Genomic DNA, 121,896 nt, shown 5'->3' on the forward strand with positions numbered 1-121,896 from the left:
GGAATCACAGCTCAGGGGTGGAATCCGCTTCTGTCTGCAGCGCTGGGAAGCTGCTTTTCACCTTCCATCAGAAGAGGAAGCAGAGGGAGGAGGAAGTTGCCACTCAGCTTCCTTTCTCCTTTTTCTGTTTGTGTTTCTGTGGGATGGTGCTCACAACATTCATGGTATGTTGTCTTTCCTCTATCAGTCATCTCTGGAAACACCCCCTCATGCATACCCCATCAGGACAATGCCTTCTGTGCTTCTTAAGCTGACAATAAATATTAGCCATCACACCTAAAGCTATCACAGTGGTTACACCTTAACACAGCACAACACAGCCTCATCAGATTAGTGTTGGTGACGTGTAAACAAACCTAATGGGCTGACAGTCATCCTAGAGCACAGCAGTTCGAGGTATGCACAGCACATGATGAATGACGATAATAAATAACTAGGTTGCAGACACATATACTTACGATACCATGCCTTCATCATTATTTTAAAGAGTACTTACCAAAACAATAAGCCTACTGTGCTACAGAATGTTGTCACATCAGCTGCTGCTTTGTGTACTGCTGTAGAATAATCTGGTACACTGTGAAAATGTATTGTTTCTGTTGTTAATAAAAAGCCTTTGGATGGTAGTCAGTCAGGAAATCTAGGTGGGACAACCAAACTAAGGATGCTGGGGTGAAGAAGGATGGAGTCACAGGAGACACCAGCAGATACAGAGGAAGCAGGATATATAGAAAATGAGATAGCAAGCCAAGGAATGATGGTGGCATAGGCCTTTAATACTAGCACTCAGGGAGGCAGTGGCAGGCAGATCTCAGTGAGTTCAAGGCCAGCCTGGTCCACAGAGTAAGTTCCAGAACAGCCACAGATACACAAGGAAACCCTGTCTTGAAAGACCAAAAAAAAAAAAAAATAGGGAGGGGGGGGAGAAAGAGAGAAAATGAGGTAATAAACCATGGGACATTTGGCAGAGGGCAAGAAGGAGGAAGGTAGAAAGAAGGTCAGAGATTAAAGCAGCTAGGTGCTATCAGACTCCAATAAGCCAAATGTGGCAGTTTCTCACAGACTGTAGTAGACACTGAATTTTATCTAAAGTGTGGTGGGTAACCTTTAGAATCAGTTAAGGTAAGAGGTCACATGATATGAGAAGGGAGACTATTTATATGAGCAATAATGGTGGTTTGAATCTTGGTAATGGCGTAAAAATGAAGAGAATTGGGGAGAAGTTTTGGAAGCGCTGCAGACAGACCAGGAGATGAATTGGACATGGGGGATGAGAAAGAAAAGGGATGATCTTTTCTGTAACATGGTAACTGGTATTTTCTACCTAAAGCATTATCCCCGAAGTAAACAGCCTTTCCTCCGCATTAAAGCTTTCCCTCTGCAAAAACTGTGTTACGAGGACACAAAGACGAGGTAGGGAGAAAAGCGGAAGCCACACACCCACCCCGAGGGTGAGGGCGAGTACTGGAATCCACACAGAAACCTCAGAAATGGAAACGGAAGTGTGAGAAACCTAAATTATGGTGATGGCTGCACAAAAGAATATACTTACTAATTGCAGGCTTATGTATCCGAAAGGAGAAATATTTAAATTAAACTTTAGTGAATTTCTAAAATCATGGCAGAAAATATTCCAAGCTATTAACAATAATTACTTCCAAAAGATGTAATTATGGAGAATTTGAATTTCTCTATTTTACATCTTTCACTTCTTTAAACTCTTTTTATAATGAAAGTATAATAATTTCAGTGGCTATCATTTTCTATCACTTCTTTACCCTATGGAAATGTAAGACAAGCAACAGAAGATTTGAGAACGGGGCCTGTAATGGAGCAGCCTGTGCCCTCTTTCTACCCTCTGCATACTTCCTAGGAAACACATGGAATGACTAGAACTCTGGAAGCCACCTGGGGGCAAAAGACAATTCCAGTAACAGAAACAGCACACAGTAAAGGAGACAGCATCCTCTACACACGTGACCACGAGGTGCCTTTTCCTAGGTTTCTATTACAGGGGCGAATGAATTTTAAAGTATTTAAACCAAAGGAAATTGGGGCTCTTACTTGCAAATAAACCTAATCCTAATTTTTAAAAAAAAATCTTTAAAATCAGCAGTAAAAGTTTCTAAACAATTTATCTTAGAATACAGACAAGACATAAAAGAAGAAAAACCTTTAGGGAGGATGGGGGATGGCTGAGTGGTTAAGAGCGCTTGTTGCAGAAGACACAGGTTCAGTTTCCAGCACCCACATGAGTTACCATCTGTAACTCCAGGTCCCGGTTATCGGATCCTCTTCTTACCTCCGTGAATACCAGGTAAGCACATGATACATATGCATGCCATCAAAACATTCATACACTTAAAACAAGTAAATACACACTTTTAAAAAGACATTTAGCCAGAAAGAGATACACAGATGGTCAATCAACTTATACAATTATGTTCAACACCGCTGAGCATTAGGGAAATGCAAATTAGAACCAAATGAATTACCACTTTAAATATATCAAGAGGCATAGAATAAAAATAGAATACCAGATGCCAGCAAGGGCTGGGAGGAGTAGATTATGCATACACTGGTGGTGAGAATATAAAATGGTTTGGATGCTCTAGAAACATCATGTCCGTTTGTTTAGAGACCAGACACTCATCTACACAATTACACAGTACATGTTTAGTCTAAGGAAGTAAAGACCTAGTAGCTCACAAAAATTGTACATGGATATTTAGAGTAGGTTTGTTGTGAATATTAAAAACTGGAAGCAAACTATATTCTTCACTGCTTAAATTTTTAAGCAAACTATAGCCCGTCTTTGCTGGTTAGTGTTTGTCAACTCAACACAAGCTAGCATCATTTAGAAAGAAGGAACCACAACTGAGAAAATGCCCCCATCATTTTGGCCTGTGGCAAGCCTGTTGGACAATTTCTTGATTATTGGTTGATGTGGAAGAGCCTAGTCTACTGTAGTTGGTGCCATCCCTGGGAAGGTGGCCTTAGGATAAGCAATCAAACTGAACAAGTCAGGGATAGCAAGCTAGTAAGAAATGTCCCTCTATGGTCTCTGCTTCAGTTCCTGCCTTGATTTCCTGCCCTGACTTCTCTTGACGGTGGACTACCGAAACCTTGGAGGCAAAAAAACAAAAAACAAAAAACAAAACAAAAAAAAAACAAACCTTCCTCCCTTTTTGGTCATGATCTTTACCACAGTTTCTTTTGGTCATTAGCATTACCACAGCAAGAGAAAACCAACTAAGCTAGGAGTTGGTGCCATGATTATGTGGTATTATTGTGAAAGACATGAGCATGTTGTTCTGGGAGGATTATGAAAGGATTGGAATTCTGGGTTAGAAAAACTCTTGAGTTTCCAGAGTTTAATATACTACTGTGGGGCTTGAGAGATTATGCTGATAGAAGTACCAGCAAGGGTGGTCTGATGACTGAGAGGAAGCAGAGACGTAGCAAGGGTCCCGGGACAAGCTACACACTTCAAAGGCATGTCCACTGTGACCTAATTCCAGCTAGGTCACCTCAAAGTTTTCATCTTCCAAACTAACATCAAGAATTAGGGACCAAGCCTTCAACCCTTGAGAATGTGGAAGTGTTTTCTAATCAAACCAAAAGAAACTGCTTCTGTTAAATCCCCTCTGCACATGCTCCAGGCCTAATGACTAGACAGAACTGTGGCATGAGCACAGGGAAGGCTGCATCACACTGGGGACCTTCAGGATGGAGTCACTCTCTACACTTCTCACGTCACAGCCGTGACCGGTCTGGTGGAGACCGGGCTGGAAAAGAAGCCTGCACTGTGTAGCAGAAGCAGAGTGAAACCTCATGCTTGGATTCCTGAATAGAGGTTAAGGATTAAATAACCATGTAACTATTTCTCAGTTATATGAATAGCCCCAAAATGCAGATGGCTTAGATGGTTAGATATCTACCATGCAAAAATTAGGGATTCCCAGAACTAACGGGGGGAAAAAAAAACAAAAAACAAAAAAAGTAGGGTTTGGCAATATGTATCTATGACATCAGTGTTCACAGGAGTGGAAAGGGGACAGGCTGAGACAGGCTGAGACAGACTGAGACAGGTTAACACAGGCTGACACAGGCTGACACAGGCTGACACCGGCTGAGACAGGCTGAGACAGGTTAACACAGGCTGACACCGGCTGACACCAGCTGACACCAGCTGACACAGGCTGACACAGGCTCACACAGGCTCACACAGGCTGAGACAGGCTGACACAGGCTAACACACAGGCTGAGAGGCTGACACAGGCTAACACAGGCTGACACAGGCTGACACAGGCTGACACAGGCTGACACAGGCTGAGACAGGCTGACAAAGGCTGAGACAGGCTGAGACAGGCTGACAAAAGCTGAGACAGGCTAACACAGGCTGACACAGGCTGAGACAGGCTGACACAGGCTAACACAGGCTGACACAGGCTGACACAGGCTAACACAGGCTGACAAAGGCTGACACAGGCTAACACAGGCTGACAAAGGCTGACAAAGGCTGACACAGGCTAACACAGGCTGACAAAGGCTGACACAGGCTAACACAGGCTGACAAAGGCTGACACAGGCTGACAAAGGCTGAGACAGGCAGCTCCTCAGAGCTTGTTATCCAGTCAGACTAGCAAAATGTTAATCACTGGGTTCAGTGGCAGACACATCACAAAAGTTGAGGCAAAATTGATTGAGGAAGACACTCGGGGTCAATCTCTGGCTTCCACGCACAGACACACCCACAAAAGTACACACACACACACACACACACATACACACACACACTTAAAATATAACCAAAAATGCAAGACTGAAGGAAGGCCGCTTAAATTCCTGTCCAGGGACAGATCAGAAGAAGCTCCATACAAAGGGAAGCAGAAAAACACTGATTTGACTTAATAAGCAAAGAACACTCTAAGTCCTTTATGAGCAACATTCTCAGTGCAGAAGTATTTCCCATATGTTTAAACTCTTTCCTGATTTACACACCAGCAAAATATGTGGGCACATGCTCACATGTGTGACCTTTCCTCCTAGTGTGGCTCTATTAATTTCCAGCAACTTCCAGTCTAGACTGCAGAGGAGTGCAGTAGAATTCCTTCATCGTACACTTTCCAGTTCCCCGGATAAAGCACCACAGATATGAGCAGGGTTTTGCCGTGCTGTGTGACGGCTTCAATTGCAGAAGAACAGCAAAGCAATTACAGCTGGACGTTTGGGTTGGAAGCCAGTTCCTAGCAAGAACGAGAAAACGCGGCCTTTCTTTTCTTTCTTTCTTTCTTTCTGCAAGCTCCTGTGGCAAACAATCACATTTCTCTTTTCTTCTAATTCTCACCAGAATCAACATGCTTACTGATAGTGTGTTTTCCCTGTGACTGGACAAGGAAGACTCAAGTGAGGCTAACTCCAATGGGAAGGAACTCTGAGTAGTTGATGGCTGGCCAACAAGCAGGAACTCGGCATCGCTCGCAGCTCATCTGCCCTCAACGCCCAGCGAACAGCGGGAGCCTGCAATGCACGGCGGCCCATGATAGCTTTTAGATGCATTTTTCCATAATCAGAAACAGAGTTGGCATGTTAGCCAAAAGCTGACGTCACTGTCTTTCGAGACTGCCTTTCACATTCGTTTGAAACTAAACATTTTAGGGTAAACCAATGTTTGCGCTGGATGTAATAGTAAGGTGTGCACTGTTTAGAATTACACATTCTATCCACTTTATGGTGCTAGGTGCGTCACTTTTCCTATCCCTCTGTCCAAAATAGGACAAAAATTTCAGAGTTCATTTGAGTTCATGGTCCGAGGGGGAAGATGTGTCATGGTGAGGAAGACACAGAACCTGGCACAGCTTGGTTCATGATGGCAGAGATGTGTAGCTGCTGATTTTTTTTTCAACAAGGAAGCAGAGAGATTGGGCTGAAAGCAGTGCTGGGCTGTAATCCACGAACAACATCCCTTCCAGAAATCCACTTCTTTAGGCTAGGTTCAATCTTCTAAAGATTCAAGAATCTCCTCCAAAGGATACCATCACCTGGTGGTCAAGTTCAAACACATGAGCCATTATGGGTTATTTTACATTTGAACTGTGACAATTTACCCAAGACACCATGGGCTCATGGCTATCACAAATGCAAAATTCATGCAGTCCAACTTCAAAAGGCCCTATTGTGGGGAAACTCTATTCAAAAGTCCAGAGTCTTTTCTGAGAGTCAAGACAATCTCTTAACCGTGAACCTTCATTAAACAAAAAACGTGTGTGTGTGTGTGTGTGTATCCAACATGCAGTGACCTGGAGTAAATATTCCCATTCCGAAAGAAAATATGGAAAAATTAAAGATTGAGCTGAAGTATAACCTAAACCCCACAGGACAAACCCTGTGTCCACATCCATCACCTAAGACTCATGGCGGCACCATGTGGGCTCCAACAGTCTTGGGTAGTCCTGCCTATCTTAGTTTGGTTTCTATCCCTATGATAAAGACAACAACCAAAAGCAACTTGGATAGGAAAGGGTTTCCTTGGCTTACACAACCTAATAATCACAGTCCACCCTGAAGTCAGAGCAGGAACTCTAGGCAGGAATTAATCAGGGCCCATCACAAAGTGTGGCTGGGCTGCATCTCAAGCCAACAGCAGAGCTTGACATTGTTAGCCACACTGTGCTGGTTTTGTAGGCATGCAGAATACAGGAGTCCCACGGTCCTGAATGCTATTCACAAGTCCCACAGAGCCACACAGTTAGACAATGTGTGGCAGGGTCATACTTCCTGGAGGGAGGTTCTAAGAAAGACTGTGTAAATCTGTGACAATGAAGTTGAACTTACAATAGAGACCCCAAGAATACTGGCGATGCCAAGAACATTAGAGGGCCTTCTGCCAGGGCCTGAGTTGTTAGTGTTCCTGTGCTGTGGCAGAAAAGCTGAAGGGCTTGTCCTGCTTAGATTTTATTTTTTACCAGTTTGCTATGAGGCTGGGTCATCTGAGAAGGGAGAACTTCAATTGAGAAAAATCACTCCTCTAGATTGGCCAATAGGAAGTGTGCGGGGAATTTTCTTTATTAATGATTGCTGTGGGAGAATTGCCGCAATCCTCAAGAGTCTCCGTTCTTCCTTGAAACCTAATGGCTACGGCTTTGGTTTTTGGTTTTTTTGTTTTGCTTTGTTTTTGCTTTTTCTATCTGCCTTTGTATTGTCATTCTGCTCTTCCACAGTCACCATAGTTACGCACTAAGGTCATAGCAGGCTCTGGGCCTCACCTGTCTAAACTCTCCCACATTCCTCCCACAATGCAATTTGTTGCTTTTTTTTTTTTTCATGACAGGAACTCACTATATAGTTTTAGATGACCTGGAGCTCGCTACGTATTTCAGGCTTGCCTCAGCTCAAAGATCCACCTGCCTCTGCCTCCCAAGGGCTGGGATTAAAGGTGTGTCCTGATCCACAAAGAAGTTTCAAAGCCCTGTACTTTACAAGGTCAAGGTTACCACAGCAATTTCTCAGAAGGAATTTACTCTATTCAACACTTCTATCATTGTTGTAACCAAACACTTAACAAGGGAGATTCTATCATAGTGGGGACATGATAGAGGACTAGTTTACGTTTTGGGGGTGGCAGGGGAGCAGGAACATGGAATCAACATGTTACATGGTATCAACCAAGGAGCAGAGTGCTCAGGCTGGAAGTTAAGACTCCGCTATTATCTATCAGGCCCACTTCCCAGTACCACTTACTCCAGCTAACCCCAACCTCCCAAAGATTCCATTGCCTCCCAAAGAAATGCTATCTGCTAGGGACCAAGTGTTCAAAGTATTTTTCTTGCATACATATGTGCACCAAATCCATGCTTAGTGGCCATGGAGTTCAGAATAGGACATCGGATCCCCTGGAACTAGAGTACAGATGGTTGTGAGCTTCCATATGGAATCTGGGAATCAAACCCTAAGTCCTATGGAAGAGCTGCCAGTGTTCTCAACCACAACACCATCTCTCCAGGCCCAATACATATTGAAAACAAAGCAACATGGGGCTGGAGAGATTCAATTCCCAGCAATTACATGGTGGCTCACAACCATCTGTAATGAGATCTGGTGCCCTCTTCTGGGATGCAGGTATGCACACAGGCAGAACACTGTATACATAATTAATAAGTAAATCTTTTTTTTTTTTAAAAGAAAACAAAGCAACAAAGCAACATTAACAACAACAAGACCCACTATTCACCTGATGCAAATCTCTGGGCAGCTGTTTTATCTAGATCAAAGCCCAGAGGTCATTTGAAAATTAAACAACAAAACTTGAATTTCCTTCTTAGGCCCAGAATTTAAAATCCAAAACAGATCACTGAAAACAAGCAGGGCTTGGAATTGTGAAATCTCTTTAAATGCAGGTTTCATCATGGCTTCACCACAGACTTCACACTGCTTTCCAATTGCTTTTGCCTTTGCTAACCTAGGTTTGGATAGGAGACAATACTCAACTTTTAAGTAAGAACTGAGCTACAAAAGCAATAGACAGTATTAAATAGTCGGGCATTTAATTTGAATGTGCAATATCATAGAACCACATGTTCTTCAAACATCAGGATGAGCCTCAAGAAGCAGCTTCTTCACGTTATTTTATTTCTTACAGAATTTGAACAGGTTCTTGACTCCTTTGTGCAAGTTACATAGGCACCTCCAGGGATTGTACTCTGCTTGCTAAGTTTTTCACTGTAATGTTGTAATGCATACAGATACTGAGTCGTCCATTCAAGCAGCTTTAGGTTACTGCCACAGACTATGCCACTTATGATACATATGAACTTACTGGCTCCTGATCCTTGAAGCTGGGAAAGCCTAGACCAAAGGACGGGCCTCTGGGGAGGCCTTCTTACTGCATCATCCTCTGCAGAAAACAGGACAGAGGAAGGGAGAGAAGGAACAAAAGGGAGACAGAGGGAGAGGAGAGATTCCCCCAAACCACAGTTTTACGATGAGCCCACTTTCGCATGAGTCATGGATAAAGTGCAGTTCCTGTAGGCAGCCACCATTCCTCGTTCCCATGCCTCAATGCTGTCACACTGGATTATTTTCAATACCTGTTTGTTTTTTCAGAGAAACATTCAAGTGTAGCCCACAGTGACCTGTTTGAAAAGTACACTCCTTTCCCTTTAATGGAATGTTTAAGCTTACTAAATCTTCCACCCCAGTGACCTTTGCAGCTGCTGCAGTACTAGTACGCTGAGAACATTATTTTTTTCTCATTTCTTATTGATTCTTTGAGAATTTCCTACAAAGCATTTGGATCATATTCATCCTTTCCCCAGCTTCTCCAGATGCACCTCCCCTTCCACAGCTACCCAACTTTGTGCCCCTCCTCCTCTCTTTTTTTTTATTTAAAGAAACCCCATCAAGTACAGTTTGTGAGGCCCATGTACTCTTGGATGTGTGGCCTTCTCTGTATGGCAGTTCACACACTAGAAGCCACAATCTTAGAGGAAACTGCCCCCCTTCTTCCAGCAGTTATCAAATAATAATAACTTCTCAAAATGGGACTTTGTGCCCCTTTCGCTTCTCAACGCAACACTCTTGCCTGGCCTGAGCCTGCTAAGGTCTTGCATCATCCTTTGGTCTCTTCATGCATGTACAACCCCACACAGGCATTTTCACCACATGACAACATACACACAGAGAACATATTGTAAATATTTTCGTAAAACTATTGAAATGCCATACAAAATGAGTTACAAGGGACCAGGAATTAGCCCACGTGTTGGACTTTCCTCTGTTTCTTTCTGAAGTACTTTTCGTTTGTCTCAAGACAGGCTTTCTCTGTGTAATAGCCCTAGTTGTCCTGGAATTAGCTCTTGTAGACCAGGCTGGCCTCGAACTCACAGAGATCCACCTGCCTCTGCCTCCCAAGTGCTGGGATTAAGGGTGTGCGCCACCACCTGACCTGAAGTACTTATTTTGATCTCATATTATAATTTGCATCAAGGGAATTAATATAACACTGACAAAACCTAAACCTATCTTTCTTGCTTTTGTCCCTTTTAGTGAAGTCAATTTAGAAAACAATTCACAATTTCATGCTTTGTCCTTTAATTGCCCAGTATGGCCTTTCACTCTAAGGGGTAAACATTTTCAATCTTAACCCTCTTGAAATTATTTTAGCTTATGCTAGAGAACGCTGTACTTTGTTTTCACTAGTGTTCAAGAAAATTATCTCCAAATACAAACCAAATTACACTAAAAATCACAAAACAGGTATACAAACTTATCAACTGACCTAACGTGTGATGCTTAAGAAATAGGCGTTGGTGCTGGCAGGCCGGTAGACAAACGACAGCTGTGGTCAGGAGTCCTAGTGTCTGTTTAGTAGAGCAAGTGTGTATCGCTGACAGTAAGACATGCCCGTGAGCATCCCTGTCTAAACTTGCAGTTTGTAAATACCTGCCCATCAGTGCAGAGAAGTCTGGTGCTGCTCGTGGAGATAATGGAGATGTCCGCAGACATGTGGATATTATTTAATTCAGGATCTACCATTATGCAAGTAGTATTTAAGGGCTGTTCTCTTAAAACTGCTTAAGGTAGGCTTTTTTTTTTTTTAAAGTTTTTGTGCGCGTGCACACGCTCCAAGCTATCTGGCGGTCAGAGTCAATCCTTCACAAGCCGGTTAGTGTTGCAGTAAAAGAAGCCCACACGCATACCTCAAGTTTTAAAAACCCAGGGCTGACAGGTAGATAGTTGGTTAACGGGAACAGGGACGAAAACTTTCCTTACGGTCAGTAAAAACCTGATCTCCTAGGCAAGAGTCAAGACTTGAGAAGCCAGGCAGAAAACGGCGAACCGCCCCCGACCACCTCAGCATCCTCATTGGGCCTCGTCCTGTGACGTCATATCACCGGCGTCCTGGAGGCGGGACTTCCTCGCTGGGTCCAGCCAGTTTCGGACGCGCCGGAAGTCCCTGCTGAGGGACTTACGAATCTTCCCGTCGGAAGCTGTGCGAGACCCCGTGTTTCCTGATTCGGGAGGAGGGCTTGTGTTTCCGCGAGCGCCGGGGCGGTCGGGGCGGTGAGGAGCTGGAGCTGGGGCATGGACAGCCGCCTGCAGGAGATCCGGGAGCGGCAGAAGTTACGGAGGCAGCTCCTCGCTCAGCAGGTGTGCGGCCGGGTGGGAGGGCGGCTCAGTGCGCGTGCGCGGCCGCCTGTGTTTCCCGCCCTCCCTGGTCGGTGCACGGTCTTCTGACAGGGTCAAGGTCCTTTGCCCCGAGACTTTGATACCCTGGTCTCCCCACGTTCTTAGCTCCGGCAGGCGCAGTGCCCGTCGGAGTCATCATGGAGAAGACCAGCCAGTGCCCGTCGTGGGCTTCGCGGCCCCGTGGCTGTGGGCAGCCTCTTTGGTGGTGGGGATAGACGTGGTGATTGTTGACAAGGGCCGGTGGCTCGTTAGCCTCTGCGTTTCTCTCCACCACTTCCGCGGTGTTTCGTGTCTTGCCTTTCTTCCACTTCAGCCTCACTTTTTTTTTCTAAAGAGTTATTTTTATCTCAAAGTACGGGGCTTTGTCTGTGTGGGTATGTGCACGTGGGTACCAGCCTACCGAGGTGACAGAAGGTCGGATCTGCCTGGACCTGGAGTTATGGGTGGCTATGAGCCTCCTGGTGTAGGTGCTGGGACTTGAACTCAGGTCCTTTGGAAGAGCAGTGCACGCTCTTGGTCGCTGAGATATCTCCAGCCCAACTTCACATTCTTGAGATTTTTTTTTTGTTGTTGTTGTTGTTGTTTTTGGAGATGGCGTTTCTCTGTAGCTTTGGAGCCTGTCCTAGAACTAGCTCTTGTAGATCAGGCTGGCGTCGAACTCACAAAGATCTGCCTGCCTCTGCCTCCCTAGTGCTGGGATTAAAGGCGTGCGCCACCACCGCCCCGCTGAGATTGATTTTGAAGGAAGTTTTGTATTTTCATGAGCTCATGTCCAGAGACTCATTGGAAGCAAACAGAGAGTAAAATTTAGATTCCACCCTAAAACACAATCTCCCGGAGATTAGTGTTTGAATCCTTACTTTGTAGGTATTAGAAATAGGAGGGAAGTGTTATAGTTACTTAGCAAAACAAGGAATGGGTTTCCAAGATTCTTGCTTCCCCCGACCACTCCTCACTAGAGAATTAGCTGAGATTTGTCTCTCCAAATATTAACTTCCAAACTTTTCGCTTTCATTGGAGCTTGTGGATGAGTGTGTAAGCACTTGCCTATTAGTGGCAGACTACACGTCCAGAGGGTACACATTACACGTTGTTTTTCCTGCAATCTGAGGCCTTTTTCATTGCACCATACAGACCAATATAAGTGGAGGGAAATGTGCAACGCTTTAATGAGGCAGCTTGCTAAATCCACCGCTGTATTGGTTCCTCAGAGAACTCGCAGAAGAAAAGGCTTGTCTTGTGAGAAACACTCCAACTACCCTCGGACCAAAACGAATTAGAGATTTTATAAAGGTTTTGAAATTGATGAGCATTTCATATGGTGGAAGAGATATTTCATTGGAGAAATGAGGGCAGGCATATGAATTGGTAGATTAAGAGAATATTTTGTTGTTTAAAGTCAAAGATGCTAATTTGCAGCATTGATGTTTTTGTATGCCTTTTCTCTCTGGAGCTAAAGGGACCACTAAGTGCAGATTTTCTCATATGTTCTTATCCTTAATACCAAAGAGTTCCTCATGCTATTCTATGTCCTTGGTCTGACTTGGAAAGTTTTCCATGAATTGGTTCTGTTCAGCTTAGCCTTTGTTTACAGAATTTCCCCCGTGGCCACCCAAGTTGACATTACCATTATTAAGCTATTAGTTAATTTTGTTTAAAAGTTTGCCTTAATAAAATTGAATAAATTTTTGTGAAAGCATGGGATAGTTTATGAATCAGTCTTTATGAAGTGCTTTGCATTTTTTGGTTATTGCTACTACTGCTAAATTGTGTTTTATTCAAAATTGACTAATCTTAATTTCAAATATAGCCAAATACATAAAATATTTTCCATCTGACAAAGTCTTTCTTAGTTAAAATGATCTTCTAGTTCACTTACAGTTTATTTTGCAACCCTACTGATAGTGTTATGAGAGGTGCTGCTTTTATAGAATATTTGATATATTAAAGTTAGCAACACATTTTGCAGTATATGAATAGTGCATTGTGATCTAACTTTGGGTTTTTGCTTCCTAGTTGGGAGCTGAAAGTGCAGATAGCATTGGTGCTGTGTTAAATAGCAAAGATGAGCAGAGGGAAATTGCTGAAACAAGAGAAACTTGCAGGTATGTGGAGCAACTGCTTTTTTTAGTGACATGTTTATGGTGTGAAAGGATATTTTTTTTAAAATTGTGACTTATTCGTGGGGGTTATTTGGGGCAGGGAGAGTGAGACACCGTCATGCTGTGTACCACATCCTGGCCTTGCAGCACTTTTGCCTGAACCACATGAGAACTGAAATCACCTCTTGTGGGTTTTTTTTTTTTTTAATGAACAATTAATTGTAGATATGAATGTGTTGTTAGGAAAATTGTGAAAATGGAGATTTGGAAACAGTTTTTTGTTTTTTGAGACAGGGTTCCTCTATGTAGCTTTGGAGTCTGTCTTGGCAGTAGCTCTGTAGACCAGGTAGGCCTCAAACTCACAGAGATCCGCCTGTCTCTACCTCTCAAGTGCTGGGATTAAAGGCATGCACTGACACCGCCTGATGAAAACAGTTTGAAATATGAAATATTTACTTTCTAAAAACATTAAGTTCCCATTTATAAAGTAGGTTTAAGTGAAAGTCACACTAATAATTAGCTTATATACCATAAGTAATGTTAAATTATAAATCATAATTTTTATGAAATTATAAAAGAATATGATTTAAAAGTGGTATTTATTTAGTAATTCAGAAAACATTTTATAATTTTTAAAATTTTAGTTTATCATATTATCATTTTTGCTTACAGAAGATAGTATAAAATATATATAAGCTAGTATGAAGGATACATAATTTAAAAGTTTCTTTTCAGAATACAGTTTTTATAGTAGCTTATTTTTTTATTTGGCTGTCTTATAAAAGTCAACTACAAATTATTGCCCCTGACTTTTTAGCAATAGTTTATAAGCTGAATAAATGTTTATTTAACCAGGAAACGTTTGGTTTTGTTCCTCTAACTTGTTACTACTATAAGCAGATCTATATGCATCTTTTGTATTCTCTTGTGTGAAAGTTGCAGTTTACTTTTCAGGGCTTCCTATGATACAGCTGCTCCAAATTCAAAACGGAAGTGTCTGGATGAAGGAGACACAGATGAAGACAAAGTGGAAGAGTATAAGGCAAGTAGGAAATAAGATGGTTTTATGCGTAGTTGAGAATGAAACCCTTCTAATAGATTCATCTCATTTGGAAAGCTTAATTTTAAGATGTGCTAAAATTCTTATGAGTAACATTTATATTTTTAGTTAAATACTTGTATCAGTTTGCTCATTTTATGTACAAGTATGTGACTTACATATGATTATGATATAAAACACAATATAGTTATGGCAATAAAACTCTTTCAGAACAGCAAGAAGATAAATCTATCATAAACTTTAGATGACAGAAATGCAGCAGATTTTGAGGGGCTGCAGTAGTCACTTTTGAGTGACATTATTCCATATTAACAGCACAAGATAGTATAATTAAAGGATTTCCACAACTCATGGGCTCCAAAGCAGCCTTATGACCATTTCCAAAAGAACCCAAGCTAAACCTCACTTTTTTTGATTTAATATAATCCTTTATTAATATTTGAGAATTTCATGAAGGTGTACAGTGTATTTTGATCACATTAACCTTTAATTATTCTGCATCCATTGCACCTCCTACTTCTCCATCCCCCTCCCAACGATATAGTCACATTTAAAACCAAGAGACTAGTTTGTGCTGCCCATAGACAGATGGATGTGTAGCTATTCACTGGATCATGGTTAACCTACCAGGACCCACACCCCTAAAGAAAGGAGCCTTCCCCCCAAACAGCACTCAACTCATAATAGCTCCTTAGCTAGGGATGGGGACTCATGAGCCCCTTCTGAGATGGAATGTTGACTAACTTGACCTTTTGTAAGAGTCCGAGCTGCTGCAAGGTCATGAGTACAGCAGACACTGATTCATCTCGGTCCTCCACAGCCTCTGGCTCTTAGAATCTTTCTATTCCTTTTCTTTTTTCTACTCTGTTCCCTGAGCCTTGGGGGCAGGGTGTAATATAGATGTCCGTTTATGCTGAGTATCCCACAGACTTGACACGGTGACCAGTTGAGTCTGTATTAACCACTATCCACTTCATAAAGGAACCTCTCTAATGAATAGTGAGAGCTACATTAATCGGTAAGTGTAGAACTAACCTTAGAGGGCAGTTTGATCCTGTGTCCCCTTGGTTCATCCTGGGGCTCGTGTTAGGGTTAAGAGTTACAGTATCGGGTTTGCATTTCCTGTGGTGGAGTGGACCTTAATTTCCATCAGAAATTGGTTAGTTACGCTCATAACATTCATGCCATGATTGCACCATATACATACCTTGCCAGGCCAGTCGTTACTGTATCGTGAGGTTCACAGCCGGATAAAACTGAGTTTTCTTTCCCAGCAGTCTACACAGCACTTTCTAGCCTTATAAAACCTAGCAGCAGGGAGGAAGCCATGTGGTTAGTACTACTTGGTTTTTCCATGTCTTGTGACTTGAGTATGTGCACCCTTTGCGATGGCACCATCAGGTTCTGGTGGGTGACCAAGAACAATGGCAATCTATTTTGGGGGGGCCTTTTTGACACCTCTGTCTCAAGAGAAGGTATCCCACAATGGTACTGGGAATTTTATTTGGCAGCCCATAGCTTCTGGAAGGCACATTTTCTTCTGTGTAGGGTAACTTGAATTAGCTCCTTTTTCTATGTGTCAGTGTATTTATAGGTCTTATAAAATAGTAGATTTCTTTATGACTTTTTCAGACAACCTTAGTGCTAGCTAATTGGCCACACACACACACATACACACACGCTCACAGATATATACAGTCCCCTCTCAACCCCCTACACAGCAAAACCTGAGTTTGGTTACCAACATATATCCATAGGCACCTTCATTCATGTATACATTCCAACATACAGGCATGCATACTGACACATGATTAAAAATAATAAAAACAGGGCTAAAGAGATGGCTCAGTAGTTAAGAGCACTTGCTGCTCTTGCAGAGGACCTAGATTCAATTCCCAACACCAATGTGGTGGTCACAGCCCTCTTTAACTCCAGTTCCAAAGGGTATGAGGCCCCTTCTGACCTCCGAGGGCAAAACACTCATCCATAAAATAAATCCAGCAAAAATTTTTTTAAGAAAAGTAAATCTAAAGACTTTAATGCTATGCTAGGATAACTATATCTGAGGCAAATAAATCACACTGAGCCTTAAAATGCAATCATTAAATATAGAGCTGGAGAGATGGCTCAGCGGTTAAGAGCATTGCCTGTGTTCTTCCAACGGTCCTGATTTCAATTCCCAGCAACTACATGGTGGCTCATAACCATTTGTAATGAGGTCTGGTGCCCTCTTCTGGCCTGCAGGCATACACACAGACAGACTATTGTATATATAATTAATAAATAAATAAATAGAATTGCAGTTACAATATTTATCTCTACTTTATCTTTAAAAAAATAATTAAATATAGACCATATATAAGCATGTCTCTGCCTCCTAAGCGCTGGTATTAAAGGAGTATGCTACCACACCCAACTAAGTGTAAATGTTTTCTTAATTTTCCCTTTTCAAGGATGAACTAGAATTACAACAGGAGGAAGAAAATTTGCCATATGAAGAAGAGATTTACAAAGATTCCAGTACCTTTCTTAAGGTAAAATAAAGAATTTTTCAGTCTTAAAAGCCATTTACAGTTAAGATCTGTGCCTGAAAAGACCTAGCTTGCCTTGGGATGTTTTCAGTTTTTGAGATCTCAGTGTTAAAATAAAGATCTTAAATTATTCATGAAATATTCTTCTGATATATAGATGTTTAGTTGTGATAATGGTATATTCATACCAATAACTGTTGATAAATAATGTTGTTTTTAGTTGTGTTTTCAAATATTAGCGCTTTTTTCATTCTGACATAATTTGTACAGCTTCATAATAAAAACACAAAGTTAGTATATCTACCATTGGAGTGCATACTGTGTATTTAATTTTGACCATTTCTTTAGGGAACGCAGAGCTTAAATCCCCATAATGATTACTGCCAGCATTTTGTAGACACTGGACATAGACCTCAGAATTTCATCAGGGATGTAGGTATGTCAAATTTATTTGGACTGTTGTGCTGTAAAGTATTGCTGCATGCATGTGATTTATGCATTTTGTAGATTATTTCTAACAAAAGTTTTTTTTTTCAGACTTAACGTCCTACTTCGGGTCTCAGGGCTTCAATTCTACCTTCCTCTTCTTTAAGCAATGCTATGTCTCTAATTTTTTTATGTAGTTTGTATACCTTATAATTAATCCATTGAGATGATATAATTCAGTGTTCTTTTAGTGCATACAGAACCTTCTTGGCAACCTTCACAGCAATCTGTTATAAAACATTTGTTTCTCTAAGGAAGCTCTGTACCCATTAGCAGTGGGACCACATTCCTTCCTCTAACCTGCCCCTTGGGCTTAACCACTAATCTACTTTTTTCTTTAAGTTTGGCTAGTTATTCTCGGTATTTCATATAATTAAACTCATACAACATGGGGCCTTTTGTGATTGGCTTTTTTGACTTAGCATAGTGTTTTCGAAGGTTAGTAGTGCTGTAGCATATAGCACTACATCGCTTTATTCCCCAATAATAGTCCATGTGATGATCAGTAAATGTTACATATACATAGGCTTTATTTATTCACTTAGTTTGCAGTAGATTATAGTACTCGCGTAAAAAGTATTGTGCGGCATGCACTCATTTTTCTCTGACAAACACCTAGGAGTGAAATTGATGGGTCACATAATTCTTTTAATATTTTTTAAGTGTATTCTGTGTTTGACTTTTTGAGGTATTACTGCCAAAGTTTTTCAAACCTGCCATGCCCTTTCACATTCTTTACATTCTTCGTTACTGTCTGGGTTTTTATTACAGCCATTCTAGTGGATGTTGAGTATGCCATGGTGGGTTTCTGTTTTGTTTGCTGTTTTGTTTTTTGGTAAACTTTTTAAATTTTAATTTATTTTCTGTATATGAGTGTTTTGCCTGCATTTATGCCTCTCTTTCTCTTGCATGTCTGGTGCCTTTGGAGGCCAGAAGGAGGGCTTCAGGTCCCCTGAACTGGAGTTACATTTCATTGTAGTTTTGAGCCACTGTGTGGGTGCTAGCTCCTATAATCTTTCCACTCCCTCTTGCTTGATTTTCCCTGAGCCTCAGGTGTAAGATGATGCTGTAGATGTATCAGTTGGAGTTGGTCACCCATTGTTTCCTGTGCTCTGCCTTTTGGATCTAGTCTCCATTTGTTGCTTTAAAAAGTTTTTTTTAATGTGGGGGTAAGAGTCACTCTGACCTGTGGGCATCAAGATAAGTTTACAATACAGTCAGAAATTATACTGGTTTAGGAAATGACAGCAGTAGGTTCTCAGGCCTGTGACCTCCAGTCACAAGAGTTGACCAGGTTTACTGTACTAGGCTGTTGGTCACCCCATAATGAAAGTGCCACTGTGGTACCACTGGGGATATTTCACTAGGCCAGTCATTGTTGTGGTCATAGGCTTTAAAGCTAGGTAGGACTACCATTTGTCCTCTCACTCGGCAGCTTGAATAGCACCTTCCAATGCTACCAGAGCCATCCTCTGGGCGGAGGCTTCCAGGTCAGGCCCAGCTCTATTCCTCCAAGTCCTGTGTCCAGAGTATGTGTTGTCAATCGGGTCTTAACTTAAAGTGTAGAGTAGGGTGCTGCACGGGAGCTGTTTTGTGCATCTTTCTTTGTTTTAAGATGGTCTCAGTGTATAGCCTAAGACAACCTAAACATTCTGTTTCCCAAGTGAACATCCTTTTCCTTAGCCTCTGAGTAGCAGTGATCACAAGTTTCTGCCATCAGACCCTCATTCTGCTGTGATTTTATTTATAGTTTCTTGGAGACTAATGGTAACCTTAGCATTCCATAGGCATATTGACCCACTTAAATATCTTTTAAGGAATTGCCACATATTTTGCTTATAATATACATTTTTTTACCTTTGTCTTATTGAATTAATAATTCTTTGTATTTCTATATATGCACACATGATTTATAAGTATTTTCTCTCATTCTGCTAGTTGTCTTTTTAGTTTCTTGATAGTATCCTTGTAGCATAAAATTTTAATGTGATATAATTAAATTCTGTTAGCTGTCAGTTATGATTCGTCACTCCTGAAGAATTAATTTAGATGTGATTTTTATGTATTGTTTTTTTCTCAGTAGTAGGGCTTGAACTCAGGGCCTTATATATGGTAAGCAAGTTTTATTTTATCATTTTGAGACAGGGTCTGTGTAGGTTACTGGACTGACTGTGAACTTAATATGAGGCCCTGCCAAGCCTCCAATTTGTGGTGCTTTTGTTTCAGCCTGTTCAGTGGCTGAGATTACAGAACTATACCAACACTCCAGACTCTGATTTTAATGTTATTGTAAGTAGAATTTAGGGATAGCATTAAAAAGTTACAATCAATTGTATACTCATATTTGAATATAGACTCATCTCTTAAGATACTTGATTTGCCAAAATAAAGAAATATATGTATCACACTGTTATAAATTGAGAAGAGTTTATTGTGTTGATGTATTTTGAGTCAACTGGAGATTTGAATTAAAACTAAGAACTAAAATACCTTATGTTGAGGCAGCAAAACAAACAAACAAACCTAGTAGATATTTTTTATGATAGCATGATAGAAGATACCTAATTTTCCCAAGATCTTAATGCCAAGAAACAAGGAAGAAGGCTGATTGTAAATCTCCATACACCAAGCAGGACACCTTAACCTTAGATCTGTTCATCAAATCATCCAGAAAGACAGGTTTCAGATTGCTTCAGGTTCTACCTTCTGTTTTGTAGATAAGGGGATGATTTATTCAAACCTGATAGCAGAATAATTTTCAAACTTTTTTATTTGAAATGTAACCCAAATCACCAACTGATGGAGTTTACAAACATTTTCACTTTTATTCTTCATGTTAAAGACTGTTTTACTTAGGTGTATGTATTTGTGTGTGGGTATGTCCATGTGTCCCCAGAGGCTGGAAGAGGGTGTCTGGACTTACAGGCAGTTGTGAGCCATCTGATGTGGATGCTGAGAACCCAAATCGGGTCTTCTGGAAGAAGCGCCGGTGCTCTTACTGCTGATTCTTCTCTCCTGCCCCCAAACTTTTAGTTTTTAAGTTAAGATGTCTATGTAATTTATTTTTTTATCAGTGTTTCTTATGTATGGGAAACAAGAATAAAAATGAATTGCTAGTTTTAATTTAAAGTGATGGTCAAGGAAGACTCATGACTTTTGTATTCAACAGTGGTAATTTCAGCTGAATTGAAATTTAGATTTACTAATTTTTCCTCCTTAGGTCTAGCTGACAGATTTGAAGAATACCCTAAACTTAGGGAACTCATCAGACTAAAGGACGAGTTAATAGCTAAATCAAATACTCCTCCTATGTAAGTCATTTGTTGCTTTTTCTTTCTTACTCTGATTTACAGTATCAGTATGTTTATTCTGTAACCTAGTCTTTCTTATTTTAGTAAAATGTATTATTTTGAAACTCTGGTGCTTCTTGTTTAATTCTCTAGGTAATTTGGGAGACTTGTGATTTCTGCCTCAGAGTTTCCATCTGTAAGGTGGAAATGCCTTGCTAGGGCTGGTAACATTTGAAACTGCCTTAAAAAGCCTGACTCATGATGCTCTGCCGTACATTCTTGCTTATGAGTTGGGAATCACTGTATTACTCTCTACTCAGTAAAGCTTGTTGGGGGCAAGTTTGGTTCTCTACCTGTTGTCTCTTGAATGACAGGAAAGTGTTTGCCCTTCAGAGATGGCGATGGCTTCACTATAGCCTGTGATTTTTTTTTTCCAATCTAAGCATTAAAAGCCCAAGCCCTTAAAAATAAAAGAAAAAAATACTATATTTAAAGTATTTTGAATTGGGATGTGAGATGGCTCCATGAGTAAAGGTGCTTATTGTCTAGTGATGCATGCCTGATGACCTGAAGGAGAGAACCTATTGCATGAGGTTTCCCTCTGACCACTACATGAACACATGGCCTGCCCTTCCCCAGTAATAATATGTTATCTTCAAAATGTTATCTTCCAAAGTATATTGGACTTAAAATATTTATATACTGTGTAAAAATAACCTTATTAAAGGCTAATAGTAATTTTCATTAGTGTGACACCATTAGTATAAACATATTAATGAACAAGTTCATAAAAGGAAATCATATAATTATGTCCATATATAGACACTCCTAAAGGAGGACTTTGAAACTTAGATGTCAGTTTTCTAACCTAGTTAAATAATGATATGCGAGTGCAAATAATAATAATATATAAAAATCAAAATAGATTATAGATCACATGTGAGTGTAGATTTCAGTATAAAAATCAATGAAGACCATATTCTTTATACATGGAGAGTAATATGCTTTTTACTTTGTTGTAAATATGTCCATGTCCTAAGGAAGATGTTGATTGATGATATAAGGTCTGCAATAAAACAAAAGACCTGCTGAAGCTGTTTAGTCATTATCTCATGGTTATCTTGTAAATAATGTTTAGCAATAATTATCCAATAATATTGGGTAAGGAATTTCCTTCATTACCCCCGGAGATATTTCAAAAGCTTTTCCCCCTCTGTTAGGTACTTACAAGCAGACATAGAAGCCTTTGACATCAGAGAATTGACACCCAAATTTGATGTCATCCTTCTGGAGCCTCCTTTGGAAGAATACTATAGAGAGACCGGCATCACTGCAAATGAGAAGTGCTGGACGTGGGATGACGTACGATGAAACTTGATATGACGTACTTACCTTTCAGATGAATACCTGCTATTTGATCAGAAAGTGGAGTTACGAGTACAGTGCACTGTGGCTTCTTAGTCTTCTGTTTGACAGGCATTGAGGTTTTCAAGGTTTTAGTACGTTAGTGAGATTATCTGATTAACACGTGAGCTGGACTAGAGTGCAGTATGAAGACAGGGATGGCAAGAGACTTTCATTACTTACCTGTAAGAAAAGATTCCTGTAGATACCTGGGTACAAGGGGGCCTTGTACTTCAAACACCCAAGCTGTCTGCGGCTCAAGCATATGCCACCACACCCAACTTTGCATTCTTTTAACCTCTGACTGTTTCTTTTATAATCTCTGTAGTAAAATCCCATCATTCTATAATTGCATTTTTCTGTCAACTCTTTCTCTTGAACACATATGAAAATAAGTATATGTGTGTATGTTTTTGCACGTGTATGAGTGGTGCTTATATATGGAATAACAAAGCAGCAGCATATCTAAGTAACATCTGTAGAGATCCCAATAAGTCTCAATAGTTATTCTTTGGATTTATGATAAGTGGGAAACTTTGTGCTCTATTATTTTGGTTCCTTTTAGATTATGAAGTTAGAAATTGATGAGATTGCAGCCCCTCGGTCATTTATATTCCTCTGGTGCGGTTCTGGAGAAGGACTGGACCTTGGGAGAGTAGTAAGTTGGTGTTTGTTGTTTTGTCCTCAGTTCCGTTTCAGGTGGCCTCTTAATTTCATTAGGGGGAAGATAATATGTTTTCTAGGCTACAAGATTCATGTTCTTTGTCTTTGGTTTCTGAACTAGTTTAAAAATACTGAGAATTAAAAATGTAAGGGCCTTTATTTTGAGATATATCACGTTATATTTAGTCAGTGACAAGAAAAGTAACTAATTCAATGTTTGAAAGACATTAACATGTATTATGCCTTTGCTGCTTCTTCTGTCTGCACTAGCTCAGAATTGTGATGCTCTGAAATTTGACATCCCTCTAGAAAATTTTTAAAGATTTAATTTTGAAATTATTTCTAGTGTTTACGAAAGTGGGGTTACAGAAGATGTGAAGATATTTGTTGGATTAAAACCAATAAGAACAATCCTGGGAAGACAAAGACTCTAGATCCAAAGGCGGTTTTTCAGAGAACAAAGGTATTCCTTTTTTACTTTTTTTTTATTCTCATTCTCTCAGACTTTTCTAAATTACTATATATTATGAAACTAATTTCAGTGGTAAGGCTCTTCTTATGCTTGTAAAGTAGCATGAGCATTACAACATGAAGTGTCTCCTTCATGATCTTGGACCAGTGTGCTGGAAAGTGGGTTCCTGTATATTGTAAGCTGATATGATTCCAATTAAGGTTTTGCTCTGATAGAGAAGTAGTTCTTCTCTAAGCTCAGGAAGAAGAAATGACTGCAGTCTTCAGTAGGTAGCATCATGTTTGTCTAATCTTACCTTTTTCTATACAAGAACCCTGAGACTTCTGCTGCAGATGACTCTGTCTCGCTAGTGTAAGCTGTAAGCCTTTGCATGTTACACTTTGGAAGCCACTGGAAGGAGCACCTGTCTTACTAAGTCTTCCTTGAACTAGATCATGTACATGACAGGATTTAGAACATCTCCAGGTTGGTGAAGCTGTGGAATTGCTGAGAGGGAGGTGTGCCTGGAAGCAGCCTGGGATTCAGTTCTGTCCTCCTTGTGCTGCTTCTTTAATGCGCATGCTACTTTACAAGCACAAGAAGAGTCTTACACTGAAATTCGTTTCATTTGTGTCCTCCTATCTGGCTAGTTGAGCTGTGCATCCTTTTATAATAAACATGCTGTAGGAAGTGAAGCACTTTTCTTAATTCCATGAGCCACCCAGGCAAACATTTGAACCCAGGAGGATCATTGCAACCTCTAATTTGTATTTATATTCTTAATTCATATAATTGGTCAGAAGCATATGACTTTGGATTCATACCCAAAGTTGGAGTTCCATCTTTGGGTCATATGCCTTTAACCATTGGGGTCTGTACCACTGAGGTAGGTTGTGTCATAATTGAGTTGACGTGGAGCTAGAGTAGGGAAAGCGGAGAACTACGTGGTTTGGGAAACCGCAGCATACCTGTGTTGGAAGTGAAGTAGGACTTTGAAAGAATGTAGGAGTGGGGAGAAAGGTTTTTCCCATTTACTTGACAGTTGCCTGACGGCCAAGGACTAGGCTTTCCTGTCATGATTTTTATCATAAAACTATATTCAGAGATCCGTAGAAATGAAGTTTGTTTCAGAATTGTTTGGGGACATTGAAAACAATAAATGCCATGAAACATGATTGTTGGTAACGAGAGTTATTTTCACTGCTCTGTTATAGGAACATTGCCTCATGGGGATCAAAGGAACCGTGAAGCGAAGCACGGATGGGGACTTCATTCATGCTAATGTTGACATTGACTTAATTATCACAGAAGAACCTGAAATTGGCAATATAGAAAAACCTGTAGAGATTTTTCATATAATAGAGCATTTTTGTCTTGGAAGAAGACGTCTTCATCTATTTGGAAGAGATAGTACTATCAGGCCAGGTGAGACCTCAGTTTTGAAAAAGATAGTTTTATCATTCTTTGAGATGCAGTTTTAAAATAATAGGACATAGTGTTCTGTAAAATAAAAGTCTTACATGTTGATTCTTCTTCTCTATACATCACCTGTGAGCATCTTTATCTTAACAAAACTGAGAAGTCAGAGATTTCCCTTATACTCCCTGCCCCCTACACATGCATTGCCTCTCGCATTGTCAGTATTCCTTCCATAACTATACAAAGTCCGTAATTTATGGTAGGTTTGGTGGTGGTGGTGGTGGTAGTGTGTATTAACCACTGTAATGTTACACTGAGAACGTCTACTGCCTAAAAAAAGTCTTCGGTGTTCCACTTAGTTTTGGTTGACAGCATGTAATTATTCACATTTTTGGGTATGTTTATATACACATATTGGGACAGCAATGCTTCTGTCCATGTGTATATTAAGGTCAGGGTAATTGAAGTATATATCACCTCAGTTTTTTTTGGATTTTTTTGTATTGGGAACATTTGAAGTCGTCTATGCTCTTTTAGTTATCACTAATAGTTAAACTATGCATTACTATGCAATGGTCATGTACGCTTTACTGTCGGTTCTGTGTACTTTCCATCCCTCACTCTTACCTGGCCTTTTGTAACCACTGTTCTAGTCTCTGCATCTTTTAGATGCACGTTTTGTCTTTACGGATGAGTGAGAATATGTGGTATTTGTTCTTTGCCTGAATTATTCCAGTTAACATAATGCCCTCCTGTTCCATTACATTCAGTCATGGAGTTTGATTCTTTTTGTATATGTGGCAGTCACTTTATCCATTCATCCATCGCTTCTGTAGCCTGCTTGTGTGAACAGTGCTACAGTAAACAAAAAGACTTTCTGGTTTTATTTCCTTTAGATATGTACCCCAGGAGTGGGAGCTTTGGGTCATTCTAGTGTTCAGAGAAGCCTCCATACTGTGTTCCATAATAGCTGTTCTTTTGTACATTTCCATCAGTAGCATGTGAGAGTTCCCCTGTCTCTGCAGCCTCTCCAGCCATAGGAATTTCTGACTGGGGTGAAATGATACCTCATTGTGGTTTTGTTTTCTTGGTTATTAATGGTAGTGTGCATTTTTTCATATCCTTGGCTGTGTGTGTATCTTTTAAGAAAAGTCATTGCCCATGGAAAGATGGCGTGAGGAGCAGCATTGTTGTGCTTAAATTCCTAGGACCTAAGAACTAAGGATATTTTCTTTAAGAGAAAAGCAATTTTTTTTTTCAAGACTTAATGAGAAAGCAGGAGCCCTATTTTCAGATAAGTAGGAAAGATATATTTATATTCTTTATTAAATCTTAACCCAACCCAAACTTGTTATATCTTAAAATATTTCTCATTAGTGGTATTCTAACAATATACATGGATGGGAACAGTGAGGGTGATGCTTCACAAAAGCTGTACTCTAGAATATACTTATACTCTAGGATAAAAAGCAAGGATATGCACCTGACCCCTGCTACCTTGTGACCATGGCTGTTGTACATTCTGTTCGGGGGGGGGGGGGGCTGTGTGGGTACTTGAGCCATCTTTTAAGAAAGTGTTGACGATTTGGACTAGCCCCTACAGGGCCAATAAAAGAGAAAGGAGATGGAAAAGTCTCATCTGCCTTTCTCTTTTTTTTTCAGGCTGGCTCACAGTGGGACCGACGCTTACAAACAGTAACTACAATGCAGAAACATACGCATCCTATTTCAGTGCCCCTAATTCATACTTGACTGGATGTACAGAAGAGATTGAGAGGCTTAGACCCAAGTCGCCTCCTCCCAAATCCAAGTCTGACCGCGGTGGTGGAGCTCCCAGAGGTGGGGGAAGAGGAGGAACATCTGCTGGCCGTGGTCGAGAAAGAAATCGATCCAATTTCCGAGGAGAAAGAGGAGGCTTTAGGGGTGGCCGTGGAGGCACACACAGAGGTGGCTTTCCACCTCGGTAACTTAAGGACACTTAACAATATCCCCTGTGACTTTTGTTGTGGAGACTTCTTTAGAACGGACTCCCAGCTTGCACTTGGCTTTAGGTTCTCATGCTAACCCCACCCCACCCCACCCCCAGGTCCTTGCTGTGTCACAGAGACTGCAGTTGTGCTCAGGGTAGGTGAGTCACGTGCACGCACCAGGACAGAGTGGAACACTCAGATACTGACATGACTGATTCCACAATATTTTGGCTTCTTGGAAATAGGTAAGCAGGGGCTTCTGCATCTCAGGATCATGACAGGAGTCAGTGCCGTGTTTCCCTTGCCATGGCTTCCACAGCTATGGGAGACTGGGGACCTGGGTAGAACACACTGGGGGCAGGTGGTGAGCCTCTTTGGGGCCCTTAACAGTTAGTTTCTTGTTGAAACACTAAAAAGATGTAGAGCATTTCCCCTTTACTTTTAAACCCTAAAACAGACCTTTAAATACCATTTGAGTACTGAAGACTCAGAGAGATAAAACAAATCACTTTCTTCCAGATCAGGAACTGAGGGGTGCTGGAGCCCTCAGGATAGGTAAAGGAAGAGGTAGAACTTAGTAGATTTAAAAAACAAACCAAAAGCTTATCATAATGGAAATTGTGTAGCTGCAGGTGACCTATAATCATGCTTCTTAAGCAAAAGAAGGCACATACCCAGATTGGAGGGCTGAGGTGTAGACTTGATCTTGAGCAGACCTTCTGAGATGATTGATGTTTCTTAACAAAGGTGAAAACAGATTTTCTGGGGGGTTGATTTAAACATTTTACAGAATAAATGCTTGGTGATGAGGAAATGACATGTTTCTTAACAAAGGTGAAAACAGATTTTCTGGGGGGTTGATTTAAACATTTTACAGAATAAATGCTTGGTGATGAGGAAATGACATAAATCTTTAAAGTTGCTAACGAAAAAAAGTTATGTAAAAGCAATTACAAAATACCCTCAAGAATATACCTTGGGAAATGGAACTGCTGTTGCCTTTTATTAGAACAGTGGTGTGTTTGTCTCCATGGGGCTGGATGTCACTGGCTGTGGAAAGCTGCATGCTGTTGTCTTTCCACACCTTAACTCCTATGTGATGGATTTGGATATGCCAGATGAGATGATACATTATTGTTCTTGCTAACTCCTTTTTTTACTTTGCTATAACTTTTCTAATAAAACTTTAAAACTTTGAAATTTGAGTTTGTTTTCCTTAAATACAGTTACTGTTGTTACCTAATGGAAAGGGCCTGACCTAAAGTGAAACTCTTCTTTTGGATTGCATTTGAGTTCTATATGACAGCCCTATGGAACACAGTTTGAAGGACTTACACTTTAAATGCTTGATGAATTTGACTTTCTCAACCTGCTGCTTTCTAGTACAGACAACCTTTAGATATCACAGGTGGTTAGAATGTTTGCTGTGCTGTGATGGTGTTTTTAATTAAAGTAATTATAGATTACCCAAAAGCAAAACTGTATGCCTGATTTGATCTGTAAGGAGAAGGTAGGGTTTAACAGTGGGTTCCTAGGCGATCTGACCAAGGAATCCTTTCCTGCCATAGATGCTCCCTCAGAATCTCATGTTCTGTGTTCTGGGCATAAAAAACAGTGGCAATCTGGTGTTCACTTGGTCTAGGCTCCTGTCAGATGTTAATAGTTCATCTCACAAAGAGAGAGTAGTTTTTTGGTTTTGTTTTTGTAGTTTAGAACTTAGACCCACAGCTCATCTTATGTAGAAAAACTGTAAGAGTAGAGTTGGTTGAGGAAAGAAGGTAACAATTAGAATTCATCCATTTACAGCTGTGGTGGTGCACACCTTTAATCCTAGTACTTGAATGGCAGAGGCAGTGGATATTTGTGAGTTCATAGTGTCACAAAGTTCTCTGAGAACAGTTTTAGTTGCTTCAGTTGTTCGTCGACTGTAAAAGTTGTGACATATCTTTATGTTTTTCTATTTAAAGTTTCCAGAGCCACGTGCCTGGCTGACAGCACTCAGCTCCAGGTGGTGTGGCCAAGGTAGTGCTCCTTTACAGCAGGAACCGTTCTTCCCAGTCTTATTTCAAAGGATGAGGAGTAGGAGGCCCAAAGTGCTTAGGCTTTATGCTCCACAGTGAAGTAGTTGATAGTGGAGAGTACTGTACCCAAGCAAAGCTGCGTCCTCTTCTGTTAGGGCAGCTTATGGAGATGGTGGTCAGGAGTAAAACAGCTTGGTTGTGAAGGGTAAAGCTGACAGACTGGAAGTACGAGGGAGGCAGCTCACACATTCAGAGTTAGGCAAGGTCCCTATTGCAGTGACTGCATGGACCCTGTGGCTCTGGTGAACAGGGGAGCTACCTTTTGAGCCCTGTGTGGATGGAGAAACTTAAACCACATAGACCCATTCTGCTAAAGCTACATAAGGGCCACGAATTATTCTCACTTAAGGTCACCTGTGGACAGAGGTGAGATAGATTGTCAGAGCTGTCACTAGGAGCGAGTCTAGCCTATGTTTTTATACCATCTTAATTGTTGGTTTACACATCCTGATTAGTTATAGCAGCTTATTTTAAAGCATGCTGGAGGCCAAGAGTAGAGGAATGTTTAAGGCCCTGGGCTCAATCTTAATTATACCAAACACACCACCAACATAAAACGCTATAAGATCAGGGTTCATATAGACATTTATCACCTTCCTGTCCTTAACATTTATTGATTAGAGTCTGAAATCTAGCTTGAGTCTCAAGTCTACACAGTCAGTCTTGAAGCTCTAAGTCTAGGACTTCAATTAACATTTTTTTTTTTTTTTGGTTTTTCGAGACAGGGTTTCTCTGTAGCTTTGGTGCCTGTCCCGGAACTAGCTCTTGTAGACCAGGCTGGCCTCGAACTCACAGAGATCCGCCTGCCTCTGCCTCCCGATTAAAGGGGATTAAAGGCGTGCGCCACCACCGCCCGGCTCCCATAACATTTCTTCAGCAAACTCACTCTCTGAATGACCATGCTGCTGCTGCTGCTGCTGCTAAGCCCTCTGTGATTTACTCAGGTATGAACGTGGTTGGTGATATTGCACAGAGAAAAAAACTTTAGTCAAAATAATTTGGATAACTTTTCCAATAAACATTTTCTCTAGAGCTAAGCAGAATGTTCATAACCATATATATGTGTTACAGGTCTCCCTTCCAACTGAAGGTGCTTATCAACAGCTAAATAAGATGAGGGAGATTCTCTCCCAACTTCAGATGGGCTCCGAGTCCTCAAAGTTTAACAGTGTAGAATGCACACAGACCCAGTATACACCGCAGAACCGAAGCAGGCTAGGAGTTTGTTGCACGTTAGAATAATTGATCTTTTAGGCACATCTTATCTAAATTTTAAACACATAGAAGATTTGTTTTCCCCTTCATTGTTTTCTTCCACTCCTAAGAAATTGGAGCAGCACAGAGTCCCTAATAAATGCCGTGGCCTTGAGTCTATAAAAAGATGGACTTGTTGAGCATAATAACTGCTCAATAAGTAGTTCCTTATTCCCTTTTTAATAATTGGAGTACTTGGGATATCTTCATCTATTTAACTAGACACTTCTGTGCTAGTTTTAGATTTTTGTCTACATAAATATATGTGCACCACTCATGGTGCATGTGGAGGATCTGGAACTGGAGTTAGGGATGTCTGTAACCACCCTGGGGGTGCACGAGCAGCCAGAGCTCCTAACCCCTAATCCATCTCTCCAGTCCCCCAGGATATTTCTAGTAACCTCTTTTAAGATCTCTTCTGCCCCACCGATGCTTTTTTCTGTCGTGAGAGTATTATCTCTGAGGTCGAGGGATCGAGTAGTTTTCAATGAATTGCCATCTTTCAAAGGTCTTGGGCAGAGACAAATTTGCTCTTTATTTAAATTTATAAAGAATAGTGGTTTAATCAAATGTCTATTTAATGATGGCCTAAATAAAAAGGGTAGCCTGCATTGTGAATAAAGGGACAGTAGAATGCCTGAGAGGGAAAGGAGAGGATGACGGGCTAGCAAATGAATAAGGAACTGAGATACAGAAAGGTTTATTTACCCTGATGTCACAGCTATTGGTGGAAGCAGTAAGTCCTTATTGGCTCCAGGTCCTATGCTTAGTCACCCTGCTGGGCTACAGCACTGTCCCTCAGTCCCTCTGCTGCTTCTGCACAGAGTCCACATTTGCTTTCTTCATGACAAACTCTCTTTAAGTTTCTTAACCTGCTTTTCATAAACATTTCCATTATTATTTTAGTTTTGGATCTTCAGCTCTTGTTAACTCACCAAAGTCAATCTAAACATCCCACTCGTCGGTTAGCATAGGGGCATTTTACTAGGTCCGCGTATGTATCTGTTATTCTCAGTTCATGGCGTCCACCAACCTAGAAATGACCCTGCCTGGCCATGCGTTCACAGAGGAAGAATTGAGCTGCTGCAAAGCTGTCTTCATATGTAAAAGAAGCCATCGAGGTTCGCTGCAGGGAGCGAGCATGGAAATGGTGGGAAGACAGCGCAGATCTGGGGAGGAGTGGTGGGAAGACAGCGCAGATCTGGGGAGGTGTGTGTACCCCTCTGTGATGCAGCAATTATCACATATCCTGTCTTTGATGAAGCTGAGGAACGCACACATGGAACAGTGCCATTCAAAGCCATTCTCCTAGGTGTAAGAGAACTATTTGTTACTGTGTGCATTGAAGGAGACATAACACGTAACACGAGGAGTCAAGAGCAGAGGGCCCCAGGCACAAGCAGCTCTGCCAGATGCGTTGTAGTTAAGAACTTGTAAATGCCTTTCTCAAGGAGTGTTTCTGACAGCTGGATACAATCGAACCTTTACAAAGATAATTTGTCATCCAGACATTCTCAGTAAACCATCCAGTTTGCGAGTTTCTGCCATTTTAAAAAGTAAAAGATTTTTTTACTTTTAGTGATATCCGTATTTCTTTTAAATTTTCAAAAGACGTGAAAAACAGCCAGAGTACATGAAGTAATTTATTGATATTGGTTAAGATCCATTATATACAGGTAGAAACCATCAAAATTGTACAAAGAACCATTAAGAATATAGATACCGTTTATAGACAAAACAACTGGAAAATATTTTAAACAGACAATATATAATTATGAAAAAAGGAGAACACGAATTGTTCTACCAGACAGATTACATGTTTTTTTAAAGTCTGCTGTGCAGATCTTAAGTTGAAAAAAAAAAATCTGTTCAATGTAGTCATGGAGTTTTAAAAACATTAGGTATAAGGTAAAAATGAAGTCCTTTTCCTCTCATGGCAAAGGAGAGAGGAACCAAGACCATTTTTTTAAACCATGAATCTATACAGTTTGAAAAATAATTTATATATCTAGCACAAAGAAAGGAAATCGAGACAGTGAATGGGTCTGTAAACTATGTATTCATGAAATGCAGACTGTCAGCTTTAGAAATGAGAAGCTCGACAGCCGGAAATAGACTGTTCCCTTTATGGTACCACACTCCACGGGCTTACCACCCGAGCACCAAAGCTGAAGGTCTATGTGCTATCTTGGCAAGCTATCCTGAAAATGATCAAGAAATGAAAACTAGCCTACTATCATTGGGGAAATTAGGCACCAAGTCGGAGACCGTCTCCTCAGAAATGCAAGCTCGGTGGGAGAGGAGGGCACTCAGTTCAGCAGCTGACAGATCTCCTTGTGGACACAGCAGAGGAAATCCACGTACGATGACCCTCCATAGAGTCCTTTGTCTTCCACCAGGAACTGTCGGAAAACCATCTCCCGCTGCTCTCGCTGCTTCACGATGATGAGCTAGGAAAACCCAACAACAGCTGGTTAGATACACATTCTGCACATGGTCCAGCGATTGCCTTTGATTCAATCCTACCAAACATGGTAGGGGGATGAGGCCTGGATGATGATGTCAGCATGCCTGATTCTATAGGTTTTTGAAAGGGGAGTGTGTGTGTGTGTGTGTGTGTGTGTGTAAATGTACAGATCAGTGCAGGTTCCCAGAGAGTCCAGAAGAGAGGGTGTAGGGTAGGATCCCCCAGAGCCAAAGTTACAGGCGTCATTGAGTCACCCAGTATGGGTGCTGGGAATGAAATTTGGGTCTTCTAGACAAGCAGTATGTGCCCTCTCTCCAGCTCCAGTACCACACAGAGTTTCCCCATTTGACAGCTCCACATCCAGGAGACTCCAGCATGTAGCTTACAGAAGGAGATGGGTACAAGCAGCTTGGACTTGGCAAGAAAGTCCAACCTTCTTGGGTTGAAGACATGATTTTATTCCAAAGAGGAAATAATAAAATGGCTGAGAGTAACTATAATTACAATTTTTCAGATACAGGGAAATGCACTTTACAAATGTTCTGAATGGTGTTTCTATGAGTATATAACATTAGGCACCAAGGAAAGCGTCTTCAAAGGCTGTCAGTGACAGCAGTTGTTTGGACACCACAAGGAAGACCACCATGATCATTAAGTGGCTATCTAGTAAGATAACCCATGGTCAAAGCTGTCTATTTTTGGTCTTGTGCCTATTAAGTATATAGTCATATTCAGAGGTGGAAATTTCCTATCAAAGGTCATGAGATATAACTATAGAATATGCATTGAAAAGATTTTTGATGAAATAAACACTTAAAGGCAGAGATCTCCTTTTACCTTCATTGAGTATGGCTTCTTGTGCTGGATATTATTCATTATCATTCTGAGTTGTTGAGAGTGCGGACTTCCCACCTCAGGCAGCGATGTCTGCAGGTAAGAGCGCAATTTCAGTATGACTTGAGACAATTAGAATAGCAACAGCAATAGAGATCACTAGCCTGCTAAAGCCATCCCGCTAATGCTACAGAACCTACGAGATCACCAGCCTGCTAAAGCCATCCTGCTAATGCTACAGAGACCATTTAGTAGGCTCAGTTCGTTTACCTGAAAATGGGGGAAACTGAACTATAAACTACTCATTTTTATTAGCATACATTTCCACCAATGAACCAATTATCTCTTTTGGAAATACAGGTCTTCGCTGCAATGCAGTAACAGGAGTTTTTCATGCAGAGGGTAGTTTTGGACCATCTCTCAGAAAGGTGACTAAACCCTTTCAAGACTACAGTGAGAGAGAAGAGGATGCCCGTATCCCTTTACCTTTTGGGGGAAATACTGTCGCGCTCCAACATTAAAGTAACCAGCAAGTGCTGAATCCCCAAGGAAATGCTACCTCTTACACTTCCACGACTCTGTTTTGTAAGAACCTGCCCCTGGCTTCACTAGCTCATCAGGAGCATACTGCTGCAGCATCGACCTCACCCATGTGTCACAGAATGAAACAGAACAGTGGGATTAAAGTCCATATAGCAAACAGCCACTGGTAGACAGCAGAAGTCTGGAAGTTTTGTCAGTGGATGGTGTGTCTGTCTGTCTGTCTGCATATGCCACATTTTTGCAGGTGCCCATGGAGGCTAGAAGAGGATGTCAAATCCCCTAGAGCTGGAGTTGCAGGCAACTATAAGCTACCTGATGTGAGTGCTGGGAACTGAACCCGGGTCCTCTGCTAGGACAGCAAGCATCCTTAACCCCTGAGCCATCTCTTCTCTGTATTATCAGTTTCTCTTGAAACCATGTCTAGTTTAACAATTCAGTAAATTATTTTACAATTTCTAATTTTTATTCATCAGAATATGATTCATATATAGAACTGTATAAACACACGCTGGTTTTCTTCAATGTACCATAAAGTTGCACATAAATTTTAAGAATTTACATTTGTATTTTATCACCAAAACTGAAAAATACCTACCAAATCTGTGTTGATATGTGCAAGCGATGGCACATTAAATATTCCTTGAATGAGCTCTGGTGGGCTACTCACTCCGAGCCATAAGAACATGTTCAGACCATTAGCCAGCAGGAATACTCCGTCTTCGGAGAGTCGGGCCTCGGAGCAGCGGACAGCAGCAGGCAGCACCGTGCTCTTTAAGTCCGATGTGTGCTGTTGGGGCAAAGTCAGGAGACTTGGGAACTCGGCTCTCGCCCTCTCCTCATTTCCTTTCTCTTCCCCCATCACTCCCTTACAGTACACAGTTAATCGAAGCCTACTTGGTGGAGACAAGAACCTCTGCCTTGTGCAGCTAATGGCCTTTGGAGGAAGACAAATGACATAAAATAAATAAAAATATACATAATTGCAGATGGTGTTAAAAGCTATGTGAAAAGCAAACAGTCAGTAGCATAAGGGGTCGTTGGTGGGGGCAGGGTAGCTAGGAAGGCTTCTCTGGCAAAGGTAAATTTCGAGTAATGCTACCTGAGGAGGTGAGGAAGGGTGAGGAGCTGGGCCTGGGGACCTAAGGAAGAGCATTCCAGACACAGAGGAAAGCTTATGCAAAGGTCCTGAGACAGGAGCCTGGCTAGGGTGTTTGAGGATTGGCAAAGAGATGTGCGCAGCTGGCGTGAAATGAGAGTCTCCTATAGAAAGGGGCAGAGAAGGGCCATCACTGGGCCAGAGCTGTCCTGGACTGGCCCGACGAGAGGAGAGATGGGTGATCTCTCACTCTGCCCTGACCTCGGAGCTGCAAGCAGACTGAAGGAGAGAAAATGGTGGGAACAAGGAAGGACGGTGATGATTATGTTTGATAGCAGATAATGAACAAAAAGTGGTCACACTGTGGATACCCCGGGAGAGCTGGCCTGTTTGCTGATAGTAGGTACGGTAGAGAAAACAGGATGGCCAGGACAGCATGAAGGCAGGAGCGGGAAGGGCCGTGGGAGAAGCCTTCCAATGCCTGCTACATATCTGAAGACAGGGATGTGCGGCCATTAGAGAATAAATGACACCTACAGCCCAGACACACGGACCACTAAGGAAGGGAATGAAGGTAAGACAGAAGCTTCCCAGAGGCTCTAGCTTCTAGTCTCTTTGGCCCACTCATTGCTGACAATCCAAGTTTATGTGAGAATCAATCATTTGAAATGATTATTTCTTATTCTCGCATCTAACACAATTTGTCACTGAATGCACCATCGCTAAGCCCCTGCTGTCTGTCACCGCTAAGGCTAAGGAGGCGTGGCATACAACCTATCAGCCTTCTCCATGAGGGAAAGAGTCCAGGCAGAGTGCCGGGCATTCAAGATGTTACTAGCACCTCAATGAGGTAGAATGCATTGCCATGTGGACCCTCGAGGACAAGGGCAGCTGGGCTATTGCATGGCACAGGTGTCTTCAAGTGTGTGCCCATCTCAAGTCCCTGACTGCATTTGAGAAAAGCCAGTCTGGATAAGTGTGGGAATCTGAAACAGCCACACATTAGCTGAAAACAGATCATTCACGCCTGCACGAGACAGCCCCAGCACGTGTGTATGAGGTGCAGGCCAACTGAAGTTTCCTGTTTACAGACTCCTAAGAGTGCCTACGTAACTGATTATTACCAGTTTGAGACTGTCACAGACAGGAAAGCAATCTGAGCAATCGGGACTCCTCACATCCTTCCCCAAGCACACCAAGCCCATGCAACCTCCTCAAAGGGCTTCTGCTATGAGCCCAGACTGCACGTTTTGACTGAATTTCCCTCCCAAGCGGTTCTAGGGAACACACAGTCAGCTCACGCTTACTATTGGCAGGAGCTGTGGATAGAAGAAGAGCTGAGAGTCAGCCACGCCCATGGTCATGACCAGCTGCCGTTGGTATGCCCGTTCATCAGTGGAGAGCTCTGGTCTACTGAGCAGCACGCAGTTTTTTAACAAACAGTTCATGTACACAGGCAATACTTTCATGGAGTCCGGCAGTATAAGCTGAAAAAGAAAACATTTGCTTCATGAGCCTGTCCCAGTTTTAGCTTTCTCTTTTTATATGTGTGTGTGTGTGTGTGTGTGTGTGTGTGTGTGTGTGTGTGTGCGTTCAAGCCAGAAGACAACTCCAGGTATCATATCAGGAAGAAAGGCCCTCTTCCAAAGTCTCACCAGTTAGGCAGACTGGCTAACTGATGAGCCCTGGGGACCCTCCTGTCCTACATCTGCTTCCCCAGCACTGAGATCTGCCTCTCTACTGTGTCCAGGATTTTTATGTGGGCTCTGGAGACTAAAGGCAGGGTCTTACATACTCCTGAGGCAAGCACTTTACTGACAGGAATCTTCCCAGACCGTTAGCTAGCTATCTTTCTCACGAAAAAGAATATACATTATCAGAATCCACAATGACAAGAAAATTTCCCTCGGGACTCTGAGGGGATTTAGTCCTCATCTTCCACCTCATACCCCTACATATCAGAAGTGTCTTCACACGATCTTCTGGGTAAGGAGTACAAAGGACAAACTTGCTAACTGATTTAGGAAAGCGCATCCCAAAATGTTCTAGAATGCTCTACTTGACCATTTAATTCATCTCAACCTCTGATATCTCTCTCTCAATATCTCTCTCTCTCTCTCTCTCTCTCTCTCTCTCTGTGTGTGTGTGTGTGTGTGTGTGTGTGTGTGTGGTTTGGTTTGGTTTTTGAGACAGGGTTTCACTGTGTAGCCCTGGCTGTCCTGCAACTCTCTCTGTAGACCAGGCTGGCCTTGAACTCACAGAGATCCACTTGCCTCTGTCTCCTGATTACTGGGATTAAAGGTGTGCACCACCACCACCTGGCTCTCTGATCTCATTTCAAGGCACCAGAGTCAGGGAATGTATGCTTTCCTGCGAGGGACACTCTTCTCATTATAGTTTGTCCCTCTAGCGGGAAGCCCTTCCCAGTGTCAACTTCGGCTACTGGATTACTTTCTCAGCCAAGGAAAATGGGTGGAAGATGAAGGAACTGGAACATGGTCAAGTCACAGAGCCAGTAGCCCCAGCGCCGTTTCTACACAGTTCATAGCACAGTATGAGAAGATCCTCACAAACAGAAGTGGACATGTACCTTTGAGAGATCTTGAAATGTCGCTGGTCGCTTCAAGTTAACCAGGAATAGTAAGGTAGCCTTATATATCCATCATTTTAAGTGCCACAAAGGAGTAAGCTTGGCATTCATGACAGCTCTAAAGAGGCTGGGTTACGTGGGACCCAGGGAAGAAACCGGAAGGAGCAAGAATGAAAGCCGATGGGGAGTTGTTAGAATGAGGGAAAGCAGGAGGAAAGATTTACTCCATACGTTTGATGTCAAAAAGAAAATATATCCCAGGTCATTGCTGTAAAATCTCCCCTAAAGTTCCCTGGCTCCTCCATAATTAAATTACCTTGAAGAGAAAAGGTACTGGTTAGGGGTGAGCCAAAATTCATGAAGGTCTGGTTCAACCAAGTTTGGAAAATTCTTTGCACTTTCTAATGACAGAGCAGTCATAAACAAAAACACTGGAAATTTTGCAGTTAAAGTCTTTGCCTTGCCTTTTTTATTGTTTTAAAAAAGGACTTCAGCGGCATTTTAAGTAACAGATTTACTATTTTCTGTGAGTGAATGTTTTGCTCAAATGTATGTCTGTGCAGTACATGAATACTGAGTGCCCTCGGAGGTCAGAAGAGGGTGTAGGATCCCCTGGAACTGGAGTCACAGAGGTTGTGAGCCACCATGTGGGTGCTGGGGATCAAACTCAGTCCTCCACAAGAGTAACAAGCGTTCTTAACTGCTGAGTCATCTCTCCAGCCACGGCTCTGCCTTTGAGGAGCATTTTACTCCCGAACAATATAAGTGGCTGATTCGATTTCAGAAAGATAACTAGCCCTACTTATACAAACCTGCACATTTACTAGAACATTCCTCTGAGTACTCTCATGGCTGAGCAACTGAGTCAGAGTTAGGCATCTCCCTAAATTTTGTCCCCCTAAGTGGTCATTTTGGTCATTGAGCAAAAGTAGTCCACTCAGGTCTGTTATACAACCAAAGTACATCTCTCGATGGTCTAGCTTGGTGTTGGGCTCTGGATTTGGAAAGCGTCCGGAGGACTCAGTACTGAAGGCTTGGTCCTCCATGCACCCGTGCTCAGAGGTGGGGTGCTGGAGGTGATGGGAACATCAGGACCCTAGCATCCTGAGGACTCGGTACTGAAGGCTTGGTCCTCCATGCACCCGTGCTCAGAGGTGGATGTGGAAGGTGATGGGAGCATCGGGGCCCTACCTTCATTGGTGGTTGCAGGTGCAAATGAAAGTTCAAATGGAAAGAGAAAAATCTCATCTTAAAGAGCAGATATCGTCTCCATTATCACCCTGAGTAAAACAAGAATCACCACAGCTTGTCCTACAATGTTTACGCCATCAAAAGAGTTGCTCTAGTGCAGACACGATTCTCCTTTTGCACCAGAAGCCTTGCTTTTCCCCTTAAATAGGCAACAGATTGATTCTTCACTTAAGGTTGTTAAAGGCGATCATTTTAATATTAGCGAATAACCTTGAGGAGAAGACGCTGGCTGTGCCAGCTCCACAGCCACTGATCCTTCGAAAGCTGAGACACACCAGGGTGGAAGGAGAATCTTCCAGAAATCCCAGACAAGTAGAGAAGGTGGGTACAGAGTACTCATAATTGGCCTCCATTCAAGCTGGGGTCCACGTGCACAAGGTGGGCTCACGTGACTCAAACAAGCACACTTCCCAAATGTGCCTGCCTCTCTTCCCCAGACCACCCCCCCCCTCTCCCTCCCTTCTGGTTTTTTGTTTTGTTTTGTTTTCATTTTAGGAGACAGGGCCTCATAGAACTCACATGGGCTTCAACCTTCAACACCTGATCCTGTTTCCTCCCCCTCAGAGTGCAGGGATTACAGGCCTAGGCCACTACACCTGGCTTCTACAATAGTATGGAAACTTGAGTCTACTAAAGCAAACATATCCTGAATAACAAAGACAAATGAGCAGCCATACTGACTCAACAGTTCTTGGAACAACTACCAACACAGAAGGTAAAAGAATATTTGATTAATCACTTCAAGCAGCACAAAGGGGAACTTTCCTGAAAAGGGCGGTGTAACAAATGCTTGTCTTGTTTTCCTTCCTTACTCAGCTGTGAATCTAGATGCAGGATTTGTCAGTGATCTCTTCCTGCCTACAGCTTCCTCCAAGGTGAGTAGCCAGTTCAACAATGAATGGGTTAGAAAAATGCCCTACTAGTTGCTCACTGTGTTTTTTAAATCAGAACCCTATAGTTATATTCTATATAGCTATGAATATAGTATATTCAGTATAGAGCCATTAAAACTGCCATCTAACTTCATGGACACCGGGGAGAATGTGAACCAGAGGACACAGGCTAAACACATGGTTTAGCCTTTCTAAGTAAGGTTTACCTTAAATTTCAAATTACTTAGATGATGGCCAAAGACAATAGTTTTGAAGTGATTCTATTAATAATGTGTAAGCTGAGGCAGGAGGATTGCCACACATTCAAGGAGAGCCTTATCTACACAGAGAGTTGCAGGCCAGTCAGGTCTACATAGTGAGACCATGTCTCAATATGCAACTTTTAAATGAAAATAATTCCATCATTTATGTTATAAATTATATTTCTTTTTAAAGAGCCATTGTTACTACTGTAGTCAGTTCATGGCAACATTATTTATATGCCTAGTCTGTTTAAGCACGCACATTTCACAACATAACATCTAGGTCTATATACAAAAGAGAATACTGCAATATTATGACATTCCTCTGTTATAAACAATGTAGTCGTGACTGTCACATTTTTGGTTCAGACACTTTGTTAAGCCCAGGTTTCTCTTTTGATGTTGGCTACAAAGGCACATACTCCCATTGTCATGGTCCCCTCCCACCCCAGCTGCATCCTCAGTTTCCTTGCTTGTATGCCGTTTCAGAGTATCTGGCTACAGCATCTGCGCACACTCTCTCTGCACATGCTGGCTGCAGCGGCTGCACACACTCACTCTGCACATGCTGACTGCAGCAGCTGCACACTCTCTCTGCACATGCTGGCTACAGCGGCTGCACACACTCGCTCTGCACATGCTGGCTGTAGCAGCTGCACACACTTGCTCTGCACATGAGAGTTGCAGAAGCTGCACACACTTGCTCTGCACATGAGAGCTGCAGAAGCTGCACACACTTGCTCTGCACATGCTGACTACAGCAGCTGCACACACTTGCTCTGCACATGAGAGCTGCAGCAGCTGCACACACTTGCCCTGCACATGCTGGCTGCTCAGCCCAGCCGGGAACTCACCTGGCTTGCTGCAGACGGGCTGGCACAGTGCTTCCGGTAACACGCCAACATATGGGCAGTCTGATTAACTAAAATTTCCCGGATGACCTTCAGAGGCTGGTTCAAAACTGCTTTAAATGCTAGGAGCACAAAACCACAAATAGGAAGGATGTGAAAGCTTTAGAAACTGATCTCTTCATAATAACAAAGAACAAGTTGCTGTTTTCTTGAGACAACCAAACAAGGATGGTGTTCTTGCTAATTGCCCTCTTCTGAGTACATAGGATGCATGATCCAGGCAACGGAGGACAATGGTCTAATTACAGCGAAGGGTTACATCGACCCAGATTTATCCTGAGACTACTAGAAATAGCGTTCTATACACAGAAAAGACAGGCCATCCTGTTGTTTGTCTGCAGGCTGAAATGCTCTCCTCCATACCTAAAGTACAGACTTTCAGAAGGGAAGCCAGAGAAAGCATCCATCCTGCTTCTCTGTGATCAGGGCACAGATAACCAACATTGGTGCAAGTCACTGGTGCTAGAGGGCACACTCACACACTCCTAAATTTCACCTTCTACCCTTTACTAGCAAGGAAACTCAAGGCAGATCTGTGGCCCTGGAGAGTCTTGTCTCGCCCACTACAGCTGGTGGGTGCTGACCATTCTTCAACCCTTGACTTAACTGGTTCTTCTGGTTTGTTTTGTTTTTCGAGAAAGGGTTTCTCTGTAGCTTTGAGACCTGTCCTGGAACTAGCTCTGTAGACCAGGCTGGCCTCAAACTCATAGAGATCCGCCTGCCTCTCTGCCTCCTGAGTGCTGGGATTAAAGGTGCGTGCCACTCCCCCGCAGCTGACTTTACTGGTTCTTGTACCACCATGGTACAAGAAGTGTTTTCCAGCTTCTGCCTGGGCACCCAGTGAATCTCGACTGAATCACTGAGCTACGATGTTAGCAAGATGTTACTTACCTGACTTGGCAAAGAAGTTGATAAGGGCGTCTGTTTCACAGCTCTTGTAAAGGTCTGCCAGCTGGGTGCTGCAGTTTAAGGCGAGATTGTGAATCCGGAGTCTTCGCTGACCGCCAATGGTCGTGTAGAGCACAGCACACTGCAGAAGCAACATTGAGGCATGGGTATTACTGGGCCAGGTCCAGACAAGCTAACCTAATCCTATTTGCATGTGTAGGATAGAGGCTAAACTGCAGCCCCTGTATGCTGAAGTTCTAACCCCCAACACCATAGAAAATGACTTTATTTGGAGGTAGGACATATATATGTGTGTGTGTATATATATACATATACATATATATGTGTATATATATGTATATATATACATATATATGATATTTTTTATTTTTGAGATTAATAGAATTACAACATTTCTCCCTTCCCTTTTCTCTCTTCAAATCCTCCCATATACCCCTCCACACCTTCCTTCAAATTCATGGCCTCTTATCTCACTAATTGTTATTGCATGTATATGTTCTTTATCCCTAAATACAACCTGTTCAGTCCATATAATGTTACATATGTATGTTTTCAGGGCTGACCATCTGGTACCGGATGCCAACAGATACGCTCTTCCTTAGGGAAGGGCATGGAGGTAGCACCTGCAGAGGGTGAATTAACTAAAATGAACTCATTAGGGTGGGGTCATATGACTGCAAGAACCTTGGACACAGACACTTCACAGGGACCAGTCTGCTGATGTCCGACGCTTCACATCGGTTTGCTGGGCTAATCATTGCCATGTCGCGTGAAGCAGCATATATATATATATATATATATATATATATATATATATATATATCTCAATCTATGGGTGAGTCCCACAAGAGTGTGCTAAGGACTCCTGCGTCGAGAAGGAGAGTCCCGTTTCTCTATGACGAGAGTAGCACATTTGGCGGCACCTGGATCAAGGCTCCAGCGTCCTCACTGAGTTTGTCATCGTGCTTGAACTCTACAGTCACGGCCTTGTCACAGTCGATGGCTGCCATTTCTACATCCGTGGTGTTGTTCATAAATATGCCTCCAAAGAAATCGGTGGCTCTGAAACCTAAAGGACCAGAAGAAAGGAGCACTTGCTTAGCTGAACTTCCCCGTTCTTTGTTTTGCAGTTACTTAAAGAGAGAATAATTCTGCAGCAGGGACGTGAGATGATGTAAATGGTAGTTACCTGTGCTGGTACGAACCCTCATGATGGCATCGAAGCCTATTTTCTTTTCAATGTCATTTCGGAGGTCATTCAGAAACTGCTGGCTATCCAAATTTACCTACAAGACAAAATGTGATCAGTGGCCACCAGGTGGCACTAAAGGACTTCAAGTAACATTACTATTCCCTGACTTTTAAAATAATTTTTATATTTTGATTTAGCACACTTATATGTATGTCTTATATACATATATGAAATTGAAATTTGTGCCCTGGCAATGCTGAAGCATGCATGGGCAGCCCTATTTGGTGGTTCTCTGAACCTGTCCATATTGGGTTTCACGGTCTAAATTGATGAGGATGATGTACATATATAATCTTATAAAATACATAACCTTTGGGCAGTGACTCAAAGTTAAGTTCCTAAATAAACAGATAAGTTCCTTATCTATTTTTCATCTTCATAACATTTGGGTGGGAAGATCACTTATTAATTTTATTTTGAAAATGGAGAAATAGCATAAGTCATTCACTCAGGGGATTAGTGTTAGACATGGAAAGCGATTCAGTGTTTAACATATGAAGTCCCTTGGACTTCGTAGCTACTCTTTTAAACTGTATTTATGAAAGTTGTTGGCATCCCACACCTAAGCAGTATTAATGGGGTGCACAAGCATGCAGTACAGAGCTGAGGCTCACCTAGAACACCACCTAGCTGGGAGGCAGCAGCCAATGATGTGTCTGACCAGGTCAGAAAAGTCTTTATGAGATTCTCACCATTGCTGCTCGAGAGGCAGCGGAGAGGCACACACACACAGAGACATACACACACATGATTCCCACCCCCAATCCCCAGAACAAAGATAAGAGGAAAGGAAACAGGCACACCACAGACAGTCCTCATAAAAGACATCACACACACACACCAGGTGCCCGACTATGGACACCACACACAGACACCAGGTGCCCGACTATGGACACTGCACACACACACCAGGTGCCAGACTATGGACACTGCACACACACACCTGGTGCCCGACTCTATTCCTGACCATCATTTTCACCTGGCAATATTTTTTAATGGAAGACACTATTAAAATTTTTACTTTTAAAGCTGAGAAGGAGATGCTAATATGATTCTGTCTTCAACAATGCACACAAAAGCTGAAGCGAATTAACACTATCGCTGATTATAAAGCGTTCTACTTACTGACCGTGCAGACAGCTTTCTTCTATGGATCATGACACCACTTCTTTTTTAATAACATCGATGGAATCAATAATAAACTTTGGTGTAGTGACAAACAACCAAAGCACTTTTATCAAACACTACACAGAACCAGCGCACTACTAAGGGAATGGAATCAACAAGGTGAAGTCCGATGCCTCTTGCCAACACGACCCTTGGTCACAGTCCTCCTAAGTCACTCTCATGAAGACAGCCTCACCCATGTGGGACCCCAGCACTACCCCAGCCAGGACTTCGTTAGCAAGGAATGGAAGATGGAGGTTTCTGAGCAAATGTATTCCCTCACTAGAGAATGACCTGAAACAGTCGCAGCGGACCTCAAATACCTGCAATTGTGACCAGAGGAGTGTCTGGATTTTACCATTATTACCGGCTTATGTTCTAGGGTACCTGCAACGACATATGTTTATCCTGAAGTCTTCAAGGGGTCTTAAGCTTTTTTAAAAATGCATTTCATTTTCAGTCTTTGGCCTTCCTAAGTCTCTTACTTAACTTCCCATACAAATACATAACTGGGTGCTGTTTTCCACCCCTAAGCTAAGACAGCATGAGCATTTGTCTTAGGAGAACAGCCCTGTGTGACCAGTTGCCCTGTGGAGCATGAACATCAGTGGCCTGGCCCTGGGTCCTCCTGGGGCCACACCCATTCTCTGTGCCTAAATACAGTAAGACTTCGAGATACAACTGTCCCCAAGAAAAGCCTGTCCTAAACTGGGGCGTATACCTTTGCCTAATTCAGGGGAGGCACGTTAGTCCAATGTGTAAGAGAGGGGGTGATGAACTGAACCTGCCTCATAGTTCAACAAATTAAAACAAGCATGCAGTTACATTTTCAAACATTATCTTAGATGTCTCTTATATAAAGTATACTTTCCCCCATTGCAAAGTTCACATTAATATTCAACTCTGGGGCAGTATGAGCGCGAGGTGTGAGCTAAAATCAGTAGGAGGCCAATCAAACACACACAGTTTTATATCATTCGAATTTACGTTTGCTAGTTGTCCACAATGCAACTTTCTTAAACCATCAAACTGAAACTGGGCTGGGGAGATGGCTCAAGCCTTAAGAACACTTGAAGTGGCTGGGCAGTGGTAACATACACTTTTAATCCTAGCACTCCTGGGGCAGAGGCAGGCAGATCTCTGTGAGTTCAAGGTCAACCTGGTTTACAGAGCTAGTACCAAGACAGGCTCCAAAGCTACAGAGAAACCCTGTCTCAAAGGACCCAAAAAAGAAAACAAAACAACAACAACAAAACCACTTATTGTGTGAGTCTAATGACCTGAGTTTGGTCCTGACCCACATGCAAAAACACAAACAAACAATCAATAGTTATGGTAGCTCAAAGCTGTATCTCAGAACTCCTACGGCAATACAGGAGGCAGAGTAGAACTCCCAGAAAGCTTGCTGGGCAAACTAGCCTAGGGCAGTGCACAGTACACATGCAGAAACAAGGAAGACTCTACCCCAACTGGAAGGAGAACCAACTCCTCAAAGTCCTTCCTGACCACCAGAAGCTCTCAGTGACACACACATGCCCCGCCCCCCATGCACAACAGAGGGATGGGGGGAGAAAGACAGAGACAAAGTACATCTTAAGGGAATATTCAAAATTCAGCCAGGAGGAAACACGGACACACAGATGGCTCGCCACTTACCTGAAATCCATTGTACTTGTAAAGGGTTCCTCCCGTGAGCAGGGGGACCAGCCCCAAAGAAGCCACATCCGCATACTGACTGGGGAAGAGGAAGAGAGTCACCGAGCAGCTATTGGCCACACAGTCCTTGGCCAGAGATTCATAGACAGTTGATTGGGGCTGGAAAAGCATCTGAGGAAAAAGATGGAAGAAATGAAAAGCTATACAGTATTTTTTTTATTAAAATTTAAGTTTCTATTAATTTTTTTAATTGGACATTTTAAATGGGGGAAAATACGGAATTTCTACCTCCAGTTAAGTGGACTAGGCTAATGAAATAAAACAGTTGGTTTCTTCAGGTTATCTGTTGCTCTAACAGCCCAATGGGGCTGTCCCTGCTCCCATCCTCAGCCTGTAGGCCTGGATGCAGTTCTGTGGATTGGATGGTGCTGAGTGACTGAGGGGCGTGCACCTCAGCCACACCCATCGTCCATCACCAAAGACTGTTCCCGGCTGCCACACTGTCTTGGACTTGAGTGAAGGCTTCTTTTCAGCATCTGACCTTGGCTTCACGACTGGTGTCTCTTCCTTAGGAGAGTGAGGTCACAGAGCAACCGCCTTCCCTCTCTACTTTCTTCTTTGTGCAAGCCCTCCCTTCCATTTCTCTAACATTCTCATCTGACACAGGTTACACACGGAAGATGTTTCAGTGTAGACTGGTCAGCTAGCAGCCTCTCTGGCGATATGAAACCCCCTAGCAGTTTTCAGTTCCGAATACTCATGGAGGATGGGACCCCCCTTTAACAACGCTTCAACGGATGCTTCAAAGAGTAACCGCTCCCAGGTACCTTCTCTTTGTCTGTGTTAACCAGCTTTTTGTCGTCTCTGTTCTTGAGTTTTCCCGGTGCTTCTGCAGTAGGCAACGAGGAATGGAAGATGAAAAGCTTCCCAGGGCACTCTGCTGCCTAAAAGCAACACACAAAATGTCTGGTTGTTGTGGTTTTATTTTTAAGAGAATCAGAAATGTATGAAAATCCTACCTCACTGCAGTCAGGAAGGTAAAGATGAAAACGAAGAACAAACTACAGTTGAGGCGGGTCGGGGGGGGGGGGGGCGGGACAAAAGGGACTTCTTGCAAGTCTCTAGAAGGGAGTCCACCAGCTAATCAGAATGGAAAACAGTGTGGAGGGCCCTCCAGTAACTGCAGAACCACCAGACCGTGGGAAGGAGCTTTCCGAGCAATACTGTTAGTAGGTTGCTTCTGCAAACCAAACTTTCACCTGACCTGGAGCCAAGTTAATGATGCTCTTGTAGACTATTATCATGGGGCACTCGTTCTGCTTATATACTGTATACTCAGAATTAACTGACCTTTGGGAAAAAAACAATGTAACTGATTTTTCTACATTTTGAACTTCCTGATATAACATGTTTCTCCCTAGTGACCCATTCACGCCCTAACTTAGAACAGTGGGGGGCGGGCGGGTAAGATGTGGTGGCTACCTCTAAAATCATTCACTGGAGGCAGAGAGGCATTGAAATCAACCTAAAGGGGTTTAAAAAAAACAATACATGAGTATAGATCAGTAACATGTGGTTATGGTATTGTGTGCTGTTCAGGGTCTGTAGGGCCAAAAAGCAATATGCTCGCTTGTGAAATGTCTATAGAAGACTAAGACATAAGTTCCTATTTGCTGCGCTGTTCAATGCGTAAAGAGGATGGCCTTTGTTCAAGAGACCCCACCAGGTCAGAGCTCGTCTAATCCAACAGGCTCACTCTCAAGGAAACAATACTAAGGGTTAGTTTCTTTCTTTTTTTTATGTGACATTGTCTCGCCCAATGACAAAGATACAGTACTTCTAGATATATATACAAAATCCCCTGAGTCCACACAGCACAGTAAGACCTGCAAACCCATGTTTATGATAGCACTGTCCACAGCGGTCAAGTAATGGAATCCGTCTAGGTGTTCCTCAGTAGGCGACAAAAGGGCATGTAGCACCTAGACACATGGAATTTTAGTCAGTTTATTAAGTGGACTAAAATTATTTGCTGGGAAATAGATGCAAATGGAGATGATCATATTAAGTTAAATAAGCCAGACTTAAAAAAACCGTAAGTTTTCTCTCATTTTTGGCTCCTGTGTTTCATATATACACAGACAGCCATACATGTATATGACATGCTAGCAGAACAGATACCGGAGACAGGGAAGAAAGGAGGGGTGCATGCAGGAGAGACAGGATGCATTCAGCACTCTCCACAGTGTGTGTAAGCCAACAAAGCATTTGAAAACTGCCTACTTATTTCCAGAAGGCTTAATTTAAAATGTTCTTCAGCATTAAAACCGCCACAAAAAGCAACACCCTGCATTTGTGTCTGAATGGTCACCACCACCACATTTTCCCTCAAATTTAAATGACCCTCCCCTTCTGTTTCCTGCTTCCCAGACCACATCTTGTTTTTTACTGTATAAAGGAAAGTGAAAATCACATCATATGGAGACTTCCTGTGTTAATTGGAGCAAACTAAAAATATTTCTCAGTCACACATCAGCTCTCAGAAATATAAAGTAAAATGTTTCTCGTCTGAGCCACCCAGTTCCTAGAGAATTCACTATCAATGTTCTCCGCGCCCTTCTGGATGTTGTCTAGTCACAGAAGTGCTGAAACTTGTACTCCAAAGATCACAGGTCCTAGTTCCCACGGGGTTAGAGTCTTAGCCGTTGTGTTAGCTTTGTGACTTTAGGACAACCACTTAGCTCCTGTCAGCTTCATGCAAACCATACATGACAGAGTAAGCACAGAACGCAAGAGTTAGAAGACTTCAATGGTTCGGTTAGTCATAATAAACATACTTAACTGTCTGGTTAAAGGAATGACAAGGCCCTACTCAGGGCCCAATAAGAAACTCAGCATTGCAAAAACATGAAGCAGCTGGGGCTGGGCGGATGGCTCAGAGCACAAAGTGCTCGCCATTCAAGCGTGAGGACCTGAGTACACATCCCCAGCTTCCACATACAAAACTGGTGGGCATGTTGGGTGCCTGGAATCCCAGCACTCAACTGGGAGAAACAGAGAAGACTAGCCAGAATTGGCAAGCTTCAGGTTCAGGAGAAACCTTGCTCCAAGGAATAACCATCGACACCCATGCAAGTCCAACTTTTTGCCCAACTCTTTTCTTATGATTTACTTATTTTTATCTTCTGTGTTTGAGGGTTTTGCCTGCATGTATTTCAGCACATGGTGTGTATACAGTATCCATAGAGGCCAGGAGAGGGCATACAATCCACTGGAGTTACAGGCAATTGTGAGCCACCATAAGGGTGCAGGGAACTGAACCTGGGTCCTCTGCAAGAGCAGCAAGTATTCTTAAGCACAGGACCATCGCTCTAGCACCCTTTTAGTCCAGTTCTTACACAGAAGTTTATGTATCAAGTTACTTGACTTAGATAAATGTGTTTGTCAGCTATCGGCATGTAATTGGTTCGTGCGTGTGTAAGTCTGAAGGAAACACAGCTGTTACTACATAGGAGGAAACAAGAGGCTGAGATTGGGAAACGCTGTGGACATAGCACAATGGGAAAGCATAAAGTCCTTAGTCGAGTATTTCCAGGGCCTTTAGGAACATGTGCAGGACTGCCACCAACTGCCACCGTTTGCCTCTGGGACAAATTTACATGGCTTTTTTTCTAATTTTGATCTGTTCTGTTTGCTTTAACAAGTTTTGTAATAATAATTCTATACATATATGAATTACATATATACATATACATACAATTGGCATATATTAATGATATATAATAATTATATAATTAGTAGTATTTATAATTTTATATATATATATATATATATATATATATATATATAAAGCTTTTATTTGGTATCTGTCTGGTAGAAAGAAAAGTTCTGAAAGGCCTTCACAGTAAAACATGTCCCCCTTTTCTTCCTTTTTAAATAACTTATTTATTTAAATTAACATTTTTCGTTATTTTACAAACCACGGTTTCCCTCCCTCCTCTCCCCCTATTCCCTCCCCCACACCCTACCCTAACCACTTCTCATCTACCCCCCTTCCCATTCACTCCTCCTCCATCTCCATCAGAAAGGGGCAGGCCTCCCATGGGCATGAACAAAGCATGGCACATCAAGCTGAAGGAGGACTGAGCTCCTTCCCCTGCATCAAGGCTGGGCAAGGTAATTCAGCTCCCCCCCCTACACACACCCCAAAAGCCAGCTGAGTGCCAGGGCCAGGTCCTGATCTCAATGTTAGGAGCCTGTTTCTGCTCCCTGCCCATAGTGCTGGGATTGCAGCTCTGCCCTCTGTACACAACATCCTGAGCTACTGACCAAACCACAGTCCTGAACTTTCCCAAGTTACCTCTGGCCTCCCTACTCCCTCTTTTACTACCAGAAGAATTGTTTCTCATGATGGAGAATTAAATCTTCCCTGCAACGCTTAAGAAAACTTAGGCACAGGACAGTTTAGATTGCTTGAAAAACACAAACACTGAATGATTTTTCTTATTGGTTAAAAAGAATAAATGAATGAATGAATGAATGAACGAACGAAGAGCCAAGAGGCCTCCTCAACACTGTTTCTCCATTGCACATTCTTGAACATGTCAGCTTTTGGCACAGTAGGGAAGGCTACAGGTGAGAATTCTAGAGGCTTTTTGTGCAAACTATACACATTTAAGTCTGGTTTTCAGCTACCCAGGACCTGACTCTGTATTCATGAAGTTCTTCTGAACTGCAATGCTTAGATAGTGGGGTTTTTTCTTTTTTTATCATTTTAAAACATCAACACTTTTGTGCTGGCTAGTTTACATCAACTTGATACAACCTAGAGTTATCTGAAAAGAGGGAACCTCAATTGAGAGGATGCCTCCATGAGATCAGGCTACACACATTTTCTTAATTAGTGACTGATGGGGGAGAGCCCAGCTCATTGTGGGTGGTGCCATCCCTGGGCAGGTGGTCCTGGGTTCTATAAGGAAGCAGGCTGAGCAAGCAATGAAGGGCAAGCCAATAAGTCGTGCCTCTCCATGGCTTCTGCTCCGGCTCCTGCCTCCAGGTTCCTGCCCTGTTGGAGTCCTTGCCCTGACTTCCTTTGAGGATAGACAGTGATACAGACATGTAACCCAAATAAATCCTTTCTTTGCTAAGTTGCTTTGGTCATCTGTTGCCTCACAGCAAAGATAAGCAACACTAAGACGGTTTTTGTAAACTTCAAGGATTAATATATTAATAGAAAATATTTAAAACATCACTTCCAGCCTTGGTTTAAAGCAGAGCGATGCTTAGAGTCCTTTACAACTTATGATGTGCAGAGAGATTTACTAACGGACTTCCCACTGGAGGACATCACTGACAACACAGCAAACCTTCTCCAAATGAAAAGGAACAGTCAGGATTTTAGTTATTTTGCGATATGGAATATCATAATTCCCAAGGCTTTCTGTTGATCAATGAGGGCTTTCAGTGGGGGCGACTCTAATCATTTGGGATATGAAATCTACTGCTATCTTTTTATTAAATGGTCCATGATTCTGACAGCTGAAGACATCGACCACACCATGAGCAAATGCTCCTACACCACACCTGAACACTCAGACATCAGAAAACCTAGACCAGAATCAGGTACTAGGTCAGGCTACAGAAAGAGATGCACCATTCATGTGGGATCAGTTCCTAAGCTCAGCCTTATACCACCACTAACTCTGTTCACTTGGATCGCTCTTGTTGTAATTATTAGTCATTCTATTTGAGAAGTTGGTGTGGAGTTAATTTTAATAACACAGTTTTAAAACTAGCTTCAGGAATGAGCTGTCAAAATCAACAGGTTCAGCTCTTGTGCTAGAGAAATAGCAACTGGGGACAGGGTCTTCTAGATCACATTGCCTTCTTCAGTCCTAGCAAGATGAAATGTCATTTGAGCTCAGGCTTCCCAATAGACACAAGGACAACATCATTCCACTTAGGCAGTGAGTAAGCCATGAGCATCAGCCACTTCCCTGACACCAACTATCCCCAGGCCTCACCTTTGCGTGTTTGAGCCCCAAGGAAGGAAACAACAGGATGGGAATTTTACTCATCATATCCGATAGCTCTGATTTGCCTGAACTAAGTCTGAAAATAGATCACAAAAAGTTCACCTAAAAGCCAAAGAGAGGGGCTAAGTTGAAATCCTAACCAGACAGCTGTTGTGATGCTCACGGCACTGGGGTGTAAACACAGGAAGTGCTTGTGGCTTGGACCATTTCCTCCTGAAAACGGGGCACGTTTAGAAACCCTAAGAACCTAGGGATTTAACGAAGACTGTATTTCTTTTCGCACACAAGGTCTTCCTTGCTAATTACTCTGCGACAAACTTCATCTACGATCAAGTAGAGGTGGCCACTGTTCACCTTGAGTGCTTCCATGCCAGCCTGGATGACAGGAACAAAGACTGTCTCGTTTTCATTAGAGTCAGCAAACATCTCCGGAATCTGGTCCAATAAACTGAGGGAAACAAACGGGGAAAGGGTTTTAGGCACTCAGCAAATCTGTCGTAAACTTCAGAAGATAAATCACCGATATCTCAAGCCCGAACAAATATGACATTTATTTGAAGGACAGCATGTGAGGGTAATTGTTGCCCACAGGGAACAGGCGACCTGACGCAGACACTCCTTAAGGGAGGCTGTTTTAGCACAGTCTGGCACCAAAACCTATTCTTTGGATGGAACATTTACTAAATTACATTCTTTGTAGATGCTTTTGATTCAATATATACTTATTTATAATACCCAGGACTCTTTAAATAACACTCTATCTTAATATGTACAGTACACGAAAGAAATGCATTTCTTTTTTTTTTTTTTTTTTTTTTTTTTTTTTGGTTTTTCGAGACAGGGTTTCTCTGTGGCTTTGGAGCCTGTCCTGGAACTAGCTCTGTAGACCAGGCTGGTCTCGAACTCACAGAGATCCGCCTACCTCTGCCTCCCGAGTGCTGGGATTAAAGGCGTGCGCCACCATCGCCCGGCCAGAAATGCATTTCTTTCATCCCCTTTCCATTAAGGAGAAAGAATTTAAAGGCTGAGACTGAATTTTTTTTTTTATTGATTTTTATTGAGCTCTAAATTTTTCTCTGTTCCCCTCCCCTTCAACCCTTTCCCATGGTCCCCATGCTCCCAATTTACTCAGGAGATCTTGTCTTTTTTTTACTTCCCATGTAGATTAGATCTATGTATGTCTCTCTTAGGGTCTTCATTGTTGTCTAGGTTCTCTGGGATTGTGATTTGTGGGCTAGTTTTCTTTGCTTTATGTTTAAAACCCACTTATGAGCGAGTACAGGTGATAATTGTCTTTCTGGGTCTGGGTCACCTCACTCAAGAGACTGAATATTTTTTAACTGGTCTACACCAGAAAGGGGTAAATCTAACATAAATCATAAGAGTTGTATACCCTATGCCTTAAGCCTCCTGCTATTGACAACGCCGAACAACATTTGTAGTTGGCTGGAAACACAACATGACTTAAACCATGTGCCTGATTTGCATTTAATTAGAAGACACCTGATATTTACTTGTGAATCACAGATTGAGATTCTTGATAGTTGACAAGGAACCCATCCAACAAAGGAACAAAGACCTCTGCAACATCGGTCACCACCATCATCTGAGGTTGAGCCAAATTACTCTTGACGTTAAAGAAGTGCAGAACTTTGTTGTAGGTGATGAACCCAACCCGAATGGCAGATGTCTCTTCATGTTCCTCCCTAGGAGAAAAAAAACAGAGCCAAACTTCAGGCACAAGCTCTCATGAACACAGTCTGACTCTTTCTCAGAGGTGATGAAGATGCCATAGACTTGGGATTTTGTCTTCTTCAGTCTTTTGCCTGTGAGATGAGGCTTCTACCTAAGTTCAACAACTGTGTCCCCTATAGAACACAAGGAAGGCATAAAGTTCTGGTTTTAATTTCTAGTGCCCTTAGAAAGCAATAGTGAATCATGGCAGGAAGGGATAGGGATTACTTCAAAAATAAGCAGGTCAACTTGGGAAAGCATTCTCCAAATTCTAGGTCAAGGGTTAGATATTGTGAAAACACTTCATACATATTTGCTCATGGGTTTCTTTTTCTTTCTTTTTAATTGTTTTTTTTTGGGGGGGGGGCGTCTTTTCAAGATGTAGTTTCTCTGTGTAGTCCTGGCTGTCCTGGAACTCACTCTGTAGATCAGGCTGGCCTTACACTCAGAGATCTGCCTGCTCTACCTTCCCAATGCTGAGATTAAAGGCAGTCTCCACTATGCCTAGCTTAAATACAATTCATAGAAGTTAGAAATTTTAGAATTCCCATGAACAATCTGGGCTTATTACATTCATATAAATAAAATGTTCTTAGAAGTAACTAAAAGACAGAAGCAACAAGACACCTGAAGCGCGAGAGGGAGGGAACGCTTGACTTACTGATAGGAAAGGACTTTCGGCTCCTGCGGGATATTTTTGCTACACATCCTACATCTCAATGTAGCAATCGCTAGATTTTAACAACATGCCACAGGAACATATAATAGCAAGTAAATTACACTCATAAATAAGATTTCTTGTGATGGTCGTAACAGGAAATGAAACCTATGAAACTATACTAAGCAGCATCTTTTCTTTCAGGAATTGCAAGCAGTTTGTTAGTGTTCCAGAAAGTATAAGATGAACTCATTCACCTCAGTCCACAGCAAAGATATTAGAATTTTGCGGCACAGGCTCCTGTTGCCTGCTTGATGACTGCATTTCTGCCCGCTCACAATGGCCTTAAAATACCCACACCACAAGGTACTCTAAGTTCCACCGACAAATTCTACACAGTGCTCAGAGTCTCGATGACAATCACGATAGAAAGGTATATGATGTTTTCCTTGACTCTTCCATTTCAGTGACATCTCCTCTGCTTAAGATACTGTTTTTCTGAAGAAGGGTGTACTTTTCTCATTCCTGAATTTTCTCCATAATATAAATGATATTGAGGCTGTTTTGGTGTTGTCTGTAACCCAAGCACTGAAGAGGATAGAGACAGGAATATCAGGAGTTTAGGGCCAGCCTCAGCTACATCAGAGTGTCTCAAAAAACTCAAATAATCAATGAATGAGGTGTGTGTGTGTGTGTGTATGTGTGTGTTTATATATGAACAACTTGAACATGATGGGATAAAAAGGAAATGAAAGTGCCCACAAGAGATATCTCAAGTTGAAATGTCAGCTTTCACTGCAGACTGCTGAGTGCAGGCTGACATGAACTGGTTTTTTACCTGTTTTGCTTTTTTCCTCAATATGGTTTTATAAATTGGTAACGTTTCAAAGGTTCTCATAACCTATTGCAAGAGCAGTGGGTAAATGCTTACATTTTTGGGCATTTGCAATGATTTCAGAAGTGGGAGTCCCCATCTACAGGTTAAAACACACACAGGTGTCTCCTGCGCTGTCTGAGGTCACATGAGCAGCTTCCGTGCTTCTATGCTGTGCCGCCCCAGGTGACCCCACAAACACGGCGCTGCTTCTGCGCTTTCTCCGCTTCCCTGTTATTAAAAATCTGTTCATCGAGACCAAGCATAAATCCTTCCTCCTATGAAATCTCCTGAGGGGACCAGCTAGAAGTCACTTCCTCTTCTGAATTCCTGTAACGCGTTTCTCTCAGTGTCCAGTACAAATGGAAGCTGACAGAAGGAAATGCCCAAGACTCATCTACCACCCCTCCTCGCCCCGTGCCATTCCACAAAGTCTACTGCGGTGGAGAATTCGGGTTTTACTGAACTTATCTGCTGGTGAGACACTGGACTGTGGGTGGCAAATTAGAGCTTGTAATGGTTAATCCCGGTTTTTAACTTGACTGGATTACGAATCAACTGAGAGAGATTTCTCGGCAGATTATCTAGATTAGGTCAAAGACTCATCCTGAAGGTGGGCAGTAACATTGCTTGGGGGAGGGGCCCTAAACTGGATAAAAAAGAAGTTGGCTGGAGAGAGGGCTCCGTGGTTAAGAGCATTTAGGGATCTTGCAGAGGACCTGAGTTCAGTTCTCGACACCATCTCTAGTGGCTCACAACTTCCTGTATCTCCAGCACCAGGGGAATGTGAAGTCATCCACAGACGCCTCTGTGGGCACCGGCACTCACTCATGTGTGCACCCCCATAGCTGAGTCAAATAACTAGGGAGGGGGGTGCACTGTGGAGTGGCCGTCATCAGTCATCTCCTCTGCTTTCTGACTGCAGGTGCGATGTAACCAACCCGCTATGATGCCGTGTGCCTTTAAACTGCGGGTCAATGAACCCCTTCCTGCAATCTGGCTTAAAATCCGTCTGGCTAGAAATATTGGCATATGCAATAAGAATATGCTACAAATTAGGTTTTTTATTTGACAAAAAGTTTACTAGCAAGTCATTCATTCACCTTTGTTTCCCAGTAACCATTCATTGCATAAATAAGTATGTCTGATAAATCATGAGTGACTGATTCTTTTCATAGTTAGATTGGAGTCAAAGAAAGCAACACACAGACACACACACACACACAGAGACACACAGACAAACACACAGACACACACACACACAGAGACACACAGACACACACACAGAGAAAGAGAGCAATACTCCAGACTGATACCTCTTACTGGATTTGGGCATATGCTATCTAGGTGGGAAAGAGCATCTTGGGATCCACAGGGATAGCTGATAATCTAAACTGACATTTTTAAAGAGCATCTAATCAGAACATCTCACATCATTGTAAGACCGTATCACTCATCTTCATAGAAACATGCTTTTTAATTTGAGAAACAATATGAAAACTTTTCAAAAATTTGTTCAAAGATGGAATTGTCCTAAAATTTCCTCAACACTATAATGTATCACATGAAGAAAACTCTGGCTTTCCCCATTAGTTCTGCGTAACTCTGTGAGGTACATGCAGGGCTGTATCCTAACTCTGCAGGACACATGAAGGACTCTGCACAGTTCTGTAGAGCCCATGAATGGCTGTATGACTCTGTAGGGTACACGAAGGGCTGCGTAGAACCATGTGAGGTACATGAAGATGACAGTGGTTAACGGGCCTTCCTCTTCTGCGTTTCAGCTACGCTCTTTCCAACAGCAGCCAGATTGCTTAATATATGAATCCGGCAGAGCAATACCACAGACATTAGTAAGCAGATAAACCACAAAATTCCTAACTCATGAATTTCCATTATTTTTAGACATTTGTCCTCTTTTGTACTCTTTGTGTATATGTATGTGGATATAGGTGCATGTGGAGTCCAGCAGAGGGTACTGGATGGCACCCTCGGGACACCAGACAAAGTTGCTCATTGGCCAGGAGCTCGCCAATTATGCCAGAGTCGCTGCCAGCCACCGGCCCTTATCTGTGTTCTCAAAATTGAACTCAGGCCCTTGCACTTGAAATAAAATAAAACAAAGGCAAGCGCTTATTAACTCGGCCATCCTGCCAGCCCCATGTCCAATATTTAATTCATCAACGTTGGAAAGAAGCAAAAGTCAAATTAACCCAATGATTTACGATGAATAACAGATGAAGGATTGAAAAGTTTTTCCTCCTTGTTCCAAAGAAGTCAGAAAATCTAGAAACTTTTCAAAGCCAGTTCAGAGTCAAACAGAAAAGAAGGGGTTTCCCTTTTCAGAAAATTCAGAACATTCTAGAACAGCAAGCACATGCAGACTGTTTTACAGAGATCATGTAAAACATGCCACCTGCTTTAGTACAAGAAGAGCAATCAAACTGATGGGGCAGTCTTACCATAAAAAAGAAAAAAAGAAAGCTGCATATACGCAGAGACCAAAACAAATTTCAGACAGAAAGCAACCAGGTGTTTTTTGTTTTTTCAAACGAAGACAGTTGGCTTGACAACACAGAGTTTAGAGAGATTTGATAGCGTCAGAGAGTAACCAGCTGTAACCTTCGACTTTTCTCTCTTGTCTTCTGCCAGAGTCAGACATCTGCTTCAGGGGTGCGGGTACAGTGAGAACAACAGAGTGTGTGATTTCAGATCTGAGAGCAAGCGCCGCTGCTCCCGGTAAGGAACACGGGGTTTGTGGGGTGACTTGGTGAAGACAGTTTAGCCTGACTCAGCGGGAGACAAGGAGAAGAGAACCTGTTTACAGAAACCGGAGTGGTTTCTTATAAACTAACCCTTTCCTATAGACCAACCACCGTCAAATCCAGATTTGAACTTCAGAAGGCCCAAGGGCGAGTTCTGTGTGAAGCGCATGGCGTCTAGCAGAAAACCAATCCTTCTCGAGGCTCTCTGACACGAGACAAAGCAATCTCAGGGCATCTGGGCCTTAGCTTGCCACCTGCAGCTCGCTTCATCTCGCTTTTCACCTCGGGCCAGTCTGAAGTCACCTCAGTGTTTGTTTTCCAAACCATCTCCACAATATTATGAGTGCCGCTTAACAGATACAAACAGAACTGCTCGTGGGAGGTCCAGAGCCTACTCATCTCAGTTTCTCATACACAAAGCATCAGTTGGCGGGGGAGGGGGGGCGGGGGGAGGTTACAGAGGAGTGGGCGTTCAAAGGCCACAAAGCACCATGGCTGAGGAATCCCTCCTCACCCAAATGCCCCCATCCAGAACAGATGTTGCCCTGTGTGCTCAGCAAGGAGGTGAAAGGTATGGGGTGCACAGCACGTCCTGGCCTGGCAGCACGCCAGGGCCTCTCTATCCTCTATGCATGGCCTCTTGGCAGATGACAACACCCCCCTATGCCAGTCTCCAGGCTTGGCACCAGCTCCAGTTCCAAACAGCTAGCTTGTGCACAGAGACAACTGGAACTCACCATGATTTTAAATAAAAGGACACTACCAACTACTTACTGCCATTTCTTTTCAATCTCTAAGGGTTTCATTTACATAAAAATGTTTTTTGAGCACCCCTCTCTGACCCCTTAAAGCAAACCTGTTTTTAATTCTTCCAAATGTGATGTAAGGTATGCGTGTACACAACTATATTTCATGGGTAAAACTGCCGTCAATCTTATTTCCTTTTCTCGTCTACAGCAGGTAGCGTGCCCGCTAGCCTTTTAAAGCAGTCTGCAGCAGCGAGGTCATCAGGACAGGGTCTAGTCACCTGCTGGTCAATGAAGAGCTGCCTCCTTTCCTTCCAAGTGCTGCTTGCTGGAATGGCAGAGAGAGGCTCGCCTCATGCTGCTAAGCCAGGGCACACAGGAGGCGGGAAGGAGTTTGCTGGCATCACACAAGGGCAGAAGGGACTTTGGCTAAAAAGATTCCGTCCCTTCCCACAACTGCTCCGTTTTCTGGGACCCTTTGGGCTCTGCCACTCTCAGCAACCACCAGCTTTTATGAAATAGTCTTGCAAAATTTCCCCCATATACTTATTACTGGGATTCTCCTTGCAGTGTGTCAAGTATTTTGAGACATTTCATTTATCTATCATTGTTTTTCTTTATACAAATATCCACTCTGACATTCTGGATATTCAGAAGAACGGTGACTAGCTACAATGTTCCCATTAGCAAACGATATTAACCGGCCAGTCTGCACCAGCTCAGCCACACAGCATCTCACAGAAGAAGAGCGGTTCTCTTACTTGGGCAGTCTCTGCAGCACCGTCTTCAGTTCCTCACATATGAGCTTGACCAGTCCATTCTTTATGTTACTGTACGAGACATCGATCATGAAGATAAAGGCTGGTGGGTTGGGAGGCTTATTCTTCTGCAGGAAGGCAAAACGGCATACAAATAGATACAAACTAAATGTATTTCACAATCAAACACAAACAAACCCTAAGGCCCATCAGATGCTTCAGTCAATACTTAGGATACAACCTCTGTGGATCAATAACTTTCTAGGAAACTCAGTCCCCACTATAAAAATAAATAAAAGAAGCCGCTTATTCTCCAGGTTATGACAGGAACTCTCCGCTATATTCACAGAGAAAGTATTGGGCCAGCCCTTTAAGCAGCAATCTCTCTTATAGGAGGAAATGCGCTTGGGGCCCTGAAAAGGAATGTTCAAAAGGAGTACAATCGAAAATTAACATTTTTGGAAACTGTAACCAAGCTTCATTAACTGGGATATCATGATTCAGGTCTCTCACCACTTCCTGTGGTTTTTTTGTTTTGTTTTTGGAAGCAAGGCCCTGCTGTGTAGCTCAGGCTGGCCTCAAGCACGGTTCATTCTCTTGCCTAAGCCTCTCCGCTGCTGGGATTACAGGAATATCCACACCACCACACTCAGCTACAGATATGAAAGTGTCTATTAAGATTAACTGCATACCTTAAAATATACATTATAAAATACTTTCCAAACTTACTTCATGTTTGTGGTAAAGAAAAATGGCCCCTTTCCTATGACTTTGCAACAGTTACTGTAACATAAAGCAGCTGTTATGAAAACGGGCTCTCGCTGTTTCTCAGTCTGGCTGGTGTCCAAATAGCTCATAAGGAAGTGATCCTTCAGCTGGGATTTATAAAATGTTTAGAAAAGAAAGCCACAGGCAAATATCATCAGTGACCTCCACTAGAGAATAAAGACCCAAGACCAACATTTTTTCAGCTTATGGTAAAGTGTAAAAATGTTCTAAAATTAAAATATATTTCAATTATTAGATGACAAGAGTTATAAATGATCTCATCAATCGGGTCTGTATCTACTGTAATAGATATATATAATACTGTTCTAATAAATACCCCCATTTCAAATACATATAATAACTCAGTCTGAAAAGTCGCTTTTCCATATCCAAAATCAGAACAGCCAAGGAATGAGGAAATTCTGCTGGTGTCTATGTGAGGATTTCTTCTCAATTCCCAAGTCCCATCTCCTCTATTCCACCATACAGATGAGACCAGATAAAAATAACAGCCATTCTCATTAATAAAGCAACACCTCTCAGGGACAATCCCAATTGTATCTTATTTTTTATCCTTACGCTCCCTCATAGACTCCCCACAAGTCATTCCTCGCTGACCTGCTTGTCTCTCTAGGAACCCTTCACTCAGTCAGACTTGTTCTCACCGTGTGTGTGGTTAATCTGCCGTTCCTCTACACCACACTGTCAGTGACAGCAGCACATGACAACTCGAGGCTGGAGCTGTACTTGACCTGTTTCCCTCAGACATTAAAAAAAAAAAAACAAAAAACGCTTCTCTGGCCACTTGGTGTGGACCCAGGGCCCCTAGCTCTTTTGCACAGACCCTCTCAGTCATTCATTCAGTGTGCGCATGTGTGCATGCGTGTGTGCATGCGTGTGTGAATGTGTGTGTGTGTGTGTGTGTGTGCGCAAAGCAGCAGACATCAGTGGAAACCACTGCCTCCCCACTTTTCATTATCCCTAGTCCTATTAAAGTAACATAAGCTCTCAACAGCTTGTCAGCCCACACTTCCTATAAAACTTCCTTTACAATGTGTACAAAAATCTAAAACCCCAAAGACACGATGCTAACCCAGTAGGAAAAGGACAGATTTGTCTCAAAATACTTCTTCAGTTTACTCCTCATTCCCAATATGCATTCTCTCAGTTAAAGTGGCTGCAGTTTCCAATATGCTTCCTACACAGAACCATACCCCCACCCCCAGAACCTGAGCCAGGACAGTAGTAAATATGTTTTATTTGACATAGCATTTTAAAAATACTTGAATTCTTATAAGGTTTTGAAGAAAATGGAGTACATTCTCCAGCAGTCTTGGTGCTTACAATGGGTCCACATCAGTCACCAGCAGTGTCTTCAGACACCCCGAGCAGAAGTGACTGAGCCGTCCCTGTGACCCACTTCTGGTCACCCTGCAGTTCGGTTCTCTGCTCATGCTGTATCCTTTCATTATTACTGCTATTTACTTTTGTTTGTTTTCTGGGTTTTGTTTTGTTTTCGTTTTGTTTTTACAGGGTCCCACTAGCTCTGGCTGTCCTGGAACTCACTCTGTAGACCAGGATGGCTGTGAACTCACAGAGCTCCATCTGCTTCTGCCTCCCAGGTGCTGGGATTCAAGGTGAGTGTGAGCCCGGCTATCTGCTCCTGGCTGAACTCACTTATGCTATTTCCCAATACACACCTTTCTGACTGCGCTCCCCTCCAGCTTTGACCATTCACAGTGTAGCATACTGTGATCATACTGTGATCAGACATGCTTCTTAGGCAAAGTCTTTGAACTTGTTTATCATATTGCTGGTTTGGGGGCAGTTATTACAGTACAAAGATGAATTGTTTGGACATCCAAGGTATCTAAGACATGTCAAAATGAATTAAAATTAACTTTAAAAAGCCCTACATTCTTATTCAGGAAGAAAAGCTGATGGTAGATTTGCTTTTCCTCAGGGAAACTCCATACTGATCTTGTAAAACACTTGGCTACACAATTCATGGTACGCTGACAGGGGAGGTTCCATTACCTTCTATACATTTGATCTGCAACTGAAGCACTCTCACCTGTCCCTATACAACGTGGCACACAACACGACACTGTAGAAATGTCACAAATCAAACTGAGACCCCAACGTGCCAGAATCTAGGAGGAGGACACACATGCAAAAACACAGATATCACAGGGAGAACAGATAAAACAAAGATGTCCCCTAAGTCTGATGAAGAAAAAGAAGCCCCCATGGGAACGAATAAACGAGGACATGTGCTCATAATGAACTTCCATCTAGTCAGTAAGCAGAGAATAAGTAGTCATTTTCCAGATAGGAGTCATACACACATGATGGGCCCGGAGAAAGACACCCCCTTATCTTTACTCTATAAAGGCAGAGCCGATAAAGTCAGTCTCTGTGTTGAGGATTTCATACAGTTGTAGACAGCTCCGTGGTGGCAGCATAGTGTCTCACAGCCAGTGACTTGATAAGGAAAGTTAATTTGGTTATCTTTTTTTCTTTTAAGAAAAAAACCCATTTATTAACTGTTGCTCTCAGTGTCTGTGCTACGGGGTCATATTTAGGAAGTGGTCTCCTGTGCCAATGTGTTCAAGTGTGCTTGCAACTTTCTCTTCTGTGAGGTTCAGTGTGGTTGGTCTTATGTTGAGGCCTTTGATCCATTTGTACTTGAGTTTTATGCATGGGTACAGACCTGAACAGAGAACTCTCAACAGACGAATCTAAAATGGCTAAAAGACACTTAAAATTGCTCAACATCCTTAGTCATCAGAGAATTGCAAATCAAAACAACTCTGAGATTCCATCTTAAACCTGTCAGAATGGCCAAAACCAAAAACACTGATGACAGCTTCTACTGGAGAGAATGTGGGGTAAGGGGAATACTCCTACATTGCTGGTAGGAGTGCAAACTTGTACAGCCACTTTAGATTTCAGTATGGTGACTCTCAGAAAATTAGGAAACAGCCTACTTCAAGAACCAGCAACACCGCTATTGGGTATATAACAATAGGATGCTCAATCATACTACAAGGACATGTGCTCAACTATGTCCACAGCAGGGTTGTTTGTCAAAGCCAGAACCTGGAAACAACCTAAATGTCCCTCGACTGAAGAATGGATAAATAAAAAAAAAAATATGTGGTACACAATGGAGTACTACACAGTAGAAAAAATAATGATATCTTGAAATTTGGCGGTGAATGGATGGAGCTAGAAAACACCATATTGAGTGAGGTAACCCAGACCCAGAAAGACAATTATCACATGTACTCACTCATAAGTGGCTTTTAGACGCAAAGCAAGAAAAACCAGCCTACAATTCACAACCCCAAGAGAATCTAGACAACAAAGAGAACCCTAACAGAGATAAACATGGATCTATGCTACATGGGAAGTAGAAAAAGACAAGATCTGAGTAAATCGGGAGCATGGGGATCATGGAAGAGAGGAGAGGTGAGAGGAAGGAAGAAGGGAAGAAAGCAGAGAAAAACATACAGCTCAATAAAAACAATAAAAAGAAAAAGAAAGAACCCAAAGAAGTTTATGGGAGGTAGTCAAATGAGTCTCAGAGTTACATATTAAAGTAAGGAAGCCTGCAGTCCTCTAAGCATACTGGTTAAGTTACTGGCTTGGTAGAGAAGTCACTAAAAAACCAAAAGAGCCAGAGACCTATGTGGAATTAGATTACTGCATTTAAGAAGCCGAACAACATCCGGGAGAGGCGCCACAGGCCATTCACCCTAGCATTCAGGAGTTCAAGGTCATCTTCAGCCACACAGCAGGGTCAAGGACCAAACTAAGGGAGACCCTGTCTCAGAAACCAAATCAAAACAAACAAAAGACAGGATCCTCTCTCTCAAACACACAAAAAGGAATTGTTTCCTATTTCTATACCACACTTCTAAGCTTGGTTACCCCCAGGAGACAGCTCAGCAACTGAATGATGCTAACGAGTTAGTTCGGATCTGTGTCTGAGGCATTTCTACATGCCCCAGAGATGCTCTGTCTGTGAACCGTGTCATGTCTTTACATATGGAAGTTGTTCAGTGAAACTCAGAATAGACATAGAAATGCTTACATCCTGGCAACACTCACCCTGCAGTAATCCAACGTAGCCACATATTCATAGGATCCCAGCGACAGCTCCGGCTTCTCATAGTGGTCTACTCGCCTTCCAATGTGGTCCAGATGTTGGAAATAGAATGGAGGGACTAAGGAAAGCAAACCAGGGGCAGAAAATCCTTTGTTTTCACAAGCAGACAACCCAAGAAATTCTCACATTTTATTATAGCAGAAAGGAGTTAGGATCAGGAACACAAGTTGTTCTCAGTGTCATTGTGAGAACATGTCTTAGCGACATGTAAAAAATGAGTTTTCTCTTTTAAAGTTACTGACTTTTTGACTCTTGTATATGTTGTAAGTCATTATGATTTTGCTTTTAATTATGTTTATAACAGTTTTGCCATATATAAGCTTTGATTTTTTATAGTCAAGTCAATCTGCCTGCAATGCTATCTATAGAACTACATAATTTTATACATACTTTTCATCAGTGTTGATTGCTTCATTACTATTTCTCAGCATAATGTATTACTACATTGTAATCAGGAAATATTTTATCTATATAGAAAGCCACAGACCACAATATTTGCATTCATGTAACTGGAATGAGAGCTTTGTTAAAAACCTCTCGATCATAGACAAGTTATTGATAGCAAAGGACATTTATAATTTTGGGACTTCCAGAGAAGAGTGCCGTTGTTTCCAAACTAACACACCCAAGTATCTGCCTCCACTAAGTCACCTCTCCTCTATAAATTTAGTTTTCTATTTGGATTTTTAACATAGCTGACGATCTGGATTAGCCTATCCACTACGATCTTCATTACACCTTAATTAAGACATGTCCTCAGCCCTGGGCTTTCACACGCTGATCTGCTAGCAGCCGGCCCTCCTCATGTAGAAGATTACTGTATTAGGGAAAGACTGCACCCGAAAGATCTCAGTGGAAGTCTAATTTGATTCCAATGTCTCGGGAGGTTACTTCTAGCGAAGTTCTGGAAGTCTCCCAAAGGCAGAGCAAGAGTCATGACTCACGCGCTCCACACTTGGACAAATAAGGCTCGGAGTCTCTGCTCCAAAGAGCTCCTGTTGCCTGGTGATGGCCAGAGACGGCTGCGAAACTTCTGTTAGGAGTATGTGGGAAAGCTACCAATGCTTTTAAGTATTTTGCTAAGAACAGCATCCCCCTTCTGTAAAAACCACAAAAGCAGTACCTTCTGGTTTGAAACCAACACTTAGGAGTCTTTATGTTCAGCTGTGAACATGCAAACTATAACAGGATTAATTTTCTAAAGTCAGATTTTCAAAAACCCAGAAGTTTCAGAGTCTATGTTCTTATCATCTCATGACTACTTAAGAGTGAACTCTATAAAGTTTATATTTACATATTTGACCCTGAACTTGGCAAATTCAACATCTTGAAAAGATTACAGAAGGCGAAGATGACAGTCTCTGTCAGTAAAGTCAAATAAACCAGGGGCCATGATAGTGACTGGTTATGCGTAGGTGTCGTGCAGATTTCTGGGCTGTCTGGCTACAGTATGTGGAATGGTCATTTCTATACAGCATAATGTAAAATTCATTTACACATCTACATATAACGGGATGTTTAAAATTAATTTTACATGCTCATTAACATTTAATATTATCCTGTCACCTATTCTCAATCAAACTTGAGTCACATGATAAATTATGCTCTGCCACAGAATCTGTTTCTCTCCTGGTTTCTGTGTGTGCGTGAGTGCGTGTGTGTGTGTGCATATGTGTGCATGTGCGCATGTATCTGTGTGTAGCTACACGTGTGGGGGGGGTCCGCTGTGCATATGTGTGCATATGTGTGCATGCATGCATGTATCTGTGTGTAGCTACACGTGTGTGTGGGGGGTCCACCTCAGGTGGTATTCCTCGGGAGCCATCCACCTTGTTACTTGAGACAGGGTCTCTCACTGGGACTTGGAGCTTGACCATTTGGCTAGTCTGGCCAGCCAGAGAGCCATAGGGAGTCTCCCTTTCCAACCCCACAGCACCAGGCTGTGATTGTTTTTCATGTGGGTGCAGAGGACCAAACTCAGGCCCTTGTGATTGTGGACAAGTGCTTTATCCATGGGCTCTCTCTGTAGTGGCCTCCCTCACAGGCTAACATCAACATTAGCGGATTGACAAGAGGATGAAACGAAAAACACACCCAAAAAGGCATCATCACAGACCCCTTCCTCCTGAAAATCCAACATTTATATCAGAAGGGGAAAGCCCTTGGTTATATGAGCTTTTCCGAAATACCACGAATTCAAGAACAACCTCAGGCGATGGGGCACTGTGGAAGAGACGCAGCTCCGCCGTTACATGCTCCGGTTTCACGCAAAGCGATAGCACCGTTTCCATGTGGGGCTCCTGCATCTACGTATGGATAACAGGGACCTAGCTCTATTAGTAATGGCTTCTGTTTAGGGACGCTACAAGTAGTGCCACCCAGGGGGGGAAAAAAGCTGTCTTCCTTAAGCTAAGGTGTCAAATATTTCTGGTTTTTAAGGAAAAAGCATCTAAAAAGTCCTCTTAAGGGCACCATTTACCGTCATTCACACAGCTGCAAAATCCACACTGATAGCGCCTGCCGCCCTCAATGAACTGCATGAACGGGCACATGTAGGCTTTGCACCGATTGCACCGCACTGGTCCGCTCTCGCCGTGGTTTACCAAGTACAAGGGGGTCTAGAAGAAGGGAGAAAACGAAATGAATTGGGAGTACAGAGATTCTGGGTGCTATCAAGACCCTCCACTAGGGCTCACTGAGAAACCCTGAGCATTTGCCAGGACCGTGAAGATTCCTCCCAGACCATCGCTGAATTCAAGGACTATGACACAGCCCACCACACCCAGACAAAGATTATCACTTACAAACATATCTCATGTGTAAGCGCATATTAACACAGACATATCGATGTCAATATGTGTATGCAGCATTACCTGTCTGTGTGTGTGTGTGTGTGTGTGTGTGTGTGAAAAGAGAATAAATAAAATAGAATAATGTAAATAGTTCATTGAGCTTCTGTGAAAATGCTCCCGATGCCTACAGCATGCATCCTGCTAATCTGTGCACACTCCAAGGAGTCTAGTGTGTATGGCAGCATGTTGTTCATGGACTACAAATGACTTCTTCTAACATGAAACTATCTGAACTGGAGAGACGACTCAGGGGTTAAGAGCACTTTGCTCTAGAGGACCCAGGTTCAGTTCCTAGTGCCACCAAGGTTGTTCACCACCATCCATAACTCCAGTTCCAGGAGATCTGATGCCCTCTTTTGACCTCCATGGGCACCAAGCACAGTTGTGATACACATACATACATGTAGACAAAGCACTCACACATAAAATAAAGTGAATCCGTTTAACAAAGCATTTGTAAAAATGAAACTATTTGAAAAATATGCAAGAATGGCCACTTATTAAGGCTGGAGGCTGATTATACTTTTTGTTACTTCGTTAAATGACAAAACTTCATAGTAGTACCCTTAGTGTGACTGGCCATGTTTGACAGACTGGAAAAAAAATACTTGATTCAGATGCATCTTTCTCATCAACACAACGTAGAAAGCCAGACTAGATTGAAAGCAAAGAGGCCCAGCATCAGGACTCTGCTTGTCTCTTAATGTCCCAGCTTTTGTAATAAAACCACAAAGACCCTTCTTGCTTTTATAAACTTGGTTAAAAGAAAACACCTTCAGAAATCCCTGAGAACCGATGAGTTGTTCATGACAATTAAAAATTTTAAAGATAAAGTTATAAGTAAAGAAGATACTTTTTATGGAGGCCTGAAGAGCAGGGGACCATCAGGTGGGGTGAGAGATTATCAGGTGGGGTGAGGGATCATCAAGGTGGGGTGGAGGACCATCAGATGGAATGGGGGAGCATCAGATGGGGTAAGGGACCATCAGCTGGGATAGGGAGCATCAGGTGGGGTGAGGGATCATCAGGCCAGTTTCTCCCAGAGGTTTAGCAAACCCAGTCCAGATGTTTGCCTTTGTCAGATGTTCAGAGTGAAAGCTGACCCACTGCTGGGGTTTCAGAACTGGGCTGTGAGGTCTCGGAACAGTGGAAGAGGAGGAAAGGTGGGAGGGGAGGAGGAGTTGTTGAGACAAGGATTAATGTGAGCATGCGGAGACATGTTCTTGGCACAGACGGCTGGGGAAATGGAGCTGCCATTGTTTCTATCCAGAACAACTTTATCTCTCTAAAAAGCACTTAGCACATGAAAAACTGTCTTTAATGGGAGGGTTAGAGCTGCGTAGTATGAAATGTACTTGGGTTTCTGAAGGCCAGCTTCTTAGTTACCGCAAACTGTTCTCATAAAAATGACCTAGAGGACAGAAAATCTACCTTCTGGGGGACTTTAATATGGCTATGAACTAGTGGTTAAAAGCTGAAAGGCATTTTTAAGCATCTAGGGATTTGCTTCAAACCTGCACATGGATGTACACAGTAGTGTTTTTATACATACGTCTGAAAGACATAAACTGGCCCGAGTTTGCTTTTTTTTTTTTAGCTAGTAGCAATAAAACATGATCTAGGGGCCCGCGTGAGCGGGAAGATACAGTCACCAAACAAAAGGCCCAGGACAAGTCAGGAGAGCAAGAACTGAAGGCAGAGCTAATGGCATTGGCCAGGCCACTGCTTCTGGGTCCTGTGTCCCTGTGTTTACTCTCTGAAACCAGACGACACTTTCTGAAGCTAAACAAGGAAGGATTCTGTAATTTGCCTTGACCATGGCCAAATTCTACTTTTTTTCAGCCTTTTGTTTCCAAAGACTTCAAAGACTACAATCAGTTCCTTGAAGTGCTTTAGAAACAAATACGATACAATTATTTGCCAGACAAATCAGTGGGAATGGAAGGTAATTTGCCTTTATTTTCAGGATTATAATTTGCCCAAAGGCATACCAGGCCTAAAACGTCTGGGAACTATCACCAACCACCACGTAAGCATTCCAGTCCTGGGAGACGCTACCTCCCAGAATCAGCATGGATGTCTAGCAATGAATGGCAGTCCAGTCAGGACTCTCTCTTGGCTATTACAAACACTTACGTTTTCCTGTGTTCGCTCCTTGGGATGATAAGAAAGGTTTTCAGGCAACCAGGGTGGTAGCAGCAAAGAATCTTAAAAGCTTTTTTAACTGTTTATGTTTCGTTCACGGGTGATGGGGAAAGGTTTGAAAGTGACACTATCTTAAAAGCTTTTTTAACTGTTTATGTTTCGTTCACGGGTGATGGGGAAAGGTTTGAAAGTGACACTATCTTGTTTAATCTCTCAGGCTGTGTTGAAAACCGCCAGGGATCACTCTCTTCCCATGCCACCTATTGGCTCCACAGTCAGGTGCATAAGCTCAGAAAGACCGAAGCTGCCTTTTCTTCTATGCTTAACTGTAGTGAATACGCATTTGTAAGTGAAACTCCTTCTTCTCCAAGACTGGCTAAAGCTGCTCACTTTCCTTACCAAGGGCGCTCACCGTGTCTCATCTGCCCCAGCTTCTAAGCGTGCTTTCATCTTTGACCTCTGTACACTCCTGTTCATGCTATATTTTTCTATTGTTAGTTCTGCTACCATGGTGCGTGAGTTTATCAATATGTAAGCAGGTGACAGGGACGCTGAAGATGGAAAAGGACAAAGATGATTTTGGAATCTCCTATTTTGGGATTATCAGGGGTGTGGCAAATAGCATACTGATACTATTTGTCATTTAAATGTTTTAATTGGAAAAAAGTAGATAATTTTACTTACTCAAAATTATCATTCAGAGTTGGCCAAAGGGGTCCTATAGACCACGCAAACATCACAGGCTACTGTCAAGTCTATTGGTTCCTCTCCACAGTCTAATGGGTGGGCCCTATATCAAATATGTCGAGATCAAACTGGTGCCTAACTACACATTCCATAGACTGGAGTTCATAAGACCAGAGTTCAAAAAGGAGATTTGAGACCAATCACAGACTATATCTTCAAAACAAAATCAGATATTCAAGAGGATGAATCCCATCCACACCTTCTAAGATCTTTAGGCTGTGGTTTTTTGTTTGCTTGTATGTTGTTACGAACACTGTACGTACAAAGCACAGAACAAGGGTATGAGCTTGTGATCCGGCAGGAGGAAGGCCATGGGAAAAGGAGCCTACATACAAGGCAAACCTTGCTTACACAGGTCATGTCTCAAAATAAAACTCCAGACACTTGAGTTTTGCTGTAGATTTTCTGTCCTAGGACAGCAAGAAGTAACCTACTACGCCAAAACTGTAAAGTTGTTCTTACAGACTATATCCAGTAGGTGGCACTGTGAGACTACACTTGAAAACAACGTTCTCTGGGTCATGCCCAAGATAACAATTGCAACCACTTGGGTAATTTTAGAAACAGCCAAACTTAGAGCAGCTAGTACCTCATAAAATTAATAAATATAAAGTTTACTAAAATTTACCAACTATTCTAAAACAAATTCATAAAAGACAGGCATATATCTATACACACATATACATAAACACATTTTGTAGATATTAAAGCAATTACCAAATTTACTGAGGTAGTAGGAAAAGCTGTATTTTAAATGTTGTTAATATTCTGCCAACTTCTCCTTGACTCTACATGGGAAAGCAGAAATATTGCTGGGTCTGAAAAGCAGCCACCAGCACAGCGGGCCACATCAAAGTGGCCTAAAAGCAAAAGGACTCAGGAAGCCAGCGCCCACTCCCACAGCGGCTCCCACCTCCTGTTCTGTACCCTGGCAATCAAGAGACAGAGCAGGCAGAGTCCAGTGCTGAGTCATGGCCCCGAGCAGCACTGTGATGGAGAGAAGATGCAGCCACGGCCAAGAGGGAAGTGCAGCAGGGATGCTGATGCTGGTCGGAGGCCCAGCAGCCACGCCTAGGATTAGCTGCCTAATGGCGTCCAGGACACCGCGGGTGAGTGCCCGCCTGTCTCATTTTTTGCATTTGCCTCACTTAGACAGTTCTTTACTTTATATTTTTAATGAAAACATACTACATCATATCTCCCCGTCTCTTTTCCTCCCACCAATCCCTCCTGTGTCTCCTACCTCCAATCTTCCCAAATCCCCCTTCATTCCATCTCAAGTTCATGGCCTCTTTCTCTTTACTATCATTTGTATATGTGTGTGTTGTGTATACGCATATATTATATGTATACATACACAATACATATATATTTGCACTCATATAACTATAAACTACTGAGATCATTTAGGTTTGTTTGTATGTATATAAAAAAAAATATGACCCCTTGGTATTGAATAACCAAGTAGGAGGGAGGCTTAACTCCGGGAAAAAATAATTCTCTCTCAAAAGTAAAACTGAAATAACATCACAATACTGTTGGAACAATATGGCTGCCTAAACAAGACCTGAACGATGACAACATCAATAAATAAGCTAACATGGAAGGGGGAAAACTGCACAAGGCCCAACCCCAGGGACCTGCCTTCCTTTACAGCACAGAGTTCATGTGGATGAGCATGTGTGCGCGCGTGCACACACACACACACACACACACACACACACGTTCTCTCACTTCCTCCCCACCTCCAGCCATTAGTCCCTCTTTTTCAGTATTTATTTCTCTGTACAAAATTGGCACAATCGTGCTTGGGAAGAGTGTGTAAGCAGGAGACCAAATGTTGTTAGTCTCCATCCCAGAGAACGGGTGGCACACTCCCTGGCTCCTCCAGTTCCTGAGCAGTTCAGTGAATGACTTCGCTGCATCTCTGCATCCACGTAGCCTGGCAACCTGGATGTCAGGTATTTCATCTTCCCACTGAACTACTGGCCCGCCAGTGACATCATGAATCCCTGCCACTAGGAGGGTGAATTCAGTACTGGCTGGCATAATCGCTCAATTTTTCCAACAGAGCTTTCTGACTGGTCACTGAATCCTGATCACAGGCTTGTTCGGGGTGTTGGCCTGTGCCAGTATCTCTGGAAACATCACAGAGCACATGGTCACATGATCTGAAGCCAATAGACCTTTCTCTGGATGCTGCTTTGTAACAACTTCCACTTTGGCCTTGAGGTTCTTCCATAAGAAGCCACTGGAGAGCATCTGTCACATGGTGCCCTTGCCACAGTTGAGTCTGAGGATGACAGTGTGTTGTAGTTTGGATTCTAGCCTTCATAAACAAGGGGCAGCCGACCAACAAGCTAGCCTGAAGTCCCAGAGGCAGTCCCAAACTTTGGCTCTCAGTCCCTGCCCCTTGCAGTCTCTAAACACATCGTGACTTGCCTGCCTGAAGAACATATTTCCTGAGTGATTTTAAAGATCACACCATATACCACCTATGTACAATTCAAAGATAACATTTATATTTTTAAGAGTTTTTTTTAGTTGGCTCAACCTCATTTTGTATTTCCAATAAATTATCTCTTTGCAAGTTTGGATGATTTTACAGCGTTTCCTTCTATGGCGCTGCTGGAGAAAAGCTGTCTTCCACACTGAGCGAAAAGAAGAAACAAAGGCAAGGACATGACAGCTCTAAGGTATGGTGGAGGAGAGAGTTTATCATAAATAAAAGGGAGGGCACAGCCAGAGGCAGGGACATCTGGGGGAGTCCAGAGTGGACATGACCCTGAGCCATGAGAGGGGAGGGGAAGAAGGAGGAAACAGGAAAAGCAGGAGCCCACCAAAAGGGACAGCCTGGGCCAAGAGAGTAGATGGAAAGGTCAGGGAACAAAAAAAGGTTGGGTTGTATAGGGAAGGCAGCTGGGGGAAGGGTACCCCAGGCCCAGAGATGAAGAAGTTTAGGGTAGGGAGTGGGGTGTGCCAGTCAGGAGGGCTCTGTAACAGGAAGAGACTGAAGGATGCAGGGAGAATCTGGCAGCTGGTGTCCACTTTGATAAGTTAAAGGCATCTCATTTAGCCCTTGGTCCTAGCACAGGTGACCCAGGGAAAAAGAAGAAAGAAAACGAAGAAACACAGATGTTTTCAAAGAGATGGAGAGGTAGCACTTACACACACACACACACACACTCACACACACACACACACACACACACATGCACAATGCGTGTGAGCACACAAACACACACACACAGTGACAGACAGTCCAACAGTGTAGAGAGACAAAGATGGCAAACTGCCACAAAGCAAACAGTCACGCCAAGCCCAGTTCCAGTCAGTTGGATCTCTGGCAGTGAGGGAAGCAGCTATCTTATCCAAAAGGTCAGGGGCCTGGGGATAAGAGGCAGTCCTACCCATGGGATAATCCCACAGCTCGCATGGCCTCAACTCCAGTTGTGGTCTTGCTCGGACAACAAACTCTATAATGAGACAGGTCAGTTGTGAAGAGGAGTTCTCCAGCTCCAAGGGCCGTGCCCAGCTGCCATTTTGAAAGACAAGCCCTTGTTTAAAACTGAGCTATCCTGAGGCCCTAGGAACAGAGAAACATCACAAGTGCCAGAATTCGACAGCCACAGACAGGATACAATCCCGGTGGGATGTGGTAGAAAGCAGAGGGCCTGTGCTGACAAGCCAAACAGCACGGGTATCAGGAGGCTTGTCCCCGGCTGTGAAGCTTCTGAGGCCTGGCAGCAGACCCCACCAAGCAGGAAAAACCCTGAGCCTCAGATCTGTAGGAAGAGCCTGTTACATGGAGTGGGGCTCTCTGCCACAGAACAAGAACTTGGAAGCTCCAGCAGATCCTTTCATGCCCAGAGAGAGCCTCCCTCCAGCGGGGTGGTAGTGGTGGGCTTTCACAGCATGGAAACAGGTTAGCCTACACACCTCAGGGCTCTATAAGCCTGAACGTGCTGAGTTGATCCTCAGACAGGCATCAATAACCAAGCCATGTGACTCCGCTCCAGAATGGCCACATCTGCTTTAAAGTAAACAAGGACGACACAATTGTATCGAGCCCTCAAATGTCAGGTGGGCCTTTCGGTAGGAAGGTCACATCCAATTAAGTCTAGGAAAGTAGCTGCCTCTGGTAAGTCAGCCACTATACCTTCAAAAGGGAAAGTAATTATCAGCACACAGCTAGAGATGGCTCGGTGGCTAAGAAGCTGCAACGCAGCTCTACAGAGGAGCCGAGTTCGGTTCCCAGCACCCACATCAGGCAGCTTACACACCATCACCTGTAACTTCAGCTCCAGGGATCCAGTCTTCTGGATTCTGCATTCACATGTGCAAATCCATACACAGACACACCCGTATGCACATAACTAAAATCAACAGTTTTAGAAATGACTCTCAGCACAATTGAGGCAGTACCAAGTTCCCTGAATGACAGCCCTGGTATGGGGCTGCACCATGTAAGATAAGATTCCTGATTTCAAAGGTCCCCATCGTTCTTCTTCCTGGTATAGATGTTAGAACTTTGGAGTAAGCGCTGCACGATGAATTCGCTGGGCAAGGATTGTGCAGCTCCATTCCCTTCCGCTTCTCATAAGCCTTGGCCCACTGTAGCTGCAGGTTTTATCTCTACAGGAGAACTGTATCTTAGAGTTCAAATGCAGGCCACTTGCAGAAGACATGCTTAATTGCTACAACACACAGTGCTCCAGGGACACCGGGAGCTGATCTTAGACTTAAGTCCCTTTGAATCCAATCTGTTTCCTTCCTAATAGGACACATGGTAGCCTCCTCTTCCTCAAACACAAGTGGGAAGGACTGAAATAATCCGCTCGAAACTAAACTGCAAATAATCTGTCCAAAACTGAACTGCCTTTGCGTCTGTCAGAATTAAAAGTTGGAGAGTTCCCTTCATTCGTCTCATTTCTGCTCCGGTCATGAAAACCTCTCCAAACAGCTTCCATCTGGAAAGACTTGATGGCATGGTGTCAGTCCAACGGATCCATGCCTCTCCCCTGCTCTGATTTCTCTTCCTCCGCGGTGCTGTATAATCTGAGCCTGATCTTACTATTGTACATTAGAACAGAATCTCCTCCTTGTCTGCTCCTCACTAGCGGGCCCCAAGTGCCCAGAACCCCATCCAGCCCGCACGGCACGAGCAGCAGCTTCTTACGGAATCAAAGCAATGGCTGGTCTGAAATCCCGTTTTGAAACAAGACGATAAGCAATCAATTATCCTTCAGGAAACTGGGTGCTGCTTAGAAAACTACCAGTCACGTGACAGTGTTTCCTGTGTGGGTCACGGTATTTATGATCATCAAAATATTGTTATAATTGAAGATGTAACTATGAAACTTAGTCTGTAAAGGGGCATAGCAAATCACCATCTTTTTCACAATTACATCTACGGAAAATAATACATGTATTGGAAACTTTCTCAAACTTTTTGAAACTGTGACGGGAGGTGTAGAAGAGAATGAAGAAGGGCGTGGGGCGGGGGGATAGGGTGGGGGTAGGAAGTTCTACTGAGGAGGAAATTAAACTAAAGGATGAATAGGGCTGCAGGCAAGATGGCTCAGCAGGTAAGGGTACTTAGCATCAAGCCTGAAGCCCTCTGTCAATCACTGTAACACACATAAACAGGAGAACAACTTTCAGTTCCCAAGTTGACGTCTGACCAACACACCCCTCTACACCCTGCCTAAGTAAGTGGGTTTTGTGGTTGTTGCCTGCCTTCCTTCCTTCCTTCCTTCCTTCCTTCCTTCCTTCCTCCTCCTCCTCCTCCTCCTCTTCCTCCTCCTCCTCCACCTCCTCTTTTTGTTTTCTCTCCAGCACTAACTTGAATAGCAACCAGCAGGTGTTAGGGAGCTTGCTTTAAAGTGGCTTGTCTTAGAACCCCAGTTCCCATCAGAGAAGCTGGCCTCTAGTCTAGCCTCAGGCTGTAGACACAGCAGCCCGAGCCCCCAGACTGTAAACTACAAATTTACTTCCCCTGTACATTAAAGTATAGCAAGATGTTTTCCTTAATTCTTATTTCCCTTGAGGTCATTCTTCATCTAAGAAAAGAGAACGACTAGCTTTGCAATAGAGAAAATTAGCTTGGCGCGCGTTGCTTCTAAACTATAACAGAATTGCAACACACTTTGCTCTGACAAATGTGAACTCAGCACGCTAGCACAGCTCTCGAAAGGGTACGGCCGCATTCTTCAGCTGCCAGACCCATTCACAGCATCACAAGAGTGACCCAAACCACCCAGGGATTAAGATTTAGTTTCAAAGTAACTTTAGACAATAAAGGAACCCTAATGTTTTAGCCATGGCTCTTATTTCTATTTTAGTATGTGCACTTTACTCTCCAAGTTTTCCCTTTGGTTAATATATTCAAGATATTATAGTCAAGCTTTGGACCATAGCATAGTACACATCTTAACAGTTAATTTGGGATTTTGAAACATCTGCTTGAAGATAATTTTAGTTGTAAGTCTCCTTTTAAATTATGCAAGGAGCTAGAGAGGCCACGGTATTTTGTAGTAGTTTAATTATAGAGCACAGATACATGTAAAAGTAGCTCCGTATTTGCTCACGTGAACATCTAATAATACACGAAGTACATAAACACGGCCGTGCACAGCGGATGCTGCTCAACAGAGACTGGAAAAGTGACAGTGGCACCTGCCTTCTGGTTCTGTCATCTGTAAGGGACAGGCTGCTTCTGCCCAGGAAGGGAGGCCATGATCTTTTTTTTTTTTTAAGGTTTATTTATTTATTATGTATACTGTGTTCCTCCTGCATGTATGCCTGTAGGTCAGAAGAGGGCACCAGATCTCACTACAGATGGTTGTGAGTCACCATGTGGTTGCTGGGAATTGAAGTCAGGACCTCTGGAAGAGCAGCTATTGCTCTTAACCACTGAGCCATCTCTCCAGCCCAGACCAAGGTCTTAACAGTAAGGCCCAGAGAGATCACCTCCTGGTTCCTTGCCTGGTTTTCTGTTACTTGGTTGCCATACACTACAATTTGAGGAATGGAGTCGATTTTCACTGGTTCCCTAAATATCTTAAGACTCTTCATAACTATCTTAATGGCTGTCCTTTCTGGGTAGTCTGTCTTGTTAATAAAAGAGAACGAGCTAAGTTAGTGCTCACGAATGTGGATGAGCTTATTCAAACTACATCAGTGGACTCCAAAATGATTTTTTATTAACCACAGAGTTTATGGAAAGATAAATAAAGCTATAAATGACATCTATAGTCATTCACAAGTACAAACCAAAATGGTCAATATATGATTCAAACTTATACTTCATTAGCAATATTTATCAACAGACCCGATTATGAGTGGCATGCTGAAAACACTAATTTAGAACCCTAAAGAACCATAAACTAACCACATCTCTGTGACTTAGCTGATCTGTGTCTATACAAGCCCAAGGAGATCCTACTTATTCAAAAAGACTCTATGTATGCCATCTACTAATGACTCTGGGTGATCTTGGCCTTCCAGGAGTATGAAGGGCTGGCTTCACGTTGTAAGTTCAGTTCATTCATAAACTCAGAGGGAACAAAGAGCCCATTGTTACTGGTAAGAAAAAGGAATGCCCTTCTATGTACTTAACTAAATAAAATCCTGGCCAGCTCCTCCGAGCCCAGTGGAGCTTGAAGAACTCCCGTTTCCAACCAGAGTTCCAGCAGGATCAGCTCCTAGCCCTGCGACCTTAAACAGCCCGGACCTGCAGAGCTTCATCATAAAAGAAAAAGGAGACAAGAAAGGGGAGGAGGGGGACGAGGGTGACATGGACCTTACCAGCTGTAATTCTCCTGAAAGGAGGATGGATGCGCACGGTCATCTTGACATAAACTAGGCTCTAGGGAGACAGAGTGTTTTTCCTTTGGTATGTTAAACAGAGTAACTGCTCTGCCAAAATATGTCACCTCACGCAGGAGCGAGTGGCTGAGAAGTCAAAGTCATGATGGTCAGTTCCCTTCATACGGCTGTGAACCCTTCCCTGGCAGGATTCACTGGTCCTACACTCATTTTGGGTTTTTGTTAACATTATTTGCCAACTCTTGAGCATCCATTCTTCCTTTTCCTTGCCAATGGCGTCTTCTTCATAAATACTGAGCTAAAAGAATATGAAGTCATAGCTGGGTAGTGGTGGTACACGCCTTTAATCCCAGAATTTGGGAGGCAGAGGCAGGCGGATCTCTGTGAGTTTGAGGCCAGCCTGGTCTACAGAGCGAGTGCCAAGACAGGCTCCAAAACTACACAAAAACCCTGTCTTGAAAAAGAAGGAGGAGGAGGAGGTGAAGGAGGAGGAGGAGGAGGAGGGAGGAGAAGGAGGAGAAGGAGTCATTCAAAGAAAGGATTAAAGGAATAACAAACAGTAGGACAACCTTCTTTATTAAATCACATCACATCTCACTCGGGGCTGAAGAGATGGCTTATTGGTAAAGAAAACTGGCTGATCTTCCAGAGGTCCTGAGCTCAGTCCTCAGCAACTACATGGTGGCTCACAACTATCTATAATGGGATCCTTAACCCTCTCTGGTATGCATGCAGATATAACACTCAGACCTTAAAAAAAATCTGTAAGTTAAATCACATCTCAGGTAAAATGCTCCGTAAATATGAACTCCACAGACAAGGTTAGATTTATAGACCCCTTTTCACACTGGAAAAAAAAATCTGTATGTTTGCAAATTCTCCTTAAGTCCTGGCCAAGAGTAGCTGGTGTTGTCTCCATAACTCACATAAAGTAAGAAAGCTAACTTCAGCAGAGTGTAGAGCTATGGCCAAAGCTCAAGGCTGCTAACGCAGCGAGGAAGCAAGGGACATGATTATGTTCACTTGTGACAGAAGAGTATATACAAACAGCCACAGATGGAATCAAAGCTTCTGCCACCTGGTTTATAAGGGATATCACTCATTGTATGTCTACAAATGCACAGAATGTAAAGATCTCATATTTCATAGAAAAGAAGCCAAATGAAATGATTTACAATCTTGAGTCTGTCGGTACTTGAAATCAAGAGGATTTCTACCTCAGTTTTTAAAATCCTGCACAAAAAGTAAAGGACTTAACAAAATTTTTAACATGAATAGTAATTTGATGAAAAAAAATCCATAGAAATGGGTCTGTCCCACTTAGAGCCTAGTTTAAAAGCACTATGATTTGTTCGACCATGGGGACACAGCCCTGCCCTTGGAAGCAGCAGGTATCTCCAAAGCAAAGGCTGGTAGGAACAGATCCTGATAATAACTTCCTGGCAACGTTTGATTTTGCAGGCCGTTGCTACCACAACAGATACTTTTGAAGGTTTTGTCAAACAACAGAGCCAACTCTTAAAAACCTGTACTATGTAAATTGTTTTGAGAGATGCCAAACCAAGACGTTACTCTGAAAGCCTTCATAGTGTGGTAGTGATGGTCATGTTGGCCCACTACAAACAAAATCCTAAGATGTAGGTAATCTGCAAATAAACACAAGTCATCCGTAACAAAGGGCAATGATTTAAAATGCTGTTCATATGGAAAACGGTACTTGTAAACCAACCTACTTGCTCGGGGATGGTATTTTATTTGAATTTATTTATTTTTATTTTATGAGTCTGAATGTTTTTGCTTGCATCTATTCCTGTGAACGAAGTACATATCCTTGCCCACAGATGCCAGAAGAGGGTGCTGGATCCCCTGGAGCTAGAGTTATAGATGCTTGTGAGTCGCCATGTGGGTGCTGGGAACCAAACTCGGCCCCTCTGGAAGAGCAGCCAGTGCTCTTATCCACTGAGCCATCTTTCTATCCTTGAGGGTTGGGTATAGTGGCACACATTTTTTTTTTCCTCTGTAGCTTTGGTGCCTGTCCTGGAACTAGCTCTTGTAGACCAGGCTGGCCTCGAACTCACAGAGATCCACCTGCCTCTGCCTCCCAAGTGCTGGGATTAAAGGCGTGCGCCACCACCGCAGGGCAGTGGTGCACATTTTTAATCCCAGCACTCAGGAGGCAGGCTGATCTTTGTATGGCCAACCTGGCATACACAGTGAGACCCTATCACAAAAAAACAAATAATAAAACACAAAAACCTAAAACAGCCTTTTCCTTCACATTCATTTACCTAACTGAGTTTTGATTTCGAACATGAGCCATTAGGTAAACGGTGGTAACAATTATTCGTATTTAGAAGAATGAACAGGCACAGAGATGAGAAGTAAACTGTTGAATATGCTGAATCTGGGGTTTCTGCGAGAAGCATCTGAGTATGTGGATATGGGTTGAGGGAGGGAGAGAGGGAGGGAGAGAGGGAGGGAGGGAGGGAGGGAGGGAGGGAGGGAGGGAGGGAGGACATGACTTTAAAGAACTCTGGTGCCAGACATTGGACCCACTTAATAGTTGCTGACCTTTTCAACACACCTAACTCTGCCTTAGTTTCCTCATCCCTAAAATGGGGACAATTCCCCAGGTTGCCTGGCACAGTTTTTCAACAGCGTTTCTCCACTGTCAGTGACTCTCCCCATTTAGGTCCAGCTAAATGCCCACGGAGTAGACTTTCTCTAAGGATGCCCTCAAGAGCTACTCCCTGGAGCTTTAGCATCTTCTCCACACCCCTTTTTCTGTTCCTTCTATTTCAATAAGATAAAAATCAGGAATATCAAACCAGGAGATGGTGCCGCGCCTTTAATTCCACCAGTCAAAAGGTAGAGGCAGGTAGATTTCTGCGAGTTCAAGGCCAGCCTGGCCTACAGAATGAGTTACAGAACAGCCAAAGCTACACAGAGAGACATTGTCTCAGAAAAAAAATAAAATCAGACAAATTCATCACAATAAGCCCGGTATACCCAAATATGACAGTCAGGGGCCTAAATCCCACATCCATGATTTTGATCTTCAACAGCACTTCTGCCTAGAATGTTTTCTTATTTTACGTGTTCTGGGGGGGGGGGGTAGCTTTTAAGATATAAACTCATTTTCCCCTGATTATGAAAGTTATGTCTCAGAGGCAAGACAGAGAAAGTACACCTGCAACAACCCCACCCTGGGGAGGAGCGAATCCACGGTTGTTCCGGGCACATTTGCGGGAACACAGCTTTGGGACTCATGCTACGGAAGCTCTGTGCTTCCAATATCTCACACCGACACACGACACACACGGTGGTAAGGATGCTTCTCTTACTGCACGCACGCCTCCCCACCGCCTCCCCACACCTCCCCCCCGTTAAGGATGATGGGACGAGTGCATGACACATTCACAGACAACAGAAAAAAGGAGGTCAGTGCACAGCTGGGCCAGCATTAGTATAGTAATTTACATGTTGATTTTTTTTTTACAGGATGAATACATGTCGGCTGGTATATGCGTATTTTAATTGTAAAAGGAATCTCAAAGAATGGGTAAGGATGTTTGACAAAAGGTGGTGAGCGAGAAGCATGGGAAGGGACCGATTATCTACTGTGAATGTTCACATTTATTATTCAAATGTCATCAGCTCAGCCAAGTGAAGAATAGTACTACCTATTGTCATAAGGTGAGAATAAACAGTAAGTGAAGAAGCGGGGAAAGAGGAGTGGGTCTCAGTAAAGGAGAAATTACATATACCTAGGATGTGTTAATTCTCTAAAAAAAAACTCATGAGATCACAAATATTGACATTTATTCACGTGAATCATTTGTATATGAATGGCATTCTAGTCAGTGTGCCATTTTGAAATCAAATTTTGTTTAAATCACCAAACTGGAAATAAAAAAAAATGTCATAGATTCTACCACATACCCATCGTGGTTTCTAAGATTAAAGTGAGGACATCACGGGATCCTGGGGACGATGTGAAGGAGCTGGCATGCTAGTGCAAAGTGAGCAAAATGAGGCAACCACTCCAGAAAACCGTCTGTGAGTTTCTTATAAAACCACTTAACATCCTTAAGAGGATTCAAAGTATTTGTGGATATTAGCTTAAGAAAATGAGCATGTGCCCATGGGAAACTTGTACAGCATGTTCATAGCCGTTATACTAATGAGTTAGGAAAAGTCTGTGCATCTATGAAACACTGTGTAAGCAAACTGGCATGCCTGTGCAATGAACTACCACTCATACGTGCAAAGAAAAGCCATTGATCCACGAACGTCTGTGGGAAGAGAGAGAGGGAGAGGGAGAGAGAGAGAGAGAGAGAGAGAGAGAGAGAGAGAGAGACTGACTTTCATGGGAGATTTTTCTATCCTCTGTAATTTTAGCCATATAAGGCACTAGAAAAGTAACACAAATCTGCCATAGAAACAAATCAGAACAGTGGGCACCAAAGAAAAGGAGGCTGTGTGAAGGGTGGGAACGGCTCAGGAGCATGGGCTACTTCTCCAGAGTCACTGTGATAGTTTAGACTTTGATAGGCATCAAAGTTACACAGGTATATAGATTAGTTCAAATGTAATCAATCAAAGTTACACAGGTATATAGATTAGTTCAAATGTAATCAATCAAAGTTACACAGGTATATAGATTAGTTCAAATGTAATCAGTAGCAACTTTAAGGCATGCATTTCTTGAACATGAGACCTTGGGTTTGACTGCCAGACCACAAAAGGATGTACATACTTATCACAAATGAATTCTGTAAGTAATTCTCAGTAAGCAAATATTGGGCAATAGTTACTAATGTGTGCACGAGTGAAGTATATTGACATTCACAAATAACCTTAAGATGCTTCCAAAAAAAAAACAAAAGAAAAATGTAGCTAGGTGACAAAATAACAAACACTGATAGTATTTAGATGATGACATAAAATTACTTTAAATTTTCTGTACATTCAGCATTTAAAATTTTTGACATTATAATACAAACATTCCTCCTTTCCCTTTTCTCTCTTCAATAAAACATTGGCAATAGTTACAGCGCATATTATTTAAGCTACATATGTTATACACCACAGGATCTCTTTATCAATACATGTTGGCCTATCTTATCCTTCTTAAGTAGTTTAATTTTTTAAAACAGAGTCTTGATGGGGCTGGGGAGAGGACTCAATGGTTAAGAGCACTGACTGCTCTTGCAGAAACAGGGTTCCATTCCCAGCACTGAGAGCGGCACACAACCATCTATAACTTTTATCGTGGGGAATCCAATACCCTCTTGTGACCTCCATGAGTACTTACACCCAGGTCAAACACTCATAAACATAAAAGAATTTTTTTAAGTTTTAAAGCCTTGTATAACATCTTTGAACCTGAGCTAAAAGGGACTGCAATTGCCGAAGGGGCTTCCTGAGCTGACATTGAACGTGGATGTGTGTTTTCCAGGGTGCGAAGACCAGTTCCAGGCCTCCCCTGAGCCACTCCACCCAGTTCGGGTCTTTCTCAAGAGAAGAGACCCTGCAGCATATGAAGACCACCGTATGCATGGGTGCTGTCTTTCTTCTTTCCCTCCCATCCTCCACATCCTTAGAAAGGCAACAAATCTGTTCTCTTCAACAAAGTACCGTCCCCTTTTCCTTAGATGCTGCTACTTAGAGTAGATCAGCCTCCTCTAAGGATCCCTAGACCTAAGACTGAGGGTCCTTGGAGAGGGGAGTGGGGACTCAGCACACGGGCTGCACACCTGTGACTGTTCATGACAGAGACTCACTGAGGACTTTCTCTGCCGTATACCAGCTCTCCCTGTACATTTGAGGAGCCGTCCCTAAGGACCACTCTAAAAAGAATGGCTGCAGTGAGGGATAGAATTACGTCAGTCTGGATATCTTGTTCAAATACTTCAGCAACAGAATTCTTGATCAATACTAACAGCAACCTATAATCACAGATCTTAAATATGAATCTAATTGTTTTTACGACATAACTATATCTTGGGTATTTCCCTACAAGAAAATACACATAGATTGATCTACCTTGTGTTTCTAATATTTAGTTTATGAACATTTTGGCACAATAATTATTAAAGCAGATGTACTAAGGTCAAGGACTTCTCCTCCCAACAAAACACCTCAATGACTGGACCCCGAAATAAACATAAGGTCTCTCCGCTAATCACATGGTTTGTCACTACACAACATTATCCTAGACAGCACTCTTGTGTGCCCTACTACAGTGGGTCAAAACATTACTCAGACCATTGGGATTAGTACCCAGGGCACTAACTAATGAGGCTTATGAGATTCTGGTTTACCAACGAATTGAATGACTAGTTGTTTCTGAATTGTATATGTACAGCGAGAAGCTGATGAGACAAACCTGGAGTAGGTGAACTACCGAATCACTTTACGAAGTCCTTCTTACCTCATTTGCTGGAATGTCAGCGAAGGGCTTGATGACAGCAGCTAGTGGGATCTGAGCTTGCTTAGCCATGTCTGCTGTGCATGGGAAGCAGTACGTGGTGCAGCGAATGTACCGGGGGCTTGAGTGGCCTGAATCATCCAAAGTCACACACAGACAAAACTCGGTTAGAGTAAAGAGCTGGTCCAAGACACCCAAACAAGAGTACATCCAAACAATTCATTCTTATCTATAAATTCTCCGTTTCTAAAAATGTGGAGTATTGCAGAATTCTGCCGTCTACATTCCGAGGACATAATGAGACATGCTGAATTTTACTAGGGAGATATGAAAGAAGTGTTTTATTACTATTACTATTTTCAATAAGCTGGGCTTTAATGCAACCCAAATATAGACTGGAGAGGGTTTAGAGTTAACGGAAGATATGAAACAAGGAGACATAAGGCGTGAGAGAATGAAGCGTTAGGCCCACAGCCGTTCTTTTTACTCAGATTTATTTTCAGTTGATTTATGGTAGTGTCTGTCTGATGGGGAAGCCTTAGGAGCTTGGGTGAGCACTTGTGCAGGTGCCCATGGAGGCCAGAAGAGGGCACTAGATATCCAGGAGCGTGAGTTACAGGCTGCTGTGAGCAGCCTAACATAGGTGCTAGGGACTGAACTTTGGTCCTTTGGAAGAACAAAACTGCTCTTAACTGCTGAGTCACATCTCCAGCCAAACAATCACTTTTTTGTTCCCATGTCTACCAACACATCTGCCATGGGCACATGCATATCTGGACAATCTTTTATACTACCAAAGGAGACTTTGTCAAATATAGCTGCAACTATCTACATTTTTTCCTAAGTTTGTAAATGGAATTCGAATAAAAATTCTACTTGTAATAGAAATGCTACCTTTAAAGTCATCCTAATCACTTTTTAATATACATTAGACTTCTTGGCCACGTACTTTTATTGTACGGCACAGAGAAGAACTAAAATAACGCCCATGGCATGAGGAACAGTTTAATCATTAGAACAATTTAAGCTTTTTTCAAAAGCATATCATTGACAAATTGTGTCAAGCAAACTGAATATCTACATGTAGGATCTTGCTTTTTCACCTAAATTCAAATCAATTTTCAATGGATCAAAGGTCTCAACATTAGACCCAAAACTCTGGAACTCCAGAACAAAGAATGAATGCACTTTAGGATTTAGGCTCAGGTGAGGAAGAGCAGGGAGTGCACTTTAGGATTTAGGCTCAGATGAGGAAGAGTAAGGAGTGCACTTCAGGATTTAGGCTCAGATAAGGACTTTCTGAACAGAATGCCAGTCACCTAGGAAACAGGACCGTGATCAACAAGTGTGTCGTTATGGAATTAAAAAGTTCTGTAGAGTGAAGGAAGCTGCTGGTCAACTGAAGAGGAAGCAGCCTACAGAATGGGAGAGCTTGGCCGGCTACACATCTGACGGAGGATTAGTGTCTATAATATACAAGAACTTCAAAAACTACACCAAGAAAACAAACCACTGAATTTAAAAGTGAGCTAAGGAACGGAATAGAGATTTCTCACAAGAAGAAATACAAATGTCTGAGAAATATTTTGACAAGTATTCACCAACTTTAGCCAACAGGAAAAATGCAAATTAAAACTAATTTGAGGCCTCATCTTAATTCGGTCAGATTGGCTAAGATCGAGAAAACATGCAACCACCAATTCCGCTGAGGATGTGGGGAGCCCTTGGGCACTGTTGGTGGGAGTTCAAGTCGGCACGGCTGCTCTGGATATCAGTGTGACTGTTCCTTGACCCGGCTATCCCACTCCCGGGTGGATACCCAAAGACTATATTCTCCTGCAAAGATGCAAGATCCATGTTCATATCTGCTCTCTTCACAAGAGCTAGACAAAGACACAGCTTAAAGGGCCAGCAACAGATGAATGGATAATGAAAATGTGATCCCTAGACAACGCAATTTCATTCAGCCATAAAAAAATTAAATTATGAAATTTGCAGACAAATGGATATAACACTACTGGAAAACATACTGAGTGAGGTAACCCAGATCCATGGAAACAAACGACACATGTTCTCACTCATATATGAATCCTAGTGTTGAATCTTTAGGTTATTTGCTTAACTCCGGGGTACCTGTTAGAATCCAGGGAACGAGAAAGTTACCCCTGGTGGGGAGTGAGTGCCCTTGGTCATTTCTGTTGTTGTTCAGTTTGACTTAAATTAGAGTTTCCTGGGAAGAAGAACCTCAATTGAGAAATGCTTCCATCAGACTGCCTATAGGCCAGGTGATAGGGCATTTTCTTGACTGTCAATTAATGTGGGCAGGTCGTCCTGAGTGGTGGTAACACAGCAAACTGAGCAAGCATAAGGAGAAAGCCAGCTCCCCACAGTCTCCACTTCAGTTCCTGCCTCTAGGTGCCAACTCTGCTTTGGATTCCCTCAATGATGGACTGCATGGAAGTGTTAGCCAAACAAACCCTAAATCCCAGCGGCTTGTGGGGAAGGGAGAGTCAGTTTTCTTTAAGGGTGTAGCCCTTGGTAGGCCTAGGTCTATCACACTCCAGGGGGTGGCCCTATACCCATGACGGCAGCACAAATTGGACTACGTTGTTTACTTTTTTTTTTAAGGGCAGGAATATGGGAGGGGTTGCAGAGGTGGGGATGGATCTAAGGAGAGAAAGGGACAAACATGATCAAAATACATTGTATGCATGTATGAAGTTTTCAAAGAATTAATAGAAATAAAAGATTTATTGACTGTCACTACATTTTGGGCACTATTCTAGGTTTTAATTTCCTTTCACTGGCACTAGAGATAGAACGTAGGGCCTCACATGCTAGGCAAGCATTCGATTGATGAGTTATATACACCCCAATTTTTTTTAGTTTTATTTTTGACACAGTATTATGAAATTTCCCAAGCTGGCCTTGAATTTACTGTAGGCGAGACGAGTCTTGAACTTGAAATCCTCTTGTCCCATCCTCCTGGGGAACTAGTATTACAGACCCAAGCTAATGATCTAAAATATTTAGAAGTATAATCTATTAGGACCAGAGAAGATAATCAAATATGATGTTTATTGACTGTCCACTTCATTTTAGGCATTGTCCTAAGCCTTCCTGTGTACTACAGAGCTATTTTCTTAACAGATCATAAATAATAGAAACACAAAGAAATAGTCTACTATCTAGGACATTAGAATGTGATTAGCAGCTATAAAAAAATGAAGCCTCTTTGGTTAAGGAGTATCAGAGAGTAAGAGGCTGATTGAAATTTTAAATACTTGCAGGATCAGCCTCAATAAAAAGATAACATTTGAGTAAAGATTCGATGGAGACAAGGAATTCACAGATAGACTTACACAGGAAGCCTACCAGAGAACAGGAGCTGTTTAGATTGGATCTTCTTGGGGCCTAGCAACTGAGGCTGAGCTCAGAGGAAGAACAGAGTCGGATCCTGTACACTCAAAGCTCAGAAGCCCTCAAGGTTGTACAAATGAAATGGAGCATCACTGCCGGGGCTGGGTAGAGGGGTGTCGTGACCTGACTTAGTCTCCTGGCTGTGAGGTGGAGAAGGGCTGCAACAGGAGGAGCAAAGCCAGGAAAGCTCAGGAGGAGGCTGCTTCCAGGGCCGTGTGAGAAAAAGTAGTGGCTCAGACCAGCCCCCTAGCAACAGAGCAAGGGGTGACAGAAAGATTTTGGGCATGTGTCAATCTAATGGCATGAACGTTTGCAGGAATAATGTATGCGGTATACAGAGTCTGAGGATCAACAAGAAGTTGAAATTGCCATCACTGAAAACTGAGAGGCTGCAAGGAATAAGGAAGGAACCAGTTTTTAAGGGATGAGTGGACAGATACCAGAATTGGGTTAGAACATGTCCAGTTTGGAAAATGGATTAAGCAGTCAGTCACAGAGCAAGTCTGAGAACGTGGTTAGATGGGAGTTGGAGTCCAGACTGTGTCCCTTTAGGAGCTCTGAACAGAGACAGGACATAAAAGTAGGCTAAACCACTACAGCAACAACCATGGCCAAAGAGAAGATGATCAAGGACTAAGTCCAGGGTCCTGCAACATAAATACATGTATGTATAAACAATGCACATGTATATACACATACATGAGTATATATACATACACATGCATATATACAATATACATGCACACACATATATGCACATGCAAAAACACATGCGAATACACAAAATATGCATGTACACATGCACATGCATGCATATACATACACATGCATATGCACACATATGCATATCCATGCATGATCATGTACAGAAAAGAGAAAGAGAGAGAGCAAAAACCATTTTTTAAAAGACTGAGGAAGGATTAAAAAGAAGAACGCAGGGCCCTAGCTCTGAAATGAGGAAAGTCCATCAAGGAAAGGGCATATGGCCACCTCTACCTGGTGGTGCTGCTACACCAATGTGACTACTCGGTTCAGTAATTCAGACAGAGACCCCAAAGAGGTCTCAAAGGGGTTCCGACACCTCAATACTTACGCTATTAAATGAAACTAAAGAATATACAAAAAAGTTCATGCAGAATTAAGGGTCTGGATTGAAATGGCCACACCTGTCTATCCACGAGAGTAGAAAAAACTATCACACAATACATCCTAACACTTTACAAACGTGAACTCACTGTGTACATCTGATGATTATGTAAATAATTAGAACAAAGCAAATCATTCAAAACTGATCATGACTCAGTTTAATATCAACGTCTAACGAGAATATGAGAAGGTGACTGGGTTACAGATGACTCCACAACTTTGAGCTAAGGGGTGACGTCATACGTCCAGGCAAGAGTACACAGAGCACACAGCCATTAAAGCGCGGTATTCTGACTTCACCGAGCCACTCTTGCTTTGAGGTTGGTGCTGAGGATCAAAGCCGGGCACAGCTCTACCACTGAACTGCAGCTCTAAGCCCATCCATCACATTTTGACTTGCCAGGAACAACAGGAAAAGAATTGCATGGGGCTTGCCAGGCAGATTAAAATGAGAGCAGGCATGGGCTGCACCGGGAGGGGCGGAGCTCACAGTCCCCTTATTCTGGTGTAGAGGCAGGGAACCGAGAACCAGACTGTTAAGAGACCAACTGAAAACAGTATCCCCAGGCTACAGCAGGTGAGCTGACTCACAGAGCTTAGCCTCTCTGTTCTCCTCACAATGCCCAGCAGGGTGCGCATATCCAACCCAAGTAGGGGATGGAGTACCTTAAACCATAAGCCAAAATTTAAAATTTTCTTATACATCACTCAAAGTTCTGCAGACTGCTACATCAGAGAATATAACTGCTGGCAGTACCTTTGGGGTTCTTGAGCAACTAATAGAAAATTGGTCTATTCTCAGCTATAAGGGGGGTTATGCCCCCAATAATAGTATTGATGAGTGGAGTCAGGGTATCTGTTTTGAAACCAGTGAGAAAATTTAAAACCATAGTAATAATAATAATAATAATAATAAAGTCACTGAAAAGAAATACCTTGGTCTTGAATCACACAGTCCGTGGTGACCAGCGGAGGCACCTGGCCTCTGGTGTTGGTAGTGTAGACCTGTCCGCCTCTGGTGGCCCTGTCACTCTCGATCACTTGAATCTGACAAACAAGATGTGAAGAGTGAATTACACTAAGTTACAAGTCTTCCTGACACTCATTTAAGGGGGACGGTGGTGGTTCCTGCTCCCTCTTCTCTTCCTCTCCTCTACCTTTCCAGAGAAAGAGGAAAAAGAGAGCGAAAAAGAGGGTTGGAGACAGAGAGAGAAGGGGAAAGGGAAACAGGAAAAAGAGAGGGGTATCTTTTAAAAATCCTTTCATTTCTTTGCAGACAAATCAATCCACCATACCTTCATTTCATCTTCATTTACTTTCACAATTTTATACCGTTATCAAATTTCCAAATCCTATTCTGTAATACTCTTGGCTCAGACCCTGACCTTTCAGAGACCCTTATTTTTATTTACTATACTTTATCTTATTTATTATAACCATAGATGAGCATTTGAAAAATTCTTTAGAAGGAAAAAAAGAATCTTGAAACCTTGTTTAACAAAAATATTTTTGTATCAAAAGAAAACTCTAAAAATCATTAAATACAGCCAGGTGGTGGTGGCGCACACCTTTAATCCCAGCACTCAGGAGGAAGAGACAGTCAGATCTCTGTGAGTTCAAGGCCAGCCTTATCTACAGAGCTAGTTCTAGGACAGGCTCTAAAGCTACTTGGATAGCTGTCTCAAATATGAGCAAAGAAGTCAGGACCATCATGGGGACACCCACTGAAACAGTTTACCTGAGCTAATGGAAGCTCATCAACTCCAGCTAGACTGGGAAGGAACCAAACTAGTCCCTTATAGGACCAAACTAGTCCCTCTGAATGTGGCTGACAGTTGTATGGCTGGGGCAGATTGAGGGGCCACTGGCAGCGGCACTGGGATTTGTCTCTACTGCATGTACTGGCTCTTTGGGGAATCCTATTCTCTTTGTATGTATACGTTGCTCAGCCTAGATGTAGTAGAGAAGGCCTTGGACTTTCCACAAAACAAAGTGCCTTACCCTGTCTTAGGATTAGAGGGAGGTGGAGTGGAAGGGTGTGTGGAGGAAATGGGAGGAGGGGAGGGAGTGGGAATTTGGATTGATTTAAAAAAAAGAAAGAAAGAAAGAAAGAAAAAAAAACCCTGTCTCAAAAAAAAAATCCTTGAATACAGAAGAAATGGTGTACACTATCGGAGCTAAAGCCACCTATGTTCTACTCAGAATCCGTCTTCTTCCTCAGTTTCCCTACAGAAAATATTTTGGGGTGGGAGTATCTTTTATTTAGAAACCATAAGGTGTGAAGGTGCCCAAATGCTGCCATCTAACATAGAAACATATTTTTCTACTAATAATATTTGTTGTTGAAGACTACAGAGCTTTAGTTTTTTTTTTTTTCTTTTCATTCTAACTGTCTCGGGTTAAATTGTAAGCAAAACTGAGTGGAATGAAGTTAGGGAAATAGGAAGAAAGTCTAGGGACTATCTTCCTCTGTGTCCTCCTTTTCCACTCCGGTCCCTCATGTTCTAGGAGGGGGAGTGGCTAAAGAAAGCAACAAACAGAGGCTAAAACCAAAGACAAGCACAAGAAGACAGCAACAGGAAGTGTCTAGGCTGGAAAAAATGATACAGTTTCCCGCTGTTAGTGATAATGCTGACTGTGAACCAACTCTGAAGTGTTCTCTGGGGCTCCAGTCTCACCAGTGCAGATGGTGCTGGCATCACAGGCTCCAAGAATATTGGCAACGAACCTAGCCTGAATTTAAACCTGCTTCTGTCTGCCTTCTGGCTCCCTCGGAGACTGAGTACTTATAAAGATGTAGGATGTGTTCCCAACACCACTACCACAGCAAGACACAGACAAGATGCTACGCTGGGAAAGGAGGGCACGGAAGCATCGGAGCACTGTGATCGGGTTACTCTAAAGGGAAGTCGCTCTCCACTATTAAATGCTAACATTTAGCACAATCATTCCAACCAACACAGTCTAAGGTGAACACTGTCACGATGAAGCCATGTGCCGAGTACGCTGAACTTACACAGTCACCGATCAGGAGACCATATTTCCAGAAAAATCTCATTTAAATTATCCATTTACAACTCTCAAAGCCCAATCCCCAAAGAAACAATGTTATAATTAGTCATTATTAATTAAAAATCCACATCTTGTCAGAACAAGACACAGAAAAGAGGAAGACGACATCAAGCAGTTCTAGCCATTGCTAAAAATAGCTTTTGATTTACCCAGACACAGACTCTTAAGAAACAGCATCAGAAATGAAACAATAAGCAAAACCACCAACAGTGACAGGCAGCAACCGGCACCCATGCGCCGAGACCTAGCACAGTGGCGTGTGACCATGTCAGCGCTCTCCCAGAAAACACGGATCTCCTTCCCTTCAGAAGTGTCACTGGGATCATCGCCATGAATGTTGTGAAATCATAAAACATCCCCAGGAAAAGAATCAAAGGAGGCCCTGCTCTAGGGAGGAATGCCCAGGAGGAGACGTGAGTGAAGGTGTGTGGCCTCATTAGCAGAGATGCTCGAGGCAGCGATGTCTGACTTGTGGGCAGTGGAAGGAGAAGAGGAAGGACACGCCTCTGAACAATCCTCCCCTGGATGCAGGAGAGGGCGAGGAAGAGCTTTGGTAAAGCTGCTTCCATCCCTTCACCATGTGGCTAAGACCACCAGTCACAGGGTTGTATTAAGTACCTCACTCGGGACTGGAGGACGGACTCTTTCCTTCAGAAAGAAAGAGTTTATTTCATTAGGACAATATGTCGTTTTGGTCAGAGGAAAACAAACAGACTCCAGCTTCGTCACTATGTCAATTACCTCAAGATAAACAACATGGGGCTGACTTGCACATAGGACACTTTCAAGATTCACAACGAGCCGTGGCATCTGCTGCTTCTTCTCATTAATGCTCATCCACCCCTTCACTCAGCACACTGAGCAGCAGGCTCTGTGTTGGTGCTAGAGACAGCAGCGAACACACTAGATCCTTGCCCCATGGAGCAGACGTTCGAGTCTGGAGAATGGTGGTAAATAAATCACTACACCAACAGTGTGCTCTCTGCTGGGCAGCTGGATGCTGTGGATGTGTAGAGACACGGACGGACGGCGAAGGCATGACAAAAAAGAACATACGAGTTGGGCTGGCACATGCCTAGGAAAGGAGCCTAAATATGGGCAGTGGAAATGTCACAGTCAAGTTGAGGCACACAAGGCATGTTTGAAGAGCTGGAATAACTAACGCGAAGGTGCAGGACAAGAAGAGATCGGGTAAGAGTCATCTAGGAACATGTATAGAGGGCATCTGGAGTCAGGAGTAACCAACAGAGTGAATGGAGAAGGCCCTAGGACAAGAATTCCTAAGATGCTCTTGGCTACTATCAGTCGCACGTGCTTGAGGGTGTACTTTGAATAATGCTGACCTAGAGACCATGAAGGAAAGGTCATTCCAAAGAGTAAGCCTTGAGGAACTCTAACACTGGGGCAATAACAAAAACCCACACCTACAAACACACACACACACACAAACCTACAAACATACCACACATACATATATGCACGTACCACACACATAAATGCAGACTCATACACATATATACAAACACACACAAACATATACACACCCACACCATACATACATACACATATACATACAACGCCCCATACACACAAACCCACAGACACAAGCACACAGTATATACAAACACACAATTGACACCTTCATGGAAAAAACAAATACATTTATATAGACACAAACATTTATTAACACACACATACATACACATAGGCCTGCAAAACCACTAACTCACATACATATTCAGCATGAACACACACATGTACAAACATAAACACATGCACACATGAAGATATACATATATACATAAACACCTGCATACAACACATATAAACATATGCACACAGAGACATGCACATCCACAAACACACACAGGCATACAACACCCCAATACAAAGGCCCAAACACAAGGGTGCGTACCCATTCCCATGCAAATGGAAACACAGGGTTAAGAGATGAAGGTGTAAGTCCAGGGGCACGGCCAGGTGTGAAAGTGCTGGTGGGGAGAGCAGGCCCTGCAGCTTTCCAGGAAACAAGCTACAAAGGCAGGAAGCACTGGGTGGAAAGAAGGCTTTCACCCTTCCAAAAGTCGGCAGTGTTTGCTGATGACAGGGTCAGCAGTGAGACCCAGACAATTAAGGGAAGGTAGGAAACAGGGAGGCTCATCCCCAAGGATACTAAAGGCACCTGTGATTCTAACAGGAAGAGACCTGGTCAGAAGGAAAGTTGGGGGTCGGGTATCTGAAATCACATACAGAGTCAGAATAAGCTCACTATAAACACATTTTTTAACCCAAATGACCAAATAATTTTGTTTTCGTTAAAGACATTTTGTCACTGGCATAAACAACGTAAAGGAGGAAAGATTTATTCGGCCGATGGCTGCTGGGCCCCACGGATTTGCGCAGAACCTCATGGTGGAGGAACACACAGCACGTATGTGCTGTTCATGTGTCTGTGTTTGCACACCTCACAGCAGACAGCGAGCAGAGAGCATGGCAGAGAGGCACCACATACTAATTCCTTTTCTGTGCTGTAATAAAACATCACGGCCAAGGCAACTGATAGAACTATGCGTTTATTTTGGCTTACGATTCCAGAGGGTTAGATTTCCAAACAGCAGGAAAATTGGGGCAGACTGCGGCCAGCACAGGGGTAGGAACAGGAGGCTGAGCGCTCGCTCACACCCTGAACCACAAGCGTGAAGCAGAGAGAGCAAACAGGCAGTGGGAAAGGACTCAAGCTCACAGAGCCCACCCCCTGTGACACACTTCCCCCAGTAAGGCCATACCTTCTCACCTCCCCAAACAGTGCCAGCAGCAATGACTAAGCAGTCAAACACAAAATCATATAGGAGACATTTCCCTTCAAACTGCCACAGGCCAAGAACAAACTGCCCCCAAAGACTGAATTCCTCTAGTCTGGTCCCATCACCTAAAGTTTCGGAACCTTCCAAAACCGCACCTAACTAGGAGCAAAGCCTCTGTGCAGATCTTTCCTATTCAAACCATAAGAAAAGTTATGTCATAAACGTAATAACAAAGGCACTGAGAGCAGCTGAAATTAGACTCTGTGCATTTGGAGGTTTGTTATAGACCTGGACACTTTATCACCAATCTTCAAGTTTATAGAATTACAAAAATAGCCAAAGTCTTCACACCTCGCTGTATCTGTCCCCTTTTCAATGTGACTTACATTGCCCCTGATCCAGAAGGCAGAGTCCTCCCTCTGAGCCTTCAACATGCTCCGAACCTGAGCACGCCTCCTCGGGTGGCCAGTGTCCCAGACCTCTACAGGTCCTGGAGGACCCAGTGCTAATAAAGCTTCTGTTTGGGAAGGACATGTGCTCAACTATGCTCAAAGAAGCTTTGTTTGTCATAGCCAGAACCTGGAAACAACCTAAATGCCCCTCGATAGAAGAATGGATAAGGAAAATATGGTACATTTACACAATGGAGTACTACACAGCAGAAAAAAATAATGACAGCTTGAATTTTGTAGGAAAATGGATGGAGCTAGAAAACATTATTTTGAGTGAGGTAACACAGACACAGAAAGAAAATTATCACATGTACTCACTCATAGGTGGTTTTTAAACGTAAAGCAAAGAAAGCCAGCCCACAAACCACAATCCCAGAGAACTTAGACAACAATGAGGACACTAAGAGAGACTTACATAGATCTAATCTACATGGGAAGTAGAAAGTAGAAAAAGACAAGATCTGAGAAATTGGGAGCATGGGGACCTTGGGAAAGGGTTGAGGGGGGCAGAGGAGAGGCAGGGTGGGGAGCAGAAAAAAAAATGTAGAGCTCAATAAATATCAATAAAATATATATATAAGCTTCTGTGTGGGAGAGGAAGGATCACTTACAGGACTGGGGATGGAGTCAGGATCCAGCTTCCTCTGGAGCTGTGGTGGTGGTCCTACCATCTGTGCAGGACCTGCAGGGAAGGCCCCTGGGTAAGGCATCTGTGCACCTCCCATCTGTGGTCCATAGTTGGTTGCTTAAAAAAAAAAAAGAAAGAAAGAAAAGAAAAGAAGAAGTGACAATCTCCAAGCCCAGGTGTAAGACTCACTGACGATATTATACTGTTGAATCAAGCATGCCACCAAGTTCATCTTGCTGGATGCAGCAGGAAATTAAAAGTGAGTTCCTAACTCTCTCTTTAACTTTCTCTTCTGTCACTATCCAGAGGCTACTGTCCCTTCACAGTTGACACAGAAACAAACCTGATCTCCAGCTCAGGACACCCCCAGGTAACCCACACCTTGGCCTCCCCCTGGCCACCTTACCTTGCTGTGGAGGGTAGCCAGCACCACCCAGGGTCTGGCCTGCTGGAGGTGGCGGCTGGTACTGGGCATTCAGAGGAGTAGACCCAGGAAGTCCATCCTGCCTGTGAGTTGGTGGAGGCATAGGAGAGGCCCCAGGGCCATTCAGAGCGGTGGGGGGCGGTGGTGGAACCTGAGGTCCTGGCTGCAAAATTGATGGCTGTGGGGGTTGTGGAGGCCCCTGGAAGGAGGCTGCTGGCTGAGGGCCAGGGGGACCCTGGCTCTGGGAAGTCATGCCCACACCTGTGGAAGAGAGAAGACCATGCCTCAGTGCCACGTTCCACAGCTCTCATGCCCACAAAGCACATGGCAGACATTTGCTTTCCATACACTTATGCATTATATATTTAGGTATATATCATGGCCACGAATTAAAATCTTCCTTCAGAAAGTAATAAAAATATTACTTGGGGGCATTTTTTAAGAAATAAAAAAAATTTATAAGAGTATAAAAGCAACATCTCTAGTTTGGGTAAGAAATTTCTTTTTAAAAAAATTAGCATTTGTGTGTGTGTTCGCGCGCACAAATGCGCATGCACACATGTGGAAGCTAGAAGGAGCTGGAATAATAGGCAGTTATGAGCAGTCATGTGGGTGCTGGTATCTGAACTTGGGTTCTCTGTAAGAGCAGCAAGTGCTTTTAACCCCTGAGCCATTTCTCCAGCCCCAGCGAGAGGCTTCTTGACAGCACAAATTTTAACTCCAGTTCATTAACACCACATGATCCATGAACTACTTTAAAACATCGGTATCTCCTATAAAGCCTTGAGAATAATATGAAAGAAAAAATTGTCTAGAGCAAGCACCACTCAGATAACTTACGCCTTCGATACATTATGTGAATTCTGAGTTTGACTCTTGAGCATATGAGTTCAGAGACAGGTAGAAATAACCTGGAGGAGGTCTGGGACCCTGGAAACCCAAGCTGTCTCCTGGTCGAGGCTTATGTGAAGCTAAGCTGCTCCCTAAGCCATCCGTTTGGAAACTAGTAAAAAGGTCAGAAGGATTCCGGGAGACTATTATCAATACTAACAACTAACTAGCAGTAAGGGAGAATACTGGCTATTTAACGTCAACTTGACACAGCTAGAGTCCCCTGAAAACAGGGACCCTCAATAGAGAAAACTGCCCCTCCAGACTGGCCTGTGGTGCATTTTCTTGACTGACGATTGATACGAAAGAGGCCAGCTCACTGTGGATGGTGCCACGCCTAGGATTCTGTAAGAAAGTAGACTGAGCAAACCATGAGGAGCCAGCCAGTAAACAGCACTCCTCCATGGCCTCTGCCCTAGGCCCCTGTCCAGGTTCTGCCTCAGGTTCCTGCTCTGACTTCTCTGGATGATTGACTACAAGCTGTAAGGGGGAAAAAAAAACCCTAAAATCTCTTTCCTCCCCAAGTTGCTTTTGGCCATGGTGTTTTATCACAGCAACAGAAACCCTGAGGCATAAGCTGTTAGCAGGTTGTAGGGCATGGCTGTGACAGACCTGACCACGTGTTTTTTAGAGGATTGTCATAGCATTTGAACTCTGAGTTGAGAAAGCCTTTGAGTGCTCAGAGATCAGTGGATTGTTCTGTTGGGACTTAGAAGGCAAGGACATGAACAGAGCAGATGATGGAGCCCTGACTTGTGACATTTCTGAGGAAAAAAAAAGACTCGACCGGGGGTATGTGTGTGATATTTTCAAGTAAAGAATCTGGGGTGTCAATCAGGCAGTGGTGGAGCACGTCTTTACAAAAAGAATCTGGGGTGTCAGTTGGGCAGTGGTGGCATATGTCTTTAATCCCAGCACTCAGGAGGCAGAGGCAGGCGGATCTCTGTGGTTTATACAAAAATGCACCAGCCAGCATTTTAATGTCAAGCCAGAGTTAGGTCTATCTTCAAGAAGAAGAACTAACAAAGATGGGAGCATAGCTCAGTGGTAGTCTAGCACGTTTGGTCTCTGGGGTCATCTTCCACACCACAAAGAGCACCGGATGGGCCCTGAAGGAACAGTGACAGTGTACATTTACCATAGCTGTTGATCTGCATGGAGTTGAACTGACTGCCCAGCTGGGTGACAGAGGAAGTGGACCCAGGACCTGGGTAAGACGACGGTGGCGGGGGCTGGCCTGATGCGTAAGAGGGTGCTGCATTATTGACAGGTGGGAGTCCTGGAAACCTAAGAGATAAAAAGGATTGTTAGTGTGCAGGGTTTCGGAAGCAAATGACAAGCAAAATAGTTAATATATTCTACAACAACAACAACAAAAGTACCTTCTCTATGGGGTAGGAAAAATGACTGATATTGTGGATTAAATATTTACTCTTGATCCGAGCTCTTAGCAACCCACAGCACAGCCCCACGGCTCCACTCACGGTTTCTATGTCGAGGGAGAGAAAAGTCTAACACGAACACAAGGCCAGCTTTGGAAGCCAGTGAAAGGATGAGCCCAACACAGCCACTTCACACTCACAAAACTTGACCAATGCAACAAAACAAAATGAAAACAAGACTGCGTGCTTTGTGGTTGTGTGTTGGTGATCATCCTGCTTGTCATTCTGACCCAATTTCTAAACAGAATCCGGCCTGTCTTCCATTCTGAAGTCGGCAAGGCACACCCTACAAAATGGTGTTTGGCAGTCAACGTTGCAGTAAGTTTGGAGTAGGTGTTTTTCTCCGTTTTTCTCATTGAAAAATCCCATCATACTTTACCCATGACGTAGTTTGAAACTGTGTTTGTCTGTTGTGTGTTATGATTAATGTTTTGGTCTAAGCAATGGTTATCGCCCGAGTAGTGGCCCCACCCGAGCAGTGATACAACACAGAAAGCTAATAAGTACCAGGGGTTATGAATCTTTTCCTACTTAACTTTCGGTTGTGACTAAAAATTAAGGCTCCCTAGATTACATGGCCTGAGGGGCTGGAGAGATGGCTCAGTGGCTAAACATATCGGTTGTTCTTGCAGAGGACCCAAGTTTTAGTCTCGGCACCCACATGGCTAAAACAGCCACCCATACTCATAAAAGAAAGAAAAAAGAACACTAGAGAAAGGATGGGGATATAGCTTGGTGGAAGGACACTTTCCTAGCGTGTTCAAGGCCAGGGATTTAGGCCTCAGCACTACAAACAAGCAAACAAAGCCTACGGCTTATTTTCACAGGGACCTCTGTTTACACTGCAACATTTCTTAGTAGATTCTCGTAAATTCAGTTGGAAAGCTGGGTCTTTTCATTCTCTAACTCACTATTTCTTGGCCAAAACAGATGAATTACAATGAATTGACTAGCTGTCATTTTCCCTTTTGATGGAAACACTGGCATCTTAGAGTATAAATTTTAACAGATTAATCCTATCTTATGCAGAAAACTTTAGAAGTGCTTGTAAGTATAAGACAATTGTCCTGGGGCTGGAGAAATGGTTCAGAGGTTAAGAGCACTGGCTGTTCTTCCAGAGGTCCTGAGTTCAATTCCCAGCAACCAAATGATGGCTCACAACCTTCTATAATGAGATGCCCTCTTATGGTATGCAGGCATACAGACAGAACACTGTATACATAATAAAAAAAAATAAATCTTTCAAAAAGAAAAAAAATACAGTCATCCTACTTCAGCCATGATCAAAAGAACAAACAACTAGGTATGGGTAGTTTGAATATAATTGGTCTTAAAAGCTTGTAGAGAGTGGCACTATTATTGAAGTAAGTGTGGCCTTGTTGGAGGAAGTATGACATTGGGGGTAGGCTTTGAGGTTGCAAAAGCCCATGCCAGGCCAAGTCTCTCTCGCTCCCTCTCTCCTCTCTCTCCCTGTAGATGTAGCACTCTCAGGTACGATTCCAATGGTTGCCCACGTGCCACCATGCTCCTGGCCATGATGAAAATGAACTAAACTGTAAGCAAACCCCCAAGTAAATCCCTTTGTATGAGTTGGCTTGGTCATGGTGTCTTTTACAATAGAACAGCGATTATGACAGTAGGTTTCTATACAGCTTCTTCAAAGATCACTGGTATTGTCCATCTCTCCTTAAACCCTTTCTTCTGCCTGGCCTCCCATCCACTTCCCCACTTAAGTCTTCCCCTTCCCATTATTCTCCTATCCACCCCATACTGTCTGTGTTTGACCATATCTCCTCCATTATTCTCCCCTCAACACAAACACGATGACCCTTTCCAATTTCCTGGCTTCTACAAGTGCTCCGATTTAAACACACATATCTACAGACCCAAAGCTGGCCTCCAAATATGAGAGAGACATGCAGCATTTGTCTCTCTAGATCTGGGTGAACAGAATCGGAAGAACTATATCCGGTTCCATCCACTGGCCTGAAAATTTCACTTTTTCTTCACAGCTAAATAAATTCCACCCTGTATCTGTTCTGTGTTTCCATTACTCATTCATCAATTTGTACAGATCGGGGTTATTTCCATTTCCTGACTATTAGGACTAGAGCATCAACGCACATGGATCAGCAAATATCTCTGGAGTAGATGCAGAGCCCTTTGCATATACACCCGAGAGTGGTATAGCTGGATCATGTGGTAGAGCTATTTATTTCTAGCCTTTTGAAGAACCTTTACACTGCTTTCCACAGTGGCTATACCTGTTTTCACTCCCACCAACACTGAATAATGTTCTCCTTTCGCCACAGCCCTCCAGGATTTGCTGTAATTTGTTTTCTTAACAGTCTAGCTGGGGTAAAATGAGGTCTCAAGGTAGTTAAATTTGCATTTACCTGATGGCTAGTTTTAGGTATGAGTTCCTGGTCAGTGTGGTCTCATAACCCCTCCAAAACAATACAGGCTATTGCTATAGTTGGCAGTGCTATTACTCCAGAACTTCACAGTAAGATCCTTTTGCTGAAGATACAACATACTTGAGACACGGGACATGGCAAGATCCAGTTGCTACTGAACTGGAAGTTTCCCCTCTTCAGGCTAGTTTTCATGGTGCTAGAAGCTGCTATGCAGACTGCTAGGAAGAGGGGAGTCATCAACAGTCTTATTCAGCGGTCAATTCAGTGAACTATAGTAATGGCCAGCATGGCAAGATATATATGCATGGATGCACCAGTGGCATGAATGTTATGGGGGAAACCAAGCACTATTGGATTTAAGACTCACTCTACAGGAGGACATGCATGCCCAGTATTGTAAATATGACCAAGAAACCATGATCAGGGAACTCACATGCCTTAGGACGGAGCCTACAATTACTGTGTTGCTAAATGGAGATAGTATCAAAATGCCCTCTAAATACTCATCATTATGTCCACAGGCCAGTACAGCTCTGAGACCTCATCAGAGAGGCTTCCTTTCACAATGGATAGAGATTAAGTACAACTACTCACAATAGGTCAAAGTGAGGAAATAAATGACGATGGTGTACTCAGCCCGCAAAAGAACATTTATCTCCCACCCACTCGCTCAGAGACCACTGTGAGAGAGGAGGTCAGGAGCCTGTCAGAGCCTAACATTGTGGAGAACGGCCGGGAAACAGTGTTTTCTAGACATGACTGTTGCAAGCACACACTCACAATAGCTGCAAATACCTGTACAAGATCAAGTCAGTAGTGATTCCATCACCAAAAAGGGATGGAAATCGGAATCACAAGGTCCTGTCCCTAGCTGAGGAGCTGTTTTCCTCAGGGAAGTAGGCCCCGAGGAGCTGCCCATACTCCAGCAGATGGCCCTACACACATTTACGTGGTGACAGCACTCACTGGACTCAATGAGTTAAACAACAAAAGAGCAAATGAAGTAGGGAGGGTCTGTGGGGTTCTGGGAGGAGTCCGGGAGGAAGATGGGGTGAGTATGATCAAAACACAGTGAACACATGCATGACAGTCTCAAAGAGTAAATTAAAACGTCATTTTTAAAAAGCTTTTTAAAACATAAAGGAAAGATGCAAAGAGAAGGAGGAATGGAGGGAGGAAGGGAGGGAGAGAGAGAGAGAGAGAGAGAGAGAGAGAAAGCAAGGAGGTTACACACATCTATTCTCCTCTGAGCCTCCGTCATCAGAAGAGTGTGACTCATTCCAGATCACTCTGTCCCTGGCCTTTGCACTGCCCTGTGTGTACAGAAGCGTGTCCCACGGAGCAGATAAGAGGCAACCTGGAAACCCAGCCTGCATATCGGACTTTCCCCTAACTTTTTCATCTTCCAAACCTACTTTTAGGCCCATATTCAAGTTGTGCCACATAAAAAGTGCTGGGGACAGAACAGGACCTAATTGTGCTTCCTTGCAATCAGAGTCCAAGCAGATTCTGAGTCTGACTTCCTGGAGTCACCAGCCTGAGGGAGAGCAATCCAGAGATAGCAAGTGGACTTTCTATCCAGTGACATGGCACACGAGAGCCAATGAAACGACGCCGAGAGCTGCTGACATGTACTGAGCCTGTGGACTGTGATTAGCATTGTGTGTTGCATGAAGTCATCGGCATGCAAAGCCCTCACAACCACGTATGAAAGGTGTTGAGAAAGCAAAACCACCCAGAGGTTAAGTGGCTCACACTCCACTTCACAACAGGATACTCTGAGAAACGTGTCCCTGGGTGGTTTTTGCCCCTGGGTCAACATCACAGGCTATACAAACCTGGATGGAAGTGCCTACTACACATGGAAGCTGTAGGTTACATACCGCCTGCTATTCCTAGAGCCACGACGAGCAAAAGAACACTCAAAGACATCAAGAAAACAATGCAACTAAGAGATGCAGTGATGTAGATCGTCGAGCAGCTGCTGGTTATCAGCGCAGTGAGTCACAACAGGCTTCTCTGAGTAGGAGAATGCTCTAAAATAACGATCAGTACTGTGGGAAACACCTGACCAGTGCAGTCACCGCATCCCTACCCAGGGTTCTGTGCTGGCGGTGAGCAGACCTGTGAACACCAGTGGCATCCCAGACACACGAGCACTGTGTTTCAAGGTGACAACATTCAGACGCTGTGGCATCACGAAGCCCCAGAAAGTCTCCAGCTTCCTTAGAACCTGTAGATCACACTGTACATGTGGAGAACATATACAGAGCATGTGACAAAAATTTATTCGGCCAGCCACCTCCGAAGGCATGCCTGGCAAACATGTCTCCACTCCTCAGGGTGCCAGCCCTGTACTGGGCTCATGATGTCATTCCCAGACGTGACAACACATCAAAGGGATCCACCAGCTGGGCCAATACCAGTGACCAAATCTTGTTCTCAAAACCACTGGTTCTACCTTGGCTTTCTTTTCTGAATCCTGAGATACCAGGGAGGGGGGTTACAGTAATGAACTATCCTGGATCGTCTCCCTTTCCCCTCTGAACTAAGAAGATCACTTCCTCCTGTTTCCAGTGAGGAATTACGGCCAAGGAACAATATCAACAGCCCAGGCTACTCAGCTGCTGGGGCCAAAGCTACCTTGAGGTTCTGAGTATTTCTTTTCTATATTTATTTATTTATTTATTTATTTATTTATTCTTATACATTTTAAAACTTAACACCATTTTGACAATTTCATATATTGTTTGTTAGTTTGTTTTTGGTTTTTCAAGACAGAATTTCTCTGTAGTTTTGGTGCCTGTCCTGGAACTAGCTCTTGTAGACCAAGCTGGCCTTGAACTCACAACAATCCACCTGCCTCTGCCTCCTGAGTGCTAGGATTAAAGGCGTGTGCCACCACTTCCCAGTTAACAATTCCATATATTTTTACAATGTATTGTGGCAATATGAATTCCCCGTATGTTCTCTTATTCCTCCCCAATTCCTGCTCATGCAATCCCTATTTCAACAGCTTACATGGCTTGTTGGGGGGGGGGGGATATTGTTGTTTTTGAATCACTAAGTTTAATTACAGTCAACTGGATGAATAAGGGTGAGAGGCTATTTACAGGGCATGGACAATTCACCAAGCGCCACCCCACTGAAAAAGATGGCATCCCCCGCATCGTCTGGTAACCACTGACGACCAGTTGCTCCTCAGGGAAGGGTAGGACTTCACGAGGTCGCTCCAGATCCACAATGGGATGTTTCGGACCTAATTTTGTATTAAACACGTGTAGGTTTCCACAGCTCCTGTCTGTACGTTCACGGTCACACTGATGACATCATATACAGAAGACACCTTCAGAGCCCTGCTCCCCATCCTCTGGCTCTTACATTGCTCATCCCCTCTCCGCCATGACCGCTGAACTTGGGAAGGGGTGATGTCCCACTTCGGCCTGAGCACTTGACTGCCACTTATTCTCAGTGCTCTGCTCAGTTATGAGTCTCTGCGCTATCAATTCCTGTTACAAAGGAGACTTTTCTGACTACGGCTTTCCTGGGCCTCCGAATCCCCCCTTTCCCAGTTTACTACAAACACAAGCACAAGCTGTATCTCTTGAGCTGCTTCTACAGCAGGCCTGCCAATTCACAGCAGCACTAGCATATGGCTATAAGCATAAATGTATATTAATATTGTATATGAATATAAACAAAAATATATGTATGTTATGTTTATACTAAAACTCTAGAAAGTACTTTAGCTAAAATTCTAGAATGTCCCTTTAGCAAAATGACAGCAGTAGGACTCTGCCCTAGAGGGACCTTGCCAGCAGCATGCTTTAACCAGGTTCACAGTATCAGGCGGGAAGTCCTTCTGCAGACAGGATGTCACAGCCAGTCAGAAAGCTTTCAGTTTCCCCCACAACAGGCACGCCACCATGCACCGGCGAGTCTGCCTTATCTGGCAGATTGGCCATACACTGTACAGGATCCACAGCTATAGAAGACTTGGATTTCTGAAGCAGAGTTTGACTTTGGAGTCCAGGCTGGCCTAGAGCTATATAACCCCGGCTAGCCTTGAACTCACGACAGTCCTTCTGCCTCCGTCTTCCTGCTAGATAGAGGTATATGCCACTACATCCAATGGCTCTCATCACTGGGCACCCTCATTGCCCATCCATCGTGCTTTGGAGACTAATGGCCCAATCACAACAAGGCCTTTGATGAACCCCTGCTTTGTGTTCAAACCACAGGTGCGCTCACAAATTAAATTCTTTTTTTTTTTTTTTTTTTTTGGTCCCCTGTGTGACACTTCTCTGTGATTCCATAGCTACATCTTGGTCATAGTTACCACAACAAACAAAATCCAGGAGTGTCAGACTCACAAGGCAAGGGCATTGGCTCATGATTTCAGAATCTCCCGTTTTCTCAGTACCAGGAATGGCATCCTTCCTCAAAGGCACAGACCTCAAGGCCCCACCCCCACTCCACCTGACAACTTGGAGGGAGGGGACTGGGAAATGGGGCCTCTGGGCCACCCCTGGAGCAGCTCCAAGGTAAATGCCACCAGGAGCTGAACTCCATTTGGTGGCAACAGCTTGTGAGACAAATAACACTGAGATTTCCGAGCCTTGAAGTGTGCTGCTGGCTCCACCCCAAGTGATAGTCCCTTATGGATGAGAGGCTCTCAATACCTCAGGAAGATTTTGGCTTCCCTATGCCTGCCCCAGACTTCCTCTTTCTCAATCAATTTCGAATAAATACAAGCTGTATTTTTTTTTTGAATTGCTTCTACAACAAGTCCCTCGTTGACATAAATATGCTTTCTCTATCGAATCAATCGATTTCACCTTAAGACTTTTGGTAAGCACTTACGGGGAATGAACACAGGTGTGTGGACATCTCGGGAGAAGAGAATGATCTAAAAGAATTTATAAGTTTTAATGGTTTGTTGTTCTGTTCTGAGTCAGTATCTCACTATGTAGCCCTAGCTGGTCTGGAACGTGCTCTGCAGATCAGGCTGGCCTCAAGCTTACAGAGATCTGCCTACTTCTGTTTCCCAAGGGTTGAGATTAAAGGTATGTATCACCATGCTCAGCACGATCTAATATTTTGAAAGACATATAGACTATAGACGTCTGAATGAACTGGAAATAAACACAAAACTCTAAAAATAATTGCCAGGTGGTGGTGGTGGCACATGTCTTCAATCTCAGCACTCTGGGAGTGCTCAGGTTTCTGTGAGTTCAAGGCCAGCCTGGTCTACAGAGTGAGTTCCAGGACAGCCAGAGCTACACAGAGAAATCCTGACTCAAATAAATAAGTAAAACCTCTAACAATAGCTGAATATAACCCCAAACTAAAATACATAGCTTTGACACAAGCAATTTTTGTGTATTCTTAAATATGGAACATCCAAAGATATTAAACTTTCAACCAAGAAACACACAAGTTTAAAAGATACTTCCAGAATACAGGGCATATTCAAATGACGGTTGAAATGTACTTAGCTCACCTTTGGGGAGGATGGCCCGGGGCACGGGCTCCATTTGGGCCAAACTGTGGGGGTCCAGGAGGTAAAGGGCCTGGGGGCAAGAGCCCGGAAGGAGCAGGGGCTCCCAAAGGCCCCGATGGCTGCTTCATCACGCCTGCAACAGAAGGGAACAGTTATGGGCACATTGAAGTGCAAAGAGAGATAATAGGAAGGAGGAAGATTAACAACTCAAGTGAAGATGGGCCAAGGGCGGACCACAAGGTCTTTCCAGCCTCCCTCAGCCACCCTCTCCACAGTAAATAACAAAATGAGTGAAGGAGGGAGGTCAAAGAGCAGGCCACAAGGCCCCTCCAACCTCGTTCAGCCACCCTCTCCACAGTGCCTATTATTAGTTAGTAATAATAATATTAAAAGAAAAAAAATTTTTTTAACCAAAGGAAATAAACTCTACACGTGGTAGAGGTGCCCTAACAGAACTCAGGATCTAACAAAAATATATGTAAGAGGGCGATAACTAAGTCAAAGAATCAGAGAGCAGCCTGGGAGAGCATCCTAAATGCATATAAGACGAGCCCCTGCCAGGGCCTTTGGAGAAGAGGGCTGTCAGTCCAGCATCCTGAGACAGGTGAGGGAGTGTTTAAGTCATCAGACCCAGAATGTGGGAATCACAGACAATGGCTGATGAGCCTTGCAGTGACCACTTTCCTGCAGAGGTTCCTCGGAGAATGTCTTAATTAGGGTTTCTATTGCTGTGATGAAACACCATGAAGAAGTAAACTGGGAAGGAAAGCGGCTCTTTGGCTTCCACTTCCACATCATAGTCCATCACTGAAGGAAGGCAGGACAGGAACTCAAACAGGGCAGGAACCTGGAGGCAGGAGCTAATGCAGAGGCCACGAAGAAGTGTTGCTTATTAGCTTGTCCAGATGGCTTTCTTATAGAACCCAAAACCACCGGCCTGGGGATGGCACCAGCCACATTAGTTGGGTCCTCCCCCTTAAATCACTGAGTAGAAAATGCCCTATAGCCTTGCCTACAGCTGGATCTTCTGGAGGCATTTTCTCAACTGAGGCTCCCTCCCTTCAGATAACTCTAGCTTGTAGCAAGCTGACATAAAACTTGCCAACACAGAGAACTTGAAGGTCCTTCTCATTTTTTCTAAAGCAACCAAGGCAGAGGAGCACCTGGACTTTGTGATGGAGAACCCCAAGCCGCGTTTGCATAACTAGCAGCTGTCAGACCTGGACAAGGAGCTTCCTCTGATGACCTCAATTTTCATCTTCGTAAATTGAAAGTAAAATCTACTCTCCCCAGCCGAGTCCCTGAAGCTTCCGTCTTACCCTCCGGGGTGTGCCCCTGTAACCTCCAAGCTGCCTGAGTGTTCTCCTTGACAGCTGGTATCCGCACTCACGCTGACTTCTTTCTGATCCCTGCCGCCAGGACATTTACGCCACACCCAGCCCCAGACAGACGAGGAATGACTGCACGGTCTGCAGTCACCCAGCAAGGCCTCGTCAGACTGTCACAATGTCTTTGGACAACCCAACACACGTGAGGCCGGAGCAGCAGGCTTTAGGAGAGACTATAGACTGCAGAGCCTATCAAGCCTCCTCTCTTCTAGGAGCCTATCAAGCCTCCTCTCTTCTAGCATGATTCCTTGAACTGAAGACTGTCTCTGCTGAGGACTGAACCCAAGACCCCACGTGTGAGGCACGCCCCAGTAAATAACCCAAGTTATAGCCCCGTCCTTTTTTTATATTTTATCATTTTAAAATTGGGGTCTTGTTAAATTGCCTCTGCTGCCTTTTGCCCTTCAGTCGGGGCAGACTCTAAACTTCAGTCTTCCCGCCTCAGCCTCCTGAACAGGTGGGAACCCAGGCCTGCACCACAGCCTGAGTGAGGGACTAACTTAACAGTCAGAGTTCTGTTTGCAGCTTTCTATATAGGACAAATGATAGATATTATTATCCAATTATAAATTATTTTAATTGATAAAAGTATATATTGGTCTGATACCATGTGATATAGCCACAGTCTGTGTGATGTTTTCACCAGGTTATATACATATATCAGAAACACATCATTTGATGGTAAGGCAACTGAACACTTTCTATAGCTATTTGAAAACTACTTTGCACCACACCAGAGCTCACTGCTTCTGTCTAACTTAGCTCCCACTAATCAAGTTTTCTCATCCTCCTCCCACTAGCCCAGCTTCTAGAAACCACCATCCCACTCCCAACATCTACGAGACCAGCTTCCTCAGCTCCCACATATGATTCCCGCCACGTAGCATTTTTCCTTCTGTGAATTAAGAAGAGTTCTCCCAACACTACAATTTTGGATGATGCTCAGCAATGTAAGAACACCACGAGGCTTGCAGTCACACCGACTGCGTCTGAGTGCCTTGTCTACACTGAGCTACTAAGACTGACAGGAGACGGGGTACCCTGTCTCTCAGACCCAGGACTTCTCAGGCTGGGTCACAGCTGTAATCTCCCCGCTCTCCAGGACGCTTTGGGAACTAGGTGAGGGAAGGGGTATGGGAATACTCAAAGCCATCTTCTCCTGCCGGGCCATATGCCCTGACTTCCTTTTCGTTTTACTTTTTTACGATTATGGCTTAATAAAATACATATAACTAAGAACACACTGCATTTTTATTTTTAAAGTGTTATTTTGGACAAAAGTAGAAATTCAGTATTACCCGAATATTAACTACTGTCAAAACAGGAGTCAGAACCCTTACCTTTCAAATGAGCAGGTGTCTTAGTTAGTTTCTATAGCTATGCTAAACACCGTGACTAAAAGCAACTTTGGGAAGAAAAGGTTTAACTCATCTTACAACCCTCAGGTCACACTTTCTCATTGAGGGAAGTCAGCGCTGGGGGCAGGAACTGAAATTTCTTTTGAGGCCACAGAGGAGGGTTGTTTACTGGCATGTTTGGAGGAGGGTTGTTTATTGGCATGTTCACCATGGCTTGATCAGCCTGCTTTCTCAGACAGCTTAAGTGCCTATCCAGGGGTAGCACCACCCATAGTGGGCTGGGATCTCCTGCTTCATCAATCATTAAAAAAATGCTTTTGGAGGTCAACAATGATTCAAACTCATTCAACATGCATTTAGCATGCCTCCAATGCACTAAGAGCGCTTATGGAGGACATAGCCAAGTAAGAAACAGTGACCCAGTCATGTGACAAAAGTTACAAAAGGCAAAGGGACTCCTAACCTTCCTGGGAAAATCAATGAGGAAAGACAGCTTGAGGTGCACCTTCGGGACAGCGGCTTCTTAAAACAGCAGACAGGATATGGGATTCTAGCCAGAAGTGGAGCCTGACCCGTGGTCTGAGAGAGCATGGCCTCATCAGGGACTGGCGAAGGGTTGGGTGGACATAGTGCGAGGGTAAGGTGGCAAGTATAGAAATCACCATCCAGATTGGTTGGAATCAGGCTGGTGTGTCATTTGGACTCTGTCCCCAGGGCAAAGGGAAATCAGTATCATGGTGACCTGCAGAGGCACAGTCTTTGATGGGCCACACAGTTGACATTTTCAAAAGTGAACAGACACAAAGAGGATCGGGTTCTCTAGAGCAGGAGGGGAACTTTAAGAGGAAATGAATACCACAGCGGGAAAGAACTGCTCATGCCAGAAGAAAGTGTCAAAACCCACAGCCATCTCTAACATGGCGGCAGGTATTATAGGCTGGGTTACTGGGCAAGAGCATCACTGCCCTCCAGGTTTGCCTTCACATACGGTCCTCAGCTAGAAACACAGACTCTATTTCCCAGGATCCTCTACAGTTTCTTTCTTTCTTCTTTTTCTTTTTTTATATGCAAAGCAATACACCTTTGAGGAACTTGGGCTAGCTCTGTCACAGGGGCTGTCCTTCTGGCCTCGAAGGAAGTGATTTTTGATATAATTATCCTGTGTGGGCTGTGCATCTCCGTAGACCAGATAAGATCCTAAGTCTAGGGCTGTGGGCCTTTCTCTGTTTGTTTCCTGACATCCCTTAACAAATTCCTTTCCACTACAAGAGGTTCTATTATCAGCAAAGGGACTCTGATCAAAACAGCATCATGGAAAAGCAGACCTTAAATTGGACCCTATTTCTAGCAAAGGAAAACAAAAATCAAAGAACATTTGTGGGAAGAAAAAAATCTTTATCTAAAACAAAAAAACAAAACAAAAAAACAAGGTCCTAATGGCCAGCGCTCCCAAAGCTCTGGTTACCTATATAAGAGATAGTGGTTACCTATATAAGAGATAGTGGTTACCTATATAAGAGATAGTGGTCACCTATATAAGAGATAGTGGTCACCTATATAAGAGATAGTGGTCACCTATATAAGAGATAGTGGTCACCTATATAAGAGATAGTGGTCACCTATATAAGAGATAGTGGTCACCTATATAAGAGATAGTGGTCACCTATATAAGAGATAGTGGTCACCTATATAAGAGATAGTGGTTACCTATATAAGAGATAGTGGTTACCTATATAAGAGATAGTGGTTACCTATATAAGAGATAGTGGTTACCTATATAAGAGATAGTGGTTACCTATATAAAGTTGTATGTGTAGTACAGCCACTTCTCACTCTCCCAGGCCCAACCCCAACCCCACTACTACAACAGTAACATGTCAGGTCTCTCTGCTTCCAGTCACAGAAAATGTTTTTCCATTCAAAGGACTCTTGGAAATGCCAGCACATTTTGGCAAAAGTTTTGGTAAAACTCCTTGAGGAAGAGGGAGGTACCACTGGTGTCTGGCGGACATGGGCCATAGACCATGGATGCTGCTAAGTACACAGGACACCTCTTTCACACACACACACACACACACACACACACACACACACACACATACATACACACACACACACACACGTGCACGCACACACGCACATGAGAGAGAGAAAGAAAGATGGAAAGAGAGACAGCATGTGAATGAGTTCACGCCAGATGTGAAGAATGCTAAGCTTTAGAAACCCTGCCCCTAGTTTCTCCCCCACACCTCCTAATATCCAGGGTAGTTCCTTCTCGCTGCGTACTGGAGTGTGACCCTTTCCAGTTTAAATCACTCCAGTGGTGCATTTGCTATGACCCCATTACTTTGCACTGTGAGGACCCCTCCTGGGTCACACGCTGAGTGTCTAGTTTACACCAGCAAGCCACCATCCTTCCTACTGACGCGTCTCCCGGGCCTTTCAGGTCACTTCTCTGAGAAGATGCTTTGGCCCTGACCCCATCTCAGAGCTTGGTACTTTCCTCCTGCTGCTGTGTGCTTCCCTGCTGCCCTCCTCTTCCTTTCCGAGGCCTTCTCCCGAACTGTAACTATCAAACTGCTGACTGTACCTATTGTCCTCGAGAAGAGTACGTAATATATGGACTGAGCCTGAGATCACTGTATTTGTTGTTTTGTGACGAGAACTTTGCTCACTCCAAAAGTCTGTTAGATTTGTTACCACATAACACAAAAATCACAAAAGCCCAATCAACGGGTGCCGGGAGAGATGTAACCTGTGCAAAACACAAAGCCAGATTCGGCACTGGCTACTCTGACGGAACAGATACTTCAAAAAGCCACAGTTAGGCTGTCTGTTAGAAAACCAGCGAAAAGATCACATACAATGTGTGTGTAAAGTATCTGTGAGTTGGTGCTGGGGAAGGGAACCCAGAGCCTCGGACACACTAGGCAAGGGCTCTATCACTCGACCCTCTCTACCTAGTACCACAGTTTGGGAAATGGTTTAACGTCCAGCATGGTGTCAGGAAACAAAGCAGGGGGAAGAATGTATAAGCGAGCTGGGGAAGCATCTGCAGGAGGATGAGATGGACAGTGGTGAAGACAACATGGAGGACGGATGACCATCTTCCTGGGAGAGCAGGGTGCTAGCCAGGCGCCTAGTGTAAATAAACCAGCACTCCAGCGACAGGTTGGTGTCTGCGGAGTCACAGATGAGGGGACAGAGCCAGTGAACCGAAAAGAAGAAACTGATAAAATAACGAAGACCTAAGGAACTTAACGTATAAGAGATGCAATGGGAAGTCATACAAGGTTTCGAGCCAAGTGTGTCATACAAAATCCTCCCAGTTAGAAAGTGGATGGTCTGGAGAAAGGCAGTAACAGGTAGACGCCTAAGGGTTAAAGGATTATTTGTCACCTGAGTGAGAGATGGATGGATTGGGCAAAAACCACTAACAGAACGGGAGAAGGAAATAGGTTCCCGAGTGCTCAAAACAAGAGTGGGAGACAGTCAGGTGGTACACACACAAACATGATGCAAACTCTCAAAACATGTAAGACCAATTTTTAAAAAAAGTCAAACAATAAACTCCTGGGAGATTGACTAGATTGGAACAGGCAAAATAAATAAAAGCCTCCGTTTTGATTTTGGAGTTTTTGTTTGTTTCCTGGAGACAGGGTCCCATATCGCCTAGACTGGCCTTGAACTTACTGTCTAGCCAAGGTTGGTCCTGAATGCCTTACCCGCCCTCCTGGCTCAATCTCTTGAGTGCTCACCTAACAGGCAGGCGCCACCACAGCCAGTGTATTTCGGTTTTGTAATAATGAAAGTTTGGGTGCTGAGTGATGCTCAGATGTGACGTGGAATACTAGTAAAAGGTAGGCTTCAAGGAAAGAGACCAAATTGCTCTGAACGTGAGCATGCCATGCCTAAGTAAACAGGCGAAGGGTGGAAAACACTGGTCCGGCATAGAAAGCCCTCAAGGCTGAAGAAGTAGATCTAAGAGGATAAGCATGTACTTCGTGTATCTTGCTGTAAGAGCCTCTTGAAATGATGCTGTCAACCCACAGCTCCAGTTAGCGACTAAAGCCTGCTTGCTCCCCTCTCGTTAATGCCCACCAGCTAGGACTATCCCATGCCTCCGAGCCCAGGGAATGAATAATCACATACAAGTGAAAAGAACAATTTACCTGGTGGAGAAGTTACATGGGCCGGATCCCCATAGTGTCCATAATGAGGGGGAGAAAGGCCCATTCCAGGCTGGGACTGAGAATACGGGGGTGTCGCCACATAACCTTGTCGGCTCATCATGAAAATATCATTCCAAAGGAGAGCCTACCGCAGAAGAACCCTGCAAGGGTAAAAACAAGAAGTTGACAAGAGAATTTTAGATACTTAATGCTATTAAAAAATATAAACACTATCAAGAAACATTCAGGATGGCTTGAAAAACAGTAGAAGTGTCCATCCGGGAAATATCTTCATTATATACAGCATTATGTATCATGTTATTATCCTCTGGACACGGCTTACAACATCTCTTTGGGATTCAGTAGCATCATTTCAGCGGTTTCAGTGGTCCCAGGAAAATTCTCAGGCACAGATCCGCATAGTAATTGCGAACCCCTCTTTCCCCGGGAAGCCTGAATTGCTTTCTACAGTCTCTCATTAGTATTCCTACAATTCTGTGTCTTGGTTTCCATGGTCACATTCTGCGACGACGCCATGCTGTTCAAGTGACTGGCCATAATGACTACAAGCCGTCTGCAGCCAGATGTTTCATGACTTGGATCTTTCTGGTGCCCTTCTAATTGTCCATCTTAATCTGCAGTTAAGGAAAAGGCAGAGTCCATTGACTATAAGCTGAGATAGAAGTGATACTCGCCTCTGTGACTCATAATTTGACAGGCCAGTGGCAGCTCCAACCATCGCGGCCAAAGATGCTAGGTAGGATTCTGACTTACATGATGTCACACCTCAGATTCAAGTACCTATATTCAATCAACAAAGTAACAGTCCTATTGAGTCTATTCAGAACCCAAATACCAAATAGCGGTACACATTTATTTGTCCAGGTTTTGAGAAAACATACCTCCTAGGGAGGCTTTCAAAAGACATTTGTTTGTTTGTTTGTTTGTTTGTTTGTTTTTAACTTTTTTCCCCTCGAGACAGCGTTTCTCTGTGTAGCCCTGGCTGTCTTGGAACTAGCTCTGTAGACCAGGCTAACCTCGAACTTATGGAGATCCACCTGCCTCTGCCTCCCTAATACTGGGATTAAAGGTGTGTGCCACTACCTCCTGGCTTTCAAAAACCATTTGCAGGGGCTGGAGAGATGGCTCAGTGGTTAAGAGCATTGCCTGCTCTTCCAAAGGTCCTGAGTTCAATTCCCGGCAACCACATGGTGGCTCACAACCATCTGTAAAGAGGTCTGGTGCCATCTTCCGGCCTGCAGGCATACACACAGACAGAATATTGTATACATAATAAATAAATAAAATAAATATTTTAAAAAAAAAACCATTTGCAACAAGACATGGGGTGCTCAAAATTCTGGGGTGGGGGGAATGTGTTTTCATCTCCTATCTGCCAATGTATAGCTTTGTGACCTAGGGCAAACTGAAGAGGCTCTCTGGGCCTCAGTTTTCTGTTTTAGAAAATGAAGTGTCCAAAAGCCGTATTACTTGTGACACGTTGGTTCTCTAGTTTCTTTCCAGTTTCTCCACCAGGCATTTGTGTGTGTGTCCTGTGATTTCTTGTTGCTTCTTTTTTAGGTAAAGATTAGCAACGCCTTCTAAGACATGGGCTCTGTCTTTATTCTGGAAATGGCTTGCCACTCTAAAACGTGAAGGCCAAAATCCACGCTTTAGCTTTGTTTTCATATTAAAACTTAAGCTTCTGAGTGGCCACCAAGAAAAAGTATCATGAGGTCACTGCCTTCTTAACGGAGGACAGAAAGGCAGACAAAGGTCTCCAGTCCACTGTGTTCCTGACAACACTTTCCCTCCTCCCACTGCGCCTAGAGAGACGTGGCAGCCTGCTTGGCCCCATCCAGACCAGCCCCTTTCGAAGACCGCACCGGCACACCCACGCAGCAGCTGCGGGAGGGAAGCAGGGCAACGATGCTCACTGCAAAGAACGGGAAGCAGCCCATCCCTCTTTCCTGGTCCTGGGAGGAATTCGCTTCCTCACCCTACTGTGCCACGTCAAACTTCCTCACCCAGATCACCAAGTTGCTGAAACCTGACTCAGCTGTAAGCGGGCGACATGGCAGAAAGCCACTTGGCACAGACCGGCCTCGGATCCAAACGTAGAGCGCTTGGATTCAACAAACACACCCTTCCCTGTCCACTGTCACCCGGGACAAGTTCACGTTCCGCTCTAAAGATATCCCGAAGCCGAACGCTGGAGTTGCCATTTTCCCTCGGAATATTTCCTCGGGGAACCGGGGAGCCAAGTTGATGGGGAGTCGCGGTGCAGCGGCGTGTGGCCGCTCAGCACCCCAGCTGCGCCCCGAGCTCGCCGTACCTGCGACTCCCCAACCTCCCCATCCCCCCCCCCCCCACGTCTTGCGCCCCGCGTCCCCGGTACCTGTTCTGCAAGCTCCGCACCCCGCGCCGCCGCCACCGAGTCGCTCTGGACTGTGAGTGCCACGTCAGGCGCCCGGCTGCGCGCGCGCTGGACCCGCTCGCTCCCGCGGCGCGCACCGGCGGGGGCGGGGCCGCGCCTCCCGCTGCGGCCTCCCGCCTCTTTCCGGGTGTTTTCCGCTTGGCTTTTCCTTCTCCAGGCCCCGCCTCCTCCAACTTGTCAAAGATCCTCCGGTTTCGTTCCGCCCGGTGCCCGTGGGAGGGACCCGAGCGAAAAGGGCGCGCTCTGTGTTCAACAGGTGGCTCTGAATAGCCGCCCTGCGCGTCCCTTGCTGGAAGAGACGCGTGTCGGCGGCTGCACGGTTGCAAGAGCAATCTGGCTCGTGTACAGACAATTTGATGACGTCTTCCAGCACTACAACAGAGGAAGGGAGGCCCAAGGCAGCCTGGTTAGGTGTGGAACGAGAGAGGAGGATGTCCATAACGTGAGACTGCACAGCTGAAATGGCCTCGAGGAAGCAACGGTGGCAGGACCCCTGAGGGACAGATGGCATGTCTCACCCATAAACAGGAACTCGAGTCAAAGTACATAACTTTTAGTCGTCCCCACCACAAACAGTTGAGGAACACCCATTTTTGCCCTAAAATCAGGACCATTAGACTAGTTTCCAACCATGTCTCACTATCAAAATAGAAACTATGAGTTCAATCTGCAGTGGAGTTTGGAATAGCTTTACATTTTACTCAGTTTTATGAAATAAAAGCAGCTTGGAGATTTTGCCTTCACTATGTGCCTTCTGAGTAATCAGAAAATCAAAGCTCCCTAAAACGTGACTAGTGAAAAGCTGAGTAACTTTTCTTATCGCCATCATAAAATTCTCTGACAGCCACAACTAAAAGGAGAAAATGTCTAGTTTGGTCCTCAGTTCAAAGGTGTAATCTCATCTTGGTGCAGAAATCAAGCTGGTGGTAGCTTGAGGCTGGCGATCGCTTTGCATCCGCAGTTAGGAGGCAGAGAGCCATGAATGCTTATGCGTGGCTCTTTCTAAGCAGTCCAAGATCCGAGCCCAGGGAATGATACCACCCACGATGGCTAGGTCTTCACATCTCAAAGCATCTAGTCAAGATAGTCCCTCACAGGCCTGCCCGGGGTCTTCCTACCTCAATTTTAGATACTATTAGAATTATCAGGAATTTTAAGGCAACTGTATTTACTGGTTTTGTTACTGAAAAAGAAACAATTTAAAGGCTAGTCATTTATGTTGGCTCATAGTCTCAGAAGTTTCATTTCTAAGTCATTTGCTATATTGAAATGAGAGAAGGGGTGGGGTGGGGGGCTGGCAGATAAAGCAGCTCATCTCAGAGAGGCTGGGAAGCAAAGGGGGAAGCGTGGAGGGTCTCAAGCAGGATACAGCCCTAGCCCAGTCCTTCCCATTACCTGTTTACATAGGCTCTCTTAGTAACTTTTCTATTGCTGGGATAGATCACCATGACCAAAGCCACTCAGAGAAGAAAGGGTTTATTGGGAATCTGCAGTTTCAGAGGATTAGAGTCCATGACCACTGTTATGTTGGGGAGCATGGCCCCAAGCGCACAGACTTGGAGCTGGGGCCGTAGCTGAGAGCTTACATCTAGAGCCATGAGCACAAGGCAGGGAGAGAGATAATGGAAATGGCCCTAGTCATTTGAAACCTCCAAACCTGCTGCCAAGGACACACCTCTAAACAAGGCCACACCTCCCAATCCTCCCCATACAGTTCCACCAATGGGAAACCAAGTATTCAAACATCTGAACCTGTGGAGGACGTTCTCATTCAAGCCACCACATCCCACCCCTGATCTACACAGGCCTGTAGCCATATCATAATGCAAGATGCATTCAGTCCAACCTCAAATGTCCTGCAGTCTTTCACAGTCTCAACACAGTTGAAAAACTCAAAGTCCAAAACTTTTCTGAGACTCAAGATAATCTCTTAATCGGAACCTCCTGTAAAATCAAGTTACGTACTTCCAAAACAAAATCACACAGAATATGCATTACCATTCTAAAAGGGAGAAATGGGGGCATAGTGAAGAAATAATGGACCAAAGTAAGACTGAAAACCCGCAGAATAATCTCCATGAATCCCATCACTCCACGGCAGTGGTCAAAGGGTTTTGGCTCTGTCCTTCCAGCTGTCTTGACTGTAGTACACTTTTCCCTCTCTCTTGGGCTGTTTTGACTCCCTGTGTGCAGCGCTCCCTGGCAGACCATGACTTCAGCATCTATGTATTCTGGGGTCTCCAGTGCAATCCAGATTTTACTTTCACAGCTTCATGGGTCGGCATCTCAGGACCTCCATGCGGGGACTTGCCTGCTACACCAGCCCTCCTTAATTTTTGAGAAGGGAAGATTCCAGAACTCTATTACTCGTGTATCTTTCGTGACTTTAAATCCAGAATTGCATGGTCAGTATTGCCAAGACTGGCTGCCTGCTTGGAATGGAGTCTGCCCCCTTTTTGAAATACATTTGGAGAAACCTTGTTGCTTTTTCTTTTTAACAGAAAAATCCCTCGGGTCTTTTCCTTTCACAAGATGAAGGATTAGCCACCTGAAGTCTTGCCCTGAGGACACCACTGCCTTCTTACAATTTCAATGCAATTCTTTCCTAATCTCTTTCAGGACAAGCAAGGCTTGGCTCCAACACTAAACTTCCTGGTGCTCTTTTCCTCCTTAAGCTGTGTATTTTGTATTTCTTCTGGCACACTTGTTCTTTTCCATTGTAAACATGCATAAGAGTGATAACTAATAACCACTTGACAGAACCAATATTAGGCTGTCTTGAAATCTCTTCTGAAAATGAAATTAGCCCGTTATTTTTCAATTTTGCCTCAGGCGGATTTTAGGACACAGGCAAAAGGCAGCCATATTCTCTGCCAAGATATCACAAAAATGGCATCTAGCCAAGTTAATGATATTGTTTCCTCTCTGAAAACTCTTGAGCTGAGTCGTCATAACCTCTATGTCTTTTTGCACTACTGTGTTCGAAGCTTCTACTAGGATGACCCATGAAGCTCTGTTTGTAGCTCAACCACCTTTCTAGTCCAGAGTCCTAGTCTTCCACATACCTTCCAGGTCTGTCACAGCAACAACCCACTTCCTGGTACCAAATTCTATCTTAGTTACTTTTCTTGCTGGAATAAGACACCATGACCAAAGACACTTAGAGAAGAGAGGGTTTATTGAGAATTTGCAGTTTCAGAGGATGAGAGTCCATTATGTTGGGGAGTGTGGACCCAAGTATGCAGGCATGGAGCCCGGGCAGTAGCTGACAGCTTACATCTAGAGCCATATGCACAAGGCAGGGAGAGAGATCCTGGAAATGGCCCTAGTCTTCTGAAACCTCCAAGCCCGCTGCTGATGACACACCTCTAAACAAGGCCACACCTCCTAATCAGTTCCCATACAGTTCCACCAGTGGGGAATCAAGCATTTAAATCTATGAGCCTATGGGCACCGTTCTCATTCAAATCACTACATAGGCCTCACCTTTGAGTATTTCTGTCTCACTTGGGAGACCAGCCGGGACTGCCTAACAAAACCTGTCTGAAACAGGAGGGTAGGAGGCAGAGGAAAAGGAAGAGAAGAGCAGAGGGAAAGAGAGAGACAGAGAGAGAAGGGATTCAAATCTCCTGAAAGTAGTGTCTGGATTATGATTATTGATGAGAAGTCATGTTCTTTTCAATAAATTCCTCAAATCTACTTCCATGATTACCTAGAAAATATGGTTCAACGCTTTATTATTGTTCTAAGTAGAAAGTATTAGAAATTGGGATTTCAGAATATATTATTGTGGCAGATACTTCTACTGTCTAAGAAGTATTGGTCCAAGAAAGGGAGAACTCTTGTGGGGTGGATTGCTGGGACTGGTCCAGGAGGCTGAAGTAAAATCAGAAGGACAGTGTATTTCTAACACGAGCTCTCTGCCGACGCAAAAATCCCAATCAAGCCGAATCACAACAGGCCAAATTAAAAAAAAAATGTCCAGGTTTAATGGGATTCCTGCACTCTCGGGTGGCCCCAAGGGAACTGGTGCGGCTTCCGGGGTGGGTAGTGGGGGGGGGACAGACACGAAGACACCACCACGAAGTGGGGAGCAGTTTAAATAGACTGGGGGAGTGGTTAAGATTTTTGGCGGGCTGCCTTGACCCTCCTCCGGGGAGGGGTCAAGGTTTTGGCGGGCACAGGGACGGGAGAGACCCGGACTTACATAACTGAGGCTGCATCTGCAGGACTGTCTGTAGAAGCAGAAGAGCAGAAGTACAGAGAAGTATGTCAGAGGTCACTACAGTGTAGCTTAGAGTAGCGTGGCCATTCCCCAAAACGTCTCACATCCATGGCTGGTCTTGAGAGTGACGAACCCAACGTCTGCTTTGCTAGCTGTTGGAGTGGCAGTAAGCAATCAGCAACCAGGGAGCACCAGGCCAGTAGCAGCATCTGTGTTTATCAATGTCTAAGCTGAGATCCTGGCTAGTCTTAAGGTGATCAGTTGCTTGAAGGCTTGTAATAATGTCTGATATCTTTACATTTGGCTAACGAGAAGGCACTGTGAATATAGGTGGATCCAAACTCCTGCAAGCAAACCATCCCTGGAGATGTCGCTGGCAAGCTCTGGTTATTTGTTTTGCCTGTTTGCTTATTTGTCGACTTCTGCCCAGCGTTTAAGAAGGCAGCTGAGTGGTGACTTTGGAGGTCTCTTGGAATCAGTTTGTTCCAACTGCAATGAGATGAAGGCAGGGCGATAAAGAAATCTTGGTTCCGAGTTGCGCTTTTCCCACCCTCATTCAGTCCCCCTAAAAGGGCATGTCCAGTTTGTCATAAGGGAGTGGCTTATACAGTTTGCTCCGTCCCTGGGAGAGGCCCAAGGCAGTAGTGGGATTTCCACACCTTACGTAGGACTCAGTGCCCTCCAGTCTCCAGGTTGCCTCCTTTAGTAAGCCACATGAGCGCTAAGCCAACATTCAGTTTGTGGGTTCCGTTCTTCTAAAGAACCCTGACTAACATACTAGGTTTCTATGCATTTGCTGTGCTTAACGCGATGGGGACTGTAACCTGTACAGCCAAGCCCACACCAGCCCCTTCCTGGGACTTGGCTTTCTGCTCTTTTGGGACAGATTTTTTTCAGGATTTTGGCTTCTAAGATGACAATGCTTAAGATTTTATTCTTTCTGGGTGTGATTTTAGATGTTAGAAACAGTGGTGCTACTTAGGGATTGTAACATTGAAGACTATGATGTTCAGGAAGGTTGGTTATTTTAGTGACTGTGATGAGCTCTGGGGTTTCACTGTGTCTCAGTTTGCCTAAAAAATTCCACATGGATATATTTTCCCTAGGTATAAGAGACAGGTTGTATGATCACAGCATAAGGCTGTTAGGGGCAATTTGGTGGATGTGTACTTTATTCTAACTTCTGCTAACATCTCACAATATGTAATTTCTGTTAGCTAATATTTGCATAACAGAGTTCTCACCTTAGCATAACCTCTCCCCGTCGATCTAGGTGGTATTTCAGTCAGCTATGACTTGGCCTGAGTTGTAGTTCCCAATACGTAGAAAGGTGCCAGGCAGCTAATCAGCAAGGGCACTGAGATTAATCCATGGAATACATGCCCAAAATAGCATCTGTATAGTCCTCTGCTAGCGAGTCTACACAGTGGTCTGAGCAGGCGCCAAGAGTGTTCGGGGACAAATTGAGCACTGAGTGTCTGGTTCTTAAAAAAATGCTAATGTTGAAAATGTCACCTGGTAAGGTGTGAAAATTTCTAACAATGAGCTGTAATCGCCAGCTACATGAAAATCATCCCCTTCAAACATTAGTGCTATTTAAAGATGGACATGCCAAGTTCGTGCCTGAATGTTTGTCGCTGGAGACGATATTAACAATGTTGCTTGGGCTGTGAGGAACAACTTTTGGCTTAGCGTGATTTCACTTTGAAATGTTGCTCATTTGCACTCCACGTTTTCCTGTGATAGTACAAAAAGCAAAGCAACTGTATTACATTATTGGATGCATTAACAGAAGAACTTAACAAACAGAAGGTAAGATGTCAAAGCAACACATCAGGTATCAGGTACCACAAGCAGGAAAACAGTCCGACCTCACAAGCAAAGTG

At 43.5% G+C, this 121,896-nt stretch overlaps 2 protein-coding genes across 3 annotated transcripts; one reads left to right on the forward strand and one right to left on the reverse strand.

Moving 5' to 3' along the window:
• The first annotated feature begins 10,894 nt into the window (after positions 1-10,894).
• Positions 10,895-27,766, forward strand: Mettl14 (methyltransferase like 14). Of its 2 annotated transcripts, XR_005974945.1 has the most exons (12): positions 10,895-11,151; positions 13,207-13,295; positions 14,247-14,334; positions 16,806-16,886; positions 17,232-17,319; positions 20,590-20,680; positions 21,880-22,021; positions 22,629-22,721; positions 23,073-23,189; positions 24,392-24,602; positions 26,259-27,313; positions 27,401-27,766. XR_005974945.1 is itself a non-coding variant. In XM_041659580.1 (11 exons), exons 1-11 carry the CDS (start codon positions 11,086-11,088, stop codon positions 26,561-26,563), a joined length of 1,371 nt encoding a protein of 456 aa, XP_041515514.1. In that variant the 5' UTR covers positions 10,895-11,085; the 3' UTR covers positions 26,564-27,766. The 2 variants fall into 2 exon arrangements, 1 of the variants encoding a protein (XP_041515514.1); XM_041659580.1 differs by having other exon boundaries at positions 26,259-27,766.
• Positions 27,767-31,526: 3,760 nt separating this feature from the next.
• On the reverse strand, positions 31,527-115,966 carry Sec24d (SEC24 homolog D, COPII coat complex component). The gene is made up of 23 exons (XM_041649797.1): positions 115,747-115,966; positions 113,349-113,509; positions 106,431-106,563; positions 98,207-98,355; positions 96,160-96,438; positions 95,737-95,870; positions 89,733-89,844; positions 84,235-84,362; positions 66,704-66,842; positions 64,167-64,282; positions 59,286-59,410; positions 53,262-53,453; positions 52,102-52,195; positions 46,540-46,656; positions 45,713-45,883; positions 42,827-42,923; positions 42,561-42,706; positions 41,620-41,758; positions 40,672-40,790; positions 36,149-36,328; positions 34,341-34,532; positions 33,206-33,295; positions 31,527-32,351 (listed from the first exon to the last, which is right to left on the reverse strand). Exons 2-23 carry the CDS (start codon positions 113,467-113,469, stop codon positions 32,211-32,213), a joined length of 3,114 nt encoding a protein of 1,037 aa, XP_041505731.1. The 5' UTR covers positions 113,470-113,509; positions 115,747-115,966; the 3' UTR covers positions 31,527-32,210.
• Positions 115,967-121,896: the final 5,930 nt, after the last annotated feature.

This window comes from Microtus oregoni, unplaced genomic scaffold (genome assembly GCF_018167655.1).
Source record: "Microtus oregoni isolate MIOR12 unplaced genomic scaffold, Mior012 000000F_ref0000247, whole genome shotgun sequence".
In the NCBI taxonomy this organism is placed as follows: Eukaryota; Metazoa; Chordata; class Mammalia; order Rodentia; family Cricetidae; genus Microtus; species Microtus oregoni.

Excerpts from the sequence above, each read along its gene's own strand:
- Sec24d (XM_041649797.1), bottom strand. The coding sequence starts at position 113,469 with ATGATGAGCCGACAAGGTTATGTGGCGACACCCCCGTATTCTCAGTCC. Across the intron at positions 42,924-45,712 it reads ACAAGTACAATGGATTTCAG|GTAAATTTGGATAGCCAGCA; the intron begins GTAAGTGGCGAG and ends TTTGTCTTGTAG. Across the intron at positions 41,759-42,560 it reads ACGCTGGAGCCTTGATCCAG|TGTGCTGTGCTCTACACGAC; the intron begins GTGCCGCCAAAT and ends TTGCTTCTGCAG.
- Mettl14 (XM_041659580.1), top strand. The coding sequence starts at position 11,086 with ATGGACAGCCGCCTGCAGGAGATCCGGGAGCGGCAGAAGTTACGGAGG. Across the intron at positions 13,296-14,246 it reads GAAACAAGAGAAACTTGCAG|GGCTTCCTATGATACAGCTG; the intron begins GTATGTGGAGCA and ends TTTACTTTTCAG. Across the intron at positions 22,722-23,072 it reads GACTGGACCTTGGGAGAGTA|TGTTTACGAAAGTGGGGTTA; the intron begins GTAAGTTGGTGT and ends AATTATTTCTAG.